The 122,359-nt window shown below is 38.0% G+C and overlaps 1 long non-coding RNA gene across 1 annotated transcript; it reads right to left on the bottom strand.

Annotated features, from left to right (window-relative positions):
• Positions 1-46,281: 46,281 nt before the first annotated feature.
• Positions 46,282-92,175, bottom strand: LOC141277053 (uncharacterized). Its single transcript, XR_012327722.1, has 4 exons — positions 90,159-92,175; positions 66,146-66,277; positions 47,663-47,775; positions 46,282-46,770 (listed from the first exon to the last, which is right to left on the bottom strand). It is a non-coding gene; the product is annotated as an uncharacterized lncRNA (long non-coding RNA).
• Between the last annotated feature and the right edge of the window lie 30,184 nt (positions 92,176-122,359).

Here is a 122,359-nt window from a genome sequence, read left to right as displayed (position 1 = left end):
TATATTCAGAAAGTTGTTCTGACTTCTTGTCCTAAATGAAAAGTTCAAGGAATCTATTTATAAATGTATACCTTTTGGATGGTACAAGTTTCAAGTTACTGTGTTGTATCATTCATTTTCTTCTGGTTCTTAAAGTTACCCTTTTATGACAAAAATTATTCTAGAGGAACTTAAAAAGGAACAAAATTTTGAAACTACATAGGACTCTAATCTTGGTGCCTTTTGATAAATTCAGTGTATGAGAAAAGTCATTTAAAAAGCTAACTCAAGTAAAAGTGATATAAATACCATTGTGTGTTGATATGCTATAAAAGGTACCATTCAAAGGGGAAAAAAAGGTAGGAGGAAGAGAGGTAATTTTTATAGAAAATTAGAGTGACGTTGGTTGCCTTTTACTAAAGTAGTCTTAAGTTTTCATAAAGATTGCCTTTTACCATTTTGCAATTGTGGTATGACAGTTTATATGGTAACTGGTCGTATATGACAGTCTACTGCATAAATATGAATGAATTGGATTAATCTGGTATGTTTACATAGCATATACACAGTTGAAATCCAGCATGAAAGTTTAAAAAGAAATACTGCACAGTATTTCTTTAAAGTAGTAGGCCATGGCGAAATTATCTGGTTTAACATCACATTATTTTGTGATATCTTTTAAGCTTTTTGGAAAGAGGTATCATTTGTAGAAAAATCTTGATTTCGGTTAAATATAGGTTTTTAAAGTACAGATGTTGTCTTTTCATATTTTTATGAAAAAGCAGTAGAAAATTACTTTTGAAGAAAATGGACTTCTATTTAAATGTTTAAATATATGTATGTTGTGAGTTTAAAGAGCTGTAATTACCTGTTTCACAGAACTGTTGCTTTCAATGATTGTAAATAAACTCTCAAAACATCATTTTAAGGCTTCATACAGAATGTGTCAATTGACAGGCAAATTTAATAAATTACTAATGAAATACAATTTACAATTTAATCTCTGTAAGGGTAATTTTAGCAGTTAAACTTGGAAGGGAAACTAACGTGTACATAGGTTACATCACTTGTAATTAAATAAAGCTTTGTTTGTGCTGATGAGCTTAGAAAAAAAAAGGCCTCTGTGCCTGGGCACCCCACAGGGCCCCCTTTGGTTTCATCACCAGAATTTCTCATTCCCTCCAACTCCAAGTTGAAGAGGATAAATTCCAGGTATTACTGGAGGTTGGCTGAGAGTTACTGAGAGGTTCACCCAGCCCTCACTTAGAACCTGGAAGGTCTTCTCCAGCCATGGCTGGCAAGAATACTGGGGTCCTAATCACCCTGACATCAACTTAATCATAGAGCAGAAGTTCCACACCAGGAGAGTCAGGTCAAAGGACCAGAGGACGAGAGGCTAACTGCTGCAGCTTGCCCTGGAATAGGAGTGAGAGATTGTGCCCAGGTTGAGAAGCAGTTTATAAGAGACCTCTGAAGCTTTATCCAAAGGAAATGATAAAGTCATTATTAGAAATAGAGTTTGGTGAGGTTCAAGCCTAAGGGTGTTCTTGAAAACAATAGTTCCTCTTAATTAGGAGTAAAAAGCTTAACTACAGGCCAGCTAGTTCACCAGAGAGAAACAGACAAAAAGAGATAATAACTAAGAAGTACCCTCCTGAGTACAAAAGATAAAGACTGTTCTCAAAAATATACTCTTGTCTGAATTTAATCGGATCAGACTACAGAGCTATTTATGCCTGAGGGCATTGTCAAAAACTATCGGAGTAATCAGTTGGTAATTAGTGGTGCCTAACAGGTGGGTGTGATACCACATGAGGCCGAATGATCAGGAAAGGAGACACTCAAACAGAACCCTGCTAAAAATGCTGTCATCTCAGATAACTCTGTGGTTGTGCCCTCTCAGACACCCAGGGTTTCACAGTTCAGGAGAGACAAACTTCACTAAAACAGTTTAGCGTGTCACTAAACAAATAAACAAGCAAATAACAACAAAAACAAGCCTCAGAGCCGGGGAGGGGAATCATTAGTGCTTGCCTAGAGCTGGGGTAGGAAGATGGGGAGGTGATAGATCAGGAGTGTGGGATTTTTTCTTAGGGTGATGCAAATGTTCTCAAGTTGATTGTGGTCATGGTTGCACACCTCTGAAAATATTAAAAGCCATGGGTGGACTGTATGATACGTGAATTATATTTCAATACAGATGTCTTTAAAAAGACTAACAGTACTTTGTAGGCATGGGAGGTGACAGTCCACCCTCAAATACTCTGAAGTTATTTAGACAGCCAAGGGAAAGAAATACTTTTCAGCCAAAGCAAAAATTGTAAACTTGCCTGGATTTATTCAAATTGTTTGGCAGTGGACCTGTGGGAATTGGGTTCTGGGCTGATGTTCAGCCAGCATTTCTAGTGACCAGTAGCAATGATGTCAGAGTGGCATGTCATTTGTCATGTTTGTCACGGGCTGAAATAAACAGTCCTGCCTGTGGGCCATGCACATAACATCCTCCCAAGCAGGCTATGTTACGAACTCTACAATCCTGTGTATTTTATCACTAATCTCACATTGACCTTATGCTGTGAGCGTCAAGCTACTAAGGAAAGCGAAAGATTTTAGATAAGTGAATCTAATTAGAAACATTTACCTCCATGTCCTTCGTTTGTTTAAAAAGCTTACAATTTTCAGGTGATGCTCAGTTTTCGATTACAAATTTTGAGTTTGTTAACTAGACACTTTAACTCCTCATTGATTTGCCTCCTCAAAATGGAAAACTCTCGTCTGACTCCTAACTTTGATATGGCTAAGTCAAATAACCCTGGTGACATTCATTCTAACTTGAATAGGAGTTATTTTGTAGTCAGTCCCTATTACTTATTTAGCATTGACTGAGGAAAGCCATTCCTCTGCAAAGAAGGTTATATCATGTGACTTTCAGTGTGGCATGGGGAGAATATTTAAGAGGAAAAGGTTGTCAACTTAGCCAAATCATTAACAATCATTCATTCATTCATCCAAAATCACTAATCCAACATGTGCCAGGCACACTGCTAGGCCTTAGGGACACGGCAGTGCCTAAAACAGACATGGTACCCACTCTCAGGAAATGCACCATCCAGTGGCGTTGCCCCTGTGGTTGACTCAAACTGTCAACCTGATGAGATGTCTGTGTTACAGACCACTGATTCTTTTCCTATGCAGTTTGCATTTTTCCCTCAAGTAAAGGGAAAGAATATCCCAAGTTTTTGTATTCAGAGGAATGTTAATCCTCCTTTCTCTGTCTGTCTGTCCAAAAGAGGCTAGAAAAATGAAGTAACGGATTAGAGGTGTTTACACAATCATGACAAATAGCATACATTCTGATGCAAAATTACCAACATCTTTGCTATCCTTAACCTTCTGTTATATGTGAAACTGAAATATACTTATAAAACGTTTTCCTTATATATCACTTTCAAATTCTCAAAATACTTTTACAGTTTCTCATTACAAAGTAAATTGAATTGTCATATTTAAAAATTATTGACAAGATGTGATAATTTTTAAAAGAATTCCAGGAAGACAAAAGTTTCGGAGTAATGTGTAAATCACAGCAAAGGAATAGGGAAAAAAATATTTAAGTGAGGTAGAAGGAAGCAAACCTGGATCTTACTGACAGGGTATTAAGATTAATAATGTATGGATTTCTCTTTACATTACACTCCTTAAACTGATTCTCGTGAAAAACGGTATATCAAAAATTATCAATATCACTCTAGAGACATCCAAACTATAGAAAACTGGAGGCGAATAAAAAAACAAAAGAAACATTGTTGTTGGAAGATCAAGTGGCACAGGGCGCCCCTTGCTCCCTTTCACTCATATGGACTCACTTTTTAGGAGGAGCTCCGGTGAAGGCCCCCAGGCCCTACTGATGTCACTTCAGATTCTCTTGGGGTTTGCCTCCCTCTCCAGGTTCTGCCTAGTCCCCAGTGTACTTCCGCTTTAAAAGATCTTATGGATTTGTTGCTCTATTTTTTAATATTGAAACAAGTTTTTTTCTTTAATACTATTTTTCATTTTTTAAATCCATGTAATACTTTCCCTCAATTTTTAAAATGTTTGTGTAGTACTGAGAAGCATATATAACTCAGTCCAGCTCAACAGAGGCTTATAATATACATGGCCATATTAAGGATTTATTCATCAATTCTAACTTTATTGAGTGCTTTTGTTTTTAAACATGATAGGTGTTGAATTTTGTCCAATGCCTTTCTTGCATCTATGAAGAACAGAAATGCCCAGAAGATTTTTTTAAAATCATAACTCTGTTAATGTGTTAGATTTTATTAATGGATTTTCTAATATTTAACCACTCTTCAATTCTTAGAATAAATCTTACTTGGTAAGAATGTTTACGTTTTTAATGCATTGTTGAATTTTATTTGCTAGTAATTGATCTAAGATTTTTACTCAGATAGTAATAGGTGGGCTTGGTCTGCAGTTTTCTCTTTTTGGTGAAATCTGTCAAGTTTTGGGAAAAAAATCTTTTACTAATTTTTAGATAAACTTAAAAGTTTTACCTCTTTTTCCCTGCAATCAAATAATTAAGGAACATTGAGATTATATGATTTTTAAAGTGTACTTTTGAGGATGAAGCAAGTCTTGCATGAAGGCATCAAGGTCACTTGCTTTTTAACTACTTTCCCTTTTATTCTGTGGCAACTGGTCTTTTTAGGTTTTCTCGCTACTGGGGTCAATTTGAGTCGGAAGTACTTTTTTATAAAATTATCCATCTTATCTAAGCTTTAAAAGAAATCTGCCTGGAGTTTTTTATTTAATCATACTCTAAACAACACTGATCATGGACACAAGTCTTACTCTTAATATTTCAGCAGTACCACCAGGGCTGTGATAATCTCAGCATAGCTGCTATTTTTTTTTAATTATTGGTCTTATATTCTTAGCTTTAAAATATTGCACTTTAAATTTTACTACTTTATGTATAGCTAAATTTGATTGTAAACTTTACATTAATTGGCAGATTGCCAGCTTACAGGTGGCTATGCATCCTACTTCTGAACCTTTTTTATTGTAAAGAGATCCTATAAAATATCTGCTAGAAATCTTTTCCACCTTTTTCAATGAAGTGTACTTTGGCATATGAAATGAGAGAAGACTTGGGTAGCCAAACAAAATTTAGCATCTCTCTCTTCTAATTCCAAGTTGCACTGAAACGTTGCTTTCCAGACCTTGATAAGTCTTTGTGACAGTGCTACAGAGTCTATACTCCCGGTGTTTCTCTCCTTTATGAGTCTCTGAACCTTCATACCTTCATCTCTTTTTCTCTTCCATCTGAAAATGGCCTGCCTTTGTTGTCTACTAGGGAAAGATTCCCAACATTTTCAATTGAAAGTCTCTCTCTCTCTCTTCCCCATATACCTCAAGTTTCAAACATTTGTTCTAACAAAAGATGCTATACTTATTGAATATCAAAGTTGCATTTTTTTATCCATGCTGTCAGTGTTTTCATGACTGTAGATCTAAGGAAAGACTCCTTTAGGAAAGCTCACAACACATATTACATTTCCATTTCATTTGTTGATATTTTTTAAATGTTCCTTTATAATTTGAAGACTCCAGGTCCGGGGATTCTATGCTGGAATCAACATGGTAAAACACCCCCTTTCCAAGTCATCTCAACAAGAGGAACACAGGAACTTGAAGAAGCACTTTCCAGAGAATGTGGAAATAGCATATTTCATTACGTAAATAGATTTTTCCTGCACTGGTCTGCCTTATGACCAGACATCTGCTAATTATACCAGAGGGCAAGACTACAAAGGCCAATTTACATTCTGTTAGTGGTGTCCTTGATTTGTTTCTAAGAACCAAAACAAGATAAAGGGTTACAAATGATTTAATTATGAACAGTCACTGCCTTGCCTTCACCCAGCGGGTATCGGGGTCTGTGGCTCCATTTGCCTCGCAGCGAAGTACTGACCACCCTGGGGAAGACCTTCAAGATTCCCTTAGCACAGACTCAGGATCCCCTTAGCACAGACTCAGGGCTTGGGTCTCTTCCTTAGCCACAGATGGACATTGTGCTCAATATACTAAGAAATAAAATGAAACAAGCTGGTGGACTCCTTTGGATTAACTGCTTCCTCCTTATGCTCTGTCCACTTCTTTGGCCGTGTTTAAATAACGACTTATCTTCTTTGAAGTTCATTCTTAGTGAGATTATTTTCCTTGCTTATCCAAAGTTCTCTCTCACATTTTGTGTGTGTGTGTGTGTGTGTGACTTAGACTTAATTAAAACTCAGTTTTCAAGGGACAGGGAGTTGCATCCTGGAGCAGGAACCAGGGGGCCTGAACTCTGCTTCTATATTTGGTTCTTATTGGCTCATTGGTTTTGAACAACCTCTTTTGTTGTCTCATATTCAAAAAATAAGGTTAACAATGGTCATTTTACAGGAATATTGTAATTAATAGTATACACGAAAATATTCATAAAAAAACTTAAATAAAATATGTGAAGGTAAAATGCAATTATCTTTTTTTTTTTTGCGGTACGCGGGCCTCTCACTACTGTGGCCTCTCCCGCCGCGGAGCACAGGCTCCGGATACGCAGGCCCAGCGGCCACGGCTCACGGGCCCAGCTGCTCCGCGGCATGTGGGATCTTCCCGGACCGGGGCACGAACCCACGTCCCCTGCATCAGCAGGCGAACCCTCAACCACTGCGCCACCAGGGAAGCCCAAAATGCAATTATCTTTGTAGCTCTTATTTATTTAACACTTATATATATGTGCCAGGCACCTTATATATATTTTAAGCATATTAAAACTTTTAATATTTACCAGTCCTTGAAATAAGTACTATTATCTTCATTTTATATATAAGAAAATGAAGCACGGAGAGGTTAAATAACTTGCTGAAGGTCACACAACAGGTCTGTCTACAGAGCCTGTGCTCCCTTATGCTGTGCCTTGATCATAGCAGACTCTCAAAAAGGAGAAAAGAGTGATAATTAAACATGGACAATTATATTTAGTGAAAGATACTTATTTAAAAGATTTCAGTACTGTTCTTTGACAAATCCAGCATCCTTGGCCATTAAAATAAGCCCATCAAATTTCCAATTAACAGAGTCTAAATCTTACTAGTTATTTCATATATATTCTTGGGACTTCCCTGTGGTGCAGTGGATGAGACTCCACGCTCCCAATGCAGGGGGCCCTGGTTCGAACTCTGGTCAGGGAACTAGATCCCACATGCATGCCGCAACTAAGAGTTCGCATGCCACAACTAAGGAGCCCACATGTCACAACTAAGAAGTCCTGGAGCCACAACTAAGGAGCCTGCCTGCTGCAACTAAGGAGCCCATGTGCTGCAAATAAGGAGCCAGTGAGCCACAACTAAGGAGCCCACCTGCTGCAACTAAGACCCGGTACAACCAAATAAATAAATAATTTTTTTAATAAAAGACTTTTTTAAAAAAAGTATTTATTTTCAAAATTATTCATGAATGACAGGCAACTGTGAGCTTTTTGTGGATACTTTTTGTAGCTGCACATTTGGCATGCTTTGGGTTTTTTTGGTTTTGTTTTTTTTTTAGGTTGTGCCCTGCCCCCTTCCCTCCCGTTTCACTATGGATATGGGGGAACATGTATCTCTTTTAGACTTTGCTTTCAATTGTTTTGGGTATATAACCAGAAGCGGAATTTTGCTGGATCAGATGGTAATTCTAATTTTTATGTTTTGAATTTTACTTTATTTTATTTTTTGTACAGCAGGTTCTTATTAGTTATCTATTTTATACATATTAGTGTATACATGTCAATCCCAATCTCCCAATTCATCACACCCCCACCCCAAGCCCCCCATGCTTTGTTTTCTGAGTTTTTTGGGGGGACCTTATTTTTCATTGCAGATTTATTTGGCCATGTACAGTAAATTTTGTAAACTTGCATCAAGTTTATGAATAAAGAACCATTTCAAAATTATTTAAGACAAACAAAAATTTCATGCAAGCAGTCAAGAATACTGATAATTTTTTTAAATCTATATTTATTAGAAAGTTAGTTCATTGGTTATCTCAGAGTTATCTCATGTCTAATGTAAAAATCTTTATTTTTGAGTTACCAAATTTATTTTGAAACCTTTCCCATTTAGGCAGGAGAACACTTTGATTTTCATCTGGTCCCAATTTAAACAATATAATCCCATTCTTACCTCCAAAAAAAGTCTATTAGATATTTCTCTCACATTTTTGGTTGTGTTTGGTGCATCTGAATACTTATAAAACTGGCTTATTGCTTTTTACGCCAACCTTACCTATTATAGCAATTTAGGACTAGGACACCCTGCATCTGCTCATTTGCACTGGTGGTGACCCACACAGCCTGTGGCTTGACCTACGGTTTTTTGTTTTTTTTTTTTTTGCAGTACGCGGCCTCTCACTGTTGTGGCCTCTCCCATTGCGGAGCACAGGCTCCGGACGCGCAGGCTCAGTGGCCATGGCTCACGGGCCCAGCCACTCCGCGGCATGTGGGATCTTCCCGGACCAGGACACAAACCCGTGTCCCCTGCATCGGCAGGAAGACTCTCAACAACTGCGCCACCAGGGAAGCCCCTGACCTACTATTTTAATCTTCCCAAGATCATATTTCAGATGCCCCAAGTTCGGACATCTTTCTCTTGTCTTGTTTCATAGACTGGCTGAAACGTTTAACTTGTCAATACAGGCTTTTTGCATTTTCTTATCACTCAGTGAGTGAGACTGAAGGACAGCTTATGGGACACAAAGTATACAGACTCTTTTTTTTCAGGCTCGGTTGTGTTTACAGCTAGTAGCACTTGGTGGCATTAGATGGGGGAAGAAAGTGAGGGACCTGTAATCTCCAACAGCCTCCCTCCCCACAATCTTTGATATGGATAACTGATGCTTTTCTATATTGAATGAAAAAAGTGTTATACAAAAACAGCTTTAAGCCCTTCTTTTCAGAAAACTGTGGAGCAGCCACTGTATTTAGGAGGCCTGGAATCCCAGGTTCCCTTTTCCTGACTCCTCTGTCTCCCGGTCTGACAACTCTCCCCTGATTAACAGTGTATGTGGGGAGCTATGAGCATGTTTGGACTGTCCTCATCGTCTTCTTTTATGAGCATCTAAAGTTTGGGCTTATTGAATAAGAGAAAATCTCCTAATTTAACTCAATCTCAATTTTGGTCAATCTTGCCTCTCCTATTTTATACCCATGAAATACTTTTTTCCCATGGTTTTGTTGCTAAAAATTCTGTACAATAATGAGAGCTGTTTAACAATTTGAATTTTTGTTTAAAGATGGCTAACATGCTATGTAAAATGGTAACTGTCAACTTCAGAGAAACAGGAAATGTTCTAAAATAAAGTTGCTCTGGGTGGAGGGTGTTTGCAACCATTCTACCTTTCATCCCCCTTTGGAGAGCAATCCAATCCATGATCTTTAGTTTTCCATTACAAACATGTCCTCAAACATGCTATTCTCACATTAGGAGCTTAAGGACAACCACTCACATTGCATTTATTGCAATGGTATTACTCCCAGCAAAAAAGCAAAGTAAACCTTAAAATATGTAAAAATCTCTATAATCCTGGGACTAACTTACGACAATAATCATTGTCTGACAATAATGAAAACCTTTTCTTCCTAACGAAAGAACACTCTGCACATTATCCAGGGGTGGGGCATGGGAAATGGGTCCTGAGGTTAAGTTATCTCTGGTTCCCGGACATCTATAATTCCTTTTCTGACAAGTTCATTTGTAACGTACAATGCACATGGATAAGCTATCGGTCACGTGAACATTTGAAGGAAAACCAAAAAAAAAACCTGTTGAATGAAAGATCATTAATCTTTTATAACAAGGTTCCAAAGCATACTCAAAGCATATTTGGTCCTGCTCCCTGAATGTTACATTGAGAACATCTAGTCTTTGGGAGGGAATGAAATATTCAGCCCAGGTCTCCAATAAATAAAATGAAATAGAATGCCATTAACCTCAGTAGACAAATATTTGCATTGAACAGGGTATATACAATACACTATGTATTTCAAAAAGTAACTAGGCTGTCCTATTTTTATTTTGTGGAGGAATTATACCAAACTCTATTTCATTGCCTATCCAAGTGCCACAGAACCACTTGCCTAACTAAGAGCAGCTGTGATATTCAGAATAAAAAAGTTTAATTAAATATCTCTGCCATTTCCAACTTATCAAAAAATGAGCAGTGTTAATTAAGTTCACAAATTCATACCCATTTCCCATATGAATTTTAATTGAAACAAAGTAAAAGAAACTGGAAGGTTAAAACCACTCTCAAAGACAAGATGATCCTGATCATAAATGGAAAAGAAATACAAAGCAGTAGGTGGAATTTGCTGGTTCCAAAACTGGAAACACGTAAAGACTGCTGACAGTTTTGGCTCTGGTAATAAAAATTAAAAGTGCCACCTACAAGATGAGACTATGTCAGAACGCACAGCCTAAAACTTGGAGCTTCAGTGAGTTCTCCCTGCCGTGAGCTGAAGCTCAGAACAGGGGTGCTCACCATCTATGTGAACCGATGATGGTTAGAGCTTTTATAAAACTGTATCACTAGAGAAACAAGAGCAAGTAAGTAGGGCCTAGAAATCAGGGCAGAGACTATACCACCCATGAGTCTGGCATCTGGATTTGCACTGTGTATCATTTGCATATGTATCAATACAATATATCTGGTGAGGATAAGTGCAATGAACCTAAATGAAACAGGGTAAGAAGGAGAATTTTGAAAGAAGCACTACATGTAGGGTGGTGTGGGAGGCCTTTCTCATCAGGAGAGATTTTAAGCAAAGGCTTGAAGGGAGTGAGGGAGCCAGCCACATGCATACTGTAGGATAGAGCATCCCAGATAGTGAGAATAGCAATTGTAAAGGCCCGGCGTTTTTGGCTTGTTTGAGGAAAAGCAAGGCAGTCATTGTAACCAAGAGAAAGGAGTAAGGGTACGAGGTAGAAGCTAAGACTGGTCAGACAATGGGTGACAGGTAGGCTGGAATGTCTAGGTTGGTCATGTGACATTGCCTTTTTCACTGAGTTAGAGGGGAAGCTATCCAGAGCTAGATGTAATTATTTAAGGCATGCTGTAGTGAATTATCAGAAGGAAACCAGATCACCAGATATTTAAACACTATTTAGTGTTTCATACATAAACTTAAAATTACATCTACTGACTATAAAAAACTAGAAAAAGTACTTCTACAATGCAAATGTAACTTTCAAAACAACAAACTATTGCAGGTGTTGCTAATGATCGCAAGAAGTGCTGAACAAACTACTTGATTTAGGGTAGCCAGCCTATTAAAGCCACCAAATATTTCTTTCCCAAAAGGAACACACATTTTATGAGAAAGATAAAAGCTGAACAAAACCATGAATATTTATGAAAAGAAAAATTTTAATGATATAGTGTGTCTATACATTGCCTCATATTAGAGAAGCTCATATAAATTCAAAATAACACAGTTGGCCATAGTGATCTGCACTGATTGTACAGTAATACTTAAGCTAACCACACAGCAAAGAAGCTGAGTGATCACAATGTAGCCCCAGAGAATGAGCAAGAAGATTTGCATAAAAGTTATATCATAACACAATAATAATACTTTTTACTTAAAAATATAAAATATTTCTCAACAGACTTCCCGCACATTTCAAATGCTGGCGGACCCAATTCAAAATCAGGTACTAGGAAACTCTACTCTTAAATAGTTCTTGAATTGATTTGTTTCTTATCAACTACTTTCTTACCTATTTTATTTCAATAATCTCTTTGACCATCCCTGATCACCCACACTTCACTAGAATTTACTCTGAAGCAATGAAATGTAGTGGTTAGAAGTGAGGGAGCTTAGTTCAAACTGCCCTGGTTTGAATCCCTGCTTTTTCACTTAATAGATGAGTAACCTTAGACAAGTTCCCTAATCATTTATTTGTGAAATGTGGAAAATAATAATATTTCATTCACACTGTGATTTTCAGGATTAACCATAATAATGTATTTAAAGCAAGCAGTCAGTAACTCCATGATGATGATTGCCAAAATGATCTTCGAAAATATGAATCTAGTCTTGCCCCTTCCCTGCTTAAAAAACATCCTTCAAAGTTCATCCGTCACCAAGAGATGAGCAAATCTCACAGCAGGCAGAGCCCCTCATGATTGATTGCTATCTTCTTTTTGAGCCTCATGTCCATTGCTCCCCCCTATTATTTACATATTCCAGCCATACTGAACTACAATTATTGTACCTCATCACTCTGTACTACTTTTGGACATAGCACTCCCTTCTTTTGGAATACCCTCTCCTCACTCTGCCTTTTCTACATGGCAAACCCAGCTTTAAAAATTTAGCTCAAGATGTTGAATATGGTTGCCCATGCTACATAGTAGGCCTTTTTTGTTTATATATACATATGTGTGTGTGTGTGTGTGTGTGTGTGTGTGTGTGTGTGTGTATCTGGGGTTTTTTTGTTTTTATGTGAATGGCCATTCTGCCAACATATATTTAAACATTTCCAGTAGTTACCTATGGGTGTGTGGAAATTCAGGTGCAAGTTTTCTTACATTTGCTTTTCTGTTTTGGGTACTAAACATGCAACCTTTTTGCAATAATAACTAAAATAAATGTCTAAATATTAAACTTAAAGTCTGTGCATCAGAACATATTTATATTACCAGAAACTAGACATCTGTGGCCAAGAATGAAACAAGGTCAAATAAATTAGCATACACTCATTACTAGATTACTATGTAATCTATACAAATGTTGTATATTTAAGGGCAGTACCACTCTTAATCCCAGGCAATCCTTGCCTGTGCCTCAGTGGGCCAGGTGGGCCGAAGCAGTCTTCCAAACTTCCAAAACCCCAGGTACACTCTTCCATGTACACACACACACACACACACACACACACATATACAAAAAAGTCCTACTGTGTAGCACGGAGAACCATATTCAACATCTTGAGCTAAATTTTTAAAACTCCCACTAGTGCCTGGGAACTACAGAGGCGGCAGTGCCGAACATTTCAAGAACAGCGTGGCCCTCATCCCATTTCTCACCTTTCAGAAGGCCAAGCTTCAACTCTTAAACTGATACCACTTCGGCAGGGGGTGATCCAGATGCCAGGAGGAGTCCCAGGGCTGTCTCCTGTGGGGTCATCCGTAGACCCGGTGTTCTGACCGGATTCCATGAGGACGACCTAGCTAGGGGATTATCTTTTTCTGACCAGTGCGGTATTTCTTTTAAGTGATTTCTTGAGTTGGAGCCACCAGAATGATGCTGACATGCTGATTTGGGGTCACTCGAAAGAGCAAGACCCTCCTACACACAGTCACACACTTTTGGGGCTATGTTTAAAGATTGAGGATATTCATATTACCGACCAGTCCCGGGCAGATTCTAAAGCGGTGGTGCACACTCTCCCGTTTGCGGCCAGAAGGATCTGGGTTGGACCGCGCTAGGAAGACAGAAGAGTCTTGCGACATCCGGCTCACCAATCAGAAGCGAAGATTCGACCAGAGTCCGCCCAGCTTCCTCGCTCCGCTAACGCAGGCTCCACCTGAGCCGGAGTTAGCAGCGAAGTGTCTTGTTTCTGAGAACCTGGCGTCATGGCCACCTAGTCAGGCTGGGAGGAGGAGAGAAGCAGCAGCAGTCTGAATTCTTGCAGAGTGAGGCGGCCGGTGGGCCTAAGAACGAGGTTACCCCTGCTGCCATGGATACCGGCAGGACTGGCACCCCTGGTCCTGTTGCCCAGATTCCGCCAGTCTCCAGTGACCCGGCACCACTGAGCTTCTCGGCAGCATGAAAGCTTCCTCCACTGCAGCCTCCATTTTCCTCATCCCTGGGGACACTGACCTGCCCTCTGTAAACGGTGTGCAGGTGAAGAGGCTCTGACCTCGTAGGCAGCCGGGGTTCCCGCTCAGACCTCAGAGGATGGTGGCCCAGAAGGGCCAAAATCGATGCCGTGCACCCGGAAGCAAGGCCGCCACGGGACTCACAAGATGCACTGGCCCGGTCAGCGGACGAACCCAGACCGTGGTTCAGGGGGGAAACGTGCCAAGAAGTAGCCCCACCAGGAAGAGGCTGCCCAGACCCAGAATGCTCCAACGTGCCATCTGCTTCCTAGTGCTTCCAGGACTCAGCGGTCTGAACTTTTGCTGCCATTTACTCCAGAGTCTCGGCCCAGCAGCAGACACCATTCTCAGGCTTCTGTCTGGAGGCCAGCATCCCGGCCAGGCGCTGCTCTTCACAGCCCCGACCCCACACCAGGCCGGATCCTCCTGAGCTGCCACACAGGTAAGAACCGCACTTCGCTGCCGCCGTTTTCCACCCCAGGCAGGCTGGCCTGAGTCCTGCCTCTCCCGCTAGACTGACCTTAGGAAGTCTTGTCTTCTGCTGTGCCCTGCCTCCCAGCCGGGTAGTAATGCCATCTGCATTAGTTTCTCCTCATCCTGGTCTCTTGGCACATTCTCCTTTCATTTTGCTGGGCACTGTGTTGAGAGCATCTCCTCCTTCAGCTCTCTTGGCCTGAGCCCCTCTCCTCTCCCATTGGGTTTTCTGTCCTGAGCGTCTCCCTCCTACCATGATGATGATTATTATTTCTTTTTCAGCAATGTGTATCTGCTAATCCCAAACTCCTAATTTATCCCAACGCCCCTTTGTTTGGTAACCATAAGTTTGTTTTCTATGTCTGTAAGAATCTGAAAAAGAAATATATTCATATATACATATATATTTGAATCATCTTGCTGTACACCAGGACGTGACACAGCATTGTAAATCAACTATACTTTAATAAAATAAAAAATAAAAAGTTTTGGAAGAATCAATATTGTGGAAATGACTATACTACCCAAAGCAATCTACAGATTCCATGCAATCCCTGTCAAATTACCAATGGCATTTTTTACAGAACTAGAACAAAAAATCTTAAAATTTGTATGGAGACACAAAAGACCCCGAATAGCCAAAGCAGTCTTTTAATGTTTTAGGTAAGTGTTCTAGAAAATGTCTTCATTGAATGGGAACGTAACCACAGGCACAGTCTACACATAAATATCTGCCTTCGTACACAGTTTACAAAATAAAATCTATTCATAGTCCTCAGATAAACAACGTCTCTTCATAAACAATTCTGTCAGCATTTCTTGGAACTCACAGTCTGTCATCATCAAAATTCTCTATATGTTCTGTCTCTCTTCCCTATGTTTCCCTTGACCTTCCAGCTCTGAGGGAGCCCTGGCTGTCTCCAAAGATACTCTTCCCTGGAAGCCCTCTCCAGCAGAGCTTTTTTCTCCACAGTCTTCTTGTCTTTGGATCTGGAGATGATTAAGTGCATGTCTTGCTCCTCATTGGCACTTCCAGATGCTTACCCTTCCTTACTTCCTGAAAAAGCCTCATTTTTGAAGCTCTTGTCATCATATTAGATTAGTCACTGTGCTTTTGTTAAACATATCTACAAATCCCAGGGCTCTTCATGTTAGTCCTTAAAAGTTTTGTGTGTGTATGTGTGTGTGTGTGTGCTCTAAGCAGACGTCTGTCACTCTATCCTATACAATTGTCATCATTCTTAATGATTTCAATATCTAACTGTTTACCATTTTAAGAGGCTGCCAAAATGTTTTCCAATATAGTTGCGCTCCAGTTCCTCCACATCCTTGCAAATACTTGGTATGGTCAATCTCTTTAGATTTTAGTCATTCTTCTAGGTGTGTAGTGGTATGTCATTGTGGTTTTAAGTTGCATTTACTTAATGATTAAAGTTGAGCTTTACATGTGTTTATCATCTGTATAGTTTTATGCTTTATGTTTAGTTTATGACTCATTTTTAGTTAAGTTTTGTATGTGGTGTGAGATATGGATTAAAGTTCTTTCTTTTCTTCCCTCCTTCCTTCCTTCCTTCCTCCCTCTGTCCCTCCCTCCCTTCCTTTCTGCTTTTCTTTCTTATTTGCACATGAATGTCCAACTGTTATAACGCCACTTGTTAAAGGGATTGTTCTTTCTCCCCTGAGTTGCCTTGGCACCTTCATCAGAATCCATTTCCCATATATGTGTGGGTCTGTTTCTGGATTCTGTATCATGTTCTATTGGTCTGTTTTTCTATCTTGATACAATGCTGTCTTGATTTGAGTAGATTTATAACTCTTGAAATCAGGTAGTGTTAGTCCTTCTTTTTCAAAATTATCTAGCCTCTTCTAGATTCTTTGCATTTCCATATTAATTTTTAAATAATTTTGTCAATTTCTATAAAATAGCCTGTTAGGAATTCTATGTGGATTGTATTAAATGTAGAGATCAGTTTAGGGAGAATTAACATTAACCATATTCAGTTTCGGACTCATGATCATGATGTATCTCTGCATTTACTTAGTGACTATCAGTATGATTAGGTTCAAATCTTTCTTCCTGCTAAGTGTTTTCTATTTGTCCCAATCTGTTCTTTGTTCTCTTTTCTCTTTTTCTACCTTCTTTTAGATTAAACATTTTAAATGATTTAATTTTATCTTCTCTTGGTTTTTGTTGTTTTAGTGTTTCTTTAGACTATACATTTTTTAGTCTCCAGTTTACCTGTAAGTAATATTATGCCACTGAACATATAAGAAACGTGCAATAGTAGTGTCAGTTTTTTCCTTACTGACCTCTGTGCTTTTCACGTATGATGTAAAGCCCATACAACATTGTCATTATCTTGTCTAATCTGTCAATTATCTTTTAAAGAGATTTAAATAATAAGAAAGACTGGATGTATGTTTAACTATGTAGTTCCCATTTCCATTGCTCTCCACTCCTTTGTGTAGATCTACAGATCCTTGTGGTATTGTTTTCCTTTTGTCTTAAGAACTCTTCTTTTCTTTATTTTTTTTTTCTTCTTTTCTTTATTTTTGTTGTAACTTTATATTGTGATGACCAATGCTTTATTAACTAAATGATAATTTATTGCATAAAGTACTTATTTACATATATATACATACATATACACACACATACATTATACACACAAATTGTATATTATATACAAATATAGCTGTGTTGAAAATATTGACAGCGATAATACTTTGAAAAACACAAATGTGTGAAAATCATTCGGTAAAACATTATTTTATGACAGATGCTAATTAATACAATGGAAGTCAGTGGCTTCAATTAAAATAAATGTTAAAATTGATACTATACTAATATTTTTAAAATGTCAGTTAATTAATATGCTGATGGTTATTCTTTGTTTGAGACATTAATTAAAAGCTTGTGATAATTGATGTCAAGACTTTTTGTAACCAAAAAATTGGTACTTTAGTTCAAAGTCAATTTTTGATGATTTCAAGAACTTAAAAATTTTTAGAATGTGGCATTTCTTTTTTTTGAATTTTATTTATTTTTTGATACAGCAGTTCTTATTGGTTATCCATTTTATACACAACAGTGTATACATGTCAATCCCAATTTCCCAATTCATCACACCACCACCCCCACTCCCAGCTGCTTTCCCCCCTTGGTGTCCATACATTTGTCTCTACATCTGTGTCTCAATTTCTGCCCTGCAAACCAGTTCATCTGTACCATTTTTCTAGGTTCCACATATATGCATTAATATATGATATTTGTTTTTCTCTTTCTGACTTACTTCACTCTGTGTGACAGTCTCTAGATCCATCCATGTCTCTACAAATGACCCAATTTCATTCCTCTTTACAGCTGAGTAATATTCCATTGTATATATGTACCACATCTTCTTTATCCATTCGTCTGTCGATGGGCATTTAGGTTGCTTCCATGACCTGGCTATTGTAAATAGCGCAGCAATGAACATTGGGGTGCATGTGTCTTTTTGAATTATGGTCTTCTCTGGGCATATGCCCAGTAGTGGTATTGCTGGGTTATATGGTAATTCTATGTTTAGTTTTTTAAGGAACCTCCATACTGTTCTCCATAGTGGCTGTATCAATTTACATTTCCCCCAACAGTGCAAGAGGGTTCCCTTTTCTCTACACCCTCTCCAGCATTTGTTGTTTGTAGATTTTCTGATGATGCCCATTCTAACTGGTGTGAGGTGATACCTCATTGTAGTTTTGATTTGCATTTCTCTAATAATTAGTGATGTTGAGCAGCTTTTCATGTGCTTCTTGGCCATCTGTATGTCTTCTTTGGAGAAATGTGTATTTAGGTCTTTTCCCCATATTTGATTGGGTTGTTTGTTTGTTTCTTTAATGTTGAGCTGCATGAAATGTTTATATATTTTGGATATTAATCCTTTGTCTGTTGATTCATTTGCAAATATTTTCTCCCATTCTAAGGGTTGTCTTTTTGTCTTGTTTATGGTTTCCTTTGCTGTGCAAAAGCTTGTAAGTTTCATTAGGTCCCATTTGTTTATTTTTGTTTTTATTTCCATTACTCTAGGAGGTGGATCAAAAAAGATCTTGCTGTGATTTATGTCAAAGAGTGTCCTTCCTATGTTTTCTCTAAGAGTTTTATAGTGCCCGGTCTTACATTTAGGTCTCTAATCCATTTTGAGTTTATTTTTGTCGATGGTGTTAGGGAGTATTCTAATTTTATTCTTTTACATGTAGCTGTCCAGTTTTCCCAGTGCCACTTATTGAAGAGATGTCTTTTCTCCATTGTATACCCTTGTCTCCTTTGTCATAGATTAGTTGACCATAGGTGTGTGGGTTTATCCCTGGGCTTTCAATCTTGTTCCATTGATCTATTTTCTGTTTTTGTGCTAGTACCACATTGTCTTTATTACTGTAGCTTTGTAGTATAGTCTGAAGTCAGGGAGTCTGATTCCTCCCACTCCGTTTTTTTCCTTCAAGACTGCTTTGGCTATTTGGGGTCTTTTGTGTCTCCATACAAATTTTCATATTTTTTGTTCTAGTTCCATGAAAAATGCCATTGGTAATTTGATAGGGATTGCATTGAATCTGTAGATTGCTTTGCATAGTATAGTCATTTTCACAATATTGATTCTTCCAATCCAAGAACATGGTATATCTCTCCATCTGTTAGTATCATCTTTAATTTCTTTTATCAGTGTCTTATAGTTTTCTGCATACAGGTCTTTTGTCTCCCTAGGTAGGATTATTCCTAGGTATTTTATTCTTTATGTTGCAATGGTAAACGGGAGTGTTTCCTTAATTTCTCTTTCAGATTTTTCATCATTAGTGTATAGGAATGCAAGAGATTTCTGTGCATTAATTTGTATCCTGCAACTTTACCAAATTCATTGATTAGCTCTAGTGGTTTTCTGGTGACATTTTTAGGATTCTCTATGTATAGTATCATGTCATCTGCAAACAGTGACAGTTTTACTTCTTTTCAAATTTGTATTCCTTTTACTTCTTTTTCTTCTCTGATTGCCTTGGCTAAGACTTCCAAAACTATGTTGAATAATATTAGTGAGAGTGGACATCCTTGTCTTGTTCCTGATCTTAGAGGAAATGCTTTCAGTTTTTCATCATTGGGAATGATGTTTGCTGTGGGTTTGTCGTATATGGCCTTTATTATGTTGACGTACTTTCCTTCTATGTCCACTTTCTGGAGAGTTTTTATCATAAATGGTTGTGGAATTTTGTCAAAAGCTTTTTCTGCATCTATTGAGATGATCATATGGTTTTTATTCTTCGATTTGTTAATATGGTGTATCACATTGATTGATTTGCGTACATTGAAGAATCCTTGCAGCCCTGGGATAAATCTCACTTGATCATGGTGTATGATCCTTTTAATGTGTTGTCCGATTCTGTTTGCTAGTATTTTGTTGAGGATTTTCACATCTATATTCATCAGTGATATTGGTCTGTAATTTTCTTTTTTTGTAGTATCTTTGGTTTTGGTATCAGGGTGATGGTGGCCTCATAGAATGAGTTTGGGAGTGTTCCTTCATCTGCAGTTTTTTAGAAGAGTTTGAGAAGGATGTGTTAGCTCTTTTCTAAATGTTTGCTAGAATTCACCTGTGAAGCCATCTCGTCCTGGACTTTTGTTTGTTGGAAGATTTTTAATCACAGTTTCAATTTCATTACTTGTGATTGGTCTGTTCATATTTTGTATTTCTTCCTGGTTCAGTCTTGGAAGGTTATACCTTTCTAAGGATTTGTCCATTTCTTCCAGGTTGTCCATTTAATTGGCATAGAGTTGCTTGTAGTAGTCTGTTAGGATGCTTTGTATTTCTTCAGTGTCTGTTGTAACTTCTGTTTCATTTCTAATTTTATTAATTTGAGTCCTCTCCCTCTTTTTCTTTTTTTTTTTTTTTTTTTTTTTTCGGTACGCGGGCCTCTCACTGTTGTGGCCTCTCCCGTTGCGGAGCACAGGCTCCGGACGCGCAGGCTCAGCGGCCATGGCTCACGGGCCCAGCCGCTCTGCGGCATGTGGGATCTTCCCGGACCGGGGCACGAACCCGTGTCCCCTGCATCGGCAGGCGGACTCTCAACCACTGCGCCACCAGGGAAGCCCTCCCTCTTTTTCTTGATGAGTCTGGCTAATGGTTTATCAATTTTTTTAATCCTCTCAAGGAACCAGCTTTTAGTTTTATTGATCTTTGCTATTATTTTCTTTGTTTCTGTTTCATTTATTTCTGCTCTGATCTTTATGATTTCTTTCCTTCTGCTAACTTTGGCTTTTGTTTGTTCTTCTTTCTATAGTTCCTTTAGGTGTAAGGTTAGATTGTTTATTTGAGATTTCTCTTGTTTCTTGAGGTAGGCTTGTAGAGCTATAAACTTCCCTCTTAGAACTGCTTTTGCTGCATCCCATGGGTTTTGGATCATTGTGTTTTTATTTTCATTTGTCTCTAGGTATTTTTTGATTTCCTCTTTGATTTCTTGAGTGATCTCTTGGTTATTTAGTAACATATTGTTTAGCCTCCACATGTTTGTGTTTTTTACGTTTTTTTCACTGTAATTCATTTCTAATCTCATAGCGTTGTGGTCAGAAAAGATGCTTGTTATGATTTCAATTTTCTTAAATTTACTGAGGCCTGATTTGTGACCCAAGATGTGATGTATCCTAGAGAATGTTCCGTGCACACTTGAGAAGAAAGTGTAATCTGCTGTTTTTGGATGGAATGACCTATAAAGATCAATTAAATCTATCTGGTCTGTTGTGTCATTTAAAGCTTCTGTTTCCTTATTTATCTTCATTTTGGATGAACTTTCCATTGGTGTAAGTGAGGTGTTAAAGTCCCCCAGTATTATTGTGTTACTGTCGATTTCCTCTTTTATAGCTGTTAGTAGTTGCCTTATGTATTGAGGTGCTCCTGTGTTGGGTGCATATATATTTATAATTGTTATATCTTCTTCTTGGATTGATCCCTTGATCATTATGTAGTGTCCTTCCTTGTCTCTTGTAACATTCCTTATTTTAAAGTCTATTTTATCTGATATGAGTATTGCTACTCAAGCTTTCTTTTGATTTCCATTTGCTGGAATGTGTTTTTCCATCCCCTCACTTTCAGTCTGTATGTGTCCCTAGGTCTGAAGTGGGTCTCTTGTAGACAGCATATATATGGGTGTTGTTTTTGTATCCATTCAGCAAGCTTGTGTCTTTTGGTTGGAGCATTTAACCCATTCATGTTTAAGGTAATTTTTGATATGCATGTTCCTATGACCATTTTCTTAACTGTTTTGGGTTTGTTTTTGTAGGTCCTTTCCTTCTCTTATGTTTCCCACTTAGAGAAGTTCCTTTAGCATTTGTTGAAGAGCTGGTTTGGTGGTGCTGAATTCTCTTAGCTTTTGCTTGTCTGTAAAGCTTTTGATTTCTCCATTGAATCTGAATGAGATATTTGCCGGCTAGAGTAATCTTGGTTGTAGGTTCTTCCTTTTCATCACTTTAAGTATATCATGCCACTCCTTTCTGCCTTGTAGAGTTTCTGCTGAGAAATCAGCTGTTAACCTTATGGGAGTTCCCTTGTATATTTTTTGTCATTTTTCCCTTGCTGCTTTCAATAATTTTTCTTTGCCTTTAATTTTTGCCAATTTGATTACTATGTGTCTCGGCGTGTTTCTTCTTGGATTTATCCTGTATGGGACTTGCTGTGCTTCCTGAACTTGGGTGGCTATTTCCTTTACCATGTTAGGGAAGTTTTCAACTATAATCTCTTCAAATACTTTCTCTGGTCCTTTCTCTCTCTCTTCTCCCTCTGGGACCCCTATAATGCGAATGTTGTTGCGTTTAATGTTGTCCCAGAAGTCTCTTAGGCTGTCTTCATTTCTTTTCATTCTTTTTTCTGTTCCACAGCAGTGAATTCCACCATTCTGTCTTCCAGGTCACTTATCCGTTCTTCTGTTGCAGTTATTCTGCTATTGATTCCGTTTAGTGTAGTTTTCATTTCAATGATTGTATTGTTCATGTCTGTTTGTTTGTTCTTTAATTCTTCTAGGTCTTTGTTAAACATTCTTGCATCTTCTCGATCTTTGCCTCCATTCTTTTTCTGAGGTCCTGGATCATCTTCACTTTCATTATTCTGAATTCTTTTTCTGGAAGGTTGCCTATCTCCACTTCATTTAGTTGTTTTTCTGGGATTTTATCTTGTTCCTTCATCTGGTACATAACCCTGTGCCTTTTCATCTTGTCTATCTTTCTGTGAATGTGGTTTTTGTTCCACAGGCTGCAGGACTGTAGTTCCTCTTGCTTCTGCTGTCTGCCCTCTGGTGGATGAGGCTATCTAAGGGGCTTGTGCAAGTTTCCTGCTAGTGTTGGAGGGTCTCCTGCAGAGGCAGGTGTTGGCTGTGTGTCGCTTTGCGGACAAGGACACTGGCAGCAGAAGTTCTGGGAAGTACTCCTTGGTCTGAGCTCTCCTAGAGTCTGCCATTAGCTCCATCAAAAAGAGAACTGTTCTTAATATTTCTTGTGGTGAGACTCTGTTGCCAGTGAGTTCTCTCACCTTTTTATATCTGAAAAAGAATTTTTTTTTAATCTTCATTTTTGAACGTTACTTTGATTTGGTAAAGAAGTCTAGGCTTACAGGTTTTTTTTTTTTTCCTGTCAGTATTTTAAAATAGTATTCCACTGTCATTTACATTGTTTCTAACTATAGTTTGCTTATCTTTGTTTCTCTACGTGTAATATGTGTTTTTTTCCTTGCCTACTTTTAAGACTTTTTTGTATGACTGCTTTTGAGCAATTTTATTATGATGTGCATTGATGTAGTTTTCTTTGTGTTTCTTATGCCTGGGCTTCATTGTGACCCTTTCATCTATAAATTTATAATTATCATCAAGTTTGGGAAACTTTTGGCCATTACTTCTTCAAATATTTTTTCTGTCTTGTGCTCTGTACTCTTCTTAAGGGATTCCAATTATGTGTATATTAAGCCACTTGAAGTTGTCCTGCAGTTCACTGAGGCTCTGTTTGGTTGTTTTTTTTGTTGTTTTGTTTTGTACTAATTCTCTCTTCTCTCTGGTTTTCATTTTGGATAGTTTATGTTGGTATGTCTTCACGTTTACTCATATATTTTTTTCCAGTGTCTAATAGTTATTAATCCCATCCAATATAATTTTTGCTTAACACATGTAAGTTTCATCTCTGGAAGTTTGATTCAGGTCCTTTTTATGTCTCTACACAACTTTTTGAACATATGGAACACAGTTATAATAATTGTTTTGAAGTTTTTGTTTGCTAGATCAAACATCTGTGTCATTTCTGGGTTAGTTTCAACTGATTGATTTATCTCCGCATTATGAATGGAATTTTCCTGCTTTTTTGCATGCCTGGTAAATTTTTTATTTGATTCAGGGCACTTTGAATTTTGCTTTATTGAATGCTGGGCATTCTGTGTTCCCAAAAACAGTTATGAGCTCTATCTGGGATCTAATTAGGTTACTTGGAAACAGTTTGATCATTTTGGTCTCATTTTAAAAATTTGTTGGGTAACACAAGCAGTGCTCAGTCTAGAGCTCTTTATTCCATATTACAGAGGCAAGATTCTTCTCCTTACTTTACCAAATGTCCTTTAAATTTTGGGACTTTTCACTTAGCTTAGTGGGACAGACAATATTCTCAGCCCTCTATAAGCATCAGCCACTGTTACTTCTAATCCTTCTGAGTGGTTCAAGAGCTCTAGCCTCCAGTAGTTTCCCCACATGCATAGGCAGAATTCTGCTGAATACTCGAGGGGGCTCCTCTGCAGAACTCCAGAGTTCTGTCTGTACAGCTCTCTCCTTTCAAGTTGTCTATCCTGCAACGTCTAGCTACCTTAGTCTCCCAGGACTATCAGTTCCATCTCCTGAACTCAGGGAGCCTGCTGGGTTCTGCTTGGGTTCCCCCTCGTTGCCATGGCTTAGAAACTCTCTCAAGACAGTAATCTCAGACAACCATAGGATTCACCTTATTTGTTTCTTGTCTTACATGTATCAGTGTCCCTTGATATCTGATATCTAGTGTCTTGAAAACCATTGCTTCTTATATTTTGTTCATTTTTTTAAGTTGGTTCGGGTGGGATGTTAAATATAGTCCCTGTTATTCCACCTTGGCTGAAAAGTGGAAGTCTAGTGTTCTCACTAAGTTTTTCATTTCAATTATAACTTTTTCTCCTAGAATACCTATTGGCTAATTTTCAAATAATCCTGATTCTTTTTTTCTTCATCTTTTCTTATTTATTGATCACTTTAATATTTGCTCATTAAACATTTCAAACACTCTAATTTTATATTCTAATAAATCACTTATTTGATATTACCAAGGTGCTATTTCTCTTTTAGCTGTTCCAGTTGACTCCCCTTTATGGTAGCTTCTTTCTTTATGTGTTTTGTAATTTTTAAAAAATTAATCAGCTTTATTTTTTAGAGAAGTTTTAGACTTATAAAAAAAAAAGAGAAGTACAGTGAATTCCCATATGCCTCCTCCCCTGCCCACACACACAGTTTCCCCTGTTATTCACATTATACATTAGTGTGGTTGCATTTGCTATAATTGATTAAAAACAATGTTGATACATTATTATTAACTAAAATCCATAGTTTACATTAGGGTGCACTTTGTGTTATGCAGTTCTATGGATTTTCATAAACGTATAATGTCATATATCCATCATTTCAGTATTACACAGAATAGTTTCACTGTCTTAAAAATCCTCTGTGCTCCACCACTCATCTCTCCTCCTCCCTCCCCTTGAATCTCTGACTGTCACTAATGTTTTACTATCTCTTTTGCACTTGTCTTTTCCAGAATGTTACATTGTTGAAATTATCAATATATAGTAGTGCATAGGCTTTTCAGTCTGGCCTCTTTCGTTTACAGTATGCTTTTTAAACTTTTTTGGATTTTTTAAAATTTTACTGAAGTACATGTGTTCTTTTAAGATTTCTCCATGTCTCTTAATGGATCAATAGCTCATTTCTTTTCATCACTGAATACTCCATTGTAGAAATGTATCACAGTTTGTTTATCCATTTTGGTTGCTTCCAAGTTTTGGCAATGACAATTCAAGCTGCTATAAACATCTGTATGCAGGTTTTTGTGTGAATATAAGTTTTCAACCCATTTGGGTAAATACCTAGGAAAGTCATTGCTGGATCATATGGTATGACTATGTTAAGCTTTGTATGAAACTCCCAAACTGCCTTGCAAAGTTTCTAAACCATTTTGCATTCCCACCAACTTTGAATGAGAATCCCTGTTGCTGCACATTCTCTTCATCATTTGGTATTGTCGATGTTTGGAGTTTCGCCAATCTAATAGGTGTGTAGTGGTATCTCGTTGTTTTAATTTGCAGTTCCCTAGTGACATATGATATGGAGCATCTCTTCATAGCTATTATATTTGACATCCATGTATTTTCTTTGATGAGGTGCCTATTCAGATCTTTTGCCCATTTTTAATTGCATTGGTGGTTCTCTTAGTGTTGAATTTTAACAGTTCTTTGTATATTTTGGATATGAATACTAATTTTTTACTATAACCTGATGATTTCTATGTAGGGTTGCTGTGAGGTCTAGGCTAAACATGTATCACTGTTGACTGAACTGTGTTTGCCTTGTTCATACTGCATAGGGCACTGTTGATCCCTGGTCACGTCAAATTAATTTCTTAGCTTAATGTTATCTAGATATGTCTGTTATAGTGAATTCAAATACTAAACTTGAATGAGGGCAGTCAGTACTTGCAGGTTCTTGGCGAAACTTTTCGTCCTATCCTGAGCTGAGGTGGACACTGATATAATATCCCTGCCATTTCTCTGTTGCAACAGATGAGCTTTCTGGTCTACCCTGTCACTAAGGATACAACTTTTCAAGACCTTCAACTTTATGCTGGGATCTCAATTTTGATGTCCTTCTTGCTTGAGCTCAAGGCCTTATTTCCTAAGCCCACTGAGCTATTAAAACCCAAACCTCAAGAAGTAACAAAAAAAAAAAAAACCCAAACCTCTAAGTAAGGTAAAACTCAAATTTTACCAGGATACTGCAGCCTCATGTTCAACTTGAGTTATCACTTTTGTTTTCAAACCCTCTTAGTTTTTTGGCTTTGAGGATTTCTTCAACTTCATCCGGAGTTCAGCTATGAAATTCAAAGAATAGTTTTGTTATGTGTATTCTTCATTTCTAGATTTTTTGAGTTTTAAAATTATGTTTAATCTCTATATTGCCAAAAACAGAAGCTCACATTGTGTTTTTTTTTTTTTAAGTATAATTCTCTTATAGGCAAGAAAGATTCTTGTTTAAGAATCTTTTTTTTTTTTTTTGCGGTACGCAGGCCTCTCACTGTTGTGGCCTCTCCCCTTGCGGAGCACAGGCTCCGGACGCGCAGGCTCAGTGGCCATGGCTCACGGGCCCAGCCACTCCGCGGCATGTGGGATCTTCCCGGACCAGGACACAAACCCGTGTCCCCTGCATCGGCAGGCGGACTCTCAACCACTGTGCCACCAGGGAAGCCCTGTTTAATCTTTTTTTAAATATAGACTTATTTATTTATTTATGGCTGTGTTGGGTCTTCATTGCTGCACGTAGTGTTTCTCTAGTTGCGGCGAGTGGGGACTACTCTTAATTGCGGTGCATGGCTTCTCAGTGTGGTGGCTTCTCTTGTTGCGGAGCACAGGCTCTAGGTGCATGGCCTTCAGTAGTTGTAGCACGTGGGCTCAGTAGTTGTGGCTTGCGGGCTTCAGTAGTTGTGGCACGTGGGCTCTAGAGTGCAGGCTCAGTAGTTGTGGCGCATGGGTTTAGTTGCTCCGTGGCATGTGGGATCTTCCTGGGCTTGGACCTGTGTCCCCTGCATTGGCATGATTTCAACTGATTTTTTACAAAGCAAACGGCCTATCCAAATATCAGCTGGTTGTCTCTAAGGAGGGATTAATTGGGCTCTATTTAAGACAATAATATTTTTCTTGTTAATCAATCTCTCTTGAGGGTGGGACCTAGATCTGATTTCTCTGTATATACCTCCACAATCCTTACACAGAGTAGGCATTCAGTACAGGTTGGTTGAATACAGATTTTCTAAAATTGAATGATGAAATAAATGAATGATGTGGCTGACCATTCATATAGCTAAGTGTAATATACCCTCATAAAAAGATTCACTTCTAAGCCGAGGTTGAATTTTTAGTAATAATTAAAAATGCAGCCTTCAAATGCAGCTGAGCATTTCTATTTGGGGAAGAGCTTGTGAGGCTCAGGAACAACGTTATATATTAATTCTCTGGAAAGGATTGGTATACAACTACCATACAGGTGTTTCCTGTTGAGATTTCAAGTTCCTATGCAAGAACTCAGACGACAGCTGAGAACAAAACTTAGCCCGCTTAATTACATTTGCCCAGTATGCTGCATAAAAAGTCATTGACCAAAAATAACATGTTTAAGTAATGTTCAAGTTGAGATACAAACCAGCAGCCGTCCGGAAATTCAAAATTAAATCTGATCTCCACCCTTCACTTGTCTCATTGTGCCCAGGCAGCACCAAGGTCAAAAATTAATTGGAGACACTACAAAACACACAGCCTGCAATATTTCAGCTAAGTGAGGTCACAAGGAAAACTTAGTTAGGGCCTTATTAGAGGAGTTTACAGGAGAACATTACTGTGAATATGAAATTAGAAACTTGCCTTGATGGATGTAGCACCTACCCAAGGTAATTTGTTGGGAATAATTTGAAAATGTAAGTGAACATAATTAAGCTTCTGTTTCATGGTGTCTGGTCATTTGTCTCCAGGTGCACTTGTCTCTGTAGATTTGACACTGCAAAGGCCCAGAATATAATGAGACACGTTTCAGTCACTCAGTTTTAAGTTACTATTTGGGCATCTGTGAATTAAAAGAGGCCCTTAGAATTGACAGTACAGCTGCAATTAACACTTTTATCCATATTATTTCTTCGGTAGAACCATAGATGTATGATAAAATTTCAATGGTGATATCACCATGAAAATCAGTTGTATACCGCATGTTCCATATTCCATACCACAGTGAAGCCCTTGGACATGACTCCCCCTCAAAAATAGAAGTCACACTCAGCTGGGATTATAAATGCCTACCTGCTTACTAAAATATGCAGGTGAAAGTATTCTCTTGATTTTAGACTATCCTTTAGATATTTGTATTTGTACTTTCCTTTTAAGAGTCTCTAATTCCAGGACAAACTCATTAATTTCTTTCAATTTTATTAGGGACACTGTTGCTTAGTGTTAATTAAGCTATTTTCTTTAATTAAAGAAAATATATCTTTTTTTGAGATTAAGGAAAACAGTAAAAGAGAAACAGCTATAGAAAGTCAGATAGTACCAGGAATTTGAGATTTTTCATTTAATGCTTAACCATCTATGGTGTACTAATTGAAGAATATAATTTAATTTATACTAAAGATTCCAATCATATGCAACAAGATTGGAACCAAAGATAAATATATCATTAACTTAGAATAGCTAAGATTTCCTCAGTTATAATTTATTTGTTTCATTACAGAATTTAAACTAGAAATAAATTATTTTGAATTTAAACTATATTTATTTACATTTAATTACTGTATCCCACATTGTTCCAAAAATAGATTCATGGAACTTTTAAAAAGGACATACTAATTGATAGTCATAGTTACAATGTGTCTTTCAAAGCGACATTAAACATTTCCAACCCATTCTGCTCCAGTTTGCAACTATTCAAGGGTATTGCCACTGCCTATATTTCTTGGTAAGCTAACCAGAAAAAAAGTACAGTAAATTAAATAGTCTATTAAGACTGATATTATGTAAGAAAATATGTTTTATCACTCTACAAGATTTAAAAAAATAAATCTAAACTTCTTTTGGCATCGGTCTGTTGTTTACTTTTTACATTACATGTATGGGTTTGAATTCCTGGATCACTGTGTTTGTTCTTTTCTCATGAGATCTGGTAGAAGGACGCGTTATGAGGCTCTGCTGTGTTGCCAGGCACATGGGTTCAGTATTCAGACATTCCAGTTCAGTTCTCCGACTTTTCTATTAAATTTTTGTCAATTGCCTTCTATGCGTCCAAACAGCAGACAAGTACATAGTGATAAACTCTACTGAAATGACTATCCCTCACTACCAGGGAATTGCATAAGAACAATTCTGTATTCATCATTTTCAGGCACAAAGGAGGAACAAAAGCCCACCCCAAATGTGACCTGCTGCACAAAATACCTTTTGTTAGCAATTTAAGTGGTCTTCTGAATCCTCAAACCACCCATTGATAGATTTTCTTTTTCCCACATACATAATTTATGTCATCTAATTAATTTTTCATAAGTTAAACAACTGTTAATATTAGTTCCTGGCCATCATGAATGGCAAAAATTAATTTTTTCTCCAAATCCACTTGAGAGGCATTCTTTCCTTTCTTCAATACTGTACAGAGCAGAGACTTAAAATCTGTAGCCTTCAGTGGAGGAGCAGTCGTCAGAGTCCTTGTCCAGACAAAAGCTTCCACACTGTGAGCAAGTCTTAGAAGATTGCTTAAGGGGAAATCCTAAACCACATGATACATCACTGACCTTTCTCCTCTGTCCTGTTACACAGAGAACAGAACCCCTCCTCTGTCTCCATTTATAAAGTATCTGACAGTGACTGATAGTTTTATTTTTTCATAGCCGTCATTGCATTAAAATGTGGGTTGCTGTTACATGGAGTGTTGGAGAACACAGCGCGAGTCTGAAAGGAGTGGGGAGAGATTTACACAAAACCTTCATCTGTTGGGATGCGTTAAGATCCACTATCTCAAATTATGAATAACTTTTATTTTTATTTTTTTAATACATCTTTATTGGAGTATAATTGCTTCACAATACTGTTAGTTTCTGTGGTACAACAAAGTGAATCCGCCACATGCATACATGTATCCCCATATCCCCTCCCTCTTGAGCCTCCCTCCCACCCTCCCTGTCCCACCCCTCTAGGTCGTCATGAGTAACTTTTAAACTCCTAGTACATAACAAGAATGAGGAACAATCATACACTAAAACAAACAGATATTTGAAATGCAAACTTGGGCTGCTCTGGCCCCTAGATGGAAGAGGGAGATTAGATGTGGGACAGCACCAAGAGGCTTGGTTGACTTCTCTCTTTACGTGTAGGTCAGAGATAGGACTAGAATCCCCAGTTTGGGATCAGATGAGGGGCTAGCATGAAAAATAGGGCCTGGTCTCAAAAGAGTGGAATAGAAACCCACTCAGTCTTAAAATATGTGATTATAAAGTATAATACAAAAAGACTTCCACTCCCACCTCTTTTTCTAAAGTCAAAATCCAATTGAGGCCTTTTTTAATGTCTCTAGAATCTGTCCACTTCTTCCACATCCACAGCCAATACCCTAGTTTGACCATCATTATGTCTTCCTGGATTCCTTCCACCACTGGTAATGGGACAGCCCACCTCCACTTTCCCTACGTACAGCAGGAGTCACCTTCCTACCACACAAACCAAACGTGTTGCTTTCCTGCTTAAAATCCTTTCTTAGATCCCCATTGCTCCTAGGATGAAGTCTAAAGTTCTTAACAAGGCATGTAAGGTCCATGGCTTATAAGGTACCTGGCTTCTGCTTACAGCTCCAGCTCCAATGCCCTGCACTGTACCTGCAAACCCTGCTGTACTCTCGTCTGGGAAACTTCCTGAACTCTGCTTGGCCAGCTGCTCAGCAGCACTGGGGCTCCGACATAGACAGGTTTTAGGACAGGCTTTCTCACCTCCTCAGTCTGGGTTGGCTGCGTCTGCCATCTGTTTCCTTATCATCCTTTTTGCTCTCTATCTTAGTGTACAGCGCCCCGCATTATAAATGTCACTTATGTTGCTACTTGTCTGTTTTACTCACTAGACCTAATGTTCTTTGTGGTCAGGGATCGTGTTCACAGTACAATGCCTGAGCTTTGAACAGCGCCCGACCCATAGTGGGTTCTCATCAAATATGGACGGAGGGGAGGAGGGGACAAAGGAGAGAGTGAGTCTGGCAGACCAGCCTGGAGAAATCAAAACGAAATCATGTTAAGGTGATACCTACCCTTTCAGAGAAGGCTCAATCAATCAGGAAATAAAACCCAAAGGAAAAGCAAATAATAGTATCACATTGTTAATATCAATTCTTATCATTAACATGCTTATCTAATAAAGTATATTTGAATTTATCAGACCATCATACCTCACTTTTCCTGATTCTTAAATTCCTTTTACAATAATATACAATCTTATGCTATATTCAGTATCCTGTAATAAATCATAATGGAAACGAATGTGAAAAAGAATGTATATGTATGTATTTGAATGACTTTGCTGTATACCTGAAACTAACACAACATTGTAAATCAACTATACTTCAATAAAATAAATTGAAGTGGCGCAGTGGTTGAGAGTCCGCCTGCTGATGCAGGGGACACAGGTTCGTGCTCCGGTCCGGGAGGATCCCACATGCTGCGGAGCGGCTGGGCCCGTGAGCCATGGCCGCTGGGCCTGCGCGTCGGGAGCCTGTGCCCCGCAACAGAAGAGGCCGTGACAGTGAGAGGCCCGCATACTGCAAAAAAATAAATTAATTAATTAAATAAATAAATTTTTAAAACATATGTATATAATCTTGTGAATTCTTGTAAAAGTTTTTTAAGTCATTCAATATTTTTGTGTGGTATATGGGAAAGAGGTGGCCTTTAGTAAGAAAACATTTCATTTTAGGTTAGTTTACTATTAAATATTTATTACAGAGTTTATTTATAACTTTTCATAATATCCATTACTGTATAATTAAAGAAAATTATTTTTTACATTTAAGTGAGTTTGCTTATTGATTTACTTTCAATTAATTATGTAAAGAGAAAATATTACCTGTTGACCACAGACTTTGTTTATACTTGTTACATCATTTTTGTTTTGGGGGAATCACATAATTATTATAGTTGATGGAAATTTAGCTATGGGGTCAACAACAAATAAAAACTGCTTAATAACCTTGGAAATTCTTTACTTAGAGCTAAAAATTATCTCGTTACTATTTTTATAACAAAATAAAGGGGTACAAAGAGTGATCTGAAAATGACACATTGTAAGTAAAGATATACTTTATTTCTGCAAAATAAAAAGCCAAATTGCATGTAATTTTTATGTTTTCTTTTTATAACATGGATTTGAATTACTAGTGACATCTTGATGTCCTATAAGAGGATTTTGATCAGATATGTGAAACTTTCAGATTATAAAGATCAAAGTTGGCAGAATTGTTACCATTTATTTTTACCCACACACACACACACACACACACACACACACACACACACACTTCTTAGTTTAACACAGTGAAATTTACTTGACACTTAATAGTCCACTGTAGGTGTCCCTGATCAGCCTGCAATCTTCCATGTCGTGATACAGGAACTCAGGTTGTCTCTACCTTGTGGCCCACCATCCACTCACGTTCATATTTGTACATTGAGAACATCAAAATACTGTATCTGGATGATAGTGCACTTACTCTGTGCTTTCAGTAGATTTTGGATACTTTTTAAAATAACGATTTTGAGCAAATGTTAGTATTATTCATCTTACAACATTCCAGCTTAAGTCAATGATTCTATATCAATACGGCCAAGTTTAAGTGCTGTGTGTCAGTTCATCGTGTAACTTCTAAGTGTGTGTTGTTTCCGTGAGGGGGAAGAGCAGAAGAAAGAACGAGGTCTGTGGCTGCTTGTTTCCACACAGAAGAGAAGAGCTGGTTGGACTCTCAAGGCACAATCTAGTTCAACCTCCTCTGTTTCCATAAATGAATGACAGAACCATCCTAGGCCTGCACCCTGAAAGCAGGATTCATACACAGTTATCGTCGCATACCTTGTAGCAGTCTGTCACAGTGCCCAGCGTAGCACAGGCATATTAGTTTTCTAACACTGAGTAACAAATTACCACAACTTCACGTCTTAAAGCACCACCTATTCTTTACCTCACAGTTCTGGAGGTCAGAAGACCAGGCAGGCTCAACTGGGTTCTCTGTTTAGAGTCACAAAAGAGCAAAAAATCAAGGTATCAGCCAGGCTGCCCTGTTATCTGAAGGCCCAGGAGGACACACTTCCAACCTTATTCAAATTGTTGGCAGAATTCAGTCCTTTGTGGTTACCACACTGAGGTCTCTATTTCCTTGGTGACCCATATTCCTTACCATGTGGCCCCCTCTACCTTCAAGCCAGCAATACCTTCTCAAATGCTTCTCACACTTAGAATCTCTCTGACTTCTTTTCTGCCACCATGAAAAAAATTCTGCTTTTAAAGGGCTCCTGTGATTAGGTTAGGCTCACTCAATAATCTCCCTAGTGTAAAGTCAACAGATTAGTAACCTTAATTACATCTGCAAAATGCCTTTCACCATGTAACATAATCACAGCTATAACACCAAGTGCAAAGGTCGTAGTGGCCATGTTAGGATTCTGCTTACCACAGTAGGGATGGGGTTTATAACTCCTCTCACTGTAGGGCTTTGCAGTGGTTATTACCTTGTGGACAAACAACAGATTCTTCCTGATGTCAGGTCTCAGGTGTATGCCACAAGGGCCTGTTTTGCCTTTTGTGGGTTAGTACTACTTATCCCGAAGCAAGCCTAAATTAGCGTGTTTCTCCTCTGTGGAGCAAACGGGACATACTTTTCTCCAGTTTATACTGGTGAACATGAAGAGGCCTTCTGAGATGTGTTGGCCTTTCGGTTCAATTCTCAACATGGTTGTACTTAGGGATTAATTGCTCGCATTCCTTAAAAGTCTTCAAAACTTTTTTCTTCTCCTTCTAAACGCTTTCCCCCTAGGTAATCTTAATCATCTTTAAACAGCAGTATTCAGTCTGACTATGCTATACAGTTCTGATCCCTTTTCTAAGTTCTAGTCTGCCTTCTTTACACAGACACTTCAATTTTCATAAGCTATGTAATCCTTCACTTTTCATTCTTCACATATCCCAAACCTGTTATCTCAGCCTTCCCCAAGTCAGTAATTGGCAATACTCTCAATCTGATTTTTCAAGCCGAAAGCCTAGGAGTCATTCCCAATTTCTCTCTTTCTCGCCCTTTTATCAAAATTCCATCAGCGATCTTGTTCACACTATCTTTAAAATTTTTTCAAAACAATCTACTTCTGAATAATAGAATTATATCAACATTACCACTGTTTTGCACCACTAATTAGTTAAAGTATCTGAACAATGATTATCAGCAATTGCTAGCATCAAGAGACAATCAGATGTTATATGCTTCCTGAGGGAAGTACACTTGCCTAAGGAAAGAAAAAAATCAAACTTTAATCCAATTAAAATTCTCACTCTATATGCCAGTTTTCAAAAGATACAGGGGATAGAGGAACATGTAAAATGACACCATTATAATGCAATTAATAAAATCCAAACTGATGAATACTCTTCAGGAAGCGACCCAAATTCTTCAACAATTAAGTTACAGGGAAAAGAAATTTTATATATATATATATATAGAGAGAGAGAGAGAGAGAGAGAGAGAGAGGGAGACAGAGAGAGAGAGAGAAGACACATCAGCCAAATGCAATATATGAACATGAGGACCTTGACTCAAACAAACTTTGAAAAAAAATTCATAAGACAAAGAAATTTGAACACTGATAGGGACATTTGATAACATTAGGAATTAATTATTGTTCACTTTTAGGTATAAATTAGTATTCTGTTCAAAATATAAACCCTTGTCTACTATTTGCAGACAACAGAGATTCATATTTTAATATTTATGGATGAAATGGCATACTATTTGCTGCAAGAAAATCTAAAGAAGTTGATGAGGTATAGAAGAAACAAAATTGGCAATGAGTTGATAATGGTTAACTGTGAGTCATGGATATATCAGATTTTACTTTACCATTTTCTCTAATTTTGTATATATTTGAAATTTTCCATAATAAAGAAGTCTTCAAACATTCACTTGTTTCCAATTCCACTGCTCTGCCACCTCGTCAATGCCCCCATCATCTCTTACCCGGGAGGCATATGAGGCAGCTTCCTGATGACATTCCCAGCATCCAGTGTTGCCCCCTACAATCTACCCTCCTCATGGCAGCTGCAGTGATCATTTAAAACTGGAATCATATCCTGTCTTCTTTACCTTGTTTTCTTTAATAACCTTCCCAAAGCTTCTCATTCAATTGGAATAAAATCTAAACCCCACACTTACAAGGTCCTTTGGAACCTGGACCCCGATGATCTCTTCAAACATCCTGTGCCACTCTCCCTGATACTCTAGCCACCCTGAGGTTCTTTTTGTCCCTCAAATATGTCATGCTTGTCCCCATCTCATGGTCTGTGTCTCAGCAATCCCCTCTGCCTGAAAGGCTCTTTCTGTTGCCCTCTTTCAGGCTGGCTTCATTTTCTGGTTTTAGGAAGCCTTTCTCGCTACCACTGAACAAAAGGAACCATTCCATCATTGCCTATCACATGACCTTGGTTTACTGCTATCATTGTATCACTGACATTTAGTAGCTAGTTTGTTAATCCATTACCATTTTCATCCACTAAAAAGCTTTATTAGAAGAGGGACTTTTTCAATATGTGTCTAGAACAGCCACTCAACAAATATTTGAATGAATCAATGAATTAATTTACATAGGATCTAAGTTCCCATTCCAATTCTACATTTGTATGAATCTTGCTTCAATGAGTTATGTAACTAGAAAGATTAAACATGAAAGAGTTAATCTCTCCCACTGTAAGTGAGTGACTTTGGAAATTAACCTCTCCAAGCCTCTGTCTATTATTCCTCTGTAAAATGAAGATCCTACTAGGTTGCGAGCGCTGCGTAAATTATTATTCCCTATCTTTCTCATGATGAGCCAAGCCACTGACTCCTTAGCTAGTTTGTGTCTTCGTTCCAAGCCATTCTTCACACTGTAGCCAGGGTTATCATAAGAAAAATTGGATCATGTTATATCAGTACTTGAAAGCCTTCAACAGTTTCCTGTCATTCCTTGAGATACTCTGCTAGGTCCTGTGTGATCTGGCCTCTTTCCACATCCCCAGTCTTCTTTGTGGAATTCTTCCAGATACCTCACTGGCTCTCACATCCTCTAAGAACTGTTCTCTGTCCAGAGTACCCATTCTCTCCTCTTTCTCTAGCTCTTTCCACTCATCATTCACATTGCAGCACTTTCTCAGAGCAAGTCAGGGCCCCAGGTCTCCTAGGTGTCCTTTTCTATTGTTAATAGCACTTATCACATCTTTTAATTATACGTATATTTATATTTATTTAGGTTATATACACCATATGATTAATATCTGTCTCACCCTTGCTATGAGATTGAGGACCATGTTGTTTTACTCACCATTGTATCCTAATACTATCACAGTACCAGGCACATTCTAGGCTCAATATATATTTATAGAATAAAGGAATGAATGAATAAATGAATCCCTATCCTATGTCCTGGCATATAGTAAGCCCTCATAAAGGAGACTTTTATTGTTATGATGGATATATGTAATGGTGGTAGTTCTCTTAGCATTAACCAGAAAGATCAGGTAAAGGAGGTGAAGGAGGTCGTACAACCAGATCTTTGGAATTGTCTATGTCTCATACACCCCTGTTGCAGGCAGAGAACTGGACTGGGGCTTCCCACACACTCACTGTGACCCCTGGTGCTCACACCTCTGGTTTGACAGCCTGATTCTTACTTCCTCTGTCTCTGACCCTGCTGCGGCCATCTAACTCAGCCTGCCTTAGGTTTCTTACTGCTCTCACTTCCTGTATATAACTCAGTGTTATACCGTATCCTGATTTCTATGTTTGCACCTCAGCCTGGTAAACCTAAAAATGACTTTTCTCTGATGACCTGTTGGCTTTCTAAGGTTTAAAATGCTGCTCTAAACTCTGACTAAATGAGGTCACTACAGCTCCCTGACATGAATAATATAATGAAATGAAGTCATAGAAATGAAATACAATAGTCTCTTTTTGTAAAAATAGAATAGTAGGAATGCTTCCTGATGTCTAACACATTTACTGAATCCTGATATCACTTCAGCATGTTTCATAAAAGTATTTTATTCACACCTCTTATTTAGTGCGTTAACAACAAAATTTACTGGGTTATTTCCCCACCCCCATTATGTTTGTGTTTAAACTTTATTGTCCCCCATCCACTTACTAAATGTCCTCTTTTTTAGATTAAACACTTTTTTCAAGGTCGTGTTATATTTTATCCTGGCTTCTCAGACATTAACATTGTCACTTAGTTTAGTATAATCTGCAAACTCGATGAGCAAATTCTCAATTATATATTCTGTCAGATTTATTCATTGAAATTACCATGAGTTAGATCAGTATGTCTGTTTAAAGTTTTGAAAATATCAGTTATGTGAAATATTTCAAATATTTGAAAATGGGATTGAATGATCTTTCAGTAATATTAAAACATTCCTTCTCTAAAAATATATCTGAGTTTGCATCCCATCAGAGACTTAAATCCAGACTAGATGAAACATAAGAAATGTTGTTTAAGGAATATTCTTTTATCACCTTTAAGATTAGGTTAACTGACATATGATGTGCTTTTTATTTTCTTACATCATGATTTTATGATCCTTTATTTACAGGATCTATAGGATTTTCAGTCTGAATACAATTCATTTGTTTGTGTCCAAGTTATTTTCCTATTTAGTACATAGCAGTTTCCATCCTAACGTAGCCTCCTGATTTAACTTTCTTTTTAAATATTATTTTAAAATCTTAACTGTATGAAGGAAAATAGATGTAATATCTTAATGCTGGCTATGTACAGATTCTGCTTGAAATTTATATGAAAAGCACAGGAAAATAACTTCTTTCACTTCAGAATGGTTGTTATGTCTTTAATAAGAAAACAAGAAGTCAAATGGCATCTTGGGATGTTGTGTCTTGAAAACAGTCCGTGTTTTCATGCAAAGAGTCATCTGCTGAGGCACACAGGCAGCTGCAGACCCGTCCCACGGCTGAGAAGAGACTTCCCGAGAATCCTGATGAGGCTGCTGCCTGCAATCCGTGGGGTAATGGCTGACCTCTGACCCTGTCTGACAGCCAGCACTCTTGTCATCCTGCTGTGCAACAAGTCAATGAGGCTATAATTACGTTGCAGACAACGGGCTGCAATTATACATTCAAGTCCCAGAGTCTGGAAGGAGGGAGAAGATTGTGACTGGAAGGGGATGCGGAGAAGTCAAAAAGTCACAAGACAAACCGCTTTTTGATACTTTTTCTCTAAAAAAGCATGACTGTAATGTGTGCTCCCTGAAGAGGAGGATCAAACCGCAGGGGAGAGCAACCATTCTCTGATTCAAAACACCATGAAAACATGACTTTTAGCAGATGGATACACTGCAGATTATATGACTGTCTAATAAATAAAAAGAAGGACAACTATGATTCCCAGAAGTTCCTGTGCAAATGCTGTTTACTGATTCTAATTCGTTTTAATTAAACAAACAAAAATAAATTAATAATAAGAAGGAACCAGACTGGGACTGGGAGAGATGTGGCACATAGTCTTATTTTTCTTTTTTTTTTAATTTAACTAATTTATTTATTTTTGGCTGCATTGGGTCTTTGTTGCTGCACGTGGGTTTTCTCTAGTTGCGGCGAGCAGGGGCTACTCTTTGTTGCATGCACGGGCTTCTCATTGTGGTGGCTTCTCTTGTTGTGGAGCACAGGCTCTAGGTGTGCGGGATTCAGTAGTTGTGGCACGTGGGCTCAGTAGTTGTCGCTCGCCGGCTCTAGAGCACAGGCTCAGTAGTTGTGGCTCGCAGGCTCTAGAGCACAGGCTCAGTAGTTGTGGTGCATGGGCTTAGTTGCTCCGCGGCATGTGGGATCTTCCTGGACCAGGGCTCGAACCCGTGTCCCCTGCATTGGCAGGTGGATTCTTAACCACTGTGCCACCAAGGAAGTCCATATTTTTCTCTTTTTTCTTAATGATTTTTTAAATTGAAATATAGTTAATTTACAATGTTGTGTTAGTTTCAAGTGTACAGCAAAGTGACTCAGATAGATAGATAGGTAGATAAATAGATAGGATATTCTCTTTCAGATTCTTTTCCATTATAGGTATTACAAGATATTGAGTATAGTTCCCTGTGCTATAAGTATGTCCTTGTTGTTTACATATTTTATATGTGGTAGTGTTTATATGTTAATCCCAAACTTCTAATTTATCTCCCCCCATCCCCTTTGGTAACCACAAGTTTGTTTTCTATGTCTGTGCGTCTGTTTCTGTTTTGTAAATAAGTTCATTTGTATCATTTGTTAGATTCCACATATAAAATGTATCATATGATATATGGCACACAGCCATATTTTTCGATATGTTTTATACCAGATTGACTACTTTGTTTTCTCTACTAAATTTCTATAAAGTCTAGAGCAAGCCACAGTTATTCTGGGCAAATATTTGTAAAGCCCTATTTTCACATATGCAAAATATTTTGCACCAGCAAATTGAGTAGGTTGAACAGCATAGAAATACCAATAGAAGTAGGTCTGCCCTGGCTGCCTTTGAGACTATCTGTAACATTATTTGGCATCTTCAGCCCTCTGTATCCAAAGTTATAGACTTACCACATAATTTAGAGTTCTCTTAGGAAGGAGGTAATTTGTATTTGTTGATCATAATTCTGACATTTGCTGTTTTGTGTCTGCTTGAATGCCTCTACGGCTAAATATCTACCTCCTAATGGGGCAGCCCGTGCCATCCTGAAACGGCACTATCAGAAATGTCTTCCTCCTGTTAAAACAAAAAACTGTTTTTGTTATCATCCATAGGCCCAAACCCTCTCCTTAGTATACCAGTATCTGGCCACATTCCACTTGGAAGATCTCAATATTTAAAGATAGCTATAATGCTATTCTCCCCCACCAAAACATTCCTCATTTATTTTCTCTCTGACAGGATTTCAGCCCTTTTAGCAATTTCATATGCACACATATCCGTATACTTTATAGCACCTAGAACTAAAAATTCCAGAGGTGTTCAATGCAATCAGTGGAAAACAGTCTGGCACTGCCCCCTTCATTGTTCTATAAATACTCTTGGGGTTTTTTTGGTTTGGTTTGGTTTTTTAATTTATTTTTGGCTGTGTTGGGTCTTCGTTGCTGCGCGCTGGCTTTCTCTATAGTTATGGTAAGCGGGGGCTACTCTTCGTTGCGTTGCATGGGCTTCTCATGGCGGTGGCTTCTCTTTTTGCAGAGCATGGGCTCTAGGCGCACGGGCTTCAGTAGTTGTGGCATGTGGGCTCAGTAGTTGTGGCTTTTGTGGCGCTCGGGCTTAGTTGCTCCACGGCATGTGGGATTTTCCCAAACCAGGGATCGAACCCATGTCCCCTGCATTGGCAGGCGGGTTCTTAACCACTGCACCACCAGGGACGTCCGCCTATTAATACTCTTGTGATCACAGAAGTTCTCTGAGCTCCCACATCAAAGCGTTGCCTCTCTTGGAACTGACTATAAACCAAAACCCCAAAGTCTTTTTCACACATGCTCCAGTGTGTGTGTGTTTTTTTTTCCACACCATTAAGCCATTAGCTCTGACCAAGTAATTAATTCTGACACTATCTACCTGGAGATAGCCTCAGGTCTCACAGGGTAAGGACTCAGTCCCACAAGACTGCCCCCACTTCCGGCTTCTGACTGGCTGTAAATCAGAGGTTCCCACAACACCCTCTTCAGCTTGAATTAATTACTAAAGTGATTCACAGAACTCAGAAAGAACACTCTTACTAGATCGCCAGTTTACTGGATATCACTCCAGAACAGCCAGATGGAAAAGATGCACAGGGCAAGGTATGTAAGAAGGGGGGCTATGTCTCCATGCCCTCTCCCAGCAGTCCACTCTCCCAGAATCTCTGCATGTTCACCAGTTGGAAGCTCTATGGACTCCATTCTTTTGAGGTTTTATGAAGGTATCATTACATAGGCATGATTGATGAAATCACTGGCCATTGGCAATTGATTCAATCTCCAACCTCTCTCCCTCCCAGGAATTCAGAATAGGATTGAAAGTTCTAACCCTCTAATCACTTGCTTGGTTCTCCTGGCAACCATCTGGCCCCTCTGGGGGTTACCTAGGAGCTTACCAAAGTTATCTCGTTAACATAACAAAAGACACCTTGATTGCTCTCACTGCTTAAGAAATTCCAAGGGTTTTAGGAGCTCTGTGCCAGGGACAAAAAACAAATATATATTTTTATTATGAATCAGAGTCTCACATATGCTAAGCAACGTACATTGTTTCTCTCAGGCGTTCTTACTTTGCTTTCTTGGACCCAAGAGCCAGTAGTTCTTACATTTATGTTTGTTAAATTGTATCTTGTTCATTTCAACTTCATAATACCAATTTTCAATATCATTCTAGATCCTGATTCTGTCATTCAAAGCCTAAATGCCCAATAAAATGTTACTAATGGAATAAATCAAGCAAAACTATAAGAAATAAAAATGATTTATAATTTAATATCAATAAAATGATATGACATTATAATTACATCACTGGGGTATGCCCTCCATATTTCATTCAAGAAGAATAATTCAACTGAACTAAACTAGGCTCTTCCACTAATATTATGTTAATCTAGTAGTAAGGAGTCAAACAACTTATGTTCATATATTGGCATCACTTTTTGCTTGTTGAGTAACTTTGGAAAAGTTTACTTACTCCCTAACCTGCAGTTTCCTCGTCTGTAAAATCAGAATATATCTCTCATAGGTTACATGAAATATCACATTAAATATTAAAGGAGATAACAGATACATTTAGTACAATGCCTGGCACATAGTAAGTGCTCAATAAATGATAGCTACAAGATTATTATTACTTGAACAATTTTGAATAAAATTATTCACCTCTTTTCAAATCTATTTGTTTTAAATCTAGTCCATATTTTCTAATCTCTTTCACTAAAATCTCATAAGAAAACTTATCAAATGCTTTGCAAACGCCTCTAAATGTTTGTCACCTACCTGTTATATACTCTTGACTATTCAATAAGGTTAAGCCCATGAAAGAGGGACATGAGTTTAGTTGGATGTGACTTCTTCCAAATGTCTTAGAAAATTCATGTGATATCCTAGTAGTTATTCCTTAAATATTCATAGTCCTTTAAATATACAGTCAAGATTTTGCCTAGAATGAATGTCAAATTCATATCTTTGAAATAAATAAACTTTGAAGTTTAAGTTAGGTCAGACTTTTTTCTAAATATTTATTCTCACTTATTTTTCTTTAACCAAGAAAACTTACTTATAATGGCAGAAAGCAGGAAAGGAAGAGTACATGCAAAATTCTCTAATCATACATTATTCAACTTTCACAAAATTATTTTTCAACCAGATTTCTTCTTCTAGAAACCAGAGTAAGTGCCCATTATGTATGACTATGCCAACTAGCAGAATTAATTTATAGATTTATTTCAGAGCATTGAATTCATCCCTAGAGGAACAAATTCCAAGAGTGAAGGATATTTAATGTTATACACTCAGGTAAACATAGAAATATGTATACTAGTCATCACAAATAAACATCAAAAAATCTGAGGAAATGTTATTGTCCTGTACCGGGGAAGGCATTGAGTCAGAAGATCTGGGTTTAGCCACTAACTTTCAATTAATGTTATTTCATCATGAAGCCTTGTATTTCTCATGTACAAAATGAAATGTAATGTTTGAATAAGATGGAATTGAAACAAATATTAATATTCATGACAAAATGAATAATTATTGTGTAATTCCTGAAGTTCTTCCAGCTCCAGAATTTTGTCTTTGATTTTGTGGTTTTCATGAAAAAAATGACTCAGAACTCATTAAACACAAGTTAGCAGACAACTTTCATCTTGTCTAACATTGATATATCAATGTTAATGCCTACGTAGCAAACATATCAATGGATAAAGATAGATGATTACAGTAACTGTTTGAGAGCAGAGAAAAAGTGAAAAAAAATTGATTCCTTAATTGCAAAGTGTCCCTCCATTAATCTCCATTGCTCTTCTCCAGCAATTCTTTGTATTTCAAGAAGTAAAATTCAATACTATCCCCTCTTCCCTTGACCTTGCCTACTTCCCTCCCCTTCCCTATGGCCACTATTTCCACCCCTAGGTGCAGAAAAATCACTATTTGTGGAGAACAGTACAGTATGATTCAATGAAGGTCAGGATCAAAGGAAAAATGGATGAACTGTCATGACCGTGATTTATTCAACTAAAAAGGAAAGGGGAGGGGGCATTCTGGTTGTTACTGACTGAATCCTCTATGGAAGATAATGGCCTCTTACTCTGGGAGAAAGAAAATCTCATCCATTCAGTTCATCTGACCTATAACAAACTCCAAATAAGGTATCTATGAAAACTTGCAAGGTAGGAAAAGGCCATGAACATTACAGTAGCCTAGAGAGTTCTTTGTTTTTCAGAGCCCTTATAAATGTCTGGATTGAAAGTTAAATGAGAACACAAGCTACCCCTCATGTGTGATTTAATGACATAAACACTTTAGAGCTAGGCTGGCAGAAGTCAATTGTACAGTCTACAAATGTAAAGAAACAAGTAAAAAAATATGAAAACAATCCATTGGTATCAAGAATAATTGGGCAAATCACAAAATGGGTGGTGCAGGTATACCAAATTTTCATTTAAGCCCCCCTTGTTCATTTAATTAAGCACAGCTTGGGGGAGCACTTACTCTATATTCTGCACTGTGCTATGACCTATAAATAATTGGTAAGATAAGGGCCCTTCAAAGCATACAACCGAAGAGCTTAGTGTCTCCTACGGAATACCACTGGCAAAACTGGCATTTACACATTACTATAAATTAGAAAAAGGCTGTTGACTTAGGCAAAGCTCTTTTGGTGGCAAGAAACAGAGATTCGCATAGTAAGTTAAGAAAAAGAGTGGAGGGCTTCCCTGGTGGCGCAGTGGTTGAGAGTCCGCCTGCCGATGCAGGGGACACGGGTTCGTGCCCCGGTCCGGGAAGATCCCACATGCCGCGGAGCGCCTGGGCCCGTGAGCCATGGCCGCTGAGCCTGCGCTTCCGGCGCCTGTGCTCTGCAGCAGGAGAGGCCACAACAGTGAGAGGCCTGCGTACCGCAAAAAAACAATAAAAAAAGAAAAAGAGTGGAAAATACTATAAAGACTCAGTGTAACCTCTGAGACAGAGCAGTGGCAGCAACACGGCCAGGGCTGGCCAAGAGCTAGAGCTACAACTGGGAAGCTTTTAGGAACAACGGCTGTTCTCCAGAATTGAAAATCGAGCTATCTTTTCCCCATTGTCTCTAGTTATCCTGCTTCGTGCTGAAGCTCAGCTCTCTCTGCTTATCTCTCAGTTCATGTTGTCGCAAAGTAATTGCCCTATGGCTGCCTTAGCTTCAGCCCCAGAACACTAAGTTTGCATGTCCTTCAATGTCTGGCATGCACACTTGGCCCAAATTGCTGTGTTCCAACTCCAGAATCAGGGCGGAGAGAGTATAATTGGCCCAGCTGAGCACGTGTTTCCCTATAATCCAGTCACCTGTAGTGAGGGATAGAGTCACATATTTTTAAAATCTGTCTTCAGGGGCACACCCCTGTGTGGATGACAGTTCTCCTGGAGGAAATAAGAACTGGACGGGCACCAGAACTTGTCTGAGTATCATGTCCAATCTACAACTTCTAGCAGATATCTTCTTTGATAAATAACTGTTATTAATATGTGGTAGTATGCAGACTCAAGGTAGGCTACACAGAATAAATCTAAGGTATAAATTATTTTAAATAAAGTATATTTAATTTCTTCATCATATAATTTTTCAGGCTACTGCTCAAACTTGAAGTCATCTAAAGATGAAATCTCATGCATTATAAGTTACTAATGGAAACAAACTTATTCTGAAAGATTAGATTATATTTAGGAATAAGATTAACAACTGATGAAGCAGATTATAGTGTTTGCACTTGCTTCCAACTCAAAATGTGTTCATGTGTTCTATAACAAAGAGATTTTTTTTTTTCTATTCTTGGATGCTTTAATGACATATGCTGACATACTTTGTATTCCTGTGTTGACCTAAGACAAATAGACTGCCAGTTATTTCTCCAGGAAAAATGGGTTTATTCCTTATTCAGCAAGGAATTGCAATTCAGAATCTGCAACCATGGAGGTCACATGCTTTTTTCCCTGCACAGCAAGGGAAGGAGAATGCTTTTACAGAGGAAAATAAAGTTGGGAGAGCCATAGTAAACAATTATTCCAGGGCTTTTCATTGGGTGAGTCCTTGCCGGTAAAGAAGGGGAGTCTTTCTTCTTTCTGTTGGGCTTTGCTAGCATAGCAGGGCATGAGAGCTTCTGGTTTCCCAACTCTATTTAACTGAGGTTTTTGTTTATTAATTTTTTACACATGTAACCACTAATTTGAACATATCTGAATACAGTAGTTATCACGGATTATCATAATATTGTAATGACTTTTTGGGGGGCAATGTATTTACATATCTTTCTCTCACTAGTCGGTAACCTTGAGAATAGTGCCTGTAACCTTTAAAAGCTCTGTGCTTTGTGACCACCTAGAGGGATGGGATAGGGAGGGTGGGAGGGATACGTAAGAGGGAGGGGATATGGGGATATATGTATACGTATAGCTGATTCACTTTGTTATACAGCAGAAACTAACACACCATTGTAAAGCAATTATACTCCAATAAAGATGTTAAAAAAAAACAAACACCAGGTTAAAAAAATAAATAAAATAAAATAAGCTACTATAGATAATTATGCTGGCTTATATAGACTTGTTCACTTTTTCCAAACTATGTGTTTTTCCTTATTTATCTAAAGGAGAAAGTATCCAGCAACTTCAATCATCCATGATAGCTATGATCCTAAAAGTCAGGGAGAAAAACACACCTGCCAGTTTTGGTGACACAGAAAGTTAATAAAATACATAAATTCAATGAACTTTGTTTCACTGGAGATGAGTGGAGGTGTTTTCGGTAGCGAGAAGGATCTCAGTCCTTGTCTTCTTTGAAGAAAGAATTCCACAGAGAGACCGAGATTGCAAAGCAGGCACAGAGTTTATCAGAAGCAGAGTAAGTGTGGGAAAGCACACACAGAAGCAGTTTATTCTGGCCAGAAGCAGGAGTTACACACTTGGAGGAAGAGAGTGTGGGCATTCTTGTGAGTGAAGAGTGTGCAATAGGGGCAGTTAGGTTGTTAATATGGGCTTAATCTTCTGGGGTTCAGATGAGGGTGACTCCCCTTTTCTTTCCCCTATAATCGTGTCATCTGCAATCCCTTATCTGGGCTTCCACCAAGCTCCTTTCTTGATCTTTCCCACGAACACCTAAGTGAAAACCACAGGGTGGGGTGTGAGGGAGGAGGTCAAAACGGCAATGCTAATGATATTACAAGGATATTACAATGTGGCCAAAATTACTAGAGGATAACTTGAGACCCCCTCTGCGCATGTGTTGGGCTGGGAAATCTCCTTGACCACAAAAATGACAGAACTGCGGGGAGGGGTGGGGAGGGGGGGTGCTTTGTCTTTCACCCAATCAGGGCTTATAGTCCAACAGTAGTTTATCTCCAAGTCCGTGTGAAACAGGTTGCAGCAGGTCAACCCAAAGCCTATCTATCGCCTACCTCAGAGCGAATGCTCCATAGTTTTCACGGTCAAGAGTTTCTTGCTGAGATGCTACAAAGTTTTTGTTTCACATGCCATTCCTCAGATGCTACAAAGTTTCTGTTTTAGATGCCATTCCTCCATGCCTCATGACCTCATTAAGTGCAAAACAAGGAGGTAGCTTTGCCTTCTGCCTAAGGCTTATGCAGGAGGAGACTGTCCTTGGGCCCGGACCTATCTTTCCTGCCTCAGAGGTATTTCTTCCCTGTTTTACTTATTACACCGTAGTATTATGATTCAAATTATCAGCCTTTTCAGATATTTGAACTGTATTTAAACCTGTTCTGGGTTATAGCCAGGCACTGGGGAAATTAAAAGTCCCCCACAGATGGGAACTTGAGAATCCATATTTAAAAGCTGATTTAGAACATCTAAATTAGATTTTCAAGTGTTAATCAGATTTCACATGTTAAAATAGTTGCTAACAAATAAAAATAGCTTTAATTTTGATATTTTATTCTCCAGTATATCATACCAACTGTAAAATTTTAGCGATAAAAATAAATAATTTGAGAATAGGTTTGTTGTGTAGGCATTTGAGTGAACAACTCACCTGTAAATTAGTTAATGAATAAGAGGCTAGTAACAACTTTCAACAGCAGTAACTTCTTCTCTAAGGAGACAGGCAGTTTTCTTTTTTGAGCTAATCCATTCTAAGTTTAGAAACTGGTTATGGAAAATAGGAAGAGGAATACCAAGTTAAAGTAATCATTGAATATTTTAATTTTCTCATATAGCGAACAACATACATTTCGTATTTGCAATACTATTTACAGTCTGATTATGTAGAATTGAGGGAAAAAAGCAAAGAATATAAATAACTAGAATGGAATTTTATTTTGTTCCATTCTTTTATAAGAAAAACACAAATTAAATTAAGCTGACATCAGGATCATATTAAAAACCCATAGGAGAAGCAATAAATCACACACTATATTCCTTCTCTCCTCTGTCAGCAAAGGACTGTAAAATGACAAGTATTGTTCAAAGGGCATAGAAACCCCAAAAGTGTCTTTTATATAAAAGACATTAAATTAAAATCAGAGTTTTACTCTACAGTACACATTTATTTTTTCCAATATATTTATGAAAATATGGAAATAATACAGGAAAAATGGCTGAAAATGTATCCTTTAGTCTTACTACTTCCTATTAATTATGGTTAATTTTTTGGTGGTATCTTTTCAATATGCTTTCTCTGTCTAGTCTTTGGGGAAAAAAGTACTAATTTTAAGGATACATAAAGCATTTTGTGTCCTGCTTTCGTTGTGCTCCACTTTTTTCACTTAACATTATATCGTGTGTTTTTCATGCTATTCAAAGGCATCACTTTTAATAGCCACATGTTATTTGTTTAAGTGTAGACAAATTTCTTAACTGTGCCTCTATATTTTGACTTACACTTTATTTCCAATTGTTATTATAAATAATACGTGAACATCTTTAGACACAATGTTTTTTCTTTATTTCCTAATGATACGTTCTCAAAAGTGAAATTCCTGGGTCACAGAGATGTTTTAAGTGTTCATGTATTTAAACTAACTCAGCATAGTAAAATGAAGAGACACCTTAACTGAAATCCAGAGATGTGAGTTCTAATCCCAGCATTTTTTCTAAGTTACTTGGTAACTTTGGTCAAATGAGTTCGCTGCTCTGGTCTTCAGTTTCCTCACCTATAGTATAGAGATGACTGAACTAAATTATTTTAGGGTCTTAGGGTTCCTACTTAGGTTATCTATGACTGCATAACAAATCACCTCAAAACCTAGTGTCTTAAAACAACACTCATTCCGTTATTTCTCATGATTCTGTGGGTTGACTGGAGCTCAGCTGTGTGGTTCTTCTGCTGGTCTTGCTTGTAGTTCCTCAGGCAACTTCAGTTAAATAGTGGCTGCATATTCAGTTTCAAAGATGGAATGTCCAAAATGACTTCATTCATGTACCTGGCACCTTGGCAGGGATAGCTAGGCTTAGGTGGGAAACTGGGGCAGCTGGATTTCTTCCTCTCTCTCTGTCTCTCTCTCCCTCTCCCTCTCTATCTTTTTTGGTCTCTATCTCTATTTCCATACAGACTCAGAGTGCCTTCTCTTCATATATCCTTCCCATATAGTATCTTCACGAGGTCTCTCCTTCAGAACAATATGACCTGTTACATGACCGTTCAGGCTTTCGGAAATGCTAACGCATTGTCACTTCTACCCCATTCAATTGAGAAAGCAAGTTACAGGATCAGCTCAGCTTCAATGTGAAGAGGGCAGTATAAGATCTTGAATATTGGGAGGCATGGTTCGTTAGAGGCCATCTTTGGTGAGTAGCTATCACATGGTATGTGACTAGAACAGTGTCTTCCAAGGTCTAGGATATTAATTGTGTGAAGATTGTAATCCATGTGCAGCAAGTGCTATGACAGTCTACGGGTAGCATTAGGGACAGTGTGGTGAGTCTCCATTGTCAAAGATGTTCATTTCACCAGAACACTCAATTCTCAACCCTTCTGGGGGGAAAAAGTGCACTCTGTAATTTTCTCCAAATAATTACACTATGTTCTTTGTGTTGCCAATCTCCACATTTACATGTCAGCCCTCAGCTGCCCAGAAGATATAAATAGATTGAAGCTCCCCATACCCGACCCTAAAGAGAGTACATGGGAGGAGATTCACCCTGTCTGAAAGTAACTGAGTTCCCTCATGTGGAGTTTAGAGGAAGGTGAATCTGACTGGATCTTACTGATTCTCCACATGATTGGGGAAATCAGAAAGAGATTAACCAAAAATGAGTCCCCAGAGTAATGGCAAATGAAACAGCTTTGCCTAGCCTCTCCTAATAAAAGATAAAAACCCTTTCAATAGATTAATTTTGTTACTTGATAGCTGAATGTATACACTAAATTCAATAGAACTGAGACTGCCAGGCTGTGACAAAACCAAACAACAACAAACAGAAAACAAAGCCAGACTCAATAATATTTTATTAATCCTCAATGCCAAATTACACGTGCTCGAGGAGAATATGCTTTTTCTCCCACGCTACGGAAAATAGCAGCTTCTTAAGTCTGTCTCTTAAAACTTAAACATTTGCTCGTTCCCCCCACTGCTTAGCAGTGAGAGCTAAAGCGTCTGGAGCATTTTATTTACTTACATGGCATTTGCCTTGACATTTTCCAAGTAATAATACATAGTAACAGAGACATATGAGGGTTCTGTATCATCCTTTCCCTCAGGGCAAACCAGGCAGGAATAGACCTCTAATGCAAAAATCCACTGAGCAGGATAATAAATAAGAGGGCATAAAATGGGGAAAATAGTTTCCAAATACAATCTTTAAAAAATACAGAAGAGACACTATTCGACCCAACGTGAGGTAAGGGCTCTTCAACTTTCACATTTTAGAGTAGGTTTCAGCCTCATTAGTGGATCCTTTCCCACTCACCAGGTTGCTTCTAAATCTGATAGCACTTTTTTTGTTGTTGTTGTTGTTGGGTTTTTTTGGCTTCAAGAAATAGCAATGGGGCTTCCCTGGTGGCGCAGTGGTTGGGAGTCCGCCTGCCGATGCAGGGAACACGGGTTCGTGCCCCGGTCCGGGAAGATCCCACATTCCGCGGAGCGGCTGGGCCCGTGAGCCATGGCCGCTGAGCCTGCGCGTCCGGAGCCTGTGCTCCGCGGCGGGAGAGGCCACGGCACTGAGAGAGGCCCGCGTACCGAAAAAAAAAAAAAAACAGAAAAAGAAAAAGGAATAGCAATGATTTCTACGGTGCTTTATTAATAAAATGGTACTTGTTCCTAAGTAGTAGCTGAAATATAGAGAGATTTTTAAACAACATAAAAATATGATTATTCAAGCCACGCTTACTTCCTACGAAGCAATTGAGCATTTATTCAACAAATTCCTTGTGATTGCCAGCTCTGTGTGAGACACCACGCTAGGCCGTGGGATTACATGAGGGAACAAGATATGGTTTCTTCCTTGAGGAAACTTTAAAGGCTGCAATAGACCACTAAGCAGGCTAGAGTCCAAAGAAGTGGCATCTAGTCAATCTAAAGGTTCAGGGAAGGATACTCAGAGGTAATATTTAGGCTGAGAGGGGAAAGATGCAGAGAAGTTGTTCAAGGAAGGGGGAGCGGCGGTTGTATATTAGGATTCTACAGAGAAACAGGACATTATACGTATATACATCTTCATGTATATAGAGAGATTTACTATAAGGAACTGACTCATGTGATTGTAGAGGCTGAAAAGTCCCAAGATCTGAAGTTGGACAGCTGGAGACCCAAGAGCCAATACTGTAGTTCCAGTCCATGTCTGAGGGCCTGAGAACCAGAAAAACCGTTCCAGTTGTAAAGCTAGCATGCTCTAGACCCAACAAGAACTGATATTTCTGTTTGAGTCTAAAAGTAGGAAAAGACTGATGGTCCATCTCAACCAATCAGGCAAGAGGAGTGGCCTCTTACTTGAAAGAGGGCCAGTGTTTTGGTTCGATTCAGACCTTCGACTGATTGGATGAGGCCCACCCACATTAGGAAAAGCAGTCTGCTTTACTCAATCTACAAACTCAGATGTTAATCTTATCCAAAAACACCCTCCCAGACACACCTAGAATAGTATTTGACCAAATATCTGGGCAAGCCATGACCCAGTCAGGTTGACACATAAAATGAACCGTCACAGGATACAGTGGTAGAGCAAAAAAAGGTGGCTGTGGAGGCACTGGTCCTCAGGGAGGAGGTTTTTAAGCAAAGGCACAGCAAATGTAGAGGCCCTAAGGGCCAAAGATGGTATTAGAAGGTCTCTAGACTTTTGGGATTCAGAAGCTAACACTTAACAGTTTATACTTCAGGATATTCAATTCTATGCTGAGACTGAGAAAAGAAATCACACATCCTGAAAAAGCCCTATACAGCTTACTCTTGTGTGCATATCCTTCAGCTTTTATATCCTGTATGTGTAACTTGTTTCACCAGCTTGTCCCCCACCTGCTCCTGAAGGACCTTTAGTTTTCCATAGAGTCCACCCAGTATAGTTATTTCTGAAAGTCCTTAGAGGAGAATGAAACTGTCCACATAGATCGGTGTTCGTCAACCAGGGATGATTTTGTTCCCCAGGGGACGTTAGGCTACCTAGCTAATAAGACATATTCAGTTTTCCCACCTGGAGGAGGTGCTACTAGCTTCTCTCCTGTGGAAGCCGGGGATGCAGCTAAATGCTCTTCAATGCGTAGGATGCCCCCATCACAGAGAATTATCTAATCCAAAAGATTCAAGAGGCAAGTGCTGTCAGCCATCACTGGTACTTCTGGGGTGACCCAACAAGTCTAAACATGGAACCTCTTCTTATCTGATATCCCATGTCTGGGGTTTGTTTGGATCTGCTCCACCAGAGCTCAGGACTACAGGCTTCCCTCATTTGCTTTTGGGTGACTTTTACAGAAGAGTTTCAGAAACACTCATCACTGATACTTTATGCCATTGTGGTCTTCTTGCCTCTGACTTCCTCCTGTAGAGTCCATAGCCTTTGTCCCCAGAGGAGCTGCTTGGCCTGATTACCTGCAATTCCCACCAGCAATGTCTCCCAGTGTACACTGTTAAGATGTACAATAATAATTAGCCCTTCAAGGGCATGCATTCCTTAGCAGATTCTGTTCTAAATGTTTTACAGACATTATTTCATTAGGAAAACAATGAGTTTTACTTATTTTACAAATAAAGCTATTAACACTGATAAAAGTCAAGTAGCTTTCCCAACTTGTACTGCTAATTAAAAAAAAAAGAAAAAAAAAATGGAGTTTTAGGTTGGAACCAGTTCTATCTGACTCCTAAACTGTGTTCTCAATCAATGAACTAAACTGCATGAAACTCAGGTGACCAGACTCCATGGTTGACAGTGGCTTTGCCCTTTGTCCATAGTGAGACCCTTCTCACATTCCCTATTTTCTCACCCTAAAAGAGATCCAGCTTAACAAAACATAAGCAAATAATGCAAGTTTTGGGGAAAATAGGGAAAAGTTTTCAGTGTAATATTTTAAAATATTTATTTAAACCACATTTGTTCTTTCAAGGCCCCTTTCCAATCCAAGTATCTCTCCATCTCCTTAACTCTATACCCATCTGCCAACAAACACACAATCCTTATCATTTCTTTTGTTGTACTGAACAATTCAGCTTTCACTCTCAGTTTGGAAACCCCAACAAGTAAAAAAAAAAAAAGGAAAGGAAAGACAATCAGAAGTTAGCTGTTCCTTTCCACCTTAAAAAACATGTCATCTGTTGTTTCCGAAGACTGACTCTTGGGAGTTTCTGTGTCAGAACTTCTATGAAAGTCTTCATTCAAAAAAGAAAAAGAAAGAAAGAAAGAAAGAAAGAGAGAGAAGAGGAAGGAAGGAAGGAAGGAAGGGCGGGAGGAAGGAAGAAAATCCCTGCATAGGTTTGAGGGAATAGGGGAGGTTCTATCGCTAAGAAAATAAAAATTCTCTGTCATGGGCTTCCCTGGTGGCGCAGTGGTTGGGAGTCCGCCTGCCGATGCAGGGGACGCGGGTTCGTGCCCCGGTCTGGGAGGATCCCACATGCCGCGGAGCGGCTGGACCCGTGAGCCATGGCCGCTGAGCCTGCGCGTCTGGAGCACCGCAATGGGAGAGAGGCCACAACAGTGAGAGGCCCGCGTAACCGCAAAAAAAAAAAAAAAAAAAAAAAAAAAAAATTCTCTGTCATTGATAAGTACATAATTTAAGCAGCCTCTGGGTTCGCTTTCAAGATTTGCTTTACTTGAGTGCAAGAGCCTTAAGGAATAATGGTAGTCATATGAGCTACTACTATTATGTGCCAGGCATCAAGGTAGCTCATTCATTTAATAAAGGGGTCAGCAAACTACAGTCCAGAGGCCAAGTCCGGTCCATTGCCTGTCTTTGTATGGCGCACAAGCCATACATAAAAATAGCCTTTAAATTTTTAAATAGTTACATTTTAAATGGTATGCAGTTATTTACATACTATCCTCAGTTCTGCCTCTTGGCCAATCCCTGACTTAAATCAACCATTGTGAAAAGTAGAAACTGTCATTATCCCCATTTTATAGGTGAGAATACTGAGGCTTAGAGTGGTTAAGTGATTTATCTAAGGTCACAGAAGTGGAAAGTGGCAAATCCAGGATTTCAACTTACATTTTCTCATTCCAAAGCCACCATTTCTAACTACCATACAATCCAGTGATGTCCCTGTCCCCATGGCCTGGAGCCAAGAACATGTGTATTTTGATAAGGTGAAATATAGTTTGAAGCAAGAGGTGGGTTCTTGCTTTGACTGGGCAGCCTGCCATCATCCCGGTGCAGCACCACCAATGTGCTCCTCTGGAGGTGCCCACGGCATTGCTGCCGGACTCATCAGCATGTCTGTCACACAGGGTTCTGCACCTGGCGGAGAGAGAACCCCTTTCTCAGAAAAGTAGAAGAATCAAAGCAGCGCTCCTCGTGCCCTGAGGGGCACAAAGTCTCACAAAGTTCCTACTGAAACAGCCCCACAGCCCTCGCAGGATGCGGACATGATTCCGTGAGCATCTGGGTTAGGAGATAAATGGATGAAGCCAAATCTCACGCTGTATTTGGAATTGGCCCTCTTTGCTGAGAGCTAAGGCTTTTTTTTTTTTTTAAACTGGGTATCTTGTCTGCCTGTGAGAAGTCCTTTCTCAGGAAGTTCTCCAGTCTGTCACGCAACGTCCCCTCACCAAGTCCAGACACAACCACAGCGCAGGGCTGGGCTGAAGGAGCTAAGCTTGGACCACCGTTTCCCTATAATGACTAGGGAAACATCAGGGAAATGTGACAAATGAGCATGTATATCAAGAGAATATAATGATAGACTCCAGTGCATTTTTTTTTTGCTTTTTTCCTTTCCCTGTAGAGTTGAATAGAAAAATACATTTCCCAGTGGAGGAAGCTCATTATAAAATAAGATTCATCCTCGAATATTCCTTTCTCCACAGTCACAAGGTTGTCCCAAAGAGGTGACATAAAGTACTGCTCCTGATCATGACTCTGGACTACCTGAGTTCAAACCCCAGCTCTGTGGCTCTGGAATAATTCAACCGTCTGTCTCCCTACATGTAAAATGGGGACAGTAATAGTGCCTGCCTTATCCGTCATTGTACTGATCATAAATGTAAAGCGCTCAGAATCATGTACATAGGCACTAGCTATGGCGTTAAATGCATCCCACCCTCAAATAACTCACAGCTTCAATCTTTCAGGGTAAAATAAGGCTTTCCCACAATTTTCACTTAGTGTTCAATTATGTTTTTCTGAGACAGAAAAGTATACTAGGTTCTCTAAAATACATAATAATAATCAATATGAGTTCTGAAAGGACATTACTTTAAAGCAAAAGTGTTTTAAAAAGAAGTGTTTAGAAAGCATATATGAAAAAATCAGCTATTATAATGATATAAAGTTATATGCAATGCACTGTAATTTTTCATCTTTAGAAACTTCAAAGCAAGTTATATTTTGACATAAGCTTAATAGAGATCTCTCTCCTTTCCTCGTGCTTTTTTCCAAATAATTATGGATTCTGGCTTCTTTTCTATTAGTGTAATTTAAAATATCAAGGTATAAAACATAAATAAAAAGATTGAGTTTCTTTGTTCTCTGGATTTTTGCTTTAAAGACAGAGGATAAGACTAAAGAGTTACAAGGATAGAATTTCACTTGCTACTACCTGGCTGAGAAAAGCCTGAATGTGCTGGTGTGATCGGGTGGTCCCTAGGGGCCACCCACTCAAACCAGACTAAAGAGAGCAAGAAAGGAAAGAAAAGAAGGAAAGAGACACTTGTCCTTTTGAGTCCCCCACCATCTACATGTTCTCTCTGTAGCCCTTCTCAATGGGCTAGGTCTTCTTCTTCTTTATTTTTTAAATTGAAGCATAGTTGATTTACAATGTTGTTAGTTTCTGGTGTACAGCAAAGTGATTCACTTTTATAGATATATATTCATTATATATTTCAATATACATATTCATTTTCATATTCTTTTCCATTATAGTTTATTACAAGATATTGAATATAGTTTCCTGTGCTATACAGTAGGTCTTTGTTGCTTATGTATTTTATATATGGTAGTTTGTATCTGCTAATCCCAAACTCCTAGTTTATCCCTCTTCCACTCTTTCCCCTTTGGTAACCATAAGTTTGTTTTCTATGACTGTAAATTTGTTTCTGTTTTACAAATAAGTTCATTTTTTATTATCTAGGTCTTCTTTTCCTTTACGCTTCAGCTCTATCTCCTAGCCAACTTAAAGTCCTTCTGTCTTATATTTTAGGACCTGAAGGTCTTATACTCTGAAAGATAAAAATTTTTAAATATAATTATTATAGCTCACTCTTGGAAATAGAGAGCCTTACCCACCCCCCAAATTAATCTCCAGTGGCAGAACTCTGCCACGTGGCAGGCAGTGGGAAAGCTACTTCAGGGAAGGGGCACCCCTCAGATGATTGTGATGGCTTCCCCGGTCATCTGTTCTGGTGAACACTGAGCTGGCTGCAACACCTGGGTTACTGAGAGGATGAAGCAATAGGAGAGAAAAAGAGCTTTATTTTTTGCTTAGCATACATAACATGTTTCTTACTCCTCTAATGGGACGTTTGAGAAGAGGGTATGCTTCATCCATGCAGTGACTGGGGATGAGCCAGAGTGGAGAGGGGGAGTTGATGATTATCTAGTATGTATTTAAGTTCATTTTATTGTCAAGAACTTTGCATCTATTGCATTAAAAAAGAAAAGAGAAACTTGCATCTTTTCTCTCTTTGCAGTTGTTGTAGCTGGATAATGGTCATATAATTTTAAACTTAAATTTTCATCTTTAATTTATTTTTCTATTTTATTTAACACAGTCAGATTTTTAAAAACAACATCTGTAACCCATCACATGCCCTTTCAAGGATTCTGCTTAAGGAAGAATACTAAACTTGATGTATTTTAAAAACTTTACTATACATTAAAATACAGACTTTTAATAGAAGTATAGTTGCTTTACAAAATATTATGTTAGTTTATACTGTACAGCAAGTGAATCAGCTATACGTATACATATATCCCCTCTTTTTCGGGTTTCCTTCTCATTTAGGTCACCACAGAGCACTGAGTAGAGTTCCCTGTGCTCAGTAGGTTCTCATTAGTTATCTATTTTATGCATCGTATCAATAGTGTATATATGTTAATCCCAATCTCCCAATTCATCCTACCTTGCCCTTTCCCCTTGGTATCCATACATTTGTTCTCTACGTTTGTGTCTCTATTTCTGCTTTGTAAATAAGATCGTCTATACCAATTTTTTCAGATTCCACATATATGCATTAATATATGATATGTGTTTTTCTCTTTCTGACTTACTTCACTCTGTATGATAGTCTCTAGATCCATCCATGTCTCTACAAATGACCCGATTTCATTCCTTTTTATGGCTAAGTAATATTCCATTGTATATATGTACCACATCTTCTTTATCCATTCCTCTGTTGATGGACATTTAGGTTGCTTCCATGTCCTGGCTATTGTAAATAGTGCTGCAATGAACATTACGGTGCATGTGCCTTTTTTTAATTTATTTTTTTATAAATTTAGGGATGGTGAAGCATGCCAACTTTTTTAAAAAATTCATTTAGTTGTTTATTTTTGGCTGTGTTGGGTCTTCGTTGCTGTGCGAGGGCTTTCTCTAGTTGTGGCGAACGGGGTTCACTCTTCATCACGGTGCGTGGGCTTCTCGCTGTCATGGCCTCTCTTGTTGTGGAGCACAGGCTCCAGATGCGCAGGCTCAGTAGTTGTGGCTCACGGGCCCAGTTGCTCCGCGGCATGTGGGATCTTCCCAGACCGGGGCTTGAACCTGTGTCCCCTGCATTGGCAGGCAGATTCTCAACCATTGCGCCACCAGGGAAGCCCGCATGTGTCTTTTTGAATTATGTTCTTTTTCTGGGTATATACCCAAGACCCGGCTCTACCCAACTGCCTGCAGGCTCCAGTGCTGAATGCCACACACTAAACAACAAGCAAGGCAGGAACACAAGCCTGCCCTCCACAGACAGGCTGCCTAAAGTCGTACTAAGCCCACAGACACCCCAAAACACACCACTTGATGCAGCCCTGCCCATCAGAGGGACAAGATCCAGCTCCACTCACCAGAACACAGGCACCAGTCCCACCCACCAGGAAGCCTACTGGACCAACCTCTCCCACTGGGGGCAGACACCAGAAGCAAGAGGAGCTACAACCCTGCAGCCTGCGGAAAGGAGACCTCAAACACAGTAAGTTAGACAAAATGAGAAGACAGAGAAATATGTTGCAGACGAAGGAACAAGATAAAAACCCACAAGATCAAATAAATAAAGAGGAAATAAGCAAGCTACCTGAAAAAGAATTCAGAGTAATGATAGTAAAGATGATCCAAATCTTGGAAACAGAATGGAGAAAATACAAGAAACGTTTAACAAGGCCTAAAAGAACTAAAGAGCAAACAATGAGGAACAACACAATAAATGAAATTAAAAATTCTCTAGAAGGAATCAGTAGCAGAATAACTGAGGCAGAAGAACAGATAAGTGACCTGGAAGATAAAATAGTGGAAATAACTACTGCAGAGCAGAATGAAGAAAAAAGAATGAAAAGATTTGAGGACAGTCTCAGAGACCTCTGGGACAATGTTAAACACACCAACATTTGAATTATAGGGGTCCCAGAAGAAGAAGAGAAAGAGAAAGGGTCTGAGAAAATATTTGAAGAGATTATAGTCAAAAACTTCCCTAACATGGGAAAGGAAACAGTCAATCAAGTCCAGGAAGCACAGAGAGTCCCATACAAGATAAACCTAAAATACAGATTTTTAAAAAAAGAATATAAAGCTGAAAGTGTGTCTATGACTAACAATGTTTTAGGGGGAAAAAAAACTTATCTCAAGGCCATTAAACATTAAATATTTTATTCTTGTAAATTCTTTAGGCACTCAACTTTCCCTCTTAACCAGAGAAATAAAAACAGAAATATTTTGTAAAAACACTGTGACATTATGAACCAAGGCATTCAATAGCCATAGTTAAATAGATAGTTCACAACTTTGACTCTTTTGAGCACAATAAAGCTTTCAAAAAAATTTTATCTAGCATCACATTCATTGCATTTTCCCTAAGCTACAAAAATATGTGTGGTGTATAAAATACATCACAATGCTAAATATGAGCTCTGGAAAGATATTACTTTAAATCAGTGTGGCAATCCAGAGTGTAGCTGCAGGACTAGCAACAGCTGGCCACAGCTGAAGATTCCGATCCTCCCAAAGCCAATGCCTGGAGAACTAGGAGGGCAGTCATCAGCAAGAGGGAGGCGTCTCAGAACAAGAGATCCAGCCTGTGTGGTGGGATTTGGGGGATGCCGCCAGGACCTTTTTAGGTAGGAGTGACTTTGGCAATAGCAAGGAGTGATCCTACAGGTAGAGAGAGGTACTAGGAATATTAGTAACAAGATTGGAATCTAATTTCCATACATGGACATTATGGTTCCCAGAAGGAGGCACAAACCTAGTTTCCAATACTGGGTCAAAAAGTAATATTGGATGACAATAAGAATGACCTTGTAACCCAGACCCTCTGAAATTCTTCCTCAATGAGGTTAAGGTAAGTCTTAGAAATATGAGTGGAGTTGGATTGCAAGTAACAATTAGTGGCCTCAGTTACAAGAAGAGGCAGGTGTCATGTTGAAAACTTGTTAAAATCTGATGGTGAAAACTTAGATGAAAGTGTAATTCTGTTTATCACTGGGGAATGGGAAAGATGGTGTTGGGTGGGGAGTTTCTCAGAATGAGCAGAATTGAGATAAGAAAGGAAGGGAGGGAAAGGGCGTTCCAGGTGGAATGACTAACATGTTAAGTTGCTGTTGAGGAAGAACACGTTTCATTATGTGGTTTATAAGGGGTGAGAAGAGAGATGAGTAGGAGTGTGGGCCCAAATACTGATAGGCCTGGGGTACCATTTTGAGGAATTTGAGGAAGTTGTACATGAGGAATGATGAGTAAGCAAAGGGTTGAGAGGAGAAATTTGTGGAATCAGAATGGGCCCAATAATGACATGTTTTGGATGCCATTTTGAGAAACTTAAACTTTATTCTATAGGCACTGGTTGGCATTAAATATTCAAGAGGGGACTAAATGGACTTAACTCTTTTTTGGAAGATAACTTTGGAGATGGTGTGAGGAATTTGCATTCTGCTACAGGCGAGAAGTAATAAGCTCTCGAACTAGGGGTGCAGTAGCATGAATTATTTGAAGAAAATTATTTGAAGCTTTTAGAAAATATGTATCATTTGGTGAAAGTTTGAATATGGAGATAAATCAAAACAGTTAAAATTCAGGGAGAAAAACATCTGTTCCCAAATTCTGCCCCAGAATTTCCCAGGTGCTGTGATGTACCACTGAGACTTAGATTAGTAGCTCTTGGGAGGGACTTGAGCATTTCCATGTTGAACAATGGTTTAGGAACAGTAAGTACATACATCTCTCAGGGTCTGACAAATCACGTAGATAGAAAAGACATGGGGAGAAATTTCTTGACCTAGATAGAGGGTACATTGCTGTGTTCTATTTGTGATATTATTGAAATGTTTACTTGCTATTTATACACTTTTCTCTATGTATTTTTAGCTTCAGTTAAAGATGTAAAATGGGTAGAGTATTAAATAACAAAGTAAGAATTTAAATTAATATTTAATTTTAAAATGTTAACAATATTTGATTCTATTAATGAAAAGAAAGATATTTATATGGAAAATGGTATCTTACAAATATTTAGAATTCATCTCCTTTTCAAGTATTATTTGAATATTTTCAAACATTAATTTTATATAAGGCCACCATGAAACTATCAATAAACTGCCTCTTTAATCCCCTCAAAAAAGAAAACATGAAAAACATATTCTTTCACTTCAATACAAAATGAAACTAGAAATTAATAACAAAAATAAATGTATAGTTTTAAATGGTTTTGTTTTTAAAAATGAAAAGTTAATGAGTTAAGTATTCAGTGCAAGAAGTTGCAAAAGGGAAGACAAAGATATGTTAAGGGGAAGACAGTTATCAGTGAATTTAGAAACAAAAAAAAGAAAAGGAAGAAAGATCTATGTAAATGAAATAGTGTTTTTATAGTTATCTGTTCCTGCATTAACATAAATGGCTCGGCAGAGTTTCACCAAATTAAAAAGTACGTAGTTTCCAAATAATATACACCACCAAGAATGAACCCTATGTTCAAGTACAAACTTCGGGTGATTATGAGGTGTAAATGTAGGTTCCTCACTTGTAAAATATTTGTAAAAATTTAAATTTAAATTGGGTGCCATATGAGCACTTCACTGCGTCAGGCATTCACTCCCCAGAGCACTTGAGATACAAGGGGGGCAAGAGGCCCACGTGACTACAGATTAGAAAAGAAATGCTTTGAGTATTAAGGTACCATGGAAAGACACAGCAAATAGTGGTGCAGAGAGGCACTTTTTGGTGGTGATAAAAATGTTCTATATCCTGATTGTACTGGTGGTTACACAACTGCATACATTTGTCAAAACTCCTCAAATTTGCACTTAAAATAGGTAAATCTTATTCAATATAAATTATTCCTCAATAAAACTAATTTTTATGTGTCTACTTAAAGGGATAGTTTCTATAACAATGGATTTTTTTCCTATATGCCAAATAGCTAAATAAATTATGGTATATCTTTTAGTCACTGAAATTTTATCAGCCCAAACTGAGATTTTTTTTTTTTTTGAAGAATTTTAGTTGAAAAGGTGAAAAAACAAACAAAATAATGCCTATAAAACATGATCCCAATTTTTAGGGAAAAAAAAAAATGTATATATGTGTGTGTGTGTCTGTGTGTGTATGTATATGTATATACATACATATGTATGTATATGTATGTATACATGTATGTATGTATACATACATACGTATGTATGTATATGTATATACACATATATATACATATTTGAAGGAAGGAAAAACAAAAGCAGCATTAATAGTTCTTGCCTAGTGTGACAGTATGAACATTGATTATAATTTTTTTCATTTGTTTTTCTATGTCTTTCCAACTTTATATAATGTGTTTGTAGTACTATGTTAAACAGAAATAAATGAACACAATTGTTAAAAAGCTTTTCGAGAACCTCTAGCTTACAAATTGAAAATAAAATGCTTTATAATGCTATACAATTCTCTCCACCCACCAGCCCTGGCCTTTGGGCTCCCTCTCACTCCCTCAGAAATTGTGTCCCTTCTCTGTTGACTGGACTCTCTCTCAGGCTTCCAAGCCTTCATGTGTACTCTTTGCTTTTGTGGGGAAATGCTTGTTCTCACACCTTATCCATCTCAGGCCTTCCAGTCCCCCTTTAAGAGCCACCTCAAATGTTCCCTCTGTGCTTCCTCCACAGAATTTTCCACTTCCAACTCTTAGCCACACTGTCACACTACACCAAAGAGGATCATGTGTGCCTTTTTCTGTATTAATTAGAATGGGCCAGGCTGAATGTGATAATAACAACCCCCAAATCTCAGTGGTTCAACACAGCAAAATCTTGCATCTCCCACATGTTTCACGTCCCACATGAATTTTCAGGAAGCTTTGCTATACGGTCTCTCAGGAACTCAGGATGGAAGTCCACCATCTTGTAGCTGTACCCAGTGGCACAGAACAATGCCAAAGACCCACAAGTGACCACAATCCAGAAGTGACACATATCACTACTGCCCACATTTCATGACCTGTAAGGTGACTGAGAAGTTTGGGAAAATACACAGTGAGCTTTACTGTCTCTACCACACCCCCATCACTCAATGAGTTCTCAAAAGATAGGGACTATTCTGTGTTCAACTTTGTATTCCCTGCACAGAATGCAAGGCCTGGCTTTTGGTAGATTAGTAGACGCTTGATAACCCCTTGATGAATGAATATATGAATGAAGGTGTGTTGTGTGGTTTTAAAAATAATGTATAAAAGGACGTTTAGTGTCCCTGCCTGAGAGAAGCCTAAATCTGGCAAGAAATAGTAAACATTAGCACATAACTAAGCATTGATCTATATGGTACAGAACCCAACTTTAATAGATAGAGATCTATTGATTTAACTGTACACTTCAGAGAGAATAAGTAGAATTTGGACAAAGGGAAAAAGGGATGTTTTGAGGAAGGAGTAATTAAATAGGTAAAGAGAGAAAGGTAACAATGGTCATAGTAAACCTGTGTTTCATTGGGAAATGACCATGGTGTGCTGAATAATGACACCCCCTCCCCCAACAAAGATGTCCATTTCGTAATTCCCAGAACCTGTGAATGTGAGCATGAATGGCAAAAGAGACTTTGCAGATGTGCAGATGTGTATAAGTTAAGGATTCTGAGATGGGGAGAGTATCCAGACGGGCCCAATGATGTCATCACAAGGGTCCTTGGAAAAGGAGGGTAGGATTTCAGAGTAAGTAGTAGATGGGATGACAGAAGCATGAGTTGGGAGTGACATAAGGAAGGGCCAAGGAACACAGGCAGCCTGTGGAAGCTGAAAGAGGCAAAGAAGTGGATCAGTCCAAGAAGCCTCCAGAAGGAACAAACAATTTGACTTTAGCTTAGTGAGACTGACTTCAGACTTCTGACCTCCAGAACTGTAAGAAAATAAATCTGCATTGTTCTAAGCTACTAAGTGTGTGGTAATGTGTTATGGAAGCCACGGAAAATTAATTCACTGACCAATCTGGCTAGCTAATACAAGGTTGCTCCAAAAATAGAATTAAATTATATAGGTTGGATTAAGAAAGACCTGTACAAAGAACGAAACCAATGAGAACAGAAAGAAAAATTCGCATTGTGGCACACAAGTTGGCACTGAGCCCTTGGTGCGCTCCCAAGTGTTCCTCTATTTAATTCTTCTACCGAGCTGCAGGGAGGTTGGCATCTCCATTCTGTAAATGAGAAGATGGAGGTTCTGAGAGGTTGGGTCACTTACCTAATGATCACATGAGTAATAAGTGGAGGATTCAAGATTTGAACTCAAGTCTGTCTGACTCAAGACAAGATAGAAAACAAGAAGACTTTATATTCACATCAGTGTAATATAGATAAATATGACATGTAAAATTATTTCCTAAGCAGTATTTCAACTGATCATTATAATAATCCCGTGAGGGAGTCAGAGCAGGTTTTATTGTTTATATTTTGCAGATGATTAAACCAAGATTGAAGTTAATGAGTTGTGCAAGGTCACAGGCTGTAAAGTGGCCACGCTCAGAGCCACTTCTGTAAAGTGAAGGAGATCTGTATGCAGGTGCTAACTGTGGCACACCGTGGCTGTAAGATTCTTGTTTCTGGAACAGCCAGCTAGTGTAACTTCCGAGTACAAGGTGATGGCAGTTCTTTCAAGGAAGAATTGCTAGGACTTGGTGACAAAGCATAGTACAAAATGCTGGAGAATAGAATAAGGAGATCTCTCAACAGGCACAAGAGAGAAGGTACTCTAGTTGAAATACACTTCAGGTATTGATCTTGACCTGACACGTAAGAGATGCCTCATGAATATCTGTTGAATCAATTGAAAGGTCCATTAAGAAGTTACATAATCAGAATTGGGGAGGGAGAGGCAGGCTTGGCCCATAGTTTTAAGAATCATAAGGATAGAAATGGAAGTTAGTGTCATAAAGATGGGTGAGCTTTCTGAGAGAGTAGCTACAGAAAAGACAGTCCGCCTCACCAGATAGCATGATTCCCCGGGTTTGGAAAGTCCTGTGTGTTCTAGAGACCTCCTATTAAAATGTAGAGCAGCTGGTAAGCTGACAGGGGTTTAATCGGTATCAGCCAACACCTCGGAGAGACTTTGCTTCCCACTATAATAGGCTACTTAACAGTGTTAGGGTAGAGAAAGAAGCTTCTGGGAAGTTAGGGTGTGAGTTGTGAAAGAAACCTGAATGAGATGTGAATGTGAAGAAAACAAACCAAAGTAATTTCTCAGTTCTGCCCAGGACAGGCGTGCTCTTAAGTAGAAGAAAACCAAGGAATTTTATCAGAATTTTTATGATAACTACTATTCTGGTTTATTTTAGTCAGCATTCAGTTCTCCTCACAGTGTCAACTATATCTTTAAAAAGGAATGACTTCCTTTTCATGGCTGAGTAATATTCCATTGTATATATACACCACATCTTCTTTATCCACTCGTCTGTCGATGGACACTTAGGTTGCTTCCATGTCCTGGCTATTGTAAATAGTGCTGCAATGAACATTGTGGTACATGACTTTTTTGAATTACAGTTTTCTCATGGTATATGCCCAGTAGTGGGATTGCGGGTCATATGGTAGTTCTATTTTTAGTTTTTTAAGGAAACTCCATAGTGTTTGTAGAGACATGGATGGACCTAGAGTCTGTCATACAGAGTAAAGTAAGTCAGAAAGAGAAAAACAACATATTAACGCATATATGTGGAATCTAGAAAAATGGTACAGATGAACCTATTTGCAGATCAGGAATAGAGACGCAGACGTAGAGAACGGATGTGTGGACACGGTTGTGGGGGAAGCAGGGGTGGGATGGACTGGGAGATTGGGATGGACATATATACACGACCATGTGTAAAACAGATGGCTAGTGGGAGCCTGCTGTGTAGGGCAGGGAGCTCAGCTCTGTGCCCTGTGGTGACCTAGATGGGTGGGATGGGGGGGAGGGGGGAGGGAGGCCCAAGAGGGAGGGGATACGTTTATACATATGGCTGATTCACTTCATTGTACAGCAGAAATTAACACAACATTGTAAAACAACTATACCTCAATAAAAAATAAATTTAAAAAAAGGAACGAATTCTTTAGCTCTTCAAGATGAACAGAGAATTTGAGTTCCTTCCATCTTGGAAGTGAATTCTGGGTCCAGCCTTGCTTACTGCTTGAAAATAAGAGAAGTCACCATGTGCCCGTTCATGTACCTTGTATACATCACTACAACTCTTGTTACAACCTGTCATACATGCATGAAGACCATGCTTACTTACAGAGGCCAAGGCTCTGGTTGCACAACTGGTAGGGGTGAAGTCAGGACAAAGGTGTTGAATTCCAAAGCCCCAGGAATGCTCTCCCTCAAGGGTGTGGGCTTTTTATTATTTTTTTTAATAAGTTGAGTCCAGCTATAAAGAGAAAATGAGAGAAATAAGAGACTAGAATACATTTCTATACCCGCCAGCATCTGCTATCCAGCCTAGCACATCATAGTTGCCTATTTATTTGTTGAATTGAATAGGTAAACTTCTGGGCAACTTCAAGCCCTTCCAAACTCTGCTGTGATAATAACAGATCTACAAAAATGGTTTGGTTAATGAAATCTTGAGCACAAATTCTCATTCTGACAAAATCCACAAATTTCTCACTCTGTAGTTCCTTTTGAATCGATTTATAAGAACACCTTGCCCTACAGATTATCTTGCAAGGGAGAGGGCCCACGCAGCCTCAGTGGACTTTAAGGATTTGGTTATTATTTTTATTTATTATCTGTAGAGTTCAGAAAATATGTATGTATTTAGTGCCAACCAAATATCTACTCTTTGCTCTAAGCAGCTACAGCCTCAACTAGGAAAAGAAAACGTATCAGGCCCCAGATACAATACCCACAGGAGTGGCTAAATGTCAGAGGTGCAGGCCTAATTATTATTTATTTATTTTTCTGGCTCTGCTGTGGGAAACTTGGGTCTCAATTCCTCTGAGTCTCAGAATCACAATCTTCAGGAAGAGATTCAGCCACGCCTCTTGTCCTAATCCCTAACTTAGCTCAGGAAACCAATAAGCTACAAAAGGACATGCCAGGATGTTTTCCTAACCCTCAGTAGAGACTCACAGGCAAGAGTGTTATTCATCCCCGTGTCCCTCCTTCCATCCTCCCTGGGGTTAATACATCTGACAAGGTGTCAATATATCCCCACATATGTTCTTCATTTTAATATAAAAACGATAATACTCTATCCCTGAATCAAAACAGAGGTGTTTGAAACTCACTGATGCTGGGAAGGGTATTGTCGACAAAAGAGAAGAAACAAATTGTAAGGAGTCACAACAGTTGAAAAGTGATTTTCTCTCAGGTAACATTTCTCAAGCAGCAAAAAAAGGTTTAGTTCCTATGCAGAATTCCAAAAAGAATACAAAAAGAACACTTAAAAGCTTCTTAGCAATGATCTCAAAGCCATAAAAGAGACTTTGTGTACAAGACCCTAGGAAAAGAATAGAATTTATATTTCAATATTTGTCATTTAAAAGAGATGCTGTTTTTAAAATAATGAACCACTGACATTTGAATGTTGGCACAATGTGCTAAAAATGCACTCTGAATATTTGAGAGAAAAAGATGATTGGGAAGGCTACACTTTCCCCTTAATGCAAAACGTATGTGCTTTTAAAATAAATTTGTATTTTAATTTTTAAAATGTATTTCTACTGTGTCTAGATTTTGTTTTATGAGTCATTTCACTTTTGCAATATTTTGAAACCCTTCTTTTTAAAAACCAGGTGGTCAACTGTTTTAGAATGACAAAATTCAAAGGAAAACTTTAAGCTTTAAACCTCAAATCTATAAAGTTCAGTAGACTTTTTTGCAACTCAAAAAGTGTGGCAGTATATGATAGTCACCCTTCAAATTCCTAACTTTAGGAAAACTGTTTTATTATGTGATCCTATTCTCTCTCTCTCTCTCTCTCTCTCTCTCTCTCTCTCTCTCTCTCTCTCTCACACACACACACACACACACACACACACACACACACACACACACACAGCCATACACAGTTCCAACTTCTATTATATTCTATGTATATATATGAATATATCTAACTACTCTTACCTGTAATCCAGATTTTCTTTCTGACAAATGTCTTTAATAAAGTCTTGGAAACTATATGTGATAAGAGGGATACTGAGCTGTGATAAAAGTAGTTTTAGTCAAAAGGAAATTACCCAAAATTATTCCTTTCCATTCACATTACTAACCTGCAAATTTGCTATCTGTCTGTACATGATCAAGAAATCTAATTTTGGTCAGGTGATTATCAACCTGGTGTTAAATCAAAATTGCATATTTGGGAAGGGGGAGAGATGTTACAGTTATGTTCAAGAACAATTATAATTATAATACAAGCTTTCTATGTATGGACAATCAGATTATGCTTTGACCAGGGTTTTGCTTAACAGATTTTTAAAAACATTTCTTTACTTGTTTTTGTGTTCTATTTAAAAGAGAGACAGCGTGTTGTTTTTATCCAAGATCTCACTGTACAAAGAAGTCAACAACTGTTAGTCAATTGCTGAGGAAAAGAAATCAATGCAGCAAAGTAACACAAACTTCTATTTTTAGTCACTAGGGGCCACATCCAAAATGTAGACAGAAATAAACATGTAATTTAAACATATTGATGTTACAGTCACAAAATAAATTAAAAATTCCGGGAGGGCTTGGTCCATCTCTCAGTGTGTGATCATTTTTAGCAGAGGTACAAATGCTGTTGTATATTTGATGCAGAAAGAGAAACATGTGTTAGTATAATAATAACAGCTTTTCATTTCTCCTTTGTGAGAGAAAAATCTTAAGTGACTTCTCCCTGTTACTTTGGGTAATGAAACAATCCTGGAATGTTCGGGGGGGGGGAGAATATAGCACAACATGTTAAGGAAATGTGGATGGCACTGATGTTCCATCAGATGCACTAAAAATAGCTCCGTACTAGGAATTCCTTTTTTATCAAACAACACGGGGGCCAGTTTCTCATCCTATGAACACCGGTGGACTCTGTGGGAAACAGCCTACCCTTTTTATTTTTAAAGCTGATTTTTATGCCTTATCTGGAAATCTGAACAAAAAGTCCTGCTAAGTTAAGCGATACACAGCATCTTCTCTACTTGAAATAGAGAATATGTCTGTGATAAATATGATCTAATATATTTTGAAGAAAACCAAATAGTCACACAGGAAAAGTTTATTTATAGTGTCCTGGAGGAAAGAGGAAATAATTTCAAAACTTAAATATTTTGCGGGAAAAACTAGTCATAAATCTTATCACAGATGATCTAGTAAAAATATTCCCTTTTGCTTGCACAGAGAAGATTATAATCATGACTTAGGTTAAAAGAAAATCAGAAGTTGTATCTGATAAAACCTGATTTTATCTGACAAAATCTCTAGGGCAGGAAACTGGCTGCCTTATCAATTCTAAATGATAAAAAATGGCTCTCAAGCTGTAGACCATAAAATTAAGCAAAAACATTTTGCATGTGAGAAGAGAATTTCTTAGACTTAATCCAAAGGCAGACCTATTGTCACTCATAGATTTATCAGTGATGAAATTAGATATACTAGAATCTTCCTCCCACTGGTAACATTTGCAGTCAGTGTGAATGGTTTTTCTCAGTGTAGAGTTTCCAACTCCTGGTATAATAGCATCCTCCTATCAAATGATAGCACAAAACATAGAAAAGTATATTCTTCTTTGTGGGGAAGGGTTTTAATTCTGAAGCATAGTTTATAATAATATCCTAAGAGATTACTAAATTTGGTTTTCAAATTGAAAAAGGAATTTATCATTCATTATTATTTAATGAACCTTTCAGAGACTAGAAATACAATTATTCTTCATTGTGGGTCAGTATTTATTTTAAAAATACTAGAAACTGAAGAATAGTAACAATAATTTAATTTCATCATATACTATTATATTCTATTATCTTTTCTAAGTATTTCCTGTTATTAACTCATCAAACCATGACAAAGTAGGTACAATGAGTATTGTCATTTTACAGAAAAGGAAACTGAGGTGACCTGTTCAAGCTTACAGGAAGAGTTCTGTGGCAAAGTCAAGCTTTGGAACCAGAAGCTTTGACTCTTAACATCCATGCTCCTAACTACTGTGCTGGTTTACCTATGACTTTTTAAAAAGATAATGAATTCCTAATTTTTCTACCTTGCTAGTGAGATCATATATTTGCTGCAAAGCAACAGTTGTCAATTTTCTTCTTCAAAATATTTCAATTGAATGCATATCCTATGTTCCTATTCTTTTATTTTATGACTCTGTGTTTTTTAATTGGACATGATTTTTAAAACTGTACTTTTTTTTTTTTTTTTTTTTTTGGCCACACTGTGCAGCCTGCAGGATCTTAGTTACCTGACCAGGGATCGAACCCGGGGCCCTGGCAGTGAGAGTGCTGAGTTCTAACCACTGGAGACCGCCAGGGAATTACCTAAAAAATTGTATTTTTTTAATCCAAAGAAAAAAAGTTATGGAGTGAATTACTGGGATCACTAATATTTGTATTATGTTCAATTTTTTGTAATGTGGTTGTCTTTCATAATAGGATTTTAAAGGTTGTAAGCCCAGAATTTTGTGCTAAAGAATGAGAAGAAAACTCAACTCCTTGCCATTTCCAGTTTCCACAAGTTTCCTTCTTTTTATACCACTCATTCCTGTCCTAATCAGAATTTTTAAAGGACTTTTGATTACAAACGATTCACAAAGGGGACTCCTGCATTTTTCCTATTCCCTGAATAGATAAAGGATTTGTAGGTGGGGACAGACAGGAAAAAATACAGTCTGTGGAATCTTGCCTAGGCTTGCTGATGAGGAGGAGAAAGGGAGCTCTTACAGCTAAAACTAGTAACTGTGGTTTCTCCAAAAATGGAAGAACCTTCTGTCAATAATCACAGTGGGCAAGTATCTAGTTAGACCACCATGGAAGATGGACATGGGGTAACAAGTTAAATATAGAGACTTGATTTCAGCAGCATTTGGGGTATTTTGTAATCATTAAATTGTGCACAATTCAGCCATCTAAGTTAGAGCATAATCCAGTAAAAATTATACATGTTATTGTTGTCCTTTTCTGCTGCAAATTTGTGTGGGGGGGGGGAGAGAGAGGAATATGTTTGTGTTACATTATGAATGTAAAAAGTGTTGCCAACAGTTCCCATTTTCAATAAACTACAATTTTTTTGGTGTTTGTTATTTAAATTCAGTAGACAATAGCTTTAGTAAGTGTATGAATAGACAGTGCCCTTTAGAGCATGATGGATATGACTAGTAGAGGTTTTTTGCTCTCTGAAGCTAATCTGCAGCAACTGTGAAACAAGTTTTTCTGCATTCACTCCATTCGATAAATTTGAAAACATCCCATTCCCTTATTCACCCGGGAATGTCCCAAACTGTTGATACCAGTTTTGTTATCATGTCACGTGGAGCAACCTTTTAGGGAGAATAAATGGCGAGGTCCTTAAAGGTACCTGTTTTGCCAGAGTCATGTGCACCCATTACTGGGATGTTCTGCTCACGTTCTGAGTCTCCCTCAAATGCTGGGAGTTTGGATCATGTAGCAAAACGACAGAAGAGCCCACTGTCCACTGTGGCCTTGAACAGACCTGTTCCATTCCTGGTAGTAAAGCATTCTTATTCAAGCCTGAGGGGATGGACCGGCATCCAGTTGACACCCATCTCCTCCTGTCCTGCCTTGGCAGGGTTTGCAGTACACTAGTGGTTGCAGCCGGGGTTGCTAATTCCACTCGCATGGACACCTGTCTCTGACATACCATGGGAGTTTGATGGCTTTGGAAATTCCAATATGTGCCACAGTTGTTTCTAAGAGGAGAGGACTCTTCATCAACTTAGCAGAAGTGTTTTGAAAGGGTGAAAGATAGGCATGTACAGTTATGGTAACCTCTGTGGGGCATCCAGAGACAAATGATAAAAATGAAGAATGATAAACCCTATGGTGGAAGTACATGGGAACCTTACTTTGGGATAGTTCACATACATTTTAATTATTCTAACTTTTAAATTTACTTTTCCAAGGCTGTCATTCTTCTCAAGGCTCAAAACTAACACTGAGAAGCAGGATTTGGGGACATTTCTTCAGGAAACATGTATTAAGCTCTTCTATGTTACAGGCACTGGAGTAAGGAAGGTAGAAAGACAGCTCCTGTCCAGGAAAGTACAGTCTAGTGAAATGTCAGAAAATTAAACTGACTTAAGGAGAGCAAATTAAGTTTCTCGCTTAACAGCCGTGACACTAATGTATGGATGAATTTAATGATCAATAAGGGATATAATTTTAGGTAATTTTTCAAACCCAGCTAGAAGTAGAACATCACTAACCCAATACTGAAATGAAGCCAAAGGCTAACTGCAGCATCACTGATTTTTATTTTTTAATCAGCTAATACTTCAGGGTTATAGCTTTCTGATATTACTAAACAAGAGCCTAATCCTTAAAAACACGCTTTGTCTGAGAGTTAGTACTAGGCATGAATGAAAGGATGTTTTTAAAGAAAAAAATGAGAAATCAAAATATAAATTTATGATATATAATCATGTAGATACACACAGTCTAGGAATGTGTAAATGAATGTATGTGAGTACATATGCATTCCTTCGTCATAAAGACGATGTTAGTGTTGGTGTCTAACAAGATAATAATAGACTAATTCCTAGTTAATATGATTACATTCAATTCTCAGACAACTCATGGAAATACTGTCTTTTAATTTAAAAAGCATTATTTATGAATATGTAGATAGTTTCTGATGTTCAATTAAAAAATTACTTTTAGTTGTTAAAAAAGAAATAACCGTGTTTTACAATAGGCAGGCTTACCTACTCAGGGTTAAAATTCCACACACTTTCATAAAGTACCACAAGCTCAATTTCTGAAGTTAGTCAGTATCTGGGAAGAAGTCTGCTCACTGTCACACAGTATGCACATGCAGGAGGGGGCGAGTGGGGAGGAGAGTGAGGCTGCTCAAAGCACAGGCCAGGCACACTCATTTCTAGGTTCAGCCATAGGCGACCCCTTTGGGACACTCAGATCCAGTGGGGCAGTGCTCCAGTCCAGGTGAGCCTGCTGCCTCCACCATTGCTGCCCCCAAAATCTGGCCTGGAAGTGCCCCCAGAGTGCTGTGAAAGCCCTTCTGGAAGTGAGTTGAGCTGGTGTCTGCCAAGCAGCAGCTCTCAGGAGATTGGTGGTCCACCTGACTGGGATTTACATGGATCATATCCGAACTTCCCATGAGCATCCAAGGCCAAGGCCTGGTCTGTGCCCTGAAGCACCCCAGAGGACCCAGAGCTGTGGCAATGACCTCCAGCGTGTGTTGGCATGCCAGCTGTCCTTGTGTGGTCTCCAAGTGGCTTGTGGTCTGATTTGCACAGTTTCACAGAGACTGAAGCCTTTGGGGCTGGAAACAGCTTAGGATCACACTGCAGAATCAGTGCAGGGGTTGCCCATGGCAAGATCTCTTTGTTCATCCCTCAGTTAACCAGGAAAAGAGACATCAGTCCCTCTCCTCAAAGCACAGTTTCCATTGGGACCTGATGTGGTAACTTTTGTCCTGCACTTAGCATTTTACATTAAAATTGCTCAGTCCCATATAAAGGACAGCCTTCTGAATGGGAAAAAAATATTTTGAAATGATATGACTGATAACGGGTTAATATTCCAACATATATAAACAGTTTATACAACTCAACAGCAGAAAACAAACAACCCAATTAAAAAATGGGCAGAATACCTGAATAGACATTTTTTCAAAGACGTTCAGATGGCCAACAGGCACATGAAAAGATGCTCAGCATCACTAATCATCAGAGAAATGCAAATCAAAACCACAATGAGATGTCACCTCACACCTGTCAGAATGGCCGTCATCAAAAAGACCACAAATAACAAATGCTGGAGAGGGTGTGGAGAAAAGGGAACCCTCTTGCACTGTTGGTGGGAATGTAAATTGGTGCAGCCACTATGGAGAACAGTATGGAGGTTTCTCAAAAAACTAAAAATAGAACTACCGTATGATCCAGCAGTTCCACTCTTGGGTATATATCCAAAAGAAGCATTATTTACAATAACCAAGATATGGAAGCAACCTAAGTGTCCATCGACAGATGAATGGAAAAAGAAGATGTGGTATATATACACAATGGAATGCTACTCAGCCGTAGAAAAGAATGAAATTTTGCCATGTGCAACAGCATTGATGGACTTGGAGGGTATTATGCTTAGTGAAATCAGTCAGACAGAGAAAGACAAATATTGTATGATATCACTTATATAGGGAATCTAAAAAATTAAACAAACAAATATATAGCAAAACAGAAACAGACTGACAGGTATGGAAAACAAAACTAGTGGTTACTAGTCGGGAGACGGAAGTAAGGAGGGGCAAGATAGGGGTATGGGGTTAAGAGATACAAACTACTATGTATAAAATAGATAAGCAACAAGGTTATATTGTATAGCACAGGGAATTATAGCCATTATTTTCTAATAACTTTTAATGGAGTATAATCTGTAAAAATACTGAATCACTATGCTATACACTTGAAAATAATATAATATTGCAAATCAACTATAATAAAAAATAAATTTGTAAAAAAGGATCCTTGATTGACAGAAAGATTCAGATATTGTACTATGAGCTGAAGGAGAATGCAGTCAGCCAGTCTCCTGAGGCTACACTGCAGGAACTCAACCATTATATGTGGTCCCAAATGAAACTGAAATGCTTCTGAGAACACAAATTACTTCTGCAGATCCTCCACAATAACACCTCCCATTTTGTTAGCCTTTATCTTAGTGCTAAATTAAGAACAACAACAATAATAATAGTAAACACTTATCTAGTATTTATTATGTGCCATGCCCATTCTAAGAGTTCTCATTTAATCCTCACGGTAACATAATAAGGTATGGTTTCTTATTGTACCCATTTCATAGATAAGAAAACTGAGGCATGGAGAGGTCAACTAATTTGCCCATATGTGGTAAATGTTGTGCCAGGATAGGTTCTCTTAATCATGTGATTTGCTTGTTCTTATTTATATTTTAATTCTTAATGTGTTTGCTTATCTGCTTTATTTGCCCAGTGCAGATTAGCTGGGTAACTAGGATAACAGCGTTGGGAGTCAGGTGGAGGTAGGTTGTTAGAGACAAGACAGAGAAGTCATATTGAAACACAGGAGGCAGGAAGAAGAAAAGCCAGGACTGTATCACTACACAGTACAGTATACATGCTTGGTTTTTAAAATGACACCATATTTTCAAGATGCTAAGTGAAGTAAGCCAGACAGAGAAAGACAAATATCATAGGATATCACTTATATGTGGAATCTAAAAAATTATACAAATGAACTTATGTACAAAACAGAAACAGACCCAGACATAGAAAACAAATTTATTGTTAACAATGGGGAAATGGCGGGGGGGGGGGATAAATTAGGAGTTTGGGATTAACATATATACACTACCATATATAAAATAGATAACAAACAAGGACCTACTGTATAGCACAGGGAATTATATTCAATATTTTGTAATAACCTATAAAGGAAAAGAATCTGAAAAATTAGATATATACGTATGTATAACTGAATCACTTTGTTGTACACCTGAAACTAACACAACATTGTAAATCAACTATACTTCAATAAAGAGACGGAAAGAAAGATGGAGAGAGAGAGAGAGAGAAAGGAAGAGGAAGGAAGGAAGGAAGGAAGGAACGAACAAAGAAACGAAGGAAAGAGAGGAAGGAAGGAAGGAAGGAAGGAAAGACGGGAGAAAGTTTGTTTCAATGATCTCTTCTAGAAGACAGGGATTTGATTAAAATATCTTAGATAAATTTCCATCCTAAGGGATAAAGATGAAGAAAATAGATAACTGTTTAAACAGGTGAGAAGTGCACTCCCTTCTGGAAACAGAATAAAGACTGTTTATAATCAGTGTCATCTTTTTATATGTAAATTTCCCTAATAGAACATGCTTCAGGGGAGGAACTCAGCTTTCTTATTACTCATGAAGACCTTTTACCACTCTGTCACTAAACTAGGAATAAAATAAACTCATAAGCAAATCTTTTTCTTGTTCCTACTTGGTCCTGAGTGTTTCCTCTGCTTCTCCACACTTCCTCCCACTTAGCAACTCAGAATCTTGCATACCCAGGTGAACAGAATGAACGAGCAAACTTTGTTTTCACAGTGTTGTATTTGGAGAGATCGGCACTCTTTGAACGCGCACGCCAGTATTGAAAAGTTGTCTCTTACGTGGTCCAAGCAACTCAGCCTCCTTTTAAAAGTTTTCAGTAGAGCTTTATTCACTAGGCAAGACACGTCATGTCCTTTTGTGTAACACCCCAAATTTCAAGACCTTTTCCCAGAAGTCCCTTTTTCTATGTCATAGCTTTCATCATTGTCTCTGGGGCGTGTATCATAGCAGCATAAGCAAGAAGGCTACGCTCTGGTTCATTCCCAAAATCCCACAGGAAAAGTACAACATCGTTTTTGTTCTGACGACATACAAAAACGCACCTCTCTGAAGTGTTCCCAGGCTCCCTTTTCCTCCACTCCCTCACAGTTAAATTTAAACTCTTTATAGTCTCAGCTTCTACGGCATTTTATTTAAAGTTCTTTTATAGTATTTTAATATTGAATCATGTTAATTTCACTTTATAAATATGCACTAAGGATCTGCTCTGAGCTAGGCAATTATATACACAATGAATGTGAACCAGACAGGTAAACACCCAAGTGCTCACAAATTACTTTGATCTAGTGGGCTAATCAGACAAATAATGGACAATGCAACACAGTGAGAAATTTACTATAGAAGAATAAGAGCAGGCAGTGATAACACCTTGTTTGGAACTGAGGATCCAGAAGAGGAATAAGGACAGATACGGCTGAAAAATGTAGGGACCTGACTATGAACTCTTGCTTCTCTTCCTTCAAGGACGAACAGGACAGCATTCTTTCCTACTGACAACTAAAGACGGTGCTCAGAATCCTTTGCAACATGGCTCTTTGGTCAGCAGTCCCCTGGAGTCCCTTGCTACACTTTCAGGGAGACTTCAAGGTCAAAGTATTTTCATAAAAAGACATCACTTTCCTTTTCACTGTATTGACATTGACACTGAAAAGGAAACTTTGGGCACCTTAGCATAAATCAAAGCAGTGGAACCAAACTGTATTGTGATCATTGAATACTTGGCCTCCATCATTCACAGAGGGGAAAATGAAAAGCCAATTAACTTAAGAATATCCTTGATGAAGCAGTAAAAGAATTAATTTTATTAAATCTCTGTCTTTGAATTTATGTCTTTAAGACGTCCATGTAATGAAATGGGAAGTACAAATAAAGCACTTCTGCTGCCTACAGAAGTATGATGGGCTCAGAGAAAAGCACAGGTGTGGTTGTTTGAGTTGGAAGGTGAACTAGCTGCTTTTTTCATGAAACACCATCTTCACTTGAAAAATATTTAACAGGCAAACTATGGTTATTCAGACTTGGGTATTTGGCAGACATTTTCTCAAGATGAACCAAGTAAGACTGTTACTTCAAAAACAACTGACAGTATTTGTTGCCTGTAACTGAATTCAAGCTTTCAAGTGAAAATTAGAATTTTGGAAGACTTGCATCTATAACCTTGAGCTAGACAGCCTTATAATACTTAAAGATTTCCTAATGAAATAGTGGTGATATTAACAAATATGATTTTTTAAATGTTGTATAATAAAATACGCCAACATTTGGCAAATCTTTAAAGCAGACTAATAAATGATGTTACAGAATCATGCATGGGGAAAGAGCCATTCAAAGAGCAAGATGATCTAACGAATTTAATATAATGAGCAAGAAAAAAATCATTGATATGGGTTCAGATTCCGCATTGTACCCAACCTTTAAGAGAGAAAGTTTTGAGTCAAAGAATATCCATTAATTATCCAAAAAAAGCTATTAAAATACTCTTCCTTTTTCTAATACATATCTGCATGAGGCCTGATTTTCTTTATTTCAACCAAAACAACATATTTCAACAGATTGAATGCAGAAACAGATATGAGAATTCAGTCATCTTCATTAAACCAGACATGAAAGAGATATACAAAAATGTAAAATACTGCCAATAATTTCTCCCCAAATGTGGTTTTGCTTTGGGAAAAAAATCGTTTGTAAGATGCAATTATTTTATACAAATATGTTATTTCTGTTACCATGTAATGGGCTCATTTTACTTTAAATAAATAAATACTTTAAGAAAATATTCTGTTTTAATTCTTAATGCAGCATACACCAGAGATGTAACCCATGCAAACAAAAGCTCTCTGGGGTCCTCAGTACTTTCAGAGTGTAAAGGGGTCCTGAGACATAAAAGTTTGAGAACTGGTGCTTTAGTGGTAGTCAATAAAATGTTGTTGTATGAGTTTAGTGATACAAGGAAAGTGATGTTAAACCACCATCTCTGATAGTTATATAATACCTTATCATTGAGAAGAGCTCTCACAGCAAATCATTTGAGATAGGTCAGGAAACTGAGAGTCAGAGAGGTTAATTAGCTTAAAAAGATAACACTGCTAGTAAAGCATGAGAACTGAGACTAGTTTTGATTCCTCACTCAAAGCTCCTTCCACTATATCCATTTATCTCTGGTTTAGATTACACATATTTTCAGAACTCTCACGAGCTCAAAATCTTCACTGCTCAACGCTTTGCACTTTTATTTTCTTCCTTTCCTTGTTCTTACATTTGCTTAGATGTCTTGGCTTTGCCAACGTCGATGGGCAACATAACTACCCTTAGATAATGTGTAATATGGACACATAACCTAAATGAAACTAGACTTTATTCCTGTCTACTTAAAAAAAATTCAACGGTATCTCTTATACAAAAGAACAGAGCAGAAATTGTTTATAGTCCTTCTGGAAAACAAAAGGATCCATACTTCCTACATCAGCCTTATAAATAAATAATGGAGCTGGGTTGGTCTCAGTTCCCACCCCAGTGCTTTCCAGATAAATCTCTGTCTTTGAATTCATATTCCTTCAGGCCCTTTGTGGCTCCCACCTAGAGGAGGTCACTGGTTGTTAGGTTTATGGCTCCTATTCTTTGTAAATACCTTGAAGTTAGGCCATACTGACCACACAGGATACCCAGGCTCCTACCTTCTGGGTGAAGTTAAACACCAACTTGTATGATATGATTTTATGAGAAGTTTTACACCAACTTGTATGATATGATTTTATGAGAAGTTTTAATAGTTTTTATTTTATTTGCCAGAACTGAAAGTTCAGACATAATATTACCAAGTTATTCTCTTTCACACTATCCTTCATTTTGCTCAGGTGTCCTAGTTTGCTTTTATTGTCCCCCTGTGAAGTGATTTAGCTATTTCTGATACTACTTCTCAATATAGTTGCTTTGATTATTCTGATAATCCTTCAATATTCTTGGTTTCAAAGTAGTTTCATTACTTCTATAATGCTTTGTTATTCCCTCTATACTCCTAGTATACAAGAAGCATGTATACGTATAGCTGATTCACTTTGTTATACAACAGAAACTAACACAACAATGTAAAGCAATTATACTCTAATAAAGATGTTTAAAAAAAAAGCATGTACTTATTCAATAAACAAATTCATGAAGGCATGAATGAAGACTCTACTTGATTATATCATTTGCCTAGATCATCTTTGGATCAATATTATTCAGAATTCCCAACATACCCATATGTAGAGGTATGAATGGAAATGTTAAAGCACTTGATTAATTTACAGTAACATTTTAAAAATCATAAAATATCTAGGAATAAATCTAATGAAAGATATGTAAGACCCCTACAATGGAAACTATAAAAAATTACTGATAGAAATCAAAGATTTAAGTAAATAATGGGATGTACCGTGTTCATGAGTCGAAAACCTCCATATTTTTAAAATATTTGTTCTTCCTAAATTGATTTATACATTCATTATAATCCAAACCAAAATCCTAGCAGATATTTTATGGAAATTGATAAATCTAATTCTAAAATGTGTTTAAAAATGTAAAAAGCCATGAATAGCTCTTGACAAAGAAGGTTGCTGTAAGAAGTCAAGTAGTATTTGAGACAGTGTGATATTGACTCAAGGATAAATACATAACCAGTGAAAAAGAAGAGCGCACCGAGAAATTGACCCATAATTAGTACCATCACCTAATTTATGACAAAGGTGACAGTGCAATGCAGTAGGGGAAAATGGTCTCTATAAATAAACGGTTTGGGGTCAGTTGAATACCTATATGGAAGAAGGTCAATCATGACCCCAGCCCCAACCTCACAGAATACACAAAAATTAGTTTTAAATGTTAAGGAGTTCTAAATGTGAAAGGTAAACAATGAAACTGTTAAAAAGAAAATATCAAAATGAAGCTTCATGACCTGAAGCTAAGCAAAAACTACTAAAATGAGATACAAAATGCACTAGCCATAAAAGAAAAAAATTATTACTTAAACTCTTCTATTAAAATTAAGAACTTATGCTTATCAGAACATGATTAACACCTGGGAATTCCCTGGCTATCCAGTGGTTAGGACTCTGTGCTTCCACTGCAGGGGGTACGGGAACTGGTCTGGGAACTAAGATCCCTCAAACCACGCAGTGGGCAAAAAAAAAAAAAACATGATTAACACCTGAAAAGGCTATACACAGAGTGGCATAAGATATTTGCGAGACATATATTCAACAAAGAACTGATTCTCAGGATAAGAACTCCTATGAATCAGTAAGAAAATGGCAGATAGTGAAGCTTTAAAATGGTCAAAAGTCTTAGGTATTTTACAAATGAGAATATCCAAGTGGTTAATAAACATATAAGAGATATCCAACTTCAGTAATCATCAAGGAAATTCTAATTAAACTAAATGATATATCATTTACACACCCACTAGAATAGCTAAAATGAAAAAGAAAACACTGTACTTACTGAGATCATGAAACAACTGGAACCCTGGTATACTGCTGTTAGGGGTACAGATTAGTTCAAACAATTTGGAAAACTGTCAGTATCTATTAAACCTAAATATACTCATATCCAATGACCTATCATTTACTCCTAAGTGTATAACCCACAGAAATGCTATTATAGACTGAATCATGGCCTCCCATATTCATAAGTTGAAGTCCTAATCACCAATGTGACCGTATTTAGAGACAGGGCCTTTGAGGAAGCAATTACTGTTAAATGCTGTCATAAGGGTGGGACCCTAATCCAATAGGACTGGTGTCCTTATAAGAAGAGGAAGAGACCCCAGAAGTGTCTGCACAGAGGAAAGACCATGTGAGAACATAGCAAGGAAGCAGTTGTCTGCAAGTTAAGGAGAGCGGCCACTGGAGAAACCAAAACCTACTAACACCTTGATCTTGGACTTCCAATCTCCAGAACTGTGATAAAACTATTTCTGTTGTTTAAGCCACCCATTCTGTGCTATTTTGTTACGGTAGCTCTAGCAGACTAATACAAATGATATATTCAGATGTTAAACAAAAAAGACATGTACAAGAATGTTCCTAGCAATACTGTGAAGGATAACCGAAACCTAGAAACAGCCCAAATGTCCATCAAGTGTAGATTTTTTTAATTGTGGTAATGTATACAAGAGAATATAATTAGACAGTGAAAACCAATAGATTACAGCTAGACAAACAACGTGAATGAATCACATAAAGTTGACTGAAAGAAATCAAATAGAAAAGAATACATATTGACTGATTCTATTCATAAAAGTTATGACAAATCAGTCAAAATGAATCTGTGGTGTTAAAAATGAGGAGAGTGGATAATCTTGGGGACAGTAACAAGAAGTGAGTGCCAAGGAGCTTTCTGAGATGCTTTTAGTATTCTGATTCTCAGTCTCTGTGAGTGCTAGTTAAGTGGATATGTCTGTTTTGTGAAAAGTCATTGAACTGTGCCAATATTTACTCAGTTTTTTGAATGTATGTTATGCTTCAGTAACAGCTAGAAAGTGGTAGGTCTGGTATTCAAACTCTGGCTACCTGACTCCAAATCTCTTAATATTCCATTACATTGTTAAGTGGTTTTATATTCTGATCCTGTCAGTTAGTCTTAGATATCTGTGTTTATTTTCCCATATCGTTAAAGATCTTCTACAACTTTTCCCCTGACCAAATAGCTCCCTGTAATACGGTTCTCTTCACTGAAACCCCTCTTTTTTTCTTTCAGAACATTTTTGTTCTCAACAATTCAGAGAGCAAGTAGATTCCATTTTCATTGTTTTCTCCCTTGAAACTCAGAAGCAGGAAGGGTTTTGCCCCTCACAAAAGGATCTGCCTGCTTAGACTGACTTGAAGTTTCCCATGCTGAGTCATCCTGGGAATGTCGCAAAGCACATGGCTTCAAAAGTTCTCAGAAACTCTTTAAACTTCAGTTCATCAAACACACTCGGATTCTAGCATATAGCAAGACATACTGCATGGATTTTCCCCTATTGCTTTTAGCTCATAACTTTCCATTTAAATCTCCCAAGTATTTACCCTTTCACCTAACAATTTTCCTTTTGATCAAACAGTATTTTTTTCCCATGATGAAGCCATCCAAGACAAGTTTTTCAAGTGTGGCACAAACCACAGGAAAGCCCTATGTCCACAGATTTCCTATTTATTAATTTAAAATCAATTAATTCCCAGAAGTGTTCAATTCAAAGTCTTTATTAGTATATTTTCACTGATTATCAACTGTTAATGGTTCCAGTTTCTAAATGTACATTACCTTATGATTAAAAATAATAACTTTATTTTACCTTGGAAGAAATATAACCAAAAAAGAAAGAAATATAACCAAAATTCTTGGTAAATAAAATCACATATTTGTATCTTTTTTCCCCTTATCTTTTTTTTTAAAATAATACCTTTTATTTTTTTAATTTTTTAACTTTTTATTGGAGTATAGTTGATTTACAATGTTGTATTAGTTTCTGCCGTACAGCGAAGTGAATTTGTTATACATATACATATATCTACTGTTTTTTAGATTCTTTTCCCATATAGGCCATTACAGAGTATTGAGTAGAGGTCCCTGTGCTATACAGTAGGTCCTTATTAGAGTAGTGTGTATATGTCAGTCCCAATCTTACAATTTATCCCTCTCCCCATACCCCCTCACTAATTATTAGAGAAATAATTAGAAAAATACAAATCAAAACTACAGTGAGGTATCACCTCACACGGTCAGAATGGCCATCATCAAAAAATCTACAAACAATAAATGCTGGAGAGGGGGTGGAGAAAAGGGAACCCTCTTGCACTGTTGGTGGGAATGGAAATTGATACAGCCACTGTGGAGAACAGTATGGAGGTTCCTTAAAAAACTAAAAATAGAGCCACCATATGATCCAGCAATCCCACTCCTGGGTATATATCTGGAGAAAACCATAATTCAAAAGGATACATGGACCCCAATGTTCACTGCAGCACTGTTTACAATAACCAAGACATGGAAGCAACCTAAATGCCCATCAACAGAGAAATGGATAAAGAAGATGTGGTACATATATACAATGGAATATTACTCAGCCATAAAAAAGAATGAAATAATGCCATGTGCAGCAACATGGCTGGACCTGGAGATTGTCATACTGAGTAAAGTAAGTCAGGCAGAGAAACACATATATCATATGATACCATTTATATGTGGAATCTGAAAAAAGGGTACAAATGAACTTATCTACAAAACAGAAACAGAGTCACAGATGCAGAAAATAAACTTATGATCCCCTTATCTTCTATTATCACACATTACCAGTTCTCTGTTTGAAAGAAAATTTTCAAACTCAGAATTTGCTGAGTCAGTTTTTCTACTTCTTTGCCACCTTCCTACTGGTGTTTTGTTGTCAATAGTTAGATTTGCCTCTCTGCTACATTCTCAGAAAAGGCATTAATTTCCCCACATCCTCTCTCAGCTTCTGCACATCCCGCTTCCTGCTACTCTCTCTCAATACTGCTGCTGGAAGTTATCCTGTCCCTACTGATCAAAGTAAAGTGAAATCAATCTCTGTCTCTCTTTCTCCCTCTCTTTCTTCCATTTACCTTTTAGAAAAACAATTGCATAGGAATTTAGAAAGGCCCAAACATAAGATGTTTTCCAAATTCAACCAAAATTATAAAAGATACATCTTTTTATTTTTGCCTTGAGGTGCACAGAATAAAGGGATTTTCATGTAGGAAATGTAAATGCATTGTAATGTTTTAAGAAAAACAATCAAAATGTAGCTGGACCAGACATGGTGCAAGTCTTAGATGGGATCCCTCACTCTTGACCATCAGAGACTGTCATCTAGGGTCACTTATGTCTAGTTCATTCTAAAACACATTCTAACTCACTTCCAAAATTTAGCTTCTTAAACCACTCTTTCTGTTCTGTACCTCATTCCTTATCCCATTTCTCATGACTCTCTTTGCTATAAATGTCATAGCCCAAATCATCAGGTTGTTTCCTCTTATTTATATCAGCTAATATCCATTCCCTCAGGGAATCATCAGATATTTATCAAAGGGCTTCCCTGGTGGCGCAGTGGTTGAGAGTCCGCCTGCCGATGCAGGGGACACAGGTTCGTGCCCCGGTCCGGGAAGATCCCACATGCCGCGGAGCGGCTAGGCCCGTGAGCCATGGCCGCTGAGCCTGCGCTTCCGGAGCCTGTGCTCCGCAACGGGAGAGGGCACAACAGTGAGAGGCCCATGTACCGCAAAAAAAAAAAATATTTATCAAAAATCTACCATGTACCAGGAACTATTTTAGGTGTTAGGGCTACAGATGTGTGCAAGACAGTTAAGAAAGAGTCATACTAACAAATATATAACGTAATATCAGAAAGCGATAAAGCTGAAAACAAATAATTGGCATAAGGGAATAGAAAGTTAAGGGGTGGAGAGACTGTCTTAGAAAATGTCCTAGAGAAGTGCTGTCAAAGGAAAAGACATGAGAAGGGAGACTTTAGTGAAGCCAAGGGGGGCGAGACAGTCAAAATTCTTGGGGTAGCACATTGCAGTCTTGGGGAGTAGAGGGTGGTTCAGCAACAGGAAGGCCCCAAGGAAGGATTAAGTTTGGCAAGTTCAAGGATGGCCGGAGTGGAGTCGGGGGGGAGGGGTAGAAAAGGAGGATGCAGAGCTTACCAGGACGGATCATTTAGGTCCCTTTAGGCAGTGGCAAGGAGTTAGGAATTCATTTGGCATTTATCTTCCAAATTATATTTGGAAATATATTTGGACTTCATTCAGTTACTGGAAGACACTGAAAAGTCTGAAGCAGGGGAACAACTCGAACTGACTTGGATATATATTTTGGTCTCCCTGGCTGGGGTGTGGGAAATTGACTACAGGGGCAGCAAGAGTGCGGGAAGATGCCTCAAGTCATCCCTGTCTCTCCTGGTCACACAGCCTTGGATGTTTCTCTCATGTGGCTCCAACACTACCTCTTAGCAGCTCACTCTCTGGCCACCTCAAATCACAGCCTCTTAAATCACGTCTCCTACCTGACTCAAACCCAAGACTCTGCCACCCTCCTTCTGCTTCAGCAGGGCACTCCTCGGCAAGTCCCTGCTGCTGGGGACCAATCCACACCTTCACAGACAATTTATACTTATGGGAATACAGTAATGCAGGCTTCTGGTGCTGGTGGACTACAGTCTAAAGCCCTACCCCCACCCCCAAAATACCACCAGGGCACTGGAATATTCTAGAACTTTTGCTTATTTATTACATTTGACATTCCTGGTTTTTCATTGAGCCTAGAATTTCAAGCTCGCCGCAGTTTAAACCACCCAAGCTCAATGAGCATGCGTATAAAAACAATTTTGTTTTAGAAAAACAAAAAATTTTAGAAAAATTTTGAACAAAGCAAATGCTCTGTCCTAAGCTTCTACATCAAACAATCTGAATAGTTATACGAACCCACTAGAAAATAGAGACATCATTCTTGAAAAGTCTTGGAATTGTACTTTATCCATAGCTTGAAATGACAGAAACATTCCAATCGATTTTGCACAGGTCAAAGAAAACCACGTTTTTGCAAACATCTTCAAACATCATGTCCCTTACTTATTTACAATGCCAGATATGTGCAGGCTTCTGGTGCTGGTGGAATGCAGCTGACCTCGTCGAACCCTTTCTGGCTGTTCAGTTACACTTTGAAGTTGTTAAAATTTTCCAGAGCAAATATCCCAAATTTCTGATAACACGAGGTACATTATGTACAGCAAATGCACTAGGTTAAAAGAGAGTTAAGCTCTTGGAAACAAGATGGTAGTTTTTAGTCATAAAAACTACTCCCATTATCCCTACTGAATAAATGAAAATTACACAGCAGGGGGAGGGGGAGGCTTTGAAAGCAGGATAAGGTTCCTCATGACTTTCCTTGTGAACTGGGGCCTCAGATCAGCCTGCAGTGGACATCAGAGAGATTCACGTTACCCCAGTGGGATAAATAATGGAACACAATGCATAATTGTCAGTAAGTTCTTAGAACCTTCTCAGACCCAGGCTACCATGCAGAATGCATTCCCTCAGGCTCCACAGGGTCATGAGGGAGGTAACCAAGTGTTGGGATGAGTAAATAGACATGATTGTACCGAACTCCTGTCATTATAACAACGCTCTAGAAAAACTGGAATTCCATTTTGCTCAGCTGCTTTCCCAGCTCTGTTGGGAAAGAATAAATGGTCTTTGCAAACAGCAATCCTGAGCATGTATTTACATTTAGCTTCTCATCTTCCAGTTCAACCATAGACTTGGCTGCAGAATTAACTTTGGAAATAAGTACTCTTTTATTCTCGTTTACCTGAAAATATCCCCGTATTATGAAGAATGCTTAATGAAATGTAATATTTACAAAATAGAGGTAGTGACACAGAAGGTCCAATTACATTACAGTTATAGAACTGGCAGGGACCCTGGTACCACAGGGTGGAAATGGACGCTGCTTCGTATGAGACAGGCATCAAACTCTCCAATTTTAGGGACCAGTGAGATTTCACTTCACAATACCAAGGGGTGAAGGAACTCTAAGGATGTCCCAAACTGTGGAAGGGTGAAGTCAGGCTCTTTCCTGTTACTCCTGCCTGTTTGTTCAACTACAAGGGCAATCAGGGACTGAAAAAACATAATGTCATTTCCCAAAGTGCCTAACTTTTTTTAGGAGCGGTTCACAATTTTGCCCATATATCAGTATAAAACAGTTGACACAGCACCAGCCCAGGAGACAGAAGACATGAGTACGGCCCAGACTTGCCAATGGCCAGCTGGCTATGTGACCAAAGGCCTCGGCTAATTATCCAGTTTAAGGTCATTCTCCCGCTCCCCACATCGCCCAGCACGCATTCTCTTTATTTCCTTCATAGCGCTTAATAAAAGTTTTAATTATTTTTATTTTATTTATTTACTGTCTCTACTACCAATATATAAATTACATAAGGGCACAGAACAAGTCTGTCTTGTTCAACTTTCTATTTCCCAGAACCTAGCACCTGTCTGATACAAAATAAAAATGTAATAAATATCTGCTGAATGAATGAGTCTTTGAATTTATTTTTCTCAACTGTGAATTGGGGGGAATACTATCACCTTCATAAGATTTTTTTAAATATCAAATGAGATTATATATTGAAAGCTTTTTATGAGTAAATGTAGAATTAAAATGAGCTGTTGTTGCTGTTTACTCCATATAAAAGCCTTCTAATTCTAGAGAGAATAACATCTCTCTCTCTCTCTAACCAATTTAAAATATCCTCAGTTTTGCTTAATGTAACAGAGAGTTGTTAAACATAGGTTTCTGGCTAAACTAACCTTCAGATTGTATCTAAATTACCTAAAAATAGGCAAATAGATGGGAGGAAATTATTTATTTTGTATTTTATGATACAATATTTAATATAGTGTAACACCACTTATAAGGCAATCTTTTATCTGAGTTCAGACACAATTCTTCATTAATTGAAGGAATGAACTTGAACTGTTTATGGTACACTATCTTTTTGTCTCACATCTATAGGAAAATGCATTTGAATTCCATTTTTTTGTCGGGAGCAAGATGTTAAACTTTAATTCAGTACCTCTTTGGAGGAAAGACATTTAAAATACACACCAGGGTTTTTAAGCCACAGTTGTTAGTGCATGGACTATTTAGAGAATTTCCTAAGTGTCCTGATTAATAAGGCATGTCGTCTAAAAAAATCTTTGCTGTCCCTTTGGGAATTCCAGCTATTTAGGGTTACATAATACTACTTCAATACATATGTATCTGACCGTTAGTCAACTGCACAAATGTCACCATTTCAGCTAGTTGTTCTCAGAAGCAAGCATAAATATCAGGGATAGAAAAATAATTTTGTTGCTGTAACAAACCCAGCCAGATCTATGCTTATCTATGTTGAAAGACCAATTGCGTAGAAGAAGTTCCAATTTTTATTTTTAGGAGACTATGAGAAAAGCATTCAAAAGGACATCCATGGGACATTTCTTCCACGTTTTTATTTAAAATTGGCGTTTCATTGCTTCAGAATTTAGTCATTTTGTGCATTCTAACTAATATCATTTTGAGAAGTGCTTGTTAGAATTAGTCGTATTTTGTCACTAAAATCTAGTTCAGATCAGTTCCATTCCATTCAACAGACACATTGATTACGCACTTCCTATGTGTTAATTTAAACACTGCTGTGGACAAAGGGCAGCACAAAGAAGCTCACACTGCAGCGAGGAGAAACCTACTCACTTCATGTAGGACAGTATAGTTTGTGCAACAATAGAAGGACAGGATGCTTTTAGGAGGCCAGGGAAGGAGCGCTCCTTCAGCACCAACGCAGCAGGTCAAGGAGAAATTCCTGGGGCAAGTTCACCATCCCTGCGTCCTGGAGGGTGAATTCTTACTAAGCCCTAGGTAGTCATGAATCAAGCAATCCCATTACTCTCTTTAGCAAAGCCTTTCTTGATTACATTTTAAGAACGCATTTTTAATACTTAGATCTTTACATTTCCCCTTCACATGTTTTCTGTGTAGCATTCCAGGCACAATATTTCCAACATCTGCAAACCAATAATCGAACTATTCCCTTCTCTCTCCTACCTTTCACAAAAGGGTCTGAAAGGGCTTCCCTGGTGGCGCAGCGGTTGGGAGTCTGCCTGCTGATGCAGGGGACACGGGTTCGTGTGCCGGTCCGGGAGGATCCCACATGCCGCGGAGTGGCTGGGCCCGTGAACCATGGCCGCTGAGCCTGCGCGTCCGGAGCCTGTGCTCCGCGGTGGGAGAGGCCCGCATACCACAAAAAAAAAAAAAAAAAAAAGGGTCTGAAAGACAGAATATGTTTAGGAAGAAACTTTTTTTTTTAGGAAGGAAATTTTTGATTTGCCTTTGCTCTTCTGATTGTTACTTAGGTTGCTGGAATCTCTAGGACAAATTCAAAGGATCCTGGAGTTCTGGGCAATAACAGAATTACATTTACTAAGCCTCCATCTGGCTCTCTAGTCATTCCTGTGTCTGTCTTCTTCCCGTATTTAACTGTTTCTTCCTTCTCTTCTAAGCTTTGATTACTCTGCTGACACCAAAACTGTAATGTTCTTGGGCATTTCTTAATTTCCTCTAAAAATAACGAATTTAAATGAAACATGGAGTCTTTTTAATCTAATGTTCATACTTATCCCTAATGCTTACCTTTCACAAAAACTAAGATCAAAATACTTTTGACTCTGGGCTTCCCTGGTGGCGCAGTGGTTGAGAGTCCACCTGCCGATGCAGGGGAAGCAGGTTTGTGCCCCGGTCCGGGAGGATCCCACATGCCACGGAGCAGCTGGGCCCGTGAGCCATGGCTGGTGAGCCTGTGCGTCCGGGGCCTGTGCTCTGCAACGGGAGAGGCCACAGCAGTGAGAGGCCCACGTACAGCAAAAAAAAAAAAAAAAAAAAACTTTTGACTCTCCATGTTTTACACAGCTATAGTTAATGGTGGGATGAGACTGCGAAGGAGCAGCCAGTGATTTGGGCTGTGACATACTGGGTAGTCATCTAGTGATGACCCCAGGAAGACTGTAGAAAAAAATAGTATGCAAACCTTTTTGAGCCTGTGGACATATGCATTTTTTCACAGGACAGAACTATAGCTCTCATCCAATTCTCAGAGAGGTCTAAGACAGAGGAAAACAGGTTAAGAATCATTTGACTGGAAGTAATGATACTCACATACTTAAGCGTACTTCATCATTTGTATAGTGACAATGCTGGTCCATCTCTCACCAGGTTGTCCTTTCTCTTTCAATTCTTCTTTATTTTCTCTCTCTGATTTTAGTCTTTTGTCTTCTGATATTCATAAGAGCCAATCCAGAATCCAAAAAGTTAGGAAATCACCAGGCACAGAGGTACTACCAAATTTGTATGATTTTAAGTCTAATGGAGGATGACAGAAAAGACACTTGAGTATGGGAGGAGCTAGGTCATCCACGCTCTTCATCTCCCTCTGTCCCTCAGTAATTTAGGATACCTGTGGAGGATCATGATTCTCTCCTTCTAACCTCCACACTCCCCTCCTCTTCCCCAAGAACACACTTTGCCATCCGGGTATTGTGTTTCAGCTGCAAGCAACGGGCAACCATTTTGTAAATCCACATCCTACATTACCTCCCACTCAAAGTGCTCGGATCAGATAGGGCAATGAACTAAGAAGATGGTGGTATTTTGGAAAACACACTTGAACATAAACCTTCACATTTATATGAAGCTCTTCCTTCACAGCTCTCACCTGAGGATGGCTCATTGCTCAAAACCATTGTAGAGCTTCTTCAGATCTGGCTTAGTCTCACTGGTATAAAGCAAATGTTCTCAGTGTTAGTTGCAGCTTGGAATAAAAGGGAGATTTATAAACCACCGATGCCCGAATTCCCTGGTGGTCCAGTGGTTAGGACTATGAGCTCTCACTGCCAAAGGCCTGGGTTCGATCCCTGGTTGGAAACTAAGATCCCACAAGCTGCATGCCCAGGCCAATAAAAAGAAAAAGTAATTTAAAAAAATAATAAAAGATAAAAATTACTGATGCCAGAATCCCAACATGAAGATTCTGATTTAACTGGGCTAAAGCAATGGTTCTTACACTGGGCCATGCATAAAAGTCACCTGAGGATATTTTTAAAGATACATACAACTGTTCCCTAACTCCAGACAACTGAATATGAATCTCTGGAAATAAGATCTACGCAACTGTAGTTTTCAGAACTTCCCAGGCAATTCTGATATACAATAAGAGGTCGAGATTCATTGCTCTGCATTCACACTTCATCATTTGTTCAAAATATTAACAGCCTAAACCCTCCAGAAAGTAGGCATAGAAGGGACTTACCTCAACATAATAAAGGCCATATATGACAAACCCACATCCAACATAGTTCTCAATGGTGATAAACTGAAACCATTTCCACTAAAATCAGGAACAAGACAAGGTTGTCCACTCTCACCACTATTATTCAACATAGTTTTGGAAGTTTTAGCCAAAGCAATCGGAGAAGAAAAAGAAATAAAAGGAATCCAAATCGGAAAAGACGTAGTAAAGCTGTCACTGTTTGCAGATGACTTGATACTATACATAGAGAACCCTAAAGATGCTACCTGAAAACTACTAGAGCTAATCAATGAATTTGGTAAAGTAGCAGGATACAAAATTAAGGCACAGAAATCTCTGGCATTCCTATACACTAATGATGAAAAATCTGAAAGAGAAATCAAGGAAACACTCCCATTTACCATTGCAACAAAAAGAGTAAAATACCTAGGAATAAACCTATCTAAGGAGACAAAAGACCTGTTTGCAGAAAACTATAAGACACTGATGAAAGAAATTAAATATGATACAAACAGATGGTGAGATATACCATGTTCTTGGATTGGAAGAATCAACATTGTGAAAATGACTATACTACCCAAAGCAATCTAAAGATTCAATGCAATCCCTATCAAACTACTAATGGCATTTTTCACAGAACTAGAACAAAAAATTTCACAATTTGTATGGAAACACAAAAGACCCCAAATAGGCAAAGTAACCTTGGGAAAGAAAAGCGGAGCTGGAGGAATCAGGCACCCTGACCTCAGTCTATACTACAAAGCTACAGTACTCAAGACGTATGGTACTGGCACAAAAACAGAAATATAGATCAATGGAAGAGGATAGAAAGCCCAGAGATAAACCCATGCACATATGGTCACCTTATCTTTGATAAAGGAGGCAAGAATATACAATGGAGAAAAGACAGCCTCTTCAATAAGTGGTTCTGGGAAAACTGAACAGCTACATGTAAAAGAATGAAATTAGAATACTTCCCAACACCATACACAAAAATAAACCCAAAATGGATTAAAGACCTAAATGTAAGGCCAGACACTATCAAACTCTTAGAGGAAAACATAGGCAGAACATTCTATGACATAAATCACAGCAAGATCCTTTGTGACCCACCTCCTAGAGAAATGGAAATAAAAACAAAAATAAACAGCTGGGACCTAATGAAACTTAAAAGCTTTTGCACAGCTTTTAAAGGAAACCATAAACAAGACAAAAAGACAACCCTCAGAATGGGAGAAAATATTTGCAAACGAAGCAACTGACAAAGGATTAATCTCCAAAATATACAAGCAGCTCACGCAGCTCAATATCAGAAAAGCAAACAGCCCAATCCAAAAATGAGCAGAAGAGCTAAACAGACATTTCTCCATAGAAGATATACAGATTGCCAACAAACACATGAAAGAATGCTCAACATCACTAATCATTAGAGAAATGCAAATCAAAACTACAATGAGGTATCACCTCACGCCAGTCAGAATGGCCATCATGAAAAAATCTGTAAATAATAAATGCTGGAGAGGGTGTGGAGAAAAGCGAACCCTTTTGCACTGTTGGTGGGAAAGGAAATTGATACAGCCACTATGGAGAACAGTATGGAGGTTCCTTAAAAAACTAAAAATAGAATTACCATACAACCCAGCAATCCCATTACTGGGCATATATCCTGAGAAAACCATAATTCAAAAAGAGTCCCTAGGTCTTCCCTGGTGGCGCAGTGGTTGAGAGTCCGCCTGCCGATGCAGGGGACACGGGTTCGTGCTCCGGTCCAGGAAGATTCCACATGCCGCAGAGCGGCTAGGCCTGTGAGCCATGGCCGCTGAGCCTGCGCGTCTGGAGCCTGTGCTCCGCAACGGGAGAGGGCACAACAGTGAGAGGCCCGCGTACCGCAAAAAAAAAATAAAATAAAAAAAGTCCCTAGAGGAGTGGGATAGGGAGGGTGGGAGGGAGGGAGACGCAAGAGGGAAGAGATATGGGAACGTATGTATATGTATAACTGATTCACTTTGTTATAAAGCAGAAAGCAACACACCATTGTAAAGCAATTATACTTCAATAAAGATGTTAAAAGAAAAAAAAAGTCATGTACCACCATGTTCATTGCAGCTCTATTTACAATAGCCAGGGCATGGAAGGAACCTAAGTGTCCATAGACAGATGAATGGATAAAGAAGATGTGGCACATATAGACAATAAAAAGAAATGAAATTGAACTGTTTGTAGTGAGGTGGATGGACCTAGAGTCTGTCATACAGAACGAAGTCAGAAAGAGAAAAACAAATACCGTATGCGAACACATATATATGGAAACTAAAAAAAGAAAAAAAAATGGTTATGAAGAACCTAGGGGCAGGACAGGAATAAAGACACAGACATAGAGAATGGACTTGATGACATGGAGAGTGGGACAGGTAAACTGTGACAAAGTGAGAGAGTGGCATGGACATATATACACTACCAAATGTAAAATAGATAGCTGGTGGGAAGCAGCCACATAGCACAGGGAGATCAGCTCAGTGCTTTGTGACCACCTAGAGGGGTGGGATAGGGAGGGTGGGAGGGAGACACAAGAGGGAGAAGATATGGGGATATATGTATATGTATAGCTGATTCACTTTGTTATAAAGCAGAAACTAACACACCATTGTAAAACAATTATACTCCGATAAAGATGTTAAAAATAAAAGATCCACATATAAGTTGACCCATGCAGTTCAAAAAAAACCAAGACAAAAACAAAAAGACACATGCACCCCAATGTTCATTGCAGCACTATTTACAATAGCCAGGTCATGGAAGCAACCTAAATGCCCATTGACAGACGAATTGATAAAGAAGATGTGGTGCATATATACAATGGAATATTACTCAGCCATAAAAAGGAACGAAATTGGGTCATTTGTAGAGGCGTGGATGGATCTAGAGACTGTCATACAGAGTGAAGTAAGTCAGAAAGTGAAAAACAAATATTGTATATTAGCGCACATATGTGGAACCTAGAAAAATGGTACAGATGAACTGGTTTGCAGGGCAGAAATAGAGACAGAGATGTAGAGAACAAACTAATGGACACCGAGAGGGGAAAGTGGCGGGGGTGGTGGTGGTGGTGGGATAAATTGGGAGATTGGGATTGACATGTATACACTAATATGTATAAAATAGATAACTAATAAGAACCTGCTGTATAAAAAATTAAATAAAATAAAATTCAAAACAAACAAACAGTAATGTCAGTAGTTACATTGCCTTTTGCTTAAACTCAGCCACTACTTGAATTCCACTACTTTTTCGTTGTCATTTCAACAGTCAATTGAATAGATGTTTACTGAGAGCCTGCACTTACAAGGCAATTTCACTAGTTATAGATGGAAGTTTCTTACCTGTACTTAAGTATTCTTAAGTGTTTTGGATCCCAAAAAGGAGAAACTTAAGCCATTTTCTTGAATTATTCAAAGTTGTTCTGACTTAGCTAGATCTGACTTAGCAGGTTTATTAGTTTCTTCATTTCCAATCTTTATTTAAAATGTACCTATGCACCATGAATAAAATTAACTTATTTTATAGCATTAGTTCCAAAAAATAATAAAAATGCAACTGGATTTTGAAGTAAGCTGAATAAAATTTATCATGACCATTGTTGAATATTAGTATGACAAATGATATATAAATAAGGGGAAATAACTGGGGCTATAGATAGGGGCAGGGTTGGTTTCCTGTTGATTATTGGGTGATGGGTGCATTTGGGGCTTATTGTAATATTCTATCTATTTTTGTATAGGTGTGAAATTCTCCACAATATGAAGTTTAAAAAATACTACACATTGGAAAGGGTTACCATATATTTTTTACTTAATGCCAATTTAAAAGAAAGTCAGAAACAATTTTTTTTTTAATTGATTCTTAAATTTGTCCTCTCCTCTTCATTTTCCTTGTCCCAGCTGCCCTAGTTCAGACATTCATTACATGGTCCCTGGATTCCTGCAATCAACTCCTACCTAATACCTCTTACCTCGACATCTCCCCAAATTCATCCCTCTTACCATCGTCATGCTATTCTTTATGCCATTCCAACATCCATAAACTATTCAATGCCATTCTGTATGTAAATTCCTCTGTCCTATTTTTAAATGTTTCCTACCCTTTGGCTCAAAATCTTTATTTCACTTCTGTCTAATCTGCTAGATTCTAGAAAATCCAGTCTCTTCATTCATCTAAAGATGCCATGTTCATTCTTGTTGTATACGGACAATACTTCTCTTCTCCATGTAGTCCGATTCTACAAATCTTTTTAAGATTGATTCATTTCCCTAAATAATTGTTTTATTTTGGGACCTTGAAATAAATAGATTTTGAAAGATACATAACTTTCATAATCTGAAAAAATACACATGTATCTTAAAATACATCTGATCTTTAAAAATACATATATAATATACATGTTTTTCATCTTAATAAGCCTATGGTGTTTACTTAATTGGACCAACTTGATAGTGTCAATTACAAAGGCAGTGATCGTTTGAATATTCACAATGAAAGTATCTAATAGAATTCTTTGCTTCCTCCAATCTAGTTTTTGGCTTTAAATCTAAACCAAATTTGATAAATTCTATCATTTTAAGGTATTACTTAGAGGTAATGTTTTACCTTTCGGTTGGTTCAAAGTATTGCTAAAGATAAACAGCCAAATGATAAAGATGATGAAAAATATACGATGGATGTTCTTTGTTTTTCTTACAGTTTGGAATCCAGTGCCCTTTTGAGATGCCTTTGCCTGCTGTGGACTAAGGCTGCCTGGAAACTGGTGAGCCAGCTGACTCCCTAAGCATTTCCTCTGGGGCCATTGTCCCCCATACAATGATTTCCATAAAGCCCTGTTTGGGTTAACCTCAAAGGAATGCTGTTTGCCTGGGGCCAAGACCTCTACAGAACATCCTTGAAAATCAGCAGTGCAGCAGGGGGTACAATATCAATCTACAGAGCAATACAAGGGCCTCTTGATAGGATAAAAGCATCTTAGGTCCAAGGCATCATGAGATTAGGGGTAAAATTGGATTTCTACTTTTAAAAAATGCAATCATATTATCTAATAGAGGGTCTCTGTTCTCATTTAAAAATTTTACTTTGCCCAGAATATTTCTACTCTAAAACACTGAATATTATAGTACTTTAATTTCTATCAGGTTAAATTAGATTTTTGCAGATGGACCTTACCACTCTTTTTGGTTTTCTTGAGGTCTCAGCTACTCAAATAAACAAATATCTAGCAAAATTTGTGGACAGCCTTCCCATTGATGTGTGAGTAGTCCGCTTTGAAAACCTCTATGTAGTCCTGGAGTGACTTCTACATGTAATTTAATGACCCCACCTTTCTTAGCCCCCCATTTGTTTGTAAACTCTTCCTTTAGCATCCTTGACACTACTCTCCTTGTTCTCCTACCTCTTCAACTTCACAATCCTTTCTCAGTCCACCTATTCATGTTGATTTTTTTAAAAATATAGTCTTGACACATGCACAACAAACTGTCTCTCTGCTCACTTTTAATTACTTTTCTACATCTTCCAGTCACCAGCACCTCATTTTCTCCCAACAAGCTCTCTCCTGGTTTCAATCCCTGCAGTGTTCTGTCTGGTCACGTCTGAGATATGCTCTCAGCCTCAACTCCTTTCTCAAAAAAACAACTCTTTCTTGACTGCTGGTGAAAATGCAAAATGATACAGCCTCTTCAAAGACAGTTTGGCATGAAAATCAACAGGTCAGATCTTGTCAACTTCCTTTCTCACTACCTATAAACGTATTGGCATCTGTTCCCACTCCACCCCCTTATTCCTTCCATCTACATGAAAGAGGGGCCCTTCCTTCTGTCCAAGGTCAGCCTCTCTATCGTACTTTAGGTCCCATCCTCTTTGTCTCCAGTGGCCCTACCCCATCACTCATACTTATTCTTCTAGTATGCCCTTAGTCTCTCCCTCTCTCAACTGGTTTCCCCTCTTAGCATAAACATGTTCAGATTGTTTCCCATCTTAAAGGAAAAAATCTCGTCCTTGACCCCATCACTCTTCCACTGATTGGCAAGCTATAAGCATCATTTGGCTGTAGTGGTCAGGACATTCTAATTGCAAGTGAAAGAAAACTCAAACTGAACTGGCTTAGACAAAAAGGGGAATTTACTTACTCCCATAACACAAGAAAGTGGTGAAACACCAAAGTCTGAGAAGAGCAGAGATTGGCCAAGACTCAGGAATAATCAGAGACTCATTTGTTGCCTGGATTCTCTACCTTGGCCCTACATCTCTCTGCATTTGGCTTCATTTTCTCTTAATACAGTTGCACTTTCTTCACATTTTAGGACCTCGGGTCCCTGAATTTTACCATACACAGCTTCTATCGTCAGGGAGGGTCTAACCTCTATTGTCTGAATCTCACATTAAAATCCCTAGAAAAGGCACCAGTTGACTTAGTTGGGCCCCAGGACTCAACATGGACAAATCACCGTGGCAAGGGTAATGTCCAGGCAGTCAAGAGCCTGCCTCTAGGTCAATCAGCTGAGGTCAGGGAAGAGGTCATATGCTACTGTGGCAGCCCTATGGTAGCCATGTGAAAGGTGGCAATTCCAAGTAGGATAAGAGAAATGCCAGCAGACAGTATCACAGATATCCACCAGAGGAACCTGCCCTGAAATATAACCTTCCTTCCCACTCAACTGAAACACTTCTGATGAAACAACATTACCTCTATATTACTAGTTACAATGGAAAACTTCTCTTCCCTTAACATATAGCAGCTATCATTTACCATTTATCGCTGTTGACGGCCCCTCCCCCTTCCTCAAAGTCACTCATCCCTGATTTACGTGAAACCCTCTGGTCTCAGGAACCTCAGCTCTGGCAATTCCTCCACTCTGTATATTATAGACTTCCTTTCCTCTGCTTGTTCCTCTTTCCCCAATAGTCCCTGGGACATATAAGCCCTTTGGTTTATTGTAATAGCTTCATATGGTTTGCTCTGGTTGGATACTTATCACCCTTAATTTATCTTAATCACTACTAATAGGGTGAATACTATAGAAATTGGGTCCAAATCTATGTACTCAGAGAGTGGTTCTCTATAGTTTTTCACATAGTACTCAAATTTCTGAGTTCAGCACACTTCATGGTCTGGACCCCGCTCACTGTCTCTTTCCCCCTTTTATTCCTGCCCTTTTTATCGTCACTGACTGCAGTTTTTACACCTCTCTCTTCTCTGGGAAAAGAACCTCTCTGCTTCTGCTTCTTTTTTTAAGATTTTCTTCTAACTGCCAGTTTTCCTTCAAAATTTAGTTCAACAGGAATGGGTTATTCAACATACGATTTTTGGGGGGAAGACTATATTTGAGGCTGAAAATTAAGTTACATCTTTACCTTTTAAAAATCACTACAATCAATCCCAGATGCACCTAGAAATATTTTAAAATTTTGAAAACAAAGGCAAATGAGAAAATTAAGAGTTTGCTAGTGAATAGTTACATTTATAAATGTAAAGATATATAAAGATTAATTATGTATAAAATTGATTTTTAAAATTTAAAAAGACAATATTTAAAGATTTAATCGAGTAATAGTTTAGATTTTTGTTAGTTCAAACAAAAATATTAAAAGGCAAATGACAAACTAGAGAAATATATAAAACAGATCTTCTCTCATTATTCACAATATATAAATAGATTTTGAAAATTAAAGCACTATGACCTAGGAGAAAAAAACTTTCAAAAGATATAAATGAACGTAGATATTTTTATTTTGAAAATGAAAATAAATAGACCAAAAATTTTGTTCTGTACTCATTTTTCCATAATTATATTTTACTGATAAAAATATAAATGTAAGCTATGCATAAAATGGTTCTGACTGCAGTATTAAAAAATGGTGAAAAATTGGAAAAAAACAATGCCCAAGAAGAGGGACTAAGTCTTCTCAAAAAGGTTTCCATCACATGCTGGAGTAGGTTCTAACTTCTCAGCGTGGCTGAAAAAGTACTTCCACTTGCATTAACTTTATCTCACCAACTATTTAGCTGTGGTTTTCTTTGTAGTAAAATGTACAGATGTGACTGCTACAAGTCCTAAGTTTAAATGAAAAAAACAGAGTATCAATATCCTTATAGTGAAGATATCAAGTTAATGTAGACAGGGGCACAACAGCTACTCTAAACCTTCATTTCAATCTGCATCATTAGACAGTCTTGATAAGCTCCCACTTTAGTGAGAAAATAGAAGCCATCAGGTGTGAACTCCATCAGATTAGCTCACTATTTATCATCCATTTGATAAGCTCCTTAAAAACCACTATATGAAGGCATGGAGAATTGCAGAAGCAGGTTTTGAGCACCTTACCATGTACAAAGCACTGCCCTGTGCAATGATCCCCAAGATCCAAGAAGAACATGGACTTCAGGAGCTATCTGGGTGTGCAAAGCCAAGTTCAATCCTATTTTTAGAGCAGAGACTTGAAGCCAAATTTCTTTGACTCCCAAAACCCAAGTATGTTATTCCCACAACACCGTTAACTCTAGCTTTAAAAATTCTATTTGAAACCAAAAGAAATCTAGTTCAATCAAAGGCAAATGTCTCTTCTGCTTTTCTCAAAGATTTTTGTCTAGCACATCAGAGACTTTTGGGAGAATCAGACTAGTTGATCACTGAAAGCAAAATTGAATGTGTCTTGCAAGACACTATTAAGTAGTCTTGTTAAGGTTTAGATATTTTTGGACAAAAGCATTTATGTATTCTCTCACAACCAGTACCCGTTCCTTTCTAATGGCTATTAAGAAAGTTAAAATTCACCAGATGTATTTGACAGAGATATGTTTAAAAAGTTTTCTGGAGCTGAAAATGAATTTAATTGACCTTAAAATTTTTGAGGTGGTCATCCAATAGGAAATACAATAACTAAATTAAATTAAATCCATCCCTATTCTTAGATGAATGCAAAGACTGTATAAAATCTATGAAGTTATCATCAGTGTTATTATTACTATACATGTGGTTATTATAATAAAAGCCTCAAATAAATCCCCAGTTTAAATACACATTCTTTACACACATTACACATATTTGTTACACTCAGAGTTGTAAGCAATGTTGAAACTTTAATAAAATGTTTTTTTTTTAATTTAGAGAAGCTTATTTAGTTATGTTAAGGCTTTTGAAGAATGGTCTTAGATTGTATTCTCCATCCTGTAACCACATAGGACTTGTTTAAACATTTGCTCAAGTAAATGCTCGCTTTAAAGAACCATTTCTCACCCTTGCAAATGTGGAGCTAAATCATTTGTATAAACTTGAAACTGCCTAGTGTGATTTTTATGGAAATAACAATGGCAGTTCAACAATGGAGCGGAGGGTGGAGGTGCCGGCGGTTATAAATACATCACTAATAACGTCAGTGTGTTTCCCTTGTCTTCCCCACAGCTATCTCTGGGGAAATAAAAACTCTGCTCCATGCTCACTTGAATTCCTGTCATTGTACTCTACCCATCGGTCTCTCTGGTCTCAGGCTTATGACCTGTGGCTGAGGTTATCACTTTGTGTGTCACACACAGCCCCTGACATAGAATTGAAATCAGTGGAGAAGGGATTTTTTTTTTTTTCTTCTTCTATAGGAGAGGCAAATGATTCATGAGCTCAGCAATAAATCAGAGTGAACCAAAACAACTGAACAGTAGGACAAATCTTAGCTGGAAAAACTGGAGGTTTCCAGAGGAAACGATATTAAATATAAACCCTTTCCTATGTGTTGATAACTATATTTGCTTCAAGTTCCTAAACCATTGAAAGTGATGACACATCTAGCTTTACACCATGCCAAGTGGATCATTTCCTTCCTTCTCCCCTCTGCACCACACCCTCTCTCTGCCTAACATTTAAGAAAAAAGCTGAGGACAGCAAAGTCTTCCAGATGATACCCTTGAACTTTAGTCTGACTTATCCTGGGAGATTTTTGCCCTTTTCTTTAGATAACACCTGTTCTACAGAGAAGCAGGTGTGCAATTTCTCTGCAGGGCTTCTGAGTTTGGTTTCTCTAATGTTTCTACATGGATATGATAGCTCAGATACTTGTGGCTTTTAAGAGAGTCTTATTTTGTAATTATTAGTGCTTCAGACCTGAGTCAGGATTTGTGGCACGGTAAATCTCAGGAGATGACTAATGGTATAAATCGTGGTAAAGCATGACTCTCTTTCTCAGATCGTTTCAACAGCTGTGTCATATCTGAGTCTGTTTCTGGTGCCTGCTTTGTCTCCTCAGATAGTGTTTTTTCTTGGCTTTTTGCATGACTCGTAGTAGTTTGTTAAAAGCTGGACATAATGTACCAGATAATAAGAACTGAGTGAAAAAGGTCTTTAATGTGAGGTTTTCAATTGAGCTGCTTTAGAAGTTGGGCTGTGTTTAATACTTGCTGTAGCTGTGGGTTCCAGAGACTTCAAATTCCTGTAGCATCCTTGATTTTTGTCTCCTCTATTGACTTGGTATTTCCTAAATACTCTTCTTTAGAGAGTCTGAGCTTTGCAGCTTTCAGCTATAACCCACTGTTGGCATATGGGAGCCCAGTTTATGTGGCTTCTGTTCCAGGGAAGCAAGTATTGGCTGCTTCCTCTCTGGATTTGCCTGTCTCTCCAGATTTTGGTGTGATAGTTTGCCCTGTGATTTCAGTTCTCTGATGGGTCCAAGAAAAGGTGTTGGTTTTCAATTTGTTAGGCTTTTTCTTGTTTTAAGGAAGGCTTCTAAGTTCTTTACAATTGTTCGAGCTGAAAACAGGAGTCCACATTTCTGTCTTAGGAATCAGCAAGTAGGTGTATTTGTTTAATTTGTTTAATCAAAAAGAGCCCAAATGATTGTCCCAAGATCTTCCTGGGGTTTTTCCATTTTTCTTTTGTTTTTAGCAAGATCACAAGGATCTATATATATTTTTAAAGCTAAAAATTAAGTCAGTTATACAAAACACAAAACGCACACACACATCAATAAAGCCATCAATCCCTGAGATCCAAGATATCAACACAAGACAGTACTACCACAGCCCCCAGCTCTAATCCAGCAGGCTTCTAAAACAAAGAGCATTGAGTTCGCAGTAACCCTGAGGTATTCACTCAGTCATTCAATAGCTGCAACTTCTCCAAGATCTCACACTTGGAAATTTTCTTACCAAATCTCAACCTTCAGTTTACCAACTCCACTTATTTACCCAAGGCAGCTATAGCAAAAGTGGTTTATTCCTGGCTTTTTAAATCCAATCCCACAGCCTAGTAGTTCGGCCAAATTCATCCTAGCTTCTGGGATTGGCTCCCACCCAACTTGCAAGCACCAATCCTCTAAGATCTAGCTTAAGTGGATGACTTGCTGTTCACTAAAATATGGTTTGGCACCTTTATTCATACTGCTTCCACTGCCTGGGAATACTACTCCTTCCACTCTACCTTTTGAAATTCCGTTCATCTTTTAATTAATGAAAGCAACTTCATTAATCTATCAACTGTATGTGAGTTTCTGTCTTTGAAGAACACAGCCCTTTATTTATACCTCTATTATGCACTTACCATACTCTCTGCCTTTTATCTAAATTTAGGTTCACCTTCTTTATCTCCTCTGGTAAGTGAGCTCTAATTTCTTTTAAAATGTAATTTATATGTGGTGCCTTGTACATTGTAAAAAATTGTCCATCTAATGCATGAAGGGAGGAGATTAAGTTTGTGCCGGGAGCAGTGAGTTCTTAAAGCCCACTGAATGATATAATCTCAGAGTTGATGGGAATCTCACATGTCCGAGGCAGCGTGTTAGATGGATGTATTCAGAGAATGGATCCTACTGATAACCAGGCCCCTACTTTAGATTGACTCAACATCCAGGGCCAAGAATTCTTAACACTTTTTGAATAACACTCCCTTTGGAGCATCACAGCTTATGCTGCGGCTCATTAGACATCTTTCTGCCCACTCATACAACCTGGTAAATATTCCAAAAGTTTACTCCCATAAGATTGGTATTTTAGCCTCCAAAAGATCTGGGAGTTTGAAATTTTACAGATGTCACTTTGCAGTCTGTCTTCCTGACTGTTTAAGTGTGAAATGAGACAGATCGGTCCATGAGCTTCACTACTTAGATTCTAAGTGGTCATTTAGCCAGAGTTTGACCATCTCCAATGTTAGAGCTTCACTTTCTCAGGTTTTCTGAAATTTCCTGTCTCTCTCCCAAACTTGTTTCGATGTAAAAGAAAAGGACTGTATTACGGAAATTTAACAAAGTGCTGGTGGCTGTCTCTTTAGAAAACAATTTTCTTAAAATTTTCTAGAGACTTTCTAGAAAAATCTATTTACTTATTCAAAATTCTAGCGTCCTAACTCAGGATAGTGGATATATTTCTAATCGCTGAAGTCAATAAGTAAATAAATAATGAAACATAAAAATCCATGGAGGAGAAACTAAGATAATGAAGGGGAAGTTGAGGCTTCCATAAGGAAAGGTCAAAAATAATTAGAGTTCATAAAATCAGGAATGATATAGCCTGAGAGGAGGATGAGATAAAAATGTATAAAAGTGTAATACTCCCTGAACTAATATTATTCATATAATTAGTGTAAAATAATTTAAGAATAATCAAGTCTGTTAGGAAAATAATTTGTATAATTAGGAGAACAAATAATGTTTCCTTAAATAACATTAAGTTATTGAATAGAGAAAAAAAAAAACATGGCTGAGTGACTAAATTTTAGAACAATAAAACTAGGGACCATCCTTTAAAGTTTGATTAAAATCAAAAGCAGTACTATTTATAAAACACTTAAACTGGTAAAACTACGTCAGTACACCTCCATGAAAAATTAAATAGGCCAAAGAAAAGGAATAGATGAGTTCCATGGATTATGAAGAGAAAAATGAAATCCTTGAGTATGTAAGAAACTTCCATTGTCATGGAAATTACCCGAACAGTAAGACTTCTTTAATGCCATGAGTTTTAACAATAGTCAAGCCTCTACAGAAGATTTAATATGATGAGATATGTATAATCTAATATGTTCAAGTTTGTCTGTATATTAGAGATAATTTAGGTAAATCACTGTTTCTCAATTACCATATCTACACAACAAAATATTGCTCTACAGGACAGGGTTTTGTACATTTTCAGGCAGTTAAATCAAAGAAGAGCTTTTGTAAAAGAAAGAGGAATATTTAACTAGACTGTAAAACTACAATATGTAGCAGTTGCAGAATTCAGGAATTGATTTCTATTTTAGACTGACTGATGTTGCCTTAAATGGCAGGCAAACCATTTCCAGCAAAAAAAGAACTTTTACCCTAGCAAACTATTTAAGCAGATTTTTGCAAAAGCGTACTACTCCCTGAACTAATATTATTCATATAATTAGTGTAAAATAATTTAAGAATAATCAAGTCTGTTAGGAAAAAATTTGTATAATTAGGAGAACAAATAATGTTTCCTTAAATAACAATGTTTCTGAAAACACCTTGATTCTCAATTTCCTTTTTCCACTGATTTCTATTAATAGAAAAAAAACCTTACTGATATTTTTATTTTTACCCGCATGTTAGATGTGGGTAAACATAGTCATTACTAAGACTGGGTGCATTATTATTATTATTTTTTATTTATTTTTATTTTTATTTTTTTTGCGGTACGTGGGCCTCTCACTGCTGTGGCCTCTCCCGCTGCGGAGCACAGGCTCCAGATGCGCAGGCTCAGCGGCCATGGCTCACGGGCCCAGCCGCTCCGCGGCATGTGGGATCTTCCCGGACCGGGGCACGAGCCCGTGTTCCCTGCATCGGCAGGCGGACCCTCAACCACTGCGCCACCAGGGAAGCCCTGGGTGCATTATTAATTCTTTGTATAGTGATGTCAGTTGGCCTTTATTTGCTGTAAACATTACTGAAAAATTATTCAAATTTTCACCCTTATTAATCAGTGCAATATGATCTAATCATAGAAAAGGAGAAATATTATGAAAAGCCTGTTTGACTTATCTGAAACATATGTATAACCTAGTGGCTAACGAGTAGGCACTGGACTCAGGTTTCTTGGGGTGTTTTTTGTTTGTTTGTTTAATTTTTATTGGGGTATAGTTGCTTTGCAATACTGTGTTAGTTTATACAGCACAGCAGAGTGAATCAGCTATAAGTATACATATATCCTCTCTCTTTTGGATTTCTTTCTCATTTAGGTCACCACAGAGCATTGAGTAGAGTTCCCTGTGCTATACAGTAGGTTCTCATTAGTTATCTACTTTATACATAGTATCAATAGTATATATATGTTAATTCCAATCTCCCACTTCATCCCACCCCACCCCACCCCACCCTTGGTATCCATACGTTTGTTCTCTACATCTGTGTCTCTATTTCTGCTTTGTAAATAAAATCGTCTATACCAATTTTTTCAGATTCCACATATATGCATTAATAAATGATATTTGTTTTTCTCTTTCTGACTTACTTCACTCTGCATGACAGTCTCTAGGTCCACCCATGTCTCTACAAATGACCCAATTTCGTTCGTTTTTATAGCTGAGTAATATTCCATTGTATATATGTACCACATCTTCTTTATCATTCCTCTGTTGATGGACATTTAGGTTGCTTCCATGTCCTGGCTATTGTAAATAGTGCTGCAGTGAATATTGGGATACATGTGTCTTTTTGAATTATGGTTTTCTCTGGGTATATGCCCAAGAGTGGGATTGCTGGGTCATATGGTAGTTCTATTTTTACTTTTTTGAGGAATCTCTGTACTGTTCTCCATAGGGGCTGTATCAATTTACATTCCCACCAACAATGCATGAGGGTTCCCTTTTCTCCACACCGTCTCCAGTATTTATTATTTGTAGATTTGTACATATGTATAATCTAGTGGCTAATGAGTAGGCACTGGACTCGGGTTTCTTCGGTTTTTGAAACCAGCTTTATCTCTGTCCAGCCTTGGGCAAGTTATTTAACCTCCTTTCCCCTGAACTTTCTCGTCTGGAATAAGCTCTCTCTCAGAGTTGTTGTGAGGATTAAATGAGATAATACAGAACAACAGAAACAGGGCTTGGTTCATTATAAACACAGTAAACATAAGCTAGTATTATTATAGGCTTTTCCTGTTAATATTACCACACAGTAATGAAGCCCCTTTTACAGTAATCTTAAAATTGTGTCAAATTGTATCATAACATTGACAAAGTCTTTTATTTTTCAGTCTCTTTTCACAGATGTTCATGAAACCACAACTTAATACTTACCTGACCTTATAACTCTATACTCAAAATGGTATTGTACACAATGATGTTGTATTCCCAGCAAGGATTTTTGCTTTATTTGAGCATTAGTTCAACAAATATTGATTGAGCATTTACCATGTGCCAAATGGATTCCAGGGTGTAACACAATTGTCCCTGTCCCTACTGTACATACTTAGAAGGCTTCCAATAACCAACAACTCTTATCCCTTTAAAAAATTTTTAAACCATGATTCTTGTTGTGCACTGAATGTTTGTGCCCTCTCACCCCCAAAATTCATATTGAAGTCCCAACCCTAAGTGTGATGGCATTTGGAGATGGAGTCTTTGGTAGGTAATTAGGTTCAGATAAAGTCGTGAGGGTGAAGCCCCCATGATGGTATTAGTGCCCTTATAAGTAGAGGAGGAGACACCAGATCTCTCCCTCTCTCTCTCTCTCTCCTCTCTTCCCCCACATGTGAGGATTTGGTAAGAAACTAGCCCTCTGCAAGCCAAAAAGAAAGCTCTTCTCTGAACCCAACCATGCTGGCACCCTGATCTCAGACTTCTAGGCTCTGAACTCTGAAAAACAAATGTCTGTGTTTAAGCCACCTGGCCTATGATATTTTGTTATAGCAGCCTGACCTGACTAAGACATTTCTGTTCCAGCTTTCCTAACCCAATTCTGGTAACTTTTGCACCCTCATTTAACCTGCTTAAGAGAAACATCCTCATCTATAAAATAGAAATGAGGTTGCTGGGAGAAAAATGAACTAGCAAATGTGAAAGAATCTTGTGAACATCATGCAAGTATTAGTTATTTGATATAACACTAAAAGAATTTTGACATTATATGAATTAAACATCAACCAATTAAGATAGTGCAATTCAAACAGTTGTGTCTCCTCATGAATGCTGGTCGTTTCTAAATATTTATTTTCCTCAGAGAGAATAGACAAACCCACCATGGCACCTCTTTCTCCTAAGAAGTTTTTCTTCCAGAAATAGTGAGTGTCTATAGAGGCTGAAAACAAACAAAATTTTCTCCAATGGACTTTTCAATTACCATTACACTGTGCCTCGGGGCTGCTTCTTCAATGTCTTCCTTCCCTGGTCTTCTCTGACTACTCTCCTTCCTCTTGGGCCATCCCTTCTCAGTCTTTTTGTGGGCTGGCTTCAGCACTCACTTCTCATAGCCACCCTGGATGAGAGCATCCAAATTAAATGCTGATAAGTCTCAAACATTTATCTGCACCTAAGATGTGAGCTCCAGACTCACACCTCCAATTTTCACCCAGACATCACACCTGGGTATCTCCCAGACATCTTAAATTAAACTAGTCCAAACCTGAACTTACCATCTTTCCCCCCAAAATTCCTGGGCTTCGTCTCTTAATGAATAATACTAAACACGCACCCAAGCCAGAATTACCTCCAGACTCCTCATTCCCTTCAACTCACATACAGAGACCACATCTTGTGAATTCTGAGTCATAAATGACTTCCTCAATTTCCATCAATCTCCTCTCCAAATATTTGAAGACAGTCTCTTCATCTTGCTCAGGGACTGTGATAATTTTAGCCGAAGTGCTTTCTGTGCATCCTCACTTACCCCCTCACATACACACATCCAGTCCATCCTTTACTTGCCTTGGAATGAGATTTTCTGATACTAATATGCTCATGACACCAACTGTGAGTTCACATGCTCCCCAAGTCTAAAAGGTTAACCATAGTCTTCTTAGGTTGGCGTATTGGAGCCTCCATGATCCTTCAAATCTCACCCTTACTGCCCTGAATGCCCCTCTTCCATTCTCTATTCCAGCCATACTGACATTGAAGCTCCCCAGGTACCTTTGGAAATTTTATATCTCTGAGAATTTTATCAAGAGTCTCCATTTTTCTGAAATTTCCTATCTTTCTTTTCTGCCTGGAACTCAGCTCCATTATGATCGTCCCTATTAAGAAAATTCTTAAACTTCTTTCTGTTAGAATTAACCATTCTCCCTTTTCTGCCTTCTCTCTGACGTTTCACACCTTTATCACATGCCTACCATGAATCTTTTTTATGGCAATAATAACATCTGATCCCCCTCTGTATGTTCAACCTCTGGTGCCTAGCGTAGTACCCAGAACCTAGAGGTTAATCACTAAATGTTTGCTTATTCATTGCTGGAGTAAGTTAATGATGAGATAGCTGTAGTAATGGTGAATATCAACATGAAGTGCATTACATAAGAACATGAGTCTGTACACAATTTTAAGTCCAACGTGTTACCGTAATTTAAAAGAATGCCTAACAGAGAGAATCATGTATGTTTGTTGAGTGCTCACATTGTGCAAATCCTTTACCATCATCATCTCATTTAATTTGCACAGCAATCCTTTTTTTTTTTTGCGATACGCGGGCCTCTCACTGTTGCGGCCTCTCCCGTTGCGGAGCACAGGCTCCGGACGCGCAGGCTCAGCGGCCATGGCTCATGGGCCCAGCCGCTCCGCGGCATGTGGGATCTTCCCAGACCGGGGCACGAACCCGTGTCCCCTGCATCGGCAGGCGGACTCTCAACCACTGCACCACCAGGGAAGCCCTGCACAGCAATTCTTTAAGACAGACATTTTAGAGCACCTAAAATATACAAAGCATTTTTTCTCATTCATGACTTCATTTAATCCTCCCAACAAAGTTGTGAAGAAGGTATTATTTTGACAAATATACAAATGATAACATTAAAGCTCAGAGAAATTAGAAAATTTGCTGAAGGTCATAGAAGTTAAAAGTCCCCAATACAGTATTCCATCCTACTTTTCTACCCACCAGAATAAATGTTCCACAAATTAAATTTTGAAGTTTATTTATCCACGATATCCATGGGTGTTTTGAAATGGGCACAGGAGCTGCTAGCATCTTAAGATCACCACAGAAAAAATATTTCCATGAAAGGACATTTGCAGAACATTTAAAACAGCCTTGTCACCAACACTTCTTAAATATATATAATGCCACTCAAGGGAAATTTGCATGTTTTAATACGTGGCAAAACATCAAAGTTTGCTTCTTTAATGTGATGTGTTCTTTAGTTGGTCATGACAGATTTATTACAACTGGATGTTTTCCAGAAGTCATTATGCCTCCTGACTTATTCATTTGCTTTAATCTTGGAGAGATTTGAACTCTAAATTTGTGTTACTAAAACATTAAAGTTGAGTTCCACCTACAAAGGGATTAAAAGAAAAACTGCTTTGACCAACACCAATCATTGGAATGATTCGCTTAGTATTTTTGGTTTTGATTGTATATATTGTCTTTTTCTATAAGTATGTCTGTGGAATCTGTGAATAGACCTTAACATGCACTGTCAATATGAGCATGATCAAAAGCTTTGGAGAAGAGTGTGGGATTGGAGTCAGATGGACTTAGTGTCAGATTCTCCATCCATCACTTACTTGCTCTATGTCCGTAGGCCCAGACTTACTTTCTCCTTGCATTAGTTTCCTCATTTTGAATGCTGGGAAATACCTACTTCACAGGGTTTTTAAATAAGATTTTAATAAATCATACACATAGAGAAATTAAGTAACTGATATGTCATTGAGATTTCACTCAATAAATGAAAACTATTGCTACTAGTATTGTTTTAAATAATAAACCTTGTTAAATAAGTAATAGAGATTGATGTTTCTCCTATCTTTTTCACATGTCACTATGTAGATATGTTCTGATAAATTAGATCCGAGGAGAGACACTGAAAAGATTAGGAAATAGCTGAAACTGTCTGTGATGTGCACTTTACTTCAGAGACTTTGAGCATCTTCAATCCTCGGAATCCTTGTTTCATCTGTTCATGTTTGTACGTTCTTCAGCCTTCCTTGCTGAGACAGTGTCAAAAATTCAGGACTTCTGTCTCCACCCTTGGGTCTATTCCTTCCCTGTTCTTAACTGACTCTTTCTTCACATTTTTCTGATAATCTACTTTGCCAAGATACTTATGTCTGTGTTATAACATTGGCATCTGATATTATTTTGTCTTGTTTTTATCTATACAAACAGAATTGAGTCTTTCAGGAAACAGTTGTATAAAAATTAGTCTGTGAGCTAATGCTTCTTATTAAAGAGAACTTTTATTGTATGATTTGACCTACTCTAGCCAATGTATTTAACCAGAGATAACTATTATTAGATGAAAGGATATTTAACTCCTATGTAATAATAACACAGAGACTACTTCACTTCAAGTAGACATAACTAATCATCTTATATTTTCAGAACAGACAAGCCCCATGTGGTCGATTCATTTTTTTCCTTCAGCTCTTAGGAGAGGAATGGGCAGATAAGATACTGAGAAAGTAGTACAGATTTCCTAAAGATCAGAAACCTGGAAGTGCACACAAATGTCATCCATTTAAATAACTCAGACAGTCCAAGAAGGAAAATAAGCTGCTTAGAGTAGCTAAGGGAAGTAGTCTGAAAGTTTGATGCTAACTTGCTCCAGAGACTTGGCAGCTAAATTCTAATCATGACAAAGAGTTGGCTCAAAGACATGTTTCAGGGTGAGTTAATAAACAAACATCCTGATGGACAGAAAAAACTAAGACTATGGTTAAGTCTTATTACTAAGCTAGGAATTAGCGACCAAGTTCTAAATATTGCCTACATACTTACTACTTTAAATATTTGTTTTATAAGATGGTATTCTATGCTCTTTATTATTTTCTCTGTTCAGATTTTTAAATAAGTTTATTTTTCAATTTTATAAGCAGAAGACAATTTACAGTTGTATTTTGTATCTGGGAAAAATATCACACACCTTGTATTGTGGGTCACAGAACCTGTACAGTGTGTGTACTGAGAATTCAGAATAAAATTCTAAAATGATAAGGAAAATTTCCACCTGAAAATTACTTAATATAACCCTTTGTAGGAATTTTCGCAAGAGCTCCCTGACAGTGGAATTCTCAACATTTCCCACGCAGACCAGAATTTTCCAAATGTCATTTATAATGCTAAAATTTTGTGACAGGTCAGGTCTCTGAACCCTCATCACACCCTAAGTACAGCTACCCACTCTTCAAGGTGGGCCCTGATCAAAGGCACCAAATTTGTGATTGGACAGAGTTTTCCACCACAAGTGAAAAGGAAAGATACAGATAGAACCTTCAAAATCAAAAAATCCAAAGGAAAATTTTCAAATATAGGACCTAACAAAGAAGCTCTCAAACACGAGGATATCTGGCATCACGTAAACTGATTACCTTGGAGATGAACTGACATTTTTCATCAGCATAGTTTAGTGAGTAATCAGAGAACACACAGAATTCAGGCCTGGAAGAAATTCTCATTTAACTCAACATGTACCCAAATTCCATAGCCAGCAGTAAGAGATAACTTGCAAGCTAGGTTTTCCCAGATAAGAAATGATTACTCCAAATGACATGGCATATACTCTAACCTAGAGTAGGTAGAGAGAAAAAGATGTGAAAGGAAACAGGAAGTAGCGTTCAAAGAAGTACTATTCAATGAAGAACACTTGCATAAATATTTACAGTCTGAAAAGACATTCAGAATGTTGTGGGTTTTTTTAATATATATATAAATGAATGGATGAGTGAAATGAATGCATGAATTGTATTCAATTCAACAAGAATTTTATTAGGAATTTAAGCATCAAGGAAAAGAATTATTGTATGGAGGAAAAGTTATGAATAAAAAGTATAGCAAACCATTCCTCCCTCAGATATTAGATGTATTTTAAAAACTAGTAACCAAGCACCATCGCTACTGCACTGCCTGCTGGCCCCGGCCCCAATCAGGGCAACCCAGCATCAAAACAAAAAATAAAAACATCTTAAGAAAATCTTTTCCCATAACAAAGTAACCTGAGCATTCGTTTCTAAAGAGCAAAGTCAGTGTCTCATGACAGAAGTTTCCCTAAATCCTTGTAAAGCAAATTCTTTTCTGGTAATAGATATATTGCTGTTGTTTACTAAATGTCTCTTCCCCTTCACCCACGTCAGCATCACTGGCCAGTTAACGTGGTCCTGTAAGCCGGCTGAAGAAGTTTACCCAAAGTACCCTGGTTTTCTATGTATCCAATAAGCGCTTAGCTGTAAATAGGTGGATTTTTCTGAATGTAACCACGTACCTCCTTAAGGAGAAAAACATTAATATATAATGTATTTTCACTGTTTACTATACTTTGGACTTCAGTTTACATTTGATTGTGAACAATCTAATTTCTATTAGCATGTCAATTATGTGTATGTCTATGTTTGTTACACACACATATAGATATGCATATGAGTATATATGTTATAAATATTTATATATGGCTATGTAAAAAATAACTCACTTTACAAAAAGGGGTTGCTTTTCTTTGACTCTAAATCAGAATCACTTCAATTTTATAAACAATAGTCTACAACAGTATTTCTAACCTTTTCAAATATGATATTAATACTTACAATGTTAATATATGTCTTAAGCACTTCCTCCATATGACAGCAATTTTGCTTCTCATATCTGTGGATTGAGACCACACATAATGACATAGAACTGCCATGGATTCAATGGTTTTTAAAAGTGCTCTCTCATCCTTTGAATACAATTATATATTTTTTGAAATCAAAGTTAATTCAGGTATCCATTCAATAAGTACTTACTAACTGTATTAATTATCTATTTCTATGTAACAAATTACCCCAAAGTTTAATAGCTTAAAATATCAAACATTTATTATAGCAAATAGTCTCTGAGACCAAGAATCTAGGAGTAGTACAGCTAGATAGTTATGGCCCAGGGATTTCATCAGCCTGTAGTCAAGCTGTTGACTGGGAAGTTAGTCATCTGAAGCTTGACTAAGTTTGTGAGATCCACTCCCAAGCTCTGGCTCATGGCTGTTAATAGACCTCAGCTTCTCATTAGCTATTGGCCAGAGCCTTCAGTTTTTCTCTAAGAAGAGCATCTCTATATGAATGCCTGTAACATGACAACTGGCTTTCCTCAGATCAAGTGAGGAGTGAGACAAGAATATGTATGTCTGTGTGTGTGTGTGTGTGTGAACACAGAGAGAGTGAAAGAGACATAGAAGAGAGAGAAGAGAGAAGATGCAGGGTCTTTTATAACCTAAACTTGGAAGTCACGTACTATGACTTCTCTCACATTCTATTGAGAACACAGATCAACACATCAACCCTGGTACAATGTAGGAAAGGACTGCACACAGATTTAATACCAGGAAGCAGAGATCATGGTGGACCATCTTGGAGACTGGCTGCCACAGTAACTAACTGCGTACTAATTAAAATATATTCTAAACAGCACATACTTCTACAACAAAAAATAAGAGTCCTTCATAAGCTTTCTATACACTTCACACCCCCAATATAAATATTATAAATTATTTGTTGTCTACAGTTTTAAATTTTTCTTTTTGTTTTTACATATATGCATGTATGTGCATGTGTGCGTGCACATGTGTGTATATAATTCATAAAAATATTCAGGAGCTATACATTCTGTTCTGAAGCAGACTCTTCCATACAGCAATCTATTGTGAACATCTTTCCATATAGATCTATTGATACTTTATTCAATCATCAATGACTAAACAGTATTTCCTACTATGGATGTAATAAAATTATGTTGTAACCAATTTTTTAATGGTTGCATGTAAGTTGCTTCTAATTTTTTTCTCCACTGCAGTTTACTTCAGTAAATTTTTGCATTCCATTAATCACAATAGCATTCACATACATTTAAAATAGAAAATCAGAAAATTCAAGTAATATTTTTTCCAAAAGAAAAAAAGCCTAGCATTCCATGAAGGGTTTTTTTCAGTTAAGTTTTAGAGACAGTAGCCATATATTTCTATATTTGCAACCTCTGATACACACCTAAGCGTATTTGTTCAGAACCTCCCCTGTTTGTATGTATGCACATGGCCCCTGATCTCAAAGGACCTACGATCTTTGGTGGTGGTAGTGATGGTGTTGGTGATGGTGGTGGTGATAAGGGTGTGGTGATGGTGATTATGGTGGTGGCAGTATTAGAAGTAGAGAAAATTGTTGGATACATTGAGGCAGACAAGCAATCTCAATATAGTGTAATAATTGTTGTGATAAGAAAGCCCTTAGGAGGCCTAATCTATTGCAGCTTTGGAAAGTCTTCCTCATTAAAAAATTTCGTATTAACAAAGACATGAAGGAGGTAGGTTAGCCAGGTCATCTGAGTCAGCCATCATTCACTGAAAGACTAATTTCTGTTTCCAATCCTCCTACTATCAGTTCACACACACAAATTCATTCTTCAATTCCCTAATATTTGACAGAGATAAGCACCTCCTCTCTGCCACCAGGAAAGAGATATGCTGATGGCTAACCATCTTTACATTTTGGCAATGTATTCACTTAGCAATATTCACTGAAAACCTACCATGTGTCTGTCACTGTTTAGGCACAGTGAACGTGGTAATGAATAAGAAAGAAAAAGTTCTTGTCTTTGTAGGCTTATATTCTAGGGGAGTGAGATAGACAACTGTCAAACAGAAATGTGTACAATCTGTCAGAATAAGAGGGGGCAAATCATGGAATAGAATTTACTTTTGTATCAGTCATAACTATTTTTGACTACTATGCTTCCTGAAAGATGCTCTACTGAACATAATTTGGCAATAAGAGGAGTTTTTTCATGTTCCACTATTTTAACCCTAAGGAAAGGGAAGGTTATGGCTAGAACTCAAACAAACAAACAAACAAAAAACTAGATGGAGGGATTCAAAGTCAGTAGAGCTCTTCTCCACCCTTTTTGGGTAGCTGGTGAAATTCTCCTAACTGTGCACTGACCCCTGCCATTTGAGAGACACCACTAACATCTGCTGTGAAAAAATGTTTCCCTGACACACTGTAAAACAAAAACAAAAAAACTATGAGAAGGGTATTGATAGGACGGTAGGACAGCTTGGGTCTGGTACCTCCCCACCGATCGGCTTTGGCCAGCAAGGCTGTCATTTGGTACAAACATTTGTCTCATTGCGGGTACAACGCTGCATAATTAAGACAGAGGAAGAAACCTCTATGGGTCAGGAGGCTTCTCCAAGAGTATCATTTATAAGCAGCTTGATTAAAAGTTGTTGTTGTTTAATATAACTTCTTATATAAAATCTGAAAAATTCCTCATCAATATAAGGAAAGGAAGATGTGGGGGCATGACTTTAAACATAAACTCTAATAAAACTGAGCCACTTCACCAATGGCCTTACAATACTTGAAGTTTCATTTGATTTTAGTGTCAATTATCCATGTAAGTATTTTAGATGTTGTATTAAAAAACAGAAATCTGGCTTTACATAATGGCTTTAGGAAAACAGGCTGGAATTATCTTAGTCAACAACAACATCATGACATTGGGCAGCAACTATTTAGATGCTGCTTTTCAAAAATAGCATCTGGAGACTGAATTTCTGTTTCTCTTTGGCTTGCAAAAATCAGTATTTTGCTGCTAAATATAGGCCTATGTATAATACACATTTAGAGTTTGGGTCTTTACCTTATAAGGTAAAAATAGGTGTAGAAATGTCGTAAAATAGACAGTGCTCCAAATTCCACTGGCATCAATAACAAGACCCAGCTGTGCATGTTAAACTCCTCAAAGACTGCACTTTAAGCACTGCATGCGTTTAGCCAAGTCTCATTATTTCTGAGAACATCTCAGAACTCCTAAAATTTCTATTTTGACACATAACAGATGTATCAATAAATGCTGGATTTTTCTGAATAGCGTCCTGCATATACTTATGAAAAGTTAGTATGTTACAAACTATCAAAATTTCTGATACGATTTTGGTCTCAGATCTGCACTGATGGATAGTACATGTCCACCAACATGGAAATTTCTACCCGAAACCATTTCTCCATCACAATGCTACTGTCTTCCAGAGAACAGACAGCCAAAGAAAGTAGAAATCATTTATGCTAACCTGTGGTGCCATGTTACAGATGTTTAATAATATTAAATATAAAACGTTAAAGTATTCTGAAGTAAAAATTAGAACTGACAGCCCAATGAACCAGTTATTTTTACACTCCTCTCCAAAAGTAGCCTACTGGAGCACACTTCTTTTTTTTTTTGGAGCGCACTTCTTATATGAAAGTACATATTAAGAACTTACTGGAATAAACAAGGCAACTGAATCTATGTAGCTCTAACTCTGTAAGTGATGCAAAATCAGTATCTATATAACTAATTTTCACAGTCTTCAGTCTTCTTGGCCGGTTTTCAAGTGGTTATCATTGAATTGGTCATAAAGACAATGGCCATATCTTTGAAGACCAGTTAAACAGTTACTGAGATGGTCAGTCTTGCTCACTTCTGGTCATCATATAGTTGATCATCAAAAGAAAGCAATTCAGCACAACAACCAGGGATTGCATAAACTCAGCTGTCAATCAGTCATACATGCGTCAATTCTGATAGAAGCAAGCCTCGCCACCATCATACAGTGTCCCCACCTTAATACTTACCTTCAAGCAACCAGAAAATGTATTAATAATAAAAATGATCTCTGATATTTCTAGATGGTCAGTTTATCCCAAGCACTATTCTAAATGCTTTACAAACTGTAGAATTTAAATTTTACAATGGAGTCACTATTCTTATTCTCCCTTTTACCCAGGAGATACATCGAGGTAAAATGATTCACGTAAGGCTTTTCAGCTAGGTAAATAACCAGGATTCAGAGTTGCCAAGGTCCATGCTCTTTTATCTTTTCCAGGCTACCTCCCTTGTAAGGGGACCTGAGTCTCTGCTTTTTCTAATCCAGAGGTTTAAAAAGAAGATTGTTATCAGGAAGGTATTGGAAAATTTGCCTGCCATGTGCAAATATGTCTTCAGGTCATTAAGAAACATCTAGCCCATATAAGAATTAAGAGAGTTGATATCTCATGGTTCTAAGATAGATAGGTCAATCTCAGCCAAAAAAATAATAGCAAATAAACCAAAGAAGGGGAAGTCTTCTAATGTACTTTTTAAAAAATAAAGGCCACCTAAAGAGAACAGGAGCTGTGTTATTAGACCAAGCTGAAGCCAATATAACATCACTAAGTATCAAAGAATATTCACGCATATGTATAGATGAAAGGCACACCTACCACGACCAGATCTTAGATATTTATCTTACCCTTTTCCCCTACATCATATTAGTGACTGTTTAGGGAGATCGAGTCCTGTATATTTTGGTCGTCTCACTCATATGCTCTGAGGATTTCTAGTAATCAAAACAATTCATGGTACTAGGCCCACATTTCATTTGCTCATACAAAACAAACAATCCCTTTGCATGATTATTTCCATTGTCAGTCACTTCCAGAAATCTGTTGTAACAAGCAGCATAATGACAAGTACAGGAAATGAGTCACTCACCTTTTGACCTTCATGAGTGTCTGCACCTAAAATTTCAACCTGATACATGTTTGAATACAACTGAAAATGCTTCGATCATTATTGCTTTGAATCTTCTGCTAATGGCCTGGGCTCGAAGTAAATTTGATACTTACAGAAATTAATTTAACAGTTGGGGATTGGAAGATGAATATTGTTAAATTAAGCATTAGAAATATTTTAGTTCTTCTTAAATAATTTGGTGAAAGTGTTACCAAGACAATGACATTTTGCCTTTGCTTCTTATCCCTCGAGCAAATTCAGCTTATCCTTAGAGTAAAGGTAAGGATCGCATTGTTCTCAGACTTGATCTTCCCTTGACTTCCTAGAAGCTGTATTATGTCTGGAATTCCAAGGGAAGGGGCCATTTTTGTTTTTCAGGCAAATCCATTTGCATTTATATCTTTCAGATTGAATAACTTAAATATGTGTTTTTAGAGGTAGTTTTAAGCCAAACACGTTGTTGATGGCTTCAGTGGTAAACCTTTTCAGGAAAAGACATTCCTTTTGGAAACAAAGCTCCTTAAAATATCATGTACTTTAGCTAATTTTACACCAGAAAACACTGTCATGAAAAAAATATATAAAATATTTGGTAACAATACCACCCTGTGGTAAAGAAAAGGGATGAAATATTTCCCCAGAATATTTCTTGGTGGTAAAAAAGGACCACCAAAGATCAGGTCATTTGGTTCTTGACATAAGACAGTGGTTAACATCACAGCTTTGAAAATATGATGAGATATTATAGTCATATATAATATTAAATCCACACATATATAATAAAAGTGGTATTTTATTTACCCCCCAAATTTTATAAGACAAAAGATTAATTTAACTGTTGTCTTCTTGCTTGCATATAAAAGATTAAGTATACCTGAGTAACAATAACCTTTTTCTACAAATACTTGACTCCCTCACAAGGTATGGATTATTCATTGTGACTATCTAGATGGATGGATGGATGGATAGGGGGATGAATGGTTGGATAGATGGATAAAGTTAGAAGAAGAGAAATTGTGAAAGTCTAAAGATGTTATAGCTCTTACTCAGGATAAATTTTATCCAAATCACCCCAGTGATAATCATATACCTATTTTTTCAACTACCTTGGAATTGGAAAAATATCATGAAAACATTTCTATGAAGTTCCTGATTGTCTATTTCACCTAAATTCCATGGCTAGTCTCTTACCAAATGGTCAAAAAGGGGAAATTTGTATGAAATTTGTCTTGAGAACTCCCACCCTTGTTAACCCTTGACCTAGTTTCTAGACACAGACTTCCCCAATCCTCACATCCCCCCAGATGGGTCTGTTAATACCCTTCTTGTGCAATTTCAGGCCTGCCCAGTTTCTACAGGAATCCAGAACAAGTTCTAAGTCCAACCCTCAACCTACCTCAACTTGAAAATCTCTGAACTTACTCAAGCTCCCAGATCAAGGACCTGAGGGCTCAGTGCTCCCAAAGTGATCATTGAACCTCTGACTTCTACCACCAGGAATAGAGAACTAGGCAATTAAGAACATTTCTTATGAATGAAATAATGCCATTAGCAGCAACATGGATGGACCTAGAGATGATCACACTAAGCGAAGTAAGTCAGAAAGAGAAAGACGAATACCATATGATATCGTTTACATGTGGAATCTAAAATACGACACAAATGAACATATCTACAAAGCAAAAACAGACTCACAGATTTAGAGAACAGACTTGTGGTTGCCAGGGGGGAGAGGGTGTGAGGGAGGGAAGGACTGGGAGTTTGGGATTAGAAGATGCAAACTATTACATATAGGATGGATAAACAACAAGGTCCTACTGTATAGCATAGGGAACTATATTCAATATCTTGTGATAAACCATAATGGATGATTGGTTCAAGATGGCGGAGTAGAGGGATGTGTGCTTGCTCCCTCCTGTGAGAGCATTGGAATCACAACTAACTGCTGAACAATCATTGACAGAAAGACACTGGAACTCACCAAAAAAGATACGCCACATCCAAAGACAAAGGAGAAACCCCTATGAGATGGTAAGAGGGGCACAATCGAAATAAAATCAAATCCCAAAACCGCTGGGTGGGTGACTCACAAACTGGAGAACAGTTATATCACAGAAGTCCACCCACTGGAGTAAAGGTTCTGAGCCCCATGTCTTCCTTCCTAACCTGGGGGTCTGGCAACGGGGGGAGGAATTCCCAGAGAATCAGACTTTGAAAGCCAGAGGGATTTGATTGCAGGACTTCGACAGGACTGGGGGAAACAGAGACTCCACTCTTGGAAGGCATACACAAGCTGGTGTGCTCATCAGGACCCAGGGGTAAAGAGCAGTGACCCCATAGGAGACTGAAGCAGACCTACCTGCTAGTGTTGGAGGGTCTCCTACAGAGGTGGGGGGTGGCTGTGGATCACACGGGGACAAGGACACTGGCAGCAAAAGTTCTGGGAAGTACTCCTTGGCATGAGCCCTCCTGGAGCCCACAATTAGCCCCTCCAAAGAGCCTATAGCCTCCAGTGCTGGGTCACCTCAGGCCAAACAACCAGCAGGGAGGGAACAAAGCCACACCCATCAGCAGACAAGTGGACTAAAGTTTTACTGAGTTCTGCCCACCAGAGCAACACCAAGCTCTACCCACCACCAGTCCCTCCCATCAGGAAACTTACAAAAGCCTCTTAGATAGCCTCATCCACCAGAGGGCAGACAGCAGAAGCAAGAACTACAATCCTGCAGCCTGTGGAATGAAAACCACATTCACAGAAAGATAGAAAAAATGAAAAGGCAGAGGGCTACATACCAGATGAAGGAACAAGATAAAACCCCAGAAAAACAATTAAATCAAGTGGAGATAGGCAACCTTCTAGAGAAAGATTTCAGAATAATGATAGTGAGGATGATCCAGGACCTCAGAAAAAGAATGGAGGCAAAGATTGAGAAGATGAGAGAAATGTTTAACAAGACCTAGAAGAATTAAAGAACAAACAAACAGAGATGAACAATAAAATAACTGAAATGAAAACTACACTAGGAGGAATCAACAGCAGAATAACTGGGGCAGAAGAACAGATAAGTGAGCTGGAAGACAGAATGGTAGAATTAACTGCCATGGAACAGAATAAAGAAAAAAGAATGAAAAGAAATGAAGACAGTCTAAGGGACCTCTGGGACAACATTAAATGCACCAACATTTGCATTATAGGGGTACCAGAAGGAGAAGATAGAGAGAAAGAACCCAAGAAAATATTTGAAGAGACTATAGTCGAAAACTTACCTAACATGGGAAAAGAAATAGCCACCAAAGTCCAGGAAGCGCAGAGAGTCCCAGGAAGGATAAACCCAAGGATAAACACACCAAGACACATAGTAATCAAATTGACACAAATTAAAGATAAAGAAAAATTATTAAAAGTAAAAGGGGAAAAATGAGAAATAGCATACAAGGGAACTCCCATAAGGTTAACAGCTGATTTCTCAGCAGAAATTTTACAAACCAGAAGGGAATGGCACAATATCTTTAAAGTGATGAAAGGGAAGAACCTACAACCAAGATTACTCTACTGGGCAAGGATCTCATTCAGATTTGACGGAGAAATCAAAAGCTTTACAGACAAACAAAAGCTAAGAAAATTCAGCATCACCAAACCAGCTCTACAACAAATGCTACAGGAACTTCTCTAAGTGGGAAACACAGGAGAAGAAAATAACCTACAAAAGCAAACCCATAACAATTAAGAAAATGGCAATAGGAACATATATATCAATAATTACCTTAAACGTGAATGGATTAAATGCTCCAACCGAAAGACACAGGCTTGCTGAATGGATACAAAAACAAGACCCATATATATGCTGTCTACAAGAGACCCACTTCAGACCTAGGGACACATTCAGACTGAAAGTGAGAGGATGGAAAAAGAGATTCCATGCAAATGGAAATCAAAAGAAAGCTAGAGTACCAATACTCATATCAGATAAAATAGACTTTAAGATAAAGAATGTTACAAGAGACAAGTTAGGACACTACGTAATGATCAAGGGATCAATCCAGGAAGAAGATATAACAATTATAAATGTACATGCACCCAACATAGGAGCACCTCAATACATAAGGCAAATGCTAACAGCTATAAAAGAGGAAATTGACAGTAACACAGTAATAGTGGGGGACTTTAACACCTCACTTACACCAATGGACAGATCATCCAGACAAGAAATTAATATGGAAACACAAGCTTTAAATGACACAATAGACCAGATAGATTTAATTGATATTTATAGGGCATTCCATCCAAAAACAGCAGACTACACTTTCTTCTCAAGTGCACAGGGAACATTCTCCGGAATTGATCGCATCTTGCGTCACAAATCAAGCCTTGGTA

The sequence above is a fragment of the Tursiops truncatus genome, chromosome 18 (assembly GCF_011762595.2).
Source record: "Tursiops truncatus isolate mTurTru1 chromosome 18, mTurTru1.mat.Y, whole genome shotgun sequence".
NCBI classification, from domain to species: Eukaryota; Metazoa; Chordata; class Mammalia; order Artiodactyla; family Delphinidae; genus Tursiops; species Tursiops truncatus.
Note: the sequence above shows the minus strand (reverse complement) of the source record. Positions and strands in the feature narration are given on the sequence as shown.